Here is a 122,317-nt window from a genome sequence, read left to right as displayed (position 1 = left end):
GTCCTCACCAGCGCGCGATCGCCGGGGATGTAGAAATCGGAGCGTAGGCGGTGGAGGGTCTTCTGAACGCCCTCGTGCCCGGCCGAGTGTGCCAAAAGGAGCGCCTGATGGCGTAGGTCGCCGTGGTCGAGGACGAAGAGGCGACTACCATGCAGGAGCAGCCCGTCGTCAAGGTGCCACGGCCCCTGCAGGTCGCCGGCCTCAAGGCGCCGAAGGAGTAGCTGCGCGTCCGCTGCTATCGCCGTGGCGCGGCGGATGTTGTCGATGAAAGCGAAGGAGGGGCCTGAGCGGGCGCACATGGCAGCGCCCACGCTGTTGTCCTCCTCGGCCCCGTGCTTGGCGTCGCGGCGGGACAGGGCGTCCGCCACGGTGTTGAGGCGCCCGGGGCGGTATTTGACGGTGAAGTCGAAGCCGAACAACTTGCTGATCCACTGGTGTTGCGGAACGGTAGACAAGCGCTGGTCCAGGAGGAACTTCAAGCTGTAATGGTCAGTGCGAATAAGTGGCGGCCCCACAGATACGGGCGCCAGTGGCGCACAGCTTGCACCAAACCAATGAGCTCCAGCTCGTAAGCCGCGAGCTTGAGATGGCGCGCGGCGAACGGCTGGCTGAAGAATGCGAGAGGGCCAGCACCCTGGTGGAGAACGGCGCCAAACCCCACGCCGGACGCGTCGCAGTCCACCACGAATAGCTTGTCGAAGTCGGGCATCTAGAGGATGGGCCCGGTGGTGAGGGCGCGCTTAAGCGCCTGGAAGGCTGCCTCTGCCTCCGTGTCCTAGGCGAATGCGTCGCGTCGCAAGAGACGCGTCAGGGGCGCCGCGATGAGGCCGAACTCCCGGATGAATTTCCGGTAGTAGCCCGCCAGGCCCAGGAAGCCCCAGAGGCCCCAAGCGGAGCGCGGCGGGGGCCACGCAGCGACCGCCGCCACCTTGTCGGCGTCCATGGCGACGCCGTCCGCAGAGATAACGTGGCCCAGGTAGGCCATAGACGTCGCCCCGAACGAGCACTTCAAGCACTTAAGGTGAAGACGGTGCGCCCGAAGCTCGTTGAGGACGATGGCAATGTGCTGCAGATGCTCCACCCACGAAGAGTTGTAGATGAGAATATCGTCGAAAAAGACCAGCACAAACCTCCGCAAGTAGGGCCGTGGTGGGTGCGGAAAGCAGTCTTAGCGATGTCGTCGGGGTGCATCCGCACCTGGTGGTAGCCCGAACGCAGGTCGAGCTTGGTGAAGAAGCGAGCCCCATGGAGCTCGTCGAGAAGCTCATCCACGACCGGTATGGGGAACTTGTCCTTGGACGTCTTGGCGTTGAGGGCGCGGTAGTCGATGCAGAAGCGCCAAGACTTGTCCGCTTTGCGAACAAGGAGCACGGGCGCCGAGAACGGCGAAGTGCTAGGCCGGATGATGCCTTGGGTGAGCATGTCCTAGCACTGCCGTTCCAGCTCGTCCTTCTACAGCTGGGGGTAGCGGTACGGGCGCACGGCGACGGGAGCTATGTCCGGCAGGAGGTGGATGCGGTGGTCGTACGGACGGGCCGGTGGAAGGCCCTGCGGCTCCTCAAAGATGGCGATGTGCTACTGCAGTAGGCAGTCCAGCAAGGGCAGCTGAGAGTCGACGGAGGTCGTCGCGACATGTTGCTGGGGCGCGGCCGAGTCAGAGCCACCCACGCCCTTCCAGAGGGCGCGGCGACCCTCGCGCCAGAAGACCAACGTCATGGCCTCGAAGTCCCAGAGAATGGAGCCCAAGGTCCACAGGAAGTGGACGCCGAGGATGAAGTCGAAGCAGCCCAAGTTGAGGCCGACGCAAGTGATAGAGAAGTCCTCGCCCCCGATGCTGATGGGGATGTGACGGGCGATGCCCTCGCAACGCAGGCGATCGCCGTTGGCGACGGTGACGCGGAGCTGCGCCCCCCGGTGAGCGGAAGCCCCAGGCGGCGCATGGTTGCGCCCTAGAGGAAGTTGTGGGTGGAGCCGATATCTAGAAGGGCCAAGAGGCGCTCCCCCTTGACCATCACCAGCAGCAGCATCGTGTTCTCCGTCCGGATACCTGCAAGTGCATGGAGGGACACGACGAGAGCGTGAGCAGCCGCCTGCCCCTGGGCGGCCGGCTCCTCTGGTGGTATGGCCGCGTCCCCATCCTCGGTGGGCGCGGCGTCCTCCGCAATGTAGTCCCCGGACTCCAGGTAGAAGAGCCGCTGACACACATGTCCAGGGACGTAGGGCTCATCGCAGTTGTAGCATAGTCCTTGGCGACGACGTTCCAGCTGCTCCGCCGGTGTAAGGCGGTGAAACGAGCGCGCCGCGGGGGCCGCATTGGCCGCAACGGGGGCCTGCCCTGCCTGGGCCGCCCCGGGTGCGCGCGCCGGAGGAGGCTAACCCTGACGTAGAGCCGGACGAGCGGCTCAAGGAGGCGGCGCCGGCTGCATGGCAGCCGCACGACGCTCGAACGCTCGGGCGTAGTACATGGCTGTTTGGAGGTCCGGGGGGTGGCGCATATCCACGTCCACACGGATATGATCCGGAAGGCCACCAACGAAGAGCTCGGCCCGCTGACGCATGGAGACGTCCCGGGCGTGACATGCCACCGCCTAGAAGAGATCGGCGAACTCCTGCACAGTGGAAACAAACGGCAGTCGGCCCAGTTCAGCCAGCCGACTCCCGCGGATCGGAGGGCCGAAGCGCAGACGACACAGCTCCTTGAAGCGCTCCCACGATGGCATGCCCTCGTCCTGCTCAAGGGCGTAGTACCAAGTCTGGGGCGTCCCCTGGAGATGATAGGAGGCGAGCCAGGTACGGTCGGAGGCGAGCGTGCGCTGACCCTGAAAGAATTGCTCACACTGGCTGAGCCAATTGAGGGGATCAACGGAGCCGTCGTATGTGGCGAACTCCAACTTGTAAAACTTGGGCGGCGGCGGGTCCTGTGCGGTGGCCGAGGGCGTCGCGCCCGTGCTGTCCAGCAAGGACGACGTGGCGGAGAGCGTTGGCATCAAGCTGCCGCTGTGGAACAGGGGGCCGTCCACCGCGCCGTAGAGGACACCTGGAGCCGGGGCGCCGCCAGGCGCCATGACAGCCCCGGTGGTCGGGAGCGGCGGTAGGTGCGGCTGGGTACTGGGCGCCGTGTAGATGGGTTTCGACGAACCGGCGATCCAAGCCGGAAGCAGTGACGGCGATGACGGGAACCTGATCTGCTGGATGGGGACGCCCTTGGATGGCGGCGGCGCAGCTGGGAACGAGGTCGTTGCAGTCCCGTCGTAGGGCATCCCATACTGGTACGAGATGACCGGCGCCGTGGTCACGGCCGAGGGCGGCGGCGGCGGCGGGGGTAACTGCTGTTGGTGTGGCGGCGGAGGAGGTGGCAGCTGGGGCTACGACTGGGGCGCATAGGGCCCGATGAGGAAGGCCCTGATATCCACCACGGCCTGCCCTAATTCCAGGATTGTGGCCGTCATCTGCTCCGAGGTGAGGACGAGGGCGGCGGAAGACGACGGCGCCAGAGCAGAGGGCGCGAGCGCCCCTGAGGACGCCAGCGCGCCTAAAGCCGGCGCACCTGATGTGTGGGGCAGCAGCGCCGACGAAGACGCTGGTGGCGGCAGGTGGGTGTGCGGCGGCGGCGGGTGGGAAGAACTCGGTAGAGGGCTGGACATGATCGAACCAGAGATCTCTGATGCCAGATCGATAGGATTTATGCCCTACCGGTGTTGCTGCGCAGGTTATAGGGATGAAAGAGGAGAGGACGTGGTCTGTACTCTCGACGTCGGCGAGGGGCCGTGGCGGCGAGAGCGGCGGCTGCTGCTGCAGCCCTAGAGTTCCGTAGCGCTACAGTAACATGGGTACTGTTCACACGAGGGAGAGGGCAGGGACGGCTGGCTCCCAAGGGAAGCCAGCAACTTAATTGTTGCTTTCTGCTTAATTTTAATCATCCTCGATTACAAGTATTTATCCTTCCCTATAGATGCTATAATTAAGGAACTATATCTATCTCTAAGAAAATACCAAATAAGCGATAAATTGGGTCTCTAAACCCCTTAACAGACCGGCCCCCCTAACCACTATTGGGCCTGCGCCTGGCATAGAAGACATCACTAGCTCCCTCAGATCCCCTTTGGCTGGGCAGCGTGGTTGTGACCGCCTGTCTAATCAGCTACATGCCACAAGTTTTTGGAACTTTTTTTATTGGAACCATATTTATCTCATCAGAGCTCAGAATTGGGCCTTGTGGACTATATTAATGCATAAGCATTTTCAGAAAAAAAAAAATTCATGCAATGTGTTATCCTTTTATTAAAAAGTTAGAACTGAAATATTATTGATTGATTGAACATGAGCTGCTAGTAATTATCACCAGAATAACCTTACCTGGGTGAATAGGAGGATGATAGGAGCACTTGAACAATCAGCATATGTAAGTGCCTGCACTGACACAAATCTTGTCACTAGAAATGATTTTTGGAGTGAAGGACAAATCAGCATAATCTTTAAGGGTTGCAAGAGCAAGTAAAAGTTTCGTTTAATCAGATCGTGACATCTAGCTTCGCTTGGTATATTATTATAAAAAACTAGATGGTAAACAATCAACATGAAGCACGATGAAAGGTCACAGTTGGAGAATCAAAGATATCCATGCGCAGACCCTCTATCTTTCAAGATAGTTGTCCGAGTCCAACTATCCTGTGATAATGACTAGTGATTAAGAAGGCTCAGAATTTGAGTAAGAACAGCAGGACAAGGCCATGCTCACCAAGTCACCTAAATGATTATTTATTCTAATCACCCTACATCCTTTACATTTTTCTAGTGAAACTGCAAAATGATGGGAAATGTGCAATACCTTTTGACAAACAGTTTGAAATAATAAACATGAACTATTTTGAAAATGTGCAAGTATTTATTACCCTCAATGAACAATTATTTTGAAACCATGAACCCAAACAACTTTGAAACATCACTCCTGAAATCAACATAACGAGCAATCTCCCATGAAATGAAAAAGACAAATTTGACAAACCTATGAGGAACAAGGTGGCTCATAGGATCCGCGATGCTAAGCGTACTGCTTTCTTCTTTTGTATAAATTCCCTAGCCTAGTTTCCTAGTGTTGGAATATAAGTGAATTGCCCACCTCTCCGTATCAGCTTAAGCTTTTGGATTGAACTGGTCGGTGCATGCAACTCAATATGGTATCAAAGCCAAAGGTCTCGAGTTCGAATCCAGGTTAGTGCAATTAAATAAAATATAATTGTTGCCGCTCCTATTCCACGTCTAAGGCCTGAGGGAGCCTCCACAAGAGGGGGAGTGTTGGAATATAAATGAATTGCCCACATCTCCCTAGGCTTGTTGTTTTAGCTTTTCGCTGTTTACTTGTATAGCTTTGTGTTTCTTGTACAGTTTCTTTTCCTTTTACTAAAAAAATCTTACAGTGGGGGCTTCCCCTGCTGTACTCTTGTTCAACACACAAGGTGGCTCAACATTAAGAAGAAATAGGCATCCATATTTGCCTTGACAAGGACTTAAACTTGGGTGGTCCAGACGTAAATCCACACCCTCAACCGGGCAAGGCTCAGCACTGTTAGAAGTCATTGATGTATATCTATGATATTGATCAAGGTGTATAGGTTAGTTGGTTTCGTATCCCAGTACCTTCTAGAAACATAAATGTAAAAGGAAGGGATAGATTGTAACTAGAGCCCATGTAATCTTGTAGGTTGTTGCCCAACAACACTATATAACATGCACCATGGTGAACCTGAGTTTGTGTATCCTTTTTTTTTTGTTGAACACGTAGGAGAACTGCATATCATTATATTATGAACAATAAAAAGGGGGAAAGAAACCCCCTACAACACCACACACGCACGCCTTGGACTCTAGTTTGGGTATCCTCGTTACACAAATCCTTCAATGGTCATCAGAGCTATCTTCTTCCCAAAACACACCTACTCCCATGGCATCAACCTGCAATGTGCCATGTGCCTTCCTTCCTTGGACCGCCTGTCTCCAAGAAGATTACTTGCAAGAACTTCATCCACTGGAAGGCTCAGGTTCTCCCAGTCATTAGGGGTAGACAGCTGGTGGGATTACTAGATGGATCCATCAAGGCGCCAGAGCCGATGACCATTGTGGTGGCTGAAGACAAGTACAAGACCACCATCGTCAATTCAATGTATGAGCATTGGGTTGTCCAGGATCAGCAAATGGTAGGCTACCTCGTCAACTGCATGACGAAGGATGTACTGGCGCAAATCGCAGTCTCCCTACGTTGGCGGCCATATGGTCCATTACTACCACTGGTCACAAATATATGCTGTTTTGGACATACATCCAGTCCAACTTTTAAAACTTATAAAACTTTGCATAAATAGTGTAGTTAATAAGCCCTGCTTCCTAAGCATTTCCTAGATAACTATGCTAGTTAATTATAGTCTTTAAAGACCTTGGGCAGCCCAAGAGGTGTGTACGGCTGCCAAGGCACCTATCTGATTAGCTATGCTCTAGTGAGCTGTTTGTAATCAATGCAATGTCTATCTCTATATATAATCAAGGAGACGGCCTGGGGTTTGAGGCAGTCTCTGGCTAATCAAGTCTGTGTTACCTCCAACATTTGGTATCAGAGAGAGGTTAGACACTAGAGAGCCACGAGGCCAACTCCTCACCTTCTCCACCCCATGTCGACCTCTGCAGAGCGAGCTGCCAGGCTCAAGGCCAAGGGAACCGGCGATGGAGAGCTGGGCGACTCCTCCGGCCGTGCCGCGCGCTTGAAGGCTGCAGAGGAAGCAGCAGCGCTGGCAGTCCAGGCAGCAAAGCAGGCGGCGGCTGCTGCAGAGGCGGCAGCAAGGACGGCGCAGGATGCGGGCCGAAATTGCTGTTGAGAAGGGAGAAGAAGAGGATGCAGAGGAGGAGGAAGAGGAGGCGGAGAGCAGGAATCGGGGGCTGCGGACTCCGTCGCGAGACAGGAGGCACTCGCAGTCACCACTGCGGGACCAGAGGCGCGGCCGCGGCGGCAGTCGCTACGAATCACCGCAAGGCAGAGTGGTGTACCGCGACTCCGATAGCAGCACGTCGTGGCCGATGCTGGACAAGACAAACTACTACGAGTGGAGTCAGACCATGAAGCTGAGGATGCAGGCGCGCGATCTCTGGGACGCCATCGAGGGCGGTCCTGTCCAGTTTCGCGATGACAGGCGCACACTGGAGGTGATTGTCGGGGCCGTGCCCAAGGAGATGGGCATCCCACTCCTCGACAAGGCTACGGCGAAAGAGGCGTGGGACGCCATCGCTGCGACTCGCATCGGCGTGGACCGGGTCCGTCGAGCAACGCTGTAGCGCCTACGCCGCGATTGGGAGAACATCGGCGTCAACCCCGACGAGCAAGTGGAGGATTTCGCCCTGCGTCTGTCAACTCTGCACCAACAACTTGTCATTCATGGTGACAAGGACATCACTGAAGAGCGAGTGGTGGAGAAGTTTCTGCGCATGGTGCCGGCCAAGTACGCGCAGATTGTTGTCGCCATTGAGCAGTTCCTCGACTTCGAGGCGCTCACTCTCGAGGAGGTGACTGGAAGGCTCAAGGTGGTGGATAATCGCGAGGAACAAGCGCTGACCGAGCCGGTGGCCATCAACGGCAAGCTGCTGTACACCGAGGAGTAGTGGAGAGCGCGCTGGAGGAAGGAGAAGAAGGCAGATGATGCCGGTGGTTCTGGATTCAGGAACCAGCGCGGTGGCGGTGGACGTAGCCGCGGTGGTGGACGAGGACGAGACAGAGGCGGTGGACGTGGTGGCGGACGAGGAGATGGCAATGTTGCTGGCCGCGTCGGCTCTGATACCAAATGTTGGAGGTAACACAGACTTGATTAGCCAGAGACTGCCTCAAACCCCAGGCCGTCTCCTAGATTATATATAGAGATAGACATTGCATTGATTACAAACAGCTCACTAGAGCATAGCTAATCAGATAGGTGCCTTGGCAGCCGTACACACCTCTTGGGCTGCCCAAGGTCTTTAAAGACTATAATTAACTAGCATAGTTATCTAGGAAATGCTTAGGAAGCAGGGCTTATTAACTACATTTCTCCCCCTAAGACCTGCTTCAACTAATCTTGATCTCCTTGATCCCAATCCTGCTCCTTATCTCTTCCAGCTTGGTTTTGCCCAAGGCTTTAGTCAGTATATCAGCGAGCTGATCTGCAGTGGGAATGAACTCTGTCTTGATGCTACCTTCTTCCACACAATCTCTGATAAAATGATGCTTGATTCTAATATGCTTGCTCCTGTCATGGAAAATAGGATTCTTTGCCAAAGCCAGAGCAGACTTATTGTCTACTCTGAGTTCCACCACCTCAACTTTTCTTCCCAACAAATCTGCAAACAGTCTTGACAACCACAAAGCTTGGGTTGCAGCTGTTGTCATCGCCACATATTCAGCCTCACAGCTAGACAGAGCAACAACTCTCTGTTTGACAGACTGCCAGCTGACCAGGCTGGTTCCAAGGAAGAACAAACATCCAGTTGTGCTTTTGCTTGAATCAACATCTCCAGCCAAATCTGAATCACTGTAACCCACAAACCTTGCTTTGCTTGTTGTTCTGGTGTAGCAGAGCCCATGATCTAGAGTACCAGCCAGGTATCTCAAGATCCTCTTCACAGCCTGAAGATGTTCAGTTGTTGGCTTCTCCAGAAATCTGCTAACATACCCTACAGCAAAAGCCAAATCTGGTCTTGTGTGCACTAGGTATCTCAAGCTGCCAACCAGTCTTCTGTACTGAGTTGGATTTACTTCCTTTGCTGTGCTTTCCTTGCTCAATTTCAACCTTTCTTCCATGGGTGTGGTGGCTGGATTACAACCTGCCATACCACCAAGCTCAAGTATCTTCTTAGCATAATGGGTTTGCTTTAGAGTGATGCTCCCCTCTGATTGTCTCACCTCAACTCCCAGATAGAAAGACAGAAGACCCAAATCACTCATTTCAAAGGTTTGCTTCATCTTTACCTTGAGAGCTTCAATCTTCTGCTGGTTGACTCCTGTGATGATCAAATCATCAACATATACTCCAATTACCAGTAGGGAGTCACCTGATCCCTTCCTGTACATAGCAGCTTCATACACATTCTGCTCAAAACCCATCTGCTTGAGAGTCAAGTCAAGCTTAGCATTCCATGCCCGAGGAGCCTGTCTTAGGCCATACAGAGCCTTGTGCAGCTTGTACACTTTCTTCTCCTCTCCTAGTACTACAAAACCTAGAGGCTGTGTAACATAAACCTCCTCCTGGAGTTCTCCATTCAAAAATGCAGACTTCACATCCATGTGATGTACTGCCCATCCCTCTTGTGCTGCTAGGGCAAGCAAAACACGCACTGATTCCAGCCTTGCAACCGGTGCAAAAGCATCTTCATAATCAATTCCTTCTTGCTGCACAAAACCACGGGCCACAAGTCTTGCCTTGTGCCTAATTACAGCTCCATGTTCATCCTTCTTCAGCTTAAACACCCATTTCAGTAAAATTGGACGGTGACTAGGACGGGGAGAAACAAGTTCCCAAGTCCCATTCCGCTCTACTGATCTCAGCTCCTCCATCGCTGCTTGCCAATCTGGATCATCTTTGGCTTCTTCATAGCTTGTACGCTCACCATAATGGGTGAGATTCAGTTCTGCAAACAGCCGCTGCGCCGGCGGAGGGGTTGGCTGATCACCAATAATGTCATGAATCTTCCGATAGCGGAGTTCTTCATCGTCGTGGTAGGCATCCACCCTTTCATCATCATCCTCCAGGGGGGTCACATGCTCAACCTGAGGACTTACTGGAGCTGGTGTAGGTGTTCTGGTCGACGCAGGCGCCTCTGCCTCCGCTGCGGGCTCCTCTGCTTCCGCTGCAGGCTCTCCTGCATTCACCGGAGAGAAACCAGGCGATGCAGGATGTGGCGGAGGAGATAGTGAAGGCGACGCTGAACTTCCTGCTTCAGGAAGTGCCTCCGCCCATGGGAATTCAACAGTAAACTCACTGCCCGCTGCTTCTGATGTGCCTGCTGCCGGTGATGCCCAGTCCCAGCCGCGGCCTTCGTCGAACACCACATCGCGGCTGACACGCACGCGCTGGGACACTGGATCATAGATACGGTATGCCTTGGCCCCTTCCGCATAGCCGATAAACACGCCAGCCTCGCCGCGGTCATCGAGCTTGCGAAGCTGAGTAAGCCGCCGGGTATAAGCCACACAGCCAAAGACCTTGAGGTGGCCGACTGTTGGTGCCCGGCCGTGCCACGCCTCATAAGGAGTGGCATTCTTCAGCGCCTTCGTCAGGGATCGATTCAAAATGTGCACAGCCATCATCACAGCCTCCCCCCAAAACCGAGAGGGCATCCGGCGTTGCTTGAGCAAAGCTCGTGCCATGGCCACCACTGTTTGGTTCCTGCGCTCAACAACACCGTTCTGTTGCGGTGAATAAGGAGCACTGAAATGCCGTTTAATACCTTCATCAGCGCAGTATGCAACAAACTCCGCGACGGTGAATTCGCCGCCATTGTCGGTGCGCAGGACCTTCAACTTGCGCCCGCTTTCCACCTCTGCTGCCACCTTGACCTTCTTAATTGCTTCTGCTGCTGCGTCCTTGGATGGCAGCAGCACAGCCCACATAAAACGGGTAGCGTCATCGACGAGCAGCAAGATATAGCGGTTGCCCGCCGGTGTCGCTGGCATGACCGGACCGCACAGGTCACCGTGCACCAGCTCAAGCTGATTCTGGGCACGGTATGCTGCTGCAGCCGGAAAGGAACGCCGCCTCTGCTTGGTGGTAACGCAGGTGTCACACACCTGCTCAACATGGTCGACCACCGGCATCCCGCGCGCCATCTCCTCCTTGCTGAGTCGCCGGAGTGCGTCGAAGTGCAGATGGCCGAAACGCTCGTGCCACTGCCACGCCTCATCATCCTTGCGCGCCGCGAGACAGAGAGGTTGTGCAGCCTCAAGATGCAGAATATACAATCTATTCTTCCCTCTGTGTACCTTGGCGAGCAGACGGCGGCTCTTGTCCCAAATGCGAAGCACGCCATCGCCAATCTCAACCTTGGACCCTCCTTCATCAAGCTGACCCAGACTTAGGATAGAGTTCTTCAGCGCCGGAATGAAGTAGACGCCATGAAGGACCCTCTGCTCACCGGTCTTGGCTTGGAAAACAATAGACCCGACGCCCTTGATCTCTACCTTCGACGCGTCCCCGAACCTGACCGTTCCTCGAACGCCAGTGTTCAGATCAGCAAAGAACTCTTGGCGCCCGGTCATGTGATGCGTCGCGCCGGAGTCCAGGTACCAGCCGTTGTCCACCTCTTCTTCGTCCACGCCGAGATAGGCGCGAGCACGTGGCTCGGAGAACTCGACGTGCTGTGCGCCAGCGTGCTCTGTTCCAGGCTAATGAAGCCATGTGCCAGAAACAGAGCGCCATCTTCATCGCACTCGGCGTACTGGGCGTGCGCCTCATGCCTTCCTTGGTTCCCGCCACGCTGCCCAGCCTGATTTCCGCCGCCACGGCCTCCACCACGGCTGCCACCGCCGCGGCCAGCGCGGTTTCCACCTCTACCGCCGCGCTCTGCACCTTCACGGCGCGGCTGGGGACACTCACGTGCCCAGTGGCCCTCCTGGTTGCAGTTGAGGCAGGTGTTGGGGGGAGAAATGTAGTTAATAAGCCCTGCTTCCTAAGCATTTCCTAGATAACTATGCTAGTTAATTATAGTCTTTAAAGACCTTGGAAGAAAGGTTGAAATTGAGCAAGGAAAGCACAGCAAAGGAAGTAAATCCAACTCAGTACAGAAGACTGGTTGGCAACTTGAGATACCTAGTGCACACAAGACCAGATTTGGCTTTTGCTGTAGGGTATGTTAGCAGATTTCTGGAGAAGCCAACAACTGAACATCTTCAGGCTGTGAAGAGGATCTTGAGATACCTGGCTGGTACTCTAGATCATGGGCTCTGCTACACCAGAACAATAGGCAAAGCAAGGTTTGTGGGTTACAGTGATTCAGATTTGGCTGGAGATGTTGATTCAAGCAAAAGCACAACTGGATGTTTGTTCTTCCTTGGAACCAGCCTGGTCAGCTGGCAGTCTGTCAAACAGAGAGTTGTTGCTCTGTCTAGCTGTGAGGCTGAATATGTGGCGATGACAACAGCTGCAACCCAAGCTTTGTGGTTGTCAAGACTGTTTGCAGATTTGTTGGGAAGAAAAGTTGAGGTGGTGGAACTCAGAGTAGACAATAAGTCTGCTCTAGCTTTGGCAAAGAATCATATTTTCCATGACAGGAGCAAGCATATTAGAATCAAGCATCATTTTATCAGAGATTGTGTGGAAGAAGGTAGCATCAAGACAGAGTTCATTCCCACTGCAGATCAGCTCGCTGATATACTGACTAAAGCCTTGGGCAAAACCAAGCTGGAAGAGATGAGGAGCAGGATTGGGATCAAGGAGATCAAGATTAGTTGAAGCAGGTCTTAGGGGGAGAAATGTAGTTAATAAGCCCTGCTTCCTAAGCATTTCCTAGATAACTATGCTAGTTAATTATAGTCTTTAAAGACCTTGGGCAGCCCAAGAGGTGTGTACGGCTGCCAAGGCACCTATCTGATTAGCTATGCTCTAGTGAGCTGTTTGTAATCAATGCAATGTCTATCTCTATATATAATCAAGGAGACGGCCTGGGGTTTGAGGCAGTCTCTGGCTAATCAAGTCTGTGTTACCTCCAACAAATAGAAACTACTACCTCTTAAGATATTTACATTAGAAATATGAAAATAAAATGTGAAATTTTAAAATGTAAACTAATGGTCAAATTTGCATATTGGAGACCATGACAATATCAAAACCAACATCTTTTTGTGGACGGATGGACTATGCTACATTAATATGGAGGATTATTACATAGTCCCTCCATTCCAAATTATAAGTTGCTTTGACTTTTTTGGTACATCGAATTTGCTATGTATCTACCAAAAAAGTTAAAGCGGCTTATAATTTGGAACGGAGAGAGTAGGAATCAGCAAGTTTTACAATTTGGGAAACATGAATGTAGCAAAAGCAAACTGACCTGGAGGAGTTCCTGGCAAATATCCACTGAAAGGAAATTATTGCTGAAAAAGACTTCTGTTGTGAGGGACAACAGCATGGGTAAGACCTGATCACATGGTTTTTTATTATCTAGTCTGTGAACAATAAATTCCCCAAACATTTTGTCTTGTCTAGAGTCAAGGTTGATCTTCAAAGAATTATTCTTCACTGATTGGCATGAATGAAACAGCACAAGGATAGATAACCCCCAAAGAAATTGGAATTCACTTCTGTCCAATTTGACCATACAATGCCCAGATATAAATGTTTGTTCAAGTAAATTTTTGGGCTTATTCTCGTCAAATTCCACAGGCGCAGCATCAAGAGCTGTTGCTTGAAGAATTAATAACCAAACTTCATCAAGATACCTCTGCACCTTGGACGAGACTAATAATGACTGAATCCCATCAAGGAATGGCTTGTACTGTAAAAGAAGAAAGAATATAAACCATTATATGATTCTATGATCCTTGAAAATGAATTGTTTCGGCTCGTTTGACCGTCTTACATTGATTTTTGAGTGCAAACCAAAACTTATAGAAACATAATCCTTGAGTGCTCGAATCCAGTATTTTCCTAATAGAGTTGAGCTGTTTACAAGTGAAGGTACCAATTGCTGGTATTCATTAGGAGCATTTTCCTTCATCATCAAGAATTGATAGGTGTTACACTTGACTGCTGCATGGGCAGTTAGAAGGCGAACCTTTATCTGTCAGTTACAAAACCTAGGTTAGGTACTTAGGACACTAAGATATCCAAGGCAAACTGAAAAAATGCGACAATTTAGGAGAACTGAAATACCTTGCACACTACCCAGTCAGCAAAAGATGGATAAAATAGGCCCTCTATGTCACTTAATGGGCGTGTTATCAGAGAAAACAAACGACTAAGAGCTACTCTATCCCCACCAATTATGCTGCTCGTCATAACCTGTTTTTTTTATGAAGCAAAGATGTATCAGCAGCAATATATAATAAATACTTGGTGTGCAAGTCTGGCTAAAAGGAGGGATACTGTGATAATAGCAAATCAGGAATTTTGTTTTAGTTCTGAGACAAACCCTTGTAGCGAGTTCAAGTCCAGCATCCAAAAGAAGTGGGCCAGAAGCAGTGCTTATAGCCATTCTAACAGCAGAAACAAGTTGGGCCTGCACTTTGAAAATAAAAATAAGTACCATCAGAAAAATAGGGTTCCTTTAAATCATTAAATAGTACCAATACAGATAGATATTATCAGTATTCATAAGAAATCTCAGGCTATTTCTTTCTCACAATCATGAAGATATTTAATCTCATACCAAGGTAGCAGATTTTTTCTCTGTTTCTTAAAAAAGGAACTAAGGATTGAGAAGATCTGAGAATCACCTGAAATTGTTCCAACAAGATATGGCCAGGAAATTCAGGATCTACTGCCTTGCCAAACTATAAAAATGAAATAAACACAATAATTATGATAAATTTGCAATAGCATTTAAGACTGTACATCAGAATAAACTCATAGCTGAAAGAAATATAAACCATGCCCAAAAAACGGTGAACTTTTAACATCTCTCTTAATCATAATCCGAGCAACAGGGCTGCTGGCTCGCTGTTGTGTCGCCTCGTCGGGCCGTAGTGTTGGAGTATGAGAGTATGTGTATTAGGCCCATGAGGCCCATGTATGACCAATATACATTGCTACCCTCCTTCTAGGGTTAGCCTGATGAAATCACAACTCTAGCATGGTATAGAGCTAGGCTTTCCTCCTCCCCTTCCCCACCCAGCCGCCAGGCGCCGCTGGCCGATTTCTTGCCGCCGCCATGGCTGGCCGCCCTCCCCCTCCCTCCCCAACCTACTTCCAGGCTTTCCCCTCCCTTCCCTACCCGTCCTGGGCCCAGCGCGCGGGCGCTGGCCTCCTTGCCGCGGACGCGGAAGGCCCGGCCGCCGCCGCTGTCGCTGCGGCCGCGGGCGCGGGTGCCGGCGCAGCCGCGGGCGCGGGCGTGGGTGGCCCCGCCGCCGCTGCGGTGCGCAGGCTGCCCCGCTGCTGCGGGTGGCGTGGCGCAGGCGGCCCCCGCCGCTGCTGGGCGTCGGGCGTAGGCAAGCCCCGCCGCTGCGGGTCGCTGGCGCAGGCGGCCCACTGCCGCTCTGGGCTGCGGGCGCAAGGACAGCCTGGCCGGTCTGGCCCTGCACGCCCGGCTGGCGCGGTCTTGTACAGCCTGGCCCGCTGCCGCCGCCGGCTAGCTGCGGCAGGGGGCGGGCGCTGTGCGCAGGCAGCCACGCCCCTTGCCGCTGGGGCGCGGGGGAGAACCTGGAGCCTTTCTTCCTTCCCCGCTCCTCCTCCTCTGCCGCCCCTCTGCCCCTCTCCAGACGGCAGGGGCCAGCTCCGCTCTCGCCGCTGCTCTCGTGGCTGCACGGGCTGCTGCTGCTGACGAGCAGGCCGGGTGCGGGCGGCCGCCCTCGCTTTGGAGCGCGAGCGCGACGCGGCTGATGCCCTGGCCCGCCAGATCGCTGAGGCGGAGCAGCTTCTCGTCCTCCCTACATCCTATGACACCGCGGCCACCTCCTCAGGCTCGACGGGTCACCGCGCGTCTCACACCACGGTCATCTGGCACGACCCGGCCGACCCGCACGTCGCTCAGCTCCACTACCAGGCCGGGGGTGTCCAGAACATCCGACTCCTCGTCCCGGTCGTCCTCGAACCTGAGTCGCCCTCTTACGCCCGCTGGAGGGACCTGGTTCTCCTCACCCTCCGCCGCTACGCCCTCGACGACCACGTCCTAGTCGACGCCTCGGTCGCAGTCCAGACCTCATCGTGGCTGCGCCTGGACAGCGTCGTCCTCTCCTGGATTATCGGGACGATCTCCCTGGACCTCCACGACCTCGTCCGCAACTCTGCTGACGCTCGCCGGGCCTGGCTTGCGCTCGAGGGCCAGTTTCTGGGCAATGCCGAAGCCCGGGCCCTGCGTCTCGATGCGAGCTTCCGCACCTTCGTCCAGGGTGACCTCTCCGTTGGCGACTTCTGCCGGCGCATGAAGAGCATGGCGGACTCCCTCGGCGACCTTGGCTGGCCCGTGGAGGACCGCATCCTGGTCCTCAATGTCCTCCGCGGGCTCAGTGACCGCTACGCTCACCTCCGGACGTGGATCACCCGGCAGAGGCCCTTTCCCTCCTTCCTGCAGGTCCGTGACGACCTTGTCATGGAGGAGCTCACTCAGGGCGTCCAGCCAGGGTCCACCTCCACGCCAGGGTCCTCGTCTTCCTCGACTGCCCTGGCCGCTACTCCTCCGGCGCGTTCCCTCGCTCCCCTCCTCCCGGGCCGGGCGGGGGTGGGGGGGGCCGTGGCGGCCGCCGTCGCCGTGGAGGGGGACGTGGGGGCCGCGGAAACCACCACACACCGGTGCAGTCGCCCTCCGGAGCCCCTACGCCCGCGACCCCACGGGGTGCACCCTGGCCCTCCTTCCACAACCCGTGGTCGGGGCGCATCTACATGTGGCCCTTCCCGGCTCCAGGCGGAGAGCCTCGCCCACCAGCAGCCTTGCTCACTGGAGCTCCTCCAGGGTTTCACTCCCCGTCTGCGTGGGCTCCACTTCCCGGCGCATCTTCGTGGGTGCCACCTCCCGACATCTTGCCCGGGCCTGTCGGTTGGAACCCGGCGGCCTTGGCCAGATCCTTCAGCACCATGGCCCTGACACCGCCTGCTGGTACCGACTGGATTGCCGATTCGGGTGCCACTTACCACACTACTCCAGACCCTGGTATACTCTCTTCTTTTCACCCTCCTTCTTCCTCTCATCCTTCGTCCATCATGGTCGCGAATGGTTCGTGTATTCCAGTTACGTCCGTGGGTGCCGCCGGCACTCATGGTTCCTTTCGTCTTCCTGACATTCTTGTTGCACCCTCTATGGTTCACAACCTTCTTTCTATTCGTCGTTTTACAGCTGACAATTCTTGTTCTGTTGAATTTGACTCTTCCGGTCTTACTGTGAAGGATTTGGCTTCCCGGCATCCTCTTCTCCGATGTGACAGCACGGGACCCCTTTACACCCTTCGGTTTCCGGCGTCTGCTTCCTCTTCGTCGCCGTCTACTTTGTCAGCTGCCTTCGCCGCCACTCCTTCTTCCACCACTTGGCACCGTCGGCTTGGCCATCCTGGACGTGATGCTCTGACGCAGCTTAGTCGCAGTTCCGACATTGGTTGTACTCGGGCTCACGATGAGCACTTGTGTCATGCGTGCCAGCTGGGCCGTCATGTTCGTCTCCCTTTTTGTTCTTCTTCTTCACATGCTACGCATGTGTTTGATCTTGTACACTGCGACCTATGGACATCTCCTGTCATCAGCATTTCTGGGTATAAATACTATCTTGTGGTGGTTGACGATTTCTCGCATTATTCGTGGACTTTCCCTTTGCGTGCGAAGTCGGATACTTTCACCACCCTTCTCCACTTTTTCGCCTGGGTGTCTACTCAGTTCGGCCTCACCATCAAGGCCGTCCAGTGTGACAATGGCCGTGAGTTCGATAACGGCACCTCCCGTGCCTTCTTCCTCTCTCACGGTGTCCAGCTGCGCATGTCTTGCCCGTATACCTCCTCCCAGAACGGCAAGGCCGAGCGCATGATTCGCACCACGAACGACACCATGCGCACCCTTCTGCTCCAGGCGTCGCTTCCTGCTCGCTTCTGGGCAGAGAGTCTGCACACCTCCACCTATCTCCTTAACCGCCTTCCTTCCGCTGCCTGCCCGGCTCCCACACCGCACCACGCTCTCTTCGGTACCCCTCCTCGGTATGACCACCTTCGTGTCTTCGGGTGTGCGTGTTACCCTAACACCACTGCCACCGCTCCCCACAAGCTGGCTCCCCGTTCCGCTCTGTGTGTCTTCCTTGGGTACTCCCCGGATCACAAGGGGTACCGGTGCTTTGACCTCACCTCCCGTCGGGTCATCATCTCTCGCCATGTGGTGTTTGATGAGTCTGTCTTTCCCTTCTCCACCACCACCACCCCATCTCCCACCCCCGATCCGGACCCCTTCTCTTTGTTTCCCACTGACACGGTGGTCCAGCCACTTTTACCGCTGTCTCCTGCAGGTACTGCTTCCCCGTGCCCCTCGCCGGGCCCGTGCCCCCGCTCGCCACCCACCAGTGACGCCCCTGGCCCTGCGCCCTGCCCGGGTCCGGAGGCGTCGCCCTCCGGAGCTGCTCCTGCCCCTACGTCCGCAGCGGGTACGGAGACGCCGCCTGTCGCACCTCCTGCGCGTTTCGCCCAGCCGGTGCACGTCTACCGGCGCCGTGTGCCGGCGGCACCGCTGCCTCCGGCATCACCGGGGTCCCCTTCTCCACTGGTGACGCCTACACCACCGGTGGCCCCTTCTCCGCCGGCGACCCCTACACCGCCGCCGCCGCCTCAGGCTGCCCGTGTCGTGTCACCGGTGTACCACCCGCAACTCCTTCACCGACACCCGCGACATGTTCACCCTATGGTGACGCGACACGCGGCTGGAACCTTGCGGCCCCGGGCTCTCGCGACGATGCCCGACGACTCGCAGATCTCTCCTGTACCCTCTTCCGTTCGCGACGCCTTGTCGGACCCTCATTGGCGCCGCGCGATGGAAGAGGAGTACGCGGCTCTCCTCGCCAACCAGACCTGGGATCTGGTGCCCCGTCCACCCGGATCCAACGTTGTCACCGGGAAGTGGATCTGGACACACAAGCGGCGGGCTGATGGTTCCCTTGAGAGGTACAAGGCTCGCTGGGTTCTCCGGGGTTTCACTCAGCGCCCTGGAGTCGATTATGATGAGACTTTCAGCCCCGTGGTGAAGCCGGCCACCGTACGCACAGTGCTCTCACTGGCTCTCAGTCGCTCTTGGCCCGTGCATCAGCTGGACGTCAAAAATGCCTTTCTCCACGGGACTCTCACCGAGACGGTCTACTGCAGCCAGCCAGCGGGGTTTGTTGACTCTTCTCGTCCGGACATGGTCTGCCGGCTCAACAAGTCTCTCTACGGGCTCAAGCAGGCCCCCCGGGCGTGGTATTCTCGGTTTGCTGCTTTCTTGCTGACACTGGGGTTTGTGGAGGCCAAGTCAGATACGTCCCTGTTTATCTATCACCATGGAGCTGAGACTGCCTATCTGCTGCTCTACGTTGATGATATTGTCCTCACAGCCTCCAGTCCGTCCTTACTCAGCCGTGTCATCGCCTCTCTTCACCAGGAGTTTGCTATGAAGGATCTTGGTGTGCTCCACCACTTCCTCGGGGTCACTGTTGAGCCTCGCCCCACCGGCCTTCTCCTTCACCAGCGGCAGTACACTCTTGATATCCTGGAGCGTGCTGGGATGACTAACTGCAAGCCCTGCTCTACTCCAGTTGACACACAGGGCAAGCTGTCAGAGGCCGTGGGAACCGCCGTGGCAGACCCCACTGCTTACCGGAGTCTTGCAGGTGCCCTTCAGTACCTTACCTTCACCAGGCCAGACATCACCTATGCCGTACAGCAGATATGCCTTCACATGCATGATCCCCGAGAGCCTCACCTCACTGCGCTCAAGCGCCTCCTCCGCTACCTCCGCGGCACTGTCGACCACGGCTTACTCCTTCAGCGGTCTTCCTCCACCGAGCTCGTTGTCTACACTGACGCCGACTGGGCCGGGTGTCCGGACACTCGGCGCTCTACCTCAGGCTACGCTGTCTTTCTGGGCGGCAACCTGGTGTCCTGGTCGTCCAAGCGCCAGCCGGTGGTCTCCCGATCCAGTGCCGAGGCGGAATACCGAGCTGTCGCTAACGGCGTGGCTGAGGCCTCCTGGCTCCGACAGCTCCTTGCCGAGCTCCACAGCCCTCTCTCCCGGAGCACGCTGGTCTACTGCGACAACGTCAGTGCGGTGTACCTCTCCACCAACCCTGTGCAGCACCAACGGACCAAGCATGTGGAGATCGACCTACACTTTGTCCGTGATCGGGTTGCTATCGGCGATGTTCGGGTCCTCCACGTCTCGACCACCTCCCAGTTTGCCGACATCTTCACCAAGGGCCTCCCGTCATCGACCTTCACCGAGTTTCGCTCCAGCCTCAACATCATTGGTGGCTAGTTGCGTCTGTGGGTGGGGATCGTGTGATCGTGTGTGCTTCTTTTCATGACCAGTCTGTAACTCCGCTGCGCCGGTAGTTCAGACTGCGGGGGGGTGTTGGAGTATGAGAGTATGTGTATTAGGCCCATGAGGCCCATGTATGACCAATATACATTGCTACCCTCCTTCTAGGGTTAGCCTGATGAAATCACAACTCTAGCACGTAGCACCGCCACCCGTGTGTCCACTTCGCCGTGGCTTGCTGCTGTGTCGCCTCGTCGGACCGCAACACCGCCACCTGTGTGTCCACTTCACCGTTGCATCTACATCGCCATCCCCTGTGCATCGACGATTGTGCTGCACAATCTTTGTTGCGCCCGTCTACACAAGGTCTTCGTCTGCAGATTGGGTATTCGTCATCGAGATGCCGCTACCCGCGCCGTCACTGAGCCCTGCTCGCCGGCCGCCCCCTCGTGTCGACGCTCAGGCGGCTTGACTACATCGACTTTGGCATCGACCCTCCCGTTCAGACCCCGTCTGCCTCGATTGCGTCATCGCCTTTCTTCTACGTCCACAATGGCACTGATTGCATTGACTTCGGCATCGCCTCCTCCCACGACGATTGTCTCGACACGTCTCCATCATCACCATGGCGCCCCTTGTGCCCCTACAGCTCCATCGACATGGCAACCCGACCACAACTACGTCGACCTCGGCCATCTTCAGCACGGCTTCTTCGACCACAGCTCCTCCGCCCTCACGCTCGGCTACCTCGACATCGGCACAAAGGGCTACCACCTTGCATGAGGACTATCAGCTTCTCATCCAGCCACAACACACAGCAACGCATCGACCGTTAGGACTGCCGGGGGATGTTAGCTTCTTCTCCAGTCTGCCACTGTGACTGCCGGGAGGGGGGGGGGGGGGGTTACAGTAAATTGGAATAGTACCACATTGCAAGGTTATCAAGTCGTCCGACTAATCGCGATTAGTCGGGCTGATCGGTGCCATGGCAATCAGCTATGCACTACGATTCGTCATGATTAGTCGCGATTAATCGTGATTAGTCACGATTAATCGGGTTGATCGTTGCCATGGCGACTAGGATCGATTAGACGATTTGAAAACATTGCCACATTGTTTACCCAAGTGGGGTGTTAGTCCTATGTACCCTATATAATCAACCCATGAGGCCCAATGCAATACAACCAATATTCCACCAAATTCTATTCTCCTTCACATAGCACTAATTAAAAAATCATAATACTAGCACATGATTTGTGATAAGAAATTTTAATTTCGAAATTTAATTATGACTTGGAAGACAGGCTAGGCCAGTGAGATGAATGTACCATGAATGCCAAGAAAAGAGCAGAGCAACTAAAAAAATTCTCGAACACACAGGAGAGGTCCATATCATTAATATTAAGAAGAATAAGGAGTCTAAGCAACTCAAACAACACCTTTGAAGGGCATGACAATTACAGCTGAAAAAAATCACCAAGAACAAACTAAGTAACAACGAAACCAGTCATGGGCACAAGCTACGGAGACCTTTGACTACTGCCATAACATGGCCTCATCTCTAATATTCTGCATAATGGAATTAAAATTGGGCTGAGATCCCTCAAAAACACAACCATTTCTATGCTTCCAAATCCACCATGCCGCCAGGACGACCAAAGAATAGAGCAAGAAATAGAGTCAATGCAGTGGATATTAATGGTACAGCATAGATGGCCCTGATAGCACAGACATAAAACAACAATTTATTTGTTAAGGACCATAAAGGTTTGAATCAGAAATACTACTGCTTATCAAGAAACCTGAGTTTCCATGGTCACAATTCAAGTATCATGACTAAATATGTTTGTACAACTACGTTATATGATCTATAAAGTTTTTTTATGATGCATCCACCAACCATTTTCATTTAACCAATGTCGATACTCCATAAGATAACTTTTGGTTAAAAAATGTGGAATTTTTAGTAACAAGTTTTTTTTATCAATGGGAGATATATAAAGTGCAAATTAGGTGAAATATGCAAAGAAACTTTGGCAAGTCACATCAATTAGGTAGTCGGTCATAGAATAACCGAAAAAATATGTATTTGGTTTCCTCTTTAACGCAAATAGAATTGTAATAATTTAAATAGTAGATATCTCTATCCATCCCTTGTGTTTAATCAGGTGCATAAAATCTTTTTGAGGAAAATCAGGTGCTAAAGTTGCTAGACAAGGAAATAATAAACCTCACCAAAACTATTTATTACTCATTCACATCAGTTAAAATGTCAATAAGAATGCACTGTTGACAAGCCATGCAAGAGTCCAGTTACTAAGTCCTGATGCAAGTTTCAGATGTTTGCAAAATTTTACCAATAAGGCAATAAGTGTGAGTGGTTAACATCATGTGTCACCGGCCTAAATACGGGCCAATGGCTGGGCCCAGCAAGGCCCAAAGAAGGGCCCTGGTGGACCAAGGCGCCCTAGCGCGCGCGGCAGGGGCGGGGGGGGGGGGGGGGGGGGGGGGGGGGGGGGTTGGCGGGGGTGACGGCTCTAGGGGAGCCCTCAGCCTGCTTCCCCCAGGAGTACCGAATATATTAGAATTAGGAATACAATAGATAAGGAATAAGGATAGAGTTTGTTAGGAAAGGAGAGTCCAGATCAATAAAGATTGCTTGGAGGTCAAGTTTAGATTGCTTAGAGGTCAAGTCCCCTAGGGACTTGCTCTTCCCCTATCCCTCTCTCTTCTCTGCCACGGTTCTCTCTCTAGCCGTCGCCGCCCCTCCCTCTCCCAGCGCCCGTGCCTGCCCCTGCCCTAGCTGCCACCGCCGCCCCTACGACGGCAGCAGCCACCGCCACCGCGCTCTCCCTCCCCCACGCCAGCAGCAGCAGCAGCAGCCCCCCTCCCCTGAGTAGGGCTGTGACACCTGTTATCCAGAGCCACGTTCCGATCTATTGCTATGGAGGACGTCTGCAGTGTCATCAGTCATTGGATGAAGGAGCTGCACAAGATCATTGCATGATACCCAAGTTCTCTGTCGATAATAGATCCAAATCAACCGGAGAGCAACACACCGGAGCGCCAATAGCGCCCGAAAGTGGAGCACTGATGACAACAACGCCAACACCTAGCGCATTCGACACCGGAATTACCCCTAACTTTTTTTCTACACATGCATCTAAGGTGTCTTTGGATGGAATCTCCTCAGCACCCACACCTACACCAGCAACAACCATGGCCAAGGACAACAACTCCACCCCCACCCCCGTTGAGAAGGAGGGCAGACATAATGCCGTCGCAGTCTACGATCTAGACTGTGGGCATCAAACCCTTGTTCTCGCAGACAGCACTGCAACACTGGAGATCCACATTGGCTCAGCACAGGACAAGGTACCACCCAAGCAGGATACGACCAACACAGATGCATCTACGGATGCCTACCTCACCACCAACAAACCCTCCCTCACCACCGACATCCGGCCTACTGCCACCATGATCCTCTTCGACGACACCATCTTCATGAACACGGAGTCTGGACTCCCGTACATCTCACCGTCAAGATACGATGTTGGGAGGCTTCCAGACTATGTGACCCCAGACACCGGACTACAGGTACAAAGCTTCAAGAAGCCTCCTCGGCCTATACAGCTGATCTTGATTGATGCGAGCATCCCACTCTCCCTCATCAACGCCGCTCGAGCAGCACATGGCGCTGCATCTCCACCAGCACCGTACAACTACTACCTTTTCGACTACACTGCCAACTCCCAGATCAAGGCAATTCCACCCGGAGGAGCTCTTTCCCCGAACAACATCAACACCTCGACAATGTTTCAGCGCAAGGACGCGCAGAGTGGAAAAGGGGGGAGAGATGTCACGGTTCAAACCCCGACCCCCGTCGTCATGGCGCCACCTCAGCAGCAGCAGTCACCACCACCAGGGCACGCCATCGCCACCGCCATCATTGGTGGCACCGCAGCACCGGCCTGGTCACTTGACCAAGGGATCCTCTGCTTCGACACTTCTGTCTTCCGGCACCATCACCATTATTGTCGGACCTGCTCGAGACACTCGTCGTTGGGCAGACGACGAACCGACGACAACTTGCGGTAGGTTTCTACACCCCACCGACGACAGCGGCAGCCACCTACACCTTCCCCGAGAGCGTCCTAATGGCTCGGGAGTGGCCACAAGGTATACTACCGCCAACAACGGTCATCTTCTTCGAGGATGCTGGCTGCTAGTTCCACTCCGTTACATGCACCGCAACTCTGGGCACCCGCACCCCTCGCCGTCTGAGTTCCATGCGGGGCAATTGATCTTCGACGACATGCTACACCTGTCAACAACCCCTCCAACAAGGATCACGTCGACAATCATGCAACGGGTAACAGGTTTCGTCCTCCCACGCGCACTTTGAGAGGCCTCCAAGGGCAATGCAGATTCATTGACGTCGGCATGCACTGTCCGATCCTCGTTGACGCTCGAGAGGTGCACAGGCCGACATCCGCTACGGGCACGCACAACTACTTCATCTTCGGCTACATCGTCAACCTCTAGCACTTCTTCCAGTTGATCATCAACCGCACTCGTGACGACATCATCCATGCGGGGATCAAGCTGGGGCACCTCACCATTGGCATTGAGGTGACCCACTTTGGAGGAGCTCCTCCCCAGGACAGCGTCAACAACTGGGCAACAATTCAGTGTGAGGACGCGCTGAATGGAAAAGGGGAGGAGTGATGTCACCGGCCTATACGGGCCAATGGCTGGGCCCAGTAAGGCCCAAATAAGGGCCCTGGCTCACTGGTATGCTCATCTATCTAGTTATGGCTTTTGATTTCCCACCTTGGGCTATTAGAGAAGTGGATAAAATTCGGCGTGGTTTCCTTTGGAGAGGCCGCAGAGATGCAAAAGGACAGCACTGTCTCGTTGCTTGGGTTAAGGTATGTCTCCCTGAAGAACTTGGAGGTTTAGGAATTTCATCTTAAATCTCTGGGCTGGGCACTGCGAATGAGATGCGTCTGGTTACAGAAAACAGAGCCGCATCGCCCATGGGCTAATCTTCCAATCCATGTCCTAGAGCAAGCCAGAGCCTTCTTCAAAGCGGTTGTTTATTCCGAAGTAGGAGATGGAACAAAAACCCTTTTTTGGACAGATCGTTGGCTCCATGGACAATGTATCGCAGATCTTGCGCCCCGTCTTTTCGCCATCATTCCTAACGGAGGATCAAACAACGAACTGTCCAAGATGCCCTCACCAACCAGTCTTGGATTTCTGACATAAAAGGGGCCACCACAGTAGGTGTAATTATTGATTATCTCCACCTATGGGATGTCCTATCTGATTTCTTTTTGCAGCCGGATGTTGAAGATAGACATATTTGGCAGTTTTCATCAGATGGGCAATATTCGGCCAAGACTGCATACAAGGGATTTTTTGTGGGGACTACATCTTTTGAGCCTTGTGAGAGAATTTGGAAGACTTGGGCACCGCCCAGATACCGCTTCTTTGTTTGGTTGGTAGCTCACAACCGATGTTGGACTGTGGATCGCCTTGCACGCCGTGGGCTCCCTCATCCTGAGCGCTGTCCTTTGTGTGACCAGGCTGCGGAAACTATTGATCACCTCTTAGTCCAGTGTGTCTTTACAAGAGAATTTTGGTTCCGCTTCTTTTCTTGGATTGGACTCCAAGCCCTTTCCCCGCAACCGACAGAAACATCCTTCCATTTTTGGTGGGAGAAAGTGAGCAATGCTGCTAGTGATATGTTAAGGAAGGGAACCAACTCTCTCATAATCCTTGGAGCTTGTACCTTATGGACACACTGCAACAAATGCGTCTTTGATGGAGCAGGCCCAAATGTTGTAGGCGTACTTGCTGTAGCTGAAGATGAAAGAAGGTCGTGGTTTTTGGCGGGGGCTCGAGGATTATCCCTCTAGGATGCCCTCACTCCGGGTGGTTAGAGCCCTATCTACCTTGGTCGTGATCTTTGTCACTGGCGCGTTAGTTTTCTAGCAGCAGCAGTGTAGTGTGTGTGTGTAGAGTTGTGTGGTTTTTATGTGCGTTGTGTTGTATGGGTTCTTATCCCATTTTATTATCTTCTTAATATAATGATGCGCAGCTCTCCTGTGTTTTCGAGAAAAAAATAAGGGCCCTGGCCAGCTGAGGCCTGGGCCAAGGGGCCCTAGGCGCACGCAGCAAGGGGGGCGACGGCTCTAGGGGAGCCGTCGGCCTCCTTCCCCCTAAGAGGAGTCCGGAATAGATTAGAATTAGGAATAGAATAGATAAGGATAGAGTTTGTTAGGAAAAGAGAGTTCGGATCTATAAGGACTCTATCTATAGATTGCTTGGAGGTCAAGTCTAAATTGCGTAGAGGCCATGTCCCCTAGGGACTATAAATATAGGGGTCATGTAACCATTCAGATCTTAAGCAAGAATAAAGCAATTGCTCTTCCCCTATCCCTCTCTCTTCTCTGCCTCGGTTCTCTCTCTCTCTAGCTGCCGCCACCCATCCCTCTCCCTGCGGCCGTGCCTGCCCCTGCCCTAGCCGCCGCCCTCTCCTCCCACGCCAGCAGCAAAAGCCACAACCCCCCCCCCGAGTAGGGCTGTGACATCATGGTAGATACTAGAATATTTATTTATCTCCAGGCCATAATCTCAAAAATAGATGGTACACCTTGTCCATTATCAAACACAGAAGCTTCACGCCTATTGGTTGCATTCCTTCCAATTGCCCAGTACTTATCTGTCACCCAAAGGTAGTTGTCATCCATTAGTTAGTTAAATTTAACACAAATCTTCACCCAAATAGTTTCAGCATCTAGAATCTGATTTATGTCAAAACCTGATATGAAAGTGAGACCAGTTCCTGTAGCTTAAGCACTAGCCAATCATTTGACAGATAAGTCCCTTTAGATATTGCGCTCCTTGCCAACAAGAGGTCAAAATGAGCAGGTTCTGCTCCAACTGCAATTGGTACATGGCTAACGCATCTGTTTTAACACAAAAGGAAAACATTTGCAATAATAAAAAGAAATTAATGGACATGTTCATACCAAATTGGTCTTGACAGAAGAAAAAAAAAAGAGTACATAAAATAAAAAAGCAAACATACTCTGCAGCAAAAACCCTGGTACGATGTCTGAGGTGCTTATTCCTTGGAGGAAACTGGCTGGATATAGAACCAGCCCAGTGGACTTGCTCTTGCTTTGAGCTGGAAATCATGTTGTCTTCATCTTCTCCATAGTACACATCATTCTCAGATGTGCTATCAGGGGGATTATGTCCAAAACTTGACAGAACTTCACCTGTGTTTCTTCTAATTGGCGTAGCAAGAACCTAAGTGACATAAAAAAGACAATGGCATCAGTTTAGCAACTCCAAAGCAAAATTTCCCTGGCACTAATCATGAATTGATATAATGAAAAAACTAAGAAAAGTCTTATCATCGTGCATACTAAACGCATTATTTAATCTACAAAAGTCACCAAACTACACAAAATACTGTGATTTAAGAATTCAAAAGAAATGTTTTAAATTAAGGCATAAATGAAAAAATGTTCACAATAGGTACATATTCCAAAAACCTTTCTTCGATCATAGTTAACAGACCATTTATAGATTATCAAGTGTCAATGTAAATAAATAAATTGGCATGAAAAAACAAATAGGAACATGGCTACACTTTCACATATCATTGTCTTCATAAAACTACTCGTTGGAAGTCATAATTGCATTCCTCTCTCATTATTGGTATCCTGTATCTCTGCCTCTGGCAGGAAAAAACGCATGGAAATCACTACGAGATACATAAAGGAAATAGAAACAGATGTGTTTTTGAGGGGGAGTTCGCCAAATATCTATGCTATTATGCAGGACATTAAGGATGAACCACTATGAGGCCAGGTTCTGGTGCATGTCTGGAGAACAATCTTGGTAGCATTTTTTGGCACTGTTGGAGTATGTGTGTATTAAGGCCCATATATGGCCCATGTATGACTCCCATATAGCTACCCTTCCAGGGTTAGCCCAAGTGTAAGGAATTACAATTCTATCATCGTATCAGAGCATTACGGCCAGGATGCCCAAGATGCCGGTGCCATGTAGTGGATGAAGTGGTGGCGGCAAAAGCAGCTGACGAAGCGGAGGGCGAAGCGGAAGAAGCAGACGCAGGAAACCGAAGGGTGTAAAGGGGCCCCGTGCTATCACATCGGAGAAGAGGACGCCGGGAAGCCAAATCCTTCACAGTAAGACCAGATGAGTCAAATTCAACAGAACATGAATTGTCAGCTGTAAAACGACGAATAGAAAGGAGGTTGTGAACCATAGAGGGAGCAACAAGGACATCCGGAAGACGAAAAGAGCCATGAGTGTGAGCGGCACCCACGGAAGTGACAGGAAGACACGAACCATTGGCGACCATGATGGACGAAGGGTGGGAGGAAGGAGGATGAACAGAAGAGAGTATACCAGGGTTGGGGGTGGTGTGGAAGGTAGCACCCGAGTCGGCGATCCAGTCTGGGCCGACTGGAGGAGTCAGGGTCATGGTGCCGAAAGAGCGGGTCAAAGCCGTCGGGTCCCAACCGACAGGCCCTGGCGTGGTCCAGGTAGGTGGAGCCCACGGCGACGAGAACGAGAAGCGGCAGCGGCGGCTGGGTCTCCGGGGCGCGCGCGGCTCGCGATTTGCGCCCAGGTGGAAGGAAGAGGGGGGAAGCAGTGGAAGTAGGAGGGAGGGGGAGGAGGTGGTGGGCCACCGGCCATGGCGACAGCGCCTGCCGGCGGCGGCTGGGAGAGGGAGGAAAGGGAAAACCTAAGCTGGCCCAAGCCTGGGAGCGGGAGCGCGATGCGGCCGATGTTCTGGCCCGTCAGATCGCCGAGGCGGAGCAACTCCTCGTCCATCCGTTGTACCACGACACCACTGCCACCTCGTCTGCTTCACGTCCGTCCCCTACAGTGGCTCTCTGGCCCAACTCGGCTGATCCCCTCGTCGCGCAGCTGCACTACCAAGCCGGTGGTGTCTAGAACATCCGGAGCCTGGTTCCTGTCGTCCTCGACCCTGAGTCGCCCTCCTACGCCCGCTGGCGGGATCTGGTCCTTCTCATCCTCCGCCCCCGGTTGCCCGTGTCGCGCAGTCGGTGTACCACCCGCCTCTCCTGCACCGACACCCGCGTCATGTTCACCCTATGGTGACGCGGCACGCGGCTGGTACCCTGCGGCCCCTGGCTCTCGCAGCGATGCCAGGCGAGCCGCAGGTCTCTCCTGTACCCTCTTCCGTTCGCGCCGCCTTGTCAGATCCGCACTGGCGTCGCGCGATGGAGGAGTACGCGGCACTCCTCGCCAACCAGACATGGGATCTGGTGCCCCGTCCGCCTGGCTCCAACGTTGTTACCGGCAAGTGGATCTGGACACCCAAGCGGCGGGCTGATGGTTCCCTTGATCGGTACAAGGCTCGCTGGGTTCTCCGGGGTTTCACTCAACGCCCTGGCGTCGACTACGATGAGACGTTCAGTCCAGTGGTGAAGCCGGCTACCGTCCGCACGGTTCTCTCACTGGCTCTCTCTCGCTCCTGGCACGTGCACCAGCTCGACGTCAAGAATGCCTTTCTGCACGGTACTCTGACTGAGACAGTCTACTGCAGCCAGCCTGCAGGCTTCGTTGACTCTTCTCATCCCGATATGGTCTGCCGGCTCAACAAGTCCCTCTACGGCCTCAAGCAGGCCCCTCGGGCTTGGTACTCTCGGTTTGCTGCTTACCTGCTGACATTGGGATTCGTGGAGGCAAAGTCAGATACTTCTCTGTTTATCTATCACCACGGCGCTGAGACTGCCTATCTGCTGCTCTATGTTGATGACATTGTGCTCACAGCCTCCAGTCCGTCACTCCTCCGGCGTATCATCACCTCTCTTCAACAGGAGTTCGCTATGAAGGATCTTAGTGTGCTCCATCACTTCCTCGGCGTCACAGTTCAGCCTCGTCCCACCGGTCTCCTTCTTCACCAGCGACAGTACACTCTTGATATCCTGGAGCGAGCTGGGATGACTGACTGTAAGCCCTGCTCCACTCCAGTTGACACTCAGGCCAAGCTGTCAGAGGCAGCGGGCAACCCAGTACCAGACCCAGTACCAGACCCCACTGCGTACCGGAGCCTTGCAGGAGCACTTCAGTACCTCACCTTCACCAGGCCAGACATCACCTATGCAGTTCAGCAGATATGCCTCCACATGCATGATCCCCGAGAGCCCGACCTCACTACTCTCAAGCGCCTCCTCCGCTACCTCCGAGGCACTGTCGACTACGGCCTGCTACTCCACCGGTCTCACTCCACCGATCTCGTCGTCTACAATGACGCCGACTGGGCCGGGTGTCCAGACACTCGACGCTCCACTTCCGGCTATGCTGTTTTTCTGGGCGGCAACCTGGTGTCCTGGTCATCCAAGCGCCAGCCGGTGGTCTCCCGTTCCAGTGCCGAGGCGGAGTACCGCGCTGTCGCTAACGGCGTGGCGGAGGCCTCCTGGCTCCGCCAACTTCTTGCCGAGCTCCACAGTCCCCTCTCCCAGAGCACGCTTGTTTACTGCGACAACGCCAGTGCGGTGTACCTCTCCACCAACCCTGTTCAGCACCAGCGGACCAAGCATGTGGAGATCGACCTTCACTTTGTCCGCGATCGGGTCGCCATCGGCGATGTTCGGGTCCTCCACGTCCCGACCGCCTCCCAGTTTGCCGACATCTTCACCAAGGGCCTCCCGTCCTCCACATTCTCCGAGTTTCGCTCCAGCCTCAACATCACCGGTGGCTAGTTGCGTCTGTGGGGGGGCTCGTGTGTGTTCTTCTTTTCATGTCCAGTCTGCAACTCCGCTATGACGGTAGTTCAAACTGCGGGGGGTGTTGGAGTATGTGTGTATTAAAGCCCATATATGGCCCATGTATGACTCCCATATAGCTACCCTTCCAGGGTTAGCCCAAGTGTAAGGAATTACAATTCTATCAGGCACTATTGTGGTTCATCTAGGTTGCCGGTTGCATTTGTTTTTTGTTTTTGGTATAAACCTATTGTAGGTCATTTGCCATAACAGGCTTGTTGAATCTTAGACTCTCCTTTTTCTTAATATAATACATAAAGGAAAAAACAAATCAACAAAGTAAAATATGAAGTAAACATACAATATTTCGTAAAACTGCCAGCCACCGTGATGGACGTAGTGGACATGATGTATACAATAAGCGAATAATAGTTGCACGAACCAACATCGCTATTCTGCACAGTTGAATATTTAGTGATTAGCATCATAAGTTTTTCTCGAACACGCAGGAGAGCTGCGTATCTTTGTATTAAGAAGAAAATTAGCATCATAAGTTTTTACAAAGTACATTGAATTGGTCAATTGAGTTAAGTTAAATTTTAAAACAGATAAAGTAATGGCGGTAAACTTATGTCCAACGAATCATGGTGATATATCTGAAAAACAGAAAGATAAGTTGCAGGTTTGACATAAGACATCCATATATGTAAACAGAACATTTCAAATGACACATAATACTGAGTGGGCATAAGGCAAATATAAGACCTCATGAATACAGTTCACCACAAGGCAAATACACATACTTCCACTGGTCACAAACATAAGTCCATCTTGGTTAATTCTAAGAACCTTTTTTTATCTTTGACTATCAACAAGACAAAGTTTTACAGAGATAGCTCACAAATGATTGGAATTACTAAATTCATTACAAAATATACTTTCATTATATATAGATATTGCGAGTAAAAGTATCATATGGAGGCCGTGTATATATCTTAATGAACTTGTATTTGTGACTGTAGGATACATCATATACACAAATAGAACAACATACTCAGAATCTGTCTCCTCATCAAGCATACTGAACAGATTCTCTTCAATATTTTCGTCAATCATTGCAGCCTGGTAGAGAAGATTCAGCAATATAAGATAAGCAAATTACAATTGCATAAAAAACATCTAAAAAGGAAAAAATGCAGTCAGATAAAGGATATCTGGTGCAAATGGGCTAAATGTTGTAAAGTTGAAAATTTTGTTGCAAACATTGCCTTGATTTCTTGCAAATGGTGTTCGCATATGTTGCATGAAACGATGAAAGAATGTCGCAGCAATCATAGCAGCGTCCAGTCGTCGCATCATAAGAAAACACAGTTTTCAACAAAATTTCCAGGTTTCGAACACTTAGACCATGTAAACCAGATGACCCCAACTTTAAGAATATGATGATGCAATCAGATTTGAAATTAACTTAAAAACTCAATTCTTTTTCAATACACACTAGAATTGTACATAAATTTACTGCCATCCAAAATGGTATAAATTGTTATGAAAAAAAAAGCATGTTTACTTAACTGCAGAAGAAAATTGTCTATAATTTTTACACTTAATAACACCCCATCGAACTCATAGTCATTACGAAAGATCATAAAAATAGAAATTAAGGAGATGGAACAGATATTGCTCTGAGCTTGACTTTGTAGATGTGAGCAACATATTGCTGATAGAAACAACTGCAAGGCATTTGAACTAAAAAACAATACTGAATTGAAGTATCTCGGTTTGCAGGCCTTACCGGATCCCTTTCAATCAGATGACGCAGTGTCGACACTGCTAAATACCTAAGACTTGGCTGTAGAAAAAAACATTATATAACACTGTGAGAGGGGAGATGTTAATAAGTATTTTCTCCTACTTTAAAGAGATGATATGCAGCTCTCCTGCGTATTCGAGGGGAAAAACTAGAATTAGTAAATAGCAGCAGTATCTACCTGTCTTGAGTAAAGCGTTGGGATAAGACCTTGAACATGCAAGTGCACAGGAACAGCTTGAGGAGCAAAAAGAACAAGCTGCTGGGCAAATCTAACCGATCTGCAGATTTTGTCAAATTTCATGTAAAATATTACAGAAAATGCATTCAAGATTACTTATTAATTTGGGCCTATACTAACCAGATGCTTGTTAATAACAATACAAGTTCTTTATGTCAATACTTACTCTAAAAGCGTAGCCATTTCATTTGAGGAACTTATCTCTGCAATGACAGACTGAAATTGGAAAAAATAAATAAATAAATTACACAAACCAGCTTCTTTAGAGACAAAAATAGTTGAAAGACTGCATTTCATGTCTATCAAAAACAGAGAATACTCCCTCAATTGTTAAGTGCTGGTCATTTTATTCTTGAATACGAGGGCTTAAGAATATGAAAATAACAACCTTTACTACCTAATACATACGATATATAATCCCCAAAACTACAGCCACTCAATGGCATAATGACATGTATTATCCAGTTACAATATGAGGGCTAGAATGCTAAGCGTCAGTAATCAAGTAAAGGTAGAAGGATCCTTTTGAAAAGTTTGTTGGGTCTTTTCTTTCTGGAATAGGGGTTAGAGTAAAAAACTTTGTTCATCGATACATGAAACACTGATATGGATAGAGGTACGGAGATGGAGCGACACGGCTACAAATATATATTTTACACCCCCCACCCCCAAAAAAAAAACAGTGAAAAAAATAATATAAATATATTTAATATATCATGTCAGAACAACATAACACATTTTGGTTCAAGTTCGGAAGGCTAGAACATAGAGGGAAAAACATTCCGATTGAAAATCAGTAGCACTAGATAGCACGTCGTCAGCTTGCACACCAGATTTTGAGTTTCCACTTGTCATCTCTACGCTCTACAGCAAAACACAGGACAAGGATAAGATAAAAATCCAGAGGGAGTTCACAAGTTCAACATTGCCTAGTGGCTCCCTTTGGCTTTGGATCCTAGGGCGATGCCCACTCCCAGGGGTGAGCTCTCCAGGCGATAATGTGATCCAACAAGGGGAAGTGCGGAGCAGGAGATTAGAGGAGAGGGTCATGTTGTCAGGAACTCTGAATCATTCACTCTATCAGTTTCAGCTTCAGTTTTGTCAGGCTTTAGTATTCTGGGCAAGCAGAGAAAGTCATAGTTCAGGGCTTCGGTCGATCGACTTCACTGTTAATTTCAGATTTTAAACAGTGCTTAGTGTTCTGTTGATGACTGTGGACATGGTATTTAAGACCTGGTCTGGAGTGTATAAGGGGATCTTATAGAAGAACCAAACCCTACCCATTATCAGTACCATTAGAAACCATCCTTTGGTCACACATTTAAGCTGCTGAGCCTGATGGTGTTTTACAGTGGAAGCTTTATACGGGCCAGTGTTGCTGGGCTGGGCATTAAAATAAGGTGTTGCAGGCCCAGGATGAAGTGTCACACAGTATCAGCAGCATATCATGAATTAAATCTTTTACTTTTAAGCTGTATTTTTTTATACTTCTCCGAATACCCGTATTAGATAGTATGATGCTGTATCGCCGTATCCTGTCATATAGATACGGGTACATCAACCTTACTTGAGTATCAGTGATACATAGGTAAGAATAGTCTAACCTTGCAACGTGAAAAGAATGTACTACCAGGAGCAAGATCTGGACCAAGAACAGCAACTATTGCATTTATAAGACGACCAATTCCCTGTCGAAGATCCACATATCCATTTTCTTCCAAGAGGAGAATCTCCATAGCAAGGAAAAGTGTCCCCTGTGCAACAAGATATTAAAGCATCCATTACAAATTTGCAATCAACAATACAAGCACATGATATTGCATGCTTACCGCACAAGATATTGCATGCTTACCGCACAAATAAGAAATGAAAAGTGACATCAAGAACGTAATAATAAGATAATGAGCTTTCAAATCTGTATGCTGGCAAAGCACAAAAGATATGTGCCACTTTTAGTTTCATGGAAGGATGCCTTTGATTAAGTAGGTGTCCCCCTTAGTAAAAGAATATAGAGCAACTTCCACAGATAAAAAGGGAAAAAAAATAGAGCAACAATTGATACGAAATTATGGAAAGATAAAATAGGATGACTATCTAGCTCTTTACAGGTAGGGATGGATTCGGATCGGATTCGGACAGATATGGATTCAGATACCACTATTTACCACATTTTAATTCGAATACAGATATTGTTGGATACTAATGCAAAACGGATATCTCGAATTCAGATACCTATTGCTTTTGAAGATAACATGTATTTTGTTTATATCGATAGTTTTGTGTATAATAAAATCATTATGGATGAAGGAATTTAATTTGTAGCTATATAATTAAATACATATAAGATATAAGAAAATAATAGATAATATATACTAATTCCTAAATTCGGATAAATAAAAATAAATCTAGAAGTATATAAATAAAATAAAATACTAATTAATATTATTAGCCATATTAAAATTAATTGAACTTTAGATTTATATGTCGTTAATAATATTTAAATTACATTAGCCATAGATAACCTTTAAATAATGGTACATATCATCTGTTATATTAAAATTATTATCATTGACATGATTAATTAGTCATAATTATAAGATTTAGATGGTTTCAAAATAATTTGTACTTCGCAGATTCGGATAATATCGGATATTTCAATTTTTTGTCGGATACAGATGTGGAATCAGATAGAGAATATTCTTCAAAAACAAATACGGATACATCCATTTAACATCCATATTTCAATCGAATACAGACACGGATATCCATATTTACGCTAAAACGGATACGGATGTTGGATCTTTCGGATATCTGGACATCCGTATCCATCCTTATTTACAGGGTAGTCACATGGGCAAGAATTTGAACAGTACCAGATCCAAAAGAGAACAAAAAGAATGAACAGTATACCGCTATTGTTTCCGCACGTTTATAAATGCCAAGCCATTGCAAAGCATGTATCTAGAAAACTAGTGGCTATAAAACTTATTACTCTCAAAAAAAATGTTGTAAAACTTATTTCAGGGGTACCTGAACTTGGGACACATAAGACAAGCCAGCAGCTTCAATGGTTAGAAGAAGAGCATGCAGTGACCACAACTGCAGATTGAAATTAGAGCTTTTACTCAAATGAGATAGTGAGCTCACAGTTGGGGTAACCAGAGTAGATAATGCCATTCCTCCAGCACTGCATCCACAAAAGGTACATTACTGCAACAACCTCAATGTGCCAAACATACTCCCACCACTACAATATATAAGCCTAGCAGTAAATGGTGGGATAAAACATTGTTTGTTACATCAAGGTATCAAACTAAAGAAAACCCACATTATATATCATGTGACTTGTACTCCAAGTTGTACCTTGACAATATATATGAAAGCTACCCCACATTATGGGTGTGAGGTGTTCCCCTAATTCTCAGTATGGTGCCGAAAACAAAGGTCTCCAGTTCAAATCGTGGCTAGCGCAATTAAATAAAATAAATGTTGCTCACTCCTATTCCACGTCAGGGAGCCTCCATGTGAGAGGTGGGAGGGGGGTTGAAGTATAAGTGAATTGTCCACCTCTCCCCATCAGCTTAAGCTTTTGGGTTGAATTGGTAGATGCATACAACTCAATACTTATTTTGTCAAGCTTAGAAATGAAACAAGAAACTTGGTACAAATTTGTCATGTGTGTTAGATATACTCAACTCCATTCCCAAGAAAGTAGATTAGAATGTCAAGCCATGTCAACTCTTAGGGTGTGTTTGGTTGAGCTGTGGCTTCTGGAAAAGCTGTTGTGAGCTGTGGGATGTTGAAAAGCTGTTGTAGGTTGTGGGTTGTGGAAAAGCTGTAAGCTGTTTGGTTCAAACAAATATAAAATTTATCTCTTATCTCTATTTTCCTTGAAACAATTGTGAAACAGCTCTCTATTTTCACCAATTCAAAAAGCAGAAAGCCAAAAGCCAAAAGAAGGATCCAAGGTGCTTTCCAAACTGTACTACCAATACTAACCCAGGATGCAGATGTCCACCTTTGGAGGCTAGAAGCATCAGGTCGTTTTTCATCAGTCTTCTTATCGGGCCTTTTTTAACGGTTCTATTACTTTCGAGCCTTGGCAACGAGTTTGGAGATCATGGGCTCCAGCGAAATGCAAACTTTTCCTTTGGTTGGCAATAAGGAATAGGTGTTGGACGGCGGACAGACTCGCGAGGAGAGGACTTCCACATCCCAATGCATGTCCATTTTGCGACCTGGAGGAGAACATCCAGTATCTCCTGACCACCTGTGTGTTGGCACGGGATTTCTGGTACTGGATTCTATCCGCGTTGGGACTACAAGATCAAGTATCCAACTCTCATGAAATCTCCTTCGCTGATTGGTGGCGCAAAGCTACTAAGAACCTGCCGAAGGAAAAGAAGAAGGGGCTAAACACGGTCATTATTCTGGGGGCATGGATCCTTTGGAAGCATCGCAATGCTTGTGTCTTCGATGGAGCTCCACCGAGGATTTCTAGCCTCATGCAGGCTTTCAAAGATGAGGAGTTGTGGTGTCTCGCAGGTGCACGAGGCCTACAGACTCTCGATCTAGGTCACGGCTTGGGCTAGTTAATTCTAGTTTGCAAGGATTTTTGGTCAGGCCTCATCCTTCTGATTTTTGTTATCAGTGCAAACCTTTTGTTTCATTCAACCCCTCATGGCTCGCCCGGAGTGAGGTGGTGGTGTTCATGTAAGGGACCGATCCTTTTTTCCTCCCTATAATACAAAGATGCGCAGCTCTCCTGCGCATTCGAGAAAAAAAAGCAACTTCTGGTGTCCACCCCTTTGATTGCCTTTCGGCTTTTTGGAAGCAAAAGCAGTTTCCAAAAGCCAAACCAAAAGCACCCTTAGAGTATATTGGGATCTCCAGATATGGTAGATTAGCATCATGCAACCCCGGCTTGCCTTATCTCTAAGGGGGGCCTTTTGCCCCCTAAACAATGTACTTCTATATAATCTGCTCATGAGGCTCAGCAATACAATCATCTATTCCACCAATTCTATTCCTCGTATCACGAGTTCAAGTTCCGATCTAGGGAACAAGACAACGCTTCCGCACCACGTGACCCCGAGGAGATCGATCTCCGCCAAGGGCAGCGCTCTTGTTTAGGGGCATATCCTATTGATCTGCCGCCCTCATCGTCGTTCTAGTGTGGGTCCCAGTAGCAGATCGCCTACCTCCTCGCACCACCGGCCTCCTCCATGCTGCAAGACAACGCCTCGTCCCCACACCGTTGTGGTGGCAGATAGGCTAGGGCGCGTCCCAACCATGCGCTCAGGCACCCTCTTGACAGGCCAAGGTGTGTCCCGACCATGCGCTCTAACACCCTCCTACATTGTCACAGACTGGGACCTTCCCCGCGCCATGGCCACGCAGGATCCACCGTCAACCCGCACCGCCCGGCGTCCTGGTGGGTGCGTGTCGCCTTTGTTGTTGCTTGTATCCCAGTTTGTTTTGCCCACACGGTGGGCTGTGTGTCGCCTTTGTTGTTGCTTGTATCCCTATTCGATTTACCCCATCACTGATCGGGGTTGAATCGCCGACTGCCCGTCGACCTCGCATGTATCTATTCCGACATCAACATCAACAACATCAGCCTCTGCTCCTCGCCCACGCAGCTTGGACGAGCACACAACGACGCAATGCCGAGGGAACGCTTCCTAGTGTTGCTTCTCGGCTTCATCACCAAGGTTGTTAGGATCAGGATCCTAGATACGGATCGTAGGATCTTATCGTAGTATTGGGATAACTATGAAATTTTGTTTTTTAATTGTTTTAATACTTATATATCAGAAAAAATACATTTAGTAATTATACATAGACATTCCATAAAAATTAATAATACTAATTCCATATACCGCAAAAAATAATATTGAAGTCACTGACTGACTGACCGGTCAGGTCTGATAGCGACATGTGCCCCACTACTTAGTTCAAGTACTACAAAGCAGGCATCAGAGAAGACTTTTTTAGTCCACCGACGTCATTCTTATCTGTTCCTTCCTTCTCGCCATCTTTTCCTTGTGTTTCTTTTCCTCTCACATCTCTCCTGATTTCATCCATGGCCTACAGTTGTAGGTCACCAGGATGTTGGCTCGGCTAGCATGTCGCACTTGTGCAGGTGTGGAGGACTCGTCGACAACTATGCTCGGCTAGCATGTCGTGCTTGTGCGGATGTGGAGGACTCGTCGCCAACTAGCACTGGAGACGCATGATATCGTAATTGTGTCGTGATTCTATCAATACTGCCCTCTGTATCTCAATCCCACAACGACTCTATCCAAAAACAATCCACACACCAATTCGTGTCGCTCAACTCCAGTAGTATCGTAGAAGCATATGATCCTATGATATGTGTCATGATACTAACTACCATGTTCATCGTTTGTTCATCATTGCCACCACAAATGAGGACGCCTCCACCGACTTCTTCCATCATTGTCCCACCTCGCGCGTGCTCGATCCGATCAGCCCATTGTGCGCGATCCTCCTGGCTCCCGTGATGTTAGTCGAGTACTATGTGCATCCTCTCTGAACAATAGGGCCGATATTGCTATGTTGCCTCCTCAGGTCACAGCACCACTGCACATGATAGCCACCGAAGGAGACACGCCCTCGCAGGCATGCCTCTGTCCATGATGGCACTCGCCGCTGCATCTACATCATCATCCCCTGTGCATCAATGACTGGCATACCTTGCCTCCGAACGATGACTTTGGGCATGGCTCGCCTCCAAGTAGGAGCGTCTACTCCCCCCACACTGCATCACCGTCATCCAGCACAACCATAACAGCAGCGTCTACTCCCCCCACACTGCATCACCTTCGTCTAGCACAACCATATCACCAGTGTCATCGTTTGTTTTAAACCTACTTCGTCTACTCCGACAACAGCAGGCTTGCCCTCACCACCTTTTACCCCCGCCGTTCTGTGCACTGCAACCGTCGCCAAGGCCCTCTCTACTGTTACCTTAGATGTTGGCGTATGGTTGGGGCCTTCTACCTAGTATGACACTGGTGCGTGTCATCGGTCACGAGGTGTTCCCAAGCCTAGCAACCCCAGCGTATGCAGTATGCTTCATCCATGGCGGCTTGACTATAACAACCCTTCCTGCCTCGATTGCATTGTTGTTTTCGTCTATGTCCTGCATCGACTTTGGTATCGCCCCCTTCATGGCGGCTCTTTTGCGCCCATTGCTTTGATGGATAAGTTTCTGTGTTGGCTGGTCTTTGTGGGGCTGCAGCAAGGACAGCATCCTTGACTGGCTAGGACAGCATCTTAGCATCTAAGACTAGCATCTAGGACAGTATCTAGGACAGCATCTTAGCATCTAGGACTAGCATCTAGGACAGCATCTTAGCATCTAGGACTAGCATCTTGGCATATGCTTGGCTGGCTAGCAGCCTATAAATATGTATCTCCAACCCCTTAGTTTGACATGGCATTTGTGTGAGAAATAAACCAGAAAATTGCCCCAACTCCTAGTGTCATCCTCTCTCGATGAGAGTAAGAATTCTGCTACTACCAAGAGTAAGAATTTAGCGACTAACAACTGGTATAAGAGCCGTACTATCCTGTAGCCTGAGCATCTCCTACTCATCTCCTTTCCCAGCCGCGCAACAGCCACGCACTGCCTCCCTCCCCAGCAGCGGCGGCAGCGGATGCAGCGCGTGCGGCGGCAGCAGAGGTCAAGGCTCTGCGCGGCAGCATCAGCAGCTCCGTTTCTGCTGACGACAGCGCCGACGCGGACCTCGAGCGGCTGAGGAGGGAGGGCAGTGCGAGCACGGGAGGCGCAATGGGCAGCCGCGCACGCCCAAGAGCGCGGCGGCAGCCCAGACAGGTGCGGACACGCCGACGGCGCTCCTAGAGGAGGCGCGCACGGCAAGGGTGGCGGACGGGTCGATAGAGAGCGCAGCCTTCACAGGCAGCGTGGCTCTCTCTCCCCGGATCGGTACCGTGGTTACCACGGGCTCCAGGCTGTTGTCAGGGACGTCGGCCCCGGCGGTGGGTGGCCTACCCTCACTAAGACCAACTACGTCGAGTGGGCTGCGGTGATGAGAGTAAGGCTCCAAGTGCGGCACATGTGGGAGGCAGTGCGGTACGGCGACGTCGACTATGACCAGGATCGACGGGAGCTGGATGCCCTCATCGCTGCAGTCCCGTCCGAGATGCAGTTCTCGCTTACCAACAAGCGGACTGCCAAGGAGGCTTGGGACGCCATCGCTGCGGCACGCATCGGCAGCGACCGCACCCACAAGTCCACACTGCAGGCACTTCGCAAGGAGTGGGAGAACCTGGCCTTCAAGCCAAGTGAGGACATTGATGACTTTGCTCTCCGTCTCAACACTCTGTTGCAGATGATGGTGCAGTTCGGCGATGACACCTACGGCGAGGAGAGAGCTATCGAAAAGCTCTTCCGCTGCGTCTCCGAGAAGTACAAGCAGATGGCTCACTCGATCGAGTCCCAGCTGGATCTCTCCACGATGTCGATCGAGGAGGCGATAGGTCGCCTCAAGGTCGTCGACAGCGATGAGCCACAGTCTCTCTCGGGGCCCATCACCACTGGTGGGAAGCTCCTTCTCACTCGGGAGCAGTGGGCTGCCTGCCAAGGTGACCGGAAGAAGGGGCCTTCTTCCGCGACAGGCGGCCGCAAGCGTGGCAAGCCACGCAAGGCGCACAGAGACGCCCAGGCCGGGGCGCGAGGACGTGCCGAGGGTGATGCCCGCGGAGGCGCCCAGGGCAGCGCCGCTGGCAAGCACAAGCCGGCACGAGACGACACCTACCGCAACTGCGGCCAGCTTAACCATTGGGTCAAGGACTATCGACAGCCACGACGCAGCCAGGCCCACGTCGCACAGGCAGAGGAGGAGCCGGCTCTGTTCATGGCACATGCAAGCATCGAGCTACCTCCAGCGGCACCGGCCGCAACGGCTCTCCTCCACCTTGACGAGCCAAAAGCACACGCCCTCCTCGGACGACGGCTCCGGCAACGACAAGATTGATGGGTGGTGCCTCGACACCGGCGCCACCCATCACATGACCGGTCGACGGGAGTTCTTCACCGAGCTTGACTCTAGCGTCCGAGGCTCCGTCAAGTTTGGGGATGCCTCCGGCGTGGAGATCAAGGGCGTCGGCTCCGTCATCTTCACCGCCGTGTCTGGTGAGCACAGGCTGCTCATCGGAGTCTACTACATCCCCGCGTTGAGGAACTCCATCATCAGCTTGGGACAGCTGGATGAGAACGGTTCGCGCGTGGTGGTTGAGGATGGAGTCATGAGGATTTGGGATCGCCGTCGCCGCCTTCTTGCCAAGGTATCCAGAAGCAGCAAATCGAGTCTATGTCCTTAACGTGCAGGTGGCACAACCCCTCTGTCTCGCTGCTCGTCGGGGATGACGAGGCGTGGCAGTGGCACGAGCGCTAGCTGCCCAGGAGGGCTGGCGTGTTCATCACATGGACGTCAAGTCGGCGTTCCTTAACGGCGACTTGAAGGAGGAGGTCTACGTGCACCAGTCGCCGGGATTTGTGATCCCCGGCAAGGAGGGCAAGGTGCTCCGCCTGCGCAAGGCCCTCTATGGCTTGCGGCAGGCACCGAGGGCATGGAATGCCAAGTTGGATTCCATGCTAAAGGGGGTGGGCTTCGAGCAAAGCCCACACGAGGCGGCCATCTACCGACGGAGCAGTGGAGGAAATGATGTGCTGGTGGGTGTCGACGTCGACGACTTGGTGATCATCGGCACCAAGGATGCGGAGGTGGCGGCATTCAAGGAAGAGATGAAGGCCACTTTCCAGATGAGTAACCTGGGGCCTCTCTCCTTCTACCTGGGAATCGAGGTGCACCAGGATGACTCCGGGATCACGCTTCGACAGACCGCATACGCCAAGCGCGTCGTTGAGCTAGCTGGGCTCACCGACAACAACTCAGCTCTCACTCTGATGGAGGAGGCTGAAGCTGAGCCGTGACAGCACGACGGAGGAGGTGGACGCTACGCAGTACCGGCGTCTTATGGGGAGCCTTCGCTACCTCGCCCACACACGGCCAGACTTGACATTCTCCGTCGGCTACGTTAGTCGGTTCATGCAGCGACCGACGACGGAGCACCAGCAGGCTGTGAAGAGGATCATCCACTACGTTGCGGGGACTCGAGACCATGGAGGAGACCCTGGGGCGGCACACTTCGTCGGGTATAGCGACAGCGACCACGCCGGCGACATCGACACCTAGCAAGAGCACGAGCGGGATCCTCTTCTTCCTCCTCGGCAAGTGCCTCGTTAGCTGGCAGCAGGTGGTGGCCCTGTCTAGCTGCGAGGCCGAGTACATAGCGGCCTCCACCGCTTCGACTCAGGCGCTCTGGCTCGCTCGACTGCTTGGTGATCTCCTCGGCAGAGACACTAAAGCGGTGGAGCTCAGGATGGACTAGCAAGTCCGCTCTGGCCCTAGCAAAGAACCCCGTTTTCCATGAACGGAGTAAGCACATCCGGGTGAGGATACCACTTCATCCGAGGCTGTTTGGAGGAAGGAGCATCAAGGCGAGCTACATCAACACCAAGGACCAGCTTAGCGGACCTGCTTACCAAGCCTCTTGGGAGGAATCAAGTTCCTTGAGCTCTGCTCCAGGACCGGGATGGTTCAACTTTCCCACAAGACGACGCATAAGACTTAGGGGAAAAATGATGGATAAGTCTCTGTGTTGGCTGGTCTTTGTGGGACTGCAGCAAGGACAGCATCCTTGACTGGCTAGGACAGCATCTTAGCATCTAGGACTAGCATCTAGGACAGTATCTAGGACAACATCTTAGCATCTAGGACTAGCATCTAGGACAGCATCTTAGCATCTAGGACTAGCATCTTGGCATATGCTTGGCTGGCTAGCAGCCTATAAATATGTGTCCCCAACCCCTCAGGTTGGCACTATAAATATGTGTCCCCAACCCCTCAGGTTGGCATTGCATTTGTGTGAGAAATAAACCAGAAAATTACCCCAACTCCTAGTGTCATCCTCTCTCGATGAGAGTAAGAATTCTGCTACTACCAAGAGTAAGAATTCAGCGACTAACATGCTTCATGTGTGACAACCTTGACATTGGCTACGTCGACCACGGCTACTCGGCCTCGCCTCTTCTCCAGTCTCACAGTATGCACCTCCAGTTGTGACTGCCGCACGCGCGCGCGGGTTTGGGTTGGGGGGGCAGGTAGAGTATATTGGGATACCTCCAGAGATCATGTATTCCCTCCCGCCTTGTCTTATCTCGAAGGAAGGCTTCTTGCCCCCCAAGCAATGTACTCGTATATAATTTGCTCACGAGGCCCAGGAATACAATCATCTATTCCTCCTATATGAACAGTAGGACACAATTCTCAAAGTCAACAATGAATTATAAAACTGAAACAAATGGGCACGAATACACCCAACCCGATGGAGATTATTAACTGGTATTTTGAGATTCAGAATTAATACAAAGAAATATCTTTAGATACGAAACTTACCTTCGATGGATGCAACCCTAGTGAAAATGCAACCGAAGCTGTATAGCCCAGATCTGTTGCTGTTACCAGCTCTCCAAGAAGAGAGTGAGCCTAGCAAACGAAAAATTACTTCCATCACTAGCAAGAAGAAACTGGGAACTCTATCAGGGGAGAAAACAAATGTAAAATCTGATCCAGATAAAGTATGAGGAATAATTGTATTGACATATAAAGCGTGTAAATTACACAAGCAAAAACATACAAGGTTTGCTCAAATTAATAAATTGAGACAAGAAAGAATTTAGTGCTAGAAAACTAGATTACAATCTCGAGAATTTCTACTCTATAGAACATGCTAGAAAACAGAATTATAGTTTTGAGAATTTTTCACTCTACAGAACATGCACTGGTATAAAATTGCGCATAACAATGTAAATTTTAAACTTCCTTTAGTTTACTGCATGTTATAGGCCATAGTTTTAAGAAGCAGAGAAAAGCGGAGGTTTAATCAGGAAACAGAAAACACACAGCCAGCACTTAGAGTCTGGTTTCTGTGTGGACCACCCCTACATTTGAACCATTTCGACCAGACTGAACTGCCCAGTTTCATGTAAAGCCGGTATCAGGGATAGATGCCAGGATTTGAACATTTGGTGTGTGTGTTGGTGGGGTGGGGGGTGCGAGGGGGGGGGGGTCAAGTCGAGAAAAGAAAATGAATTCATTACATGCACTGTCAACAAAATATATAAATTAGACATCGAAACAGCACTCAAAACATGAACTCAAACACTATGGATGAAAAGTACTTGACAAAATCACTTGTTGAGAATTGAGATAGTAGTAATCAGCAATCAAACTAGAAAACAGGCAAACAGAACATGGTTTTTTTTATGGAATCTTCAATCTTGACAACAAAATTCAAAAGTAAAAGATCAATGTTGTGTATCGTACCAGAGAGATGGATATGTAAGGGAATTAAATGTTAACACTGAAAATAATCTCAAAAAATATGAAAACAAAATAAAGGAGCAAACCATCCTTGCTGTAAAGATATCATTCCCAACTCGTGCTAATAAACCGAGACCCTCGCATGCTGCTCGCCGCTGTGCTGTAGAAATTTCAGGCTCTACTAAAATGGCCTAAAGCAACAACCATGTTAAATTTGAAGATGGGTGGTAGGAATCGAAATTATAAGCTGTCAAATATTGTGTATCGCACTACCTTGAATATGGACTGGATCATACTTAATATATCAATTGGCAATGATTTAGCACCACGTAAAGTGAGGAATTCCTGGAACATAGCATGTACAATATTAGTAACTAAGGGAATAGATGATATTGTTAGAGGTCAGAATACATAAAAATGTGATAAATACCTTTAACCCTGACAATAGAGCAACACATGCATTTGTAACGAGAAACTTAAACCACAGGTACTTCTTCCCAGACTTCAGGCACTGGTCAAGATTGTTCAAGAGGCTTATCTTGACAGTGTTTTCCTGTTAATGGATTTGTTAAAATATAATTGTAGAAAACTATCCAGCAGAGGGATAATCTTCTAATAAAAACATGAGTGGATCCCAGAAGTTAAGATTGCACCTGACATGCAAATATGGAACCATAACAGAGAAGCATCTGGTTGACAAGCATTTTGCGAATTGACTCTGGCTTCATATAAGAAAAAGAACCATATATTATTCAGAATCTGCACCTGACTAGCAAAAGTCACATGGAAGCATAACGATAGTTTAACTATACTAAATGGCACTAACAGTTAATCAAAATTCCAATTAACAACACAAAGATTGTGCAAGTTGGAATAATACAATATCTATGAAAATGAAAAATATTCCTAGGGCTCGCTTGTCATCCTAAGAGAGGATGTTGTTTTCTAACCACCATACTTCTTTGCAGTATTAGCAAGTCAATTTTGGCTTACTATGCTCTTGCAAGAAAAATGCAGTTAAGAAAATAATACTGTTCTTTTTCAGAATGGCACTGTACTCCCATTTCGTGATTCTGAAGGGGGTTTGAAGTGCAATTTAGAGAAGGGAAAACTTATGAGGAAAAAACCTAACATGCACAACAACAGTCTTAGTCACTAAGGCTAAATAGCTTGTTCTAGAACCCGTTCACGCTAGTTCAGAATTGGCCAGGGGTGAGGGTACTGCTTCTCAGGCTAAATATAAGAAGACAGCTACCTGAGGGAAGTTGCTGATTTCATCATCCCACACACACGGTAGAAACCCGTCAGCACCACCATCAAAAGCACGTAATTCATCCTCAAATGAATCCCTGTAGCCAAAACTCCATCAAAAAATACAAAAGAAGTCCAGAGAATTTTTGTATTGTTTTCCTTCTAATCTAATGACAGGCAGCTCTCCTGCCAGTTAGAGAAAAACAAAATAAATCATATTTGACAAATACCTTCCAGGTATCCATGGACCCAGCGAAGCATCTCTCTTATCCAACAAAAACTTCAAGCATGAGCTTTCTTCCCATCCAGAAGGATCACTAATTACATCGACCATCATTTTAAGTACACAGAAGAAAAGGCAGATAATACAACATTCCAGAGTGGGATGAGGAAGTTATAGTAGCTGGAAATTTCTAAAGATTAAACTCATGAAAAAGTTGCACTCATGAAAAAAATCTATCAAAAGAAGCAATCATGCAGATTGGTAATTCAAACACAAAGATGCAATTAGTAAGCGTGCAAGTGCAATACAACTAATCACAATTTTACATGCATATTAAGTTTGTGAATAGATACAACTTACATGCAATTCCATCAAATATGATAGTAATCATGCTTGTCATTAGATATATGTGTACTGGGTAGTAATTTATCCACTGTACAGGGTTTCTTTGCATATATTGACACTTCTTGTACATTGCGCTGGAATACAAGTGAGCTACTGCTAACAGTTGTTAAGGCAGTAATGTGAGATGCAGCACCTGGGCACAACCTAGATGCCCAACCTATGTGACAGACGCCAGAGCGACGCCATAGAGGGAAATCCATACTGCTGCAGCTGCATCTGTACAAGGGATATCAGACACATAATTGGCTGCTGCTGTGCATGACTGCATGCTGGCTGTAGTGCCAAGGTGAGCCTCCTTGAATTATGAGCCTTGCCATCAGCCCACCTGGCCCAAGGCATTCGAGTAAATGGTAAGCCTAAAGCCTGGAGCTTCCTAGAGCCACACAGAATGACAAGTCAGCTCCACCACCGATGCTTGCAGTTCAACAAATTGAGTGATACGTCACCACTACTTTTTCGAAAATCCCACCCATTCTCCTGCAGTTCCGCATCCCGCACCTCCTTACTTCCCTCCCAGTGCCACCTGGCTTCCTTCCAGCATTGCCCAGTGCAGGTCAACACATCATGTAGTGGTCCAGCAGATATGCCGGCAAAACCCCGTGCTTCAGCAAAGGCCTGGCCTTCAGCAGCAACAGGGATGGGGATTGCGAGTTTGCGAAAGCAGCTTTGTGGCCCTTTTACTCTCGTTGGCCACAGCATCACCCTTGAATGTCTGGATGAACCATGCTAGTGATCATGTGCAGTGTGTTCTAAAACTGTGTGATGCATTCTAAAACATTTTCAAATAGGTTTTAACATTCAATCATCTTGGCATTTTAGAGGGCAAGCAAGTCTCAAATATTATGTCTTGTTCATCAAAATCATCAATGGAAGTTACAACAGCAACACATGAGTGATTTATGCATAGCCTGCTAGCACCACTAGAAGTTTACCACATCCTCGAGTAAGTAGATAGCATGTCACACAGGCAGGAGTTTGGTCGCCCTTTGGTGGTTCTTTTTTAGTTGCAAGTGCACTTTCTTGTGTGTACCAATGCCAGTGGTTGAATGAAATTTCAAAATTTCATGCTTCCTTCAGGAAGAAAACTAGGATCTTGCTATTTCAGCAAGAGTTTCCTCATATAATATTGGCAATCATTCTTAATGATGTCAAGTTTTAACTAAAAGTCCAGATTTCACAAATTTGTAATCATGTCATCAATGGACCTAACTACAGTTTCTGAGTAGTAGGCAGACTCAAAAGTAACAAGACTAGGCATCTGGATTGCACAAAAATAAGTTCAGTGGCCTAGACTATAGAATTGTTTTTCAAAGTAATCACAAGAGGGTTTCGAAATTTATTGACAGTAAAAAGGTGTAGTATTCAATATATTTAATAATTTCAACAAGTCAAAGCATAATATTGTGTCAAGTCTAAAGACAATAGCAGTGCAATCAAAGAGGTGCACAAACCTGAATGGACTTGAGCATAGCTGAAGCATCTGCTGGTGCTCGGTTTTATATACCACTGGATTCGAAAGGGACCGATATGCCATCAATGTTCTAGTTGTGAGTAGGTCCAGCGCAGACCTTACATTGGGCACTTGTTTAGATCTCAACGAAGATATGAGGGATAGAGCTCTGAACGATATAGTTTCAGAATTAAGCACCATAAATGATACACATCAGAATAGAAATGCATCAGTAAATGTTTACGCACCCGGCGAGGTAGGCCAGTACAGGATTAAGCAAGATTCCACCATCAGCAGTTGTGATAACTGGATAAACAAAACTTCTTATGAAGGCAGTAAGCGCCTCAATTGCAACTGACAGAACCCTGCAGCATATATATATATATATATATATATATATATATATATATATATATATATATATACACACACACTAAACATTAGTGAATACCATCAATTGGACGAAAAGTAAAATTGTTGGAATGAGCCATATATGATGCTGTCCAATGCAATTTTGTCTTGTGTGATCATTCTATTTGCCTTGTGCAACTGCCTAATGTTTAAGCTGATTATGTACTATAGGGGTAAAACAAAGTAGCATCAAGGAACTAGATCATTAGTATGGGCATCCAAGAAGATAAAAAATGGTATTTCTCAAGAAAAAAAATGAGGGCTAATACCCTATGAATTAGTAGAGCAAAAACATACAATGGTGCTCGTGCAGTCCGCATGCACTCAATAAAACTCACCGCAATTCTGATGCCCAATCCTGTATATGACGAAGGTAAGATTCAGGATTTCCAGTAAAAAGACCAGCCCATAGCAAAAGAACATCAAACACCTGGTCTTCCAGCTCCTGCATACATGGTCATGTATAATAGAAAGACCCATCACTCCCATCGCTATCAAATATCTATACCTATTTTACAAATTACAAAGTATCCCTAATACCTCTTTTGGCATGGATGCTAGAAGAGAAGCTAATAGCAACCAACCGGCTTCACGCTCTGCAATAGCAGCCACTGGATTTCGACTGAAACAATTCAGCATTTTTTTGGATAATTCAAGTACAGAATTGGGCAGCCTGCATAATATTCAACATGCAAAATGAGCCAGGAGTACATGATTCTGGGATATAATATTTGGCCAGACATATATTTTCGAGTATGTGCAAATTCTATCTTTGACTGGTTCTGCTAGGCTGCCAGCATCATTTTAATAATTTTCTTAGAATTTCGCAAACTCTGGAAGTATCCAAGATGTCAGATTAGATTGTAGCCATGTCTGGAATGCAAATGTTTCAAGTTTATGGGATGGAAATGTTTAAAATTTATTAATAGGGATAAACAACAAGGAAAGCATGTTGAAGTATAGTGAGGTGAACCTCGCAGGATAACCAAGAAGCAACTTTGGCGATATTGCAACAAGAGCAGCTAACACAGTGGCCTGTCCATGTAGTGAGTCGAGCTCAAGGTTCAAACTTTTGCCCTGTTATTACAACCAAATTTGTCAAGCAGGTAAAGGTTAAAGCAAACTGTATGAAAAATGTTATAGTAAATACAGCAAGAAGAGGGCAAACAATTGATATGAAAGATTAACCTAAAGCCATTGACAATGCCACCAATTAAGCACTGAACAACATGCTACACAGCTAGTGCCAGTTCATCCACATAGGAATTGTAAGTACAGAACTAGGCTAATGAACTTTTGCAATGACCTCCAACAGAGTAACCTGAGAGCAAGACAACAGTCCAAGGAGAAAATTGGAAGTTTGCCCTCATGGCAGGTAGGCTTTGCCCGAATGCCATCAAAGTTGTAGGCTTCGCCCAAATACCCTTATGAAATGAGTCTCTGAAATGCCATTTTGATATTTCAGCACTCTTAATCTTAATTAATTATTTTCATCCAAATAAAGTAGAATGTCATTTTTGCCCTTGTGATTTTACCTTCATCCCCGTCTCTCACATGTCCGTGTCATTCGTCTCGTTCGGTATGGAACTTGGGGCCGGTTAGGGCCTTGGGGCAGACGGAACTTGGTCCGGGTGTCCAGAGCGGGTTTGGGCCGTCGATGATTGGAGCAGTGGCACCGGCATCAGGTCGTCGAGAGCCCCATACACGGACGGAACGGGCACGAACCACACAAACGGCATGAACAGATGAGAGATGAGGTGAATGTAAAATATCACAGGGGCAAAAACATCATTCCAGGTCCTGTTATTTGGATGAAAAAAATAAAGGAGTGCTGGAATCTCGGCGTACCCAGTGCTAGAGAGCTCCCGCTCTGTACGGGGTCTGGGGAAGGGTGTCAGTGGCAAGCCTTACCCTCGCCTGTGCAATGCGAGGAGACCGCGACTCGAACCCGGGACCTTCCGGTCACAGGCGGTAAGACTCTACCGCTTGCACTAGGCCCGCCCTTCAGTGCTGGAATCTCGATTATGGCATTTTAGAGGGACTCCTTTCATAAGGGCATTGGAGCAAAGCCCACAACTTTGATGGCATTCGGGCGAAACCCACTTGCCATGAGAGCCAAATTCCAATTTTTTCACAGTACAAGATCCTGTCTATCATTTCTGCATGTACTGCACACAGTTTTTTTTCCTTGAATATGCAGAAGACCTGCACATCATTACATTAGGAAGAAAAATAAAAATACAATGGTAATTACATACACCCACCGCCACTACTGTACACAGCTTGGGTGGTACTTCTGTATGGACAGTACATATCGTGCACTGATTTTCCTATTCTGGAGACAACACACATGATTGTAAAGCACCATAAGAGATGCAGTTACTAAGAATTTTAACTCTTCTAGCTTCAACTGCAAAAGGTTGTTCTAGCATCAGAGGCGAAGCATAAGTTAGGCCAAAAGGAGCTATGTACCCTCCCAATTTCTTAAGAAAGCAAATAAAACTACTTGACAAAAAATATGTAAACAAAGAATGTTTAATTTAGTTTGATCCCCTCTGTAATTCTAGCCAAGCTCAGCCACTGACTAGCAGTGATTAACTTCGGCCATTTTAAGATCCATGAGTAACTTAATAAATTCTGCAAAATATATCCAATCATGTTGCACCTCGATATATCCCCAATACAAGCTTCAACACAGAAAAGATTTACCAAAGTAGACATTAGCCATGATAGGGATAGTCATGTCACTGATAGGAAGTAATATACCTTATCAAATGATACAGTCTCTCTAAGAGCTTGCAATGTTGTAAGACCATATGAAACTAAACCACCTACACAAGTAGGGATCAACCTCTGCTAAAGCACGCAATGTTAAAGCTGCCTCCACACGGACCTATACATGGTCAAAAGTAGATATCAGGGTCATTCACCAGCTTCATACAACAAAATGATAACATAATTAAACATAGAATGTGACATGGAGCAAGTTTCATGTTTCCATTTCAAGAAATGAAATGCATGATGTGAGCAGCCTAGGGACATCAACATCAGGCTGCAATAAAATGATTACCAATGCATCCAACTGTCAAGTCATTAGCATGAAACAAACGCTACAGATAATAATGAAAGGCGAAGTAGCATGTTGTGGACGCCTTCTCGGGGAAGAAGTACCAGCGCAAGAAGGATCGGGCGTCCACTAGTGGCTAGGAGAGTTTGTTCATAGTTTGTTTCAAGATTTTGTTTTGGATTGATTTGGTTAGCATTTTGTTAGCAAGTTTGTTACTTGTTAGGGTCTGTAAGACATAATTGCTCCCCAAATCTCTCTTTGCTGCAGATTAGATGGAGCTGGTCAGCCCTGGCTGTCCACTCGCTGCTGCTGCTGTAGCAGTAAGGCAATAGGCCTTAGTTGTAGTGGTTTGCATCAGCCATGTAGTGTAGAGTATGGCTGAGCTAAGTCTTGTACTACCTTAGAGTAGGTAGTTGGTGTCCTCACCATACCTTATTGTACCTGATAGAGGTACATGTAGTTGTATATATACTACACCCTAGTGCAATGCAAAATTCAGTTCAGCTGAAGCCAGTTTCAGAGCTGCAAAGCTGCTGCTCGGCTGTGTGTGCTGTGCTCAAGCCCTTTCTTCTACCTCTAGCCGTAGTGTGTGTGAGTGAGCTGGGTGAGCTGATTGCTCACCTGTGCAGGGAGTCAAGGGACCAACAGGGTCAGCTCTATATGTATAAGACAGACAGAACAATTGAGATTAAATAAATAAGGATAAACCAAAGAAACTCAGAGCCTCCAGAGGAAGGACAAGTTCAGTTTATCGTTGCCATTCCTATCTATTGCTACTCGCCAAACAAACGATACAGGAAATAATGAAAGGCGAAGTAGTATGTTGTGGACGCCTTCTCGGGGAAGAAGTACCAGCGCAAGAAGGATCGAGCCTCCACTAGTAGCTAGGAGAGTTTGTTCAGAGTTTGTTTCAAGATTTTGTTTTGGATTGATTTGGTTAGCATTTTGTTAGCAAGTTTGTTACTTGTTAGGGTCAGCTCTATATGTATAAGACAGAACAATTGACATTAAACAACAATAAACCAAAGAAACTCAGAGCCTCCAGAGGGAGGACAAGTTCAGTTTATCATTGCCATTCCCATCTATTGCTACTCGCCAATCCAGCCATATCAAGCATTCAGTTTGCCTCAGCACCCACTAAGATCAGGTGCACAGCAAGTGTTTCTATGTAGGAACTGGGAAACAAAAGGTATCATGAAACGAGCTTTAAGACATATAAACTGTGATCTAGTGGGTGCTAAACTATGGGTTTTCTCTACAGGGAACAGGATTGTACAGTTGTACACTATGTAATGCAATCAGAATACCAAATGCAAGGGTTTATTTGTATAAGCTTGTCATCATCGGCAATTTATTGCTCCCACCAGTTGAAACAGGTGCCCTCCTAGTACATGGAGACATATATCTTAATTTGACCAGTAACTTCTTTATGGGTAGTTAGATGGCCAATAGAAAATGGCATGCCCAGATTTGTCTAAGACACTTAAATTATATTATATTTTTATCAGGTACAAATATATTATAATAGAAATAGGTCATCAGCGTAATATTTTTTAGCCCATGCATCTTCAACACAAGTACACGACACTTGTGGCTGAAGGGAGTATTAAGTATTTCATCGCCATTCAAAGAATAAAATGTATTGAATGTAGATTACAGTATGGCAATTAATCAAGTTTTTCATATTGCCTATGAAATTACTCCCTCCATTTTTGTACATTTCACAAGCTTCACCAAAATGCTGTTTGCAAATACTTTTCAAAGCACAGTTTTCAATACACATTTCCATATTTGCCCCTGCAGGCCTAGCCCAACCCAGCACCTTGAAAGATTAAGCCTAGTGTTCTTGATATTTTGGAGCTCCATGTTTAGGATAAGTAGTACTCCCTGCATCCCAAATTATAAGTCATTCCAAGAATCTTGGAGAGTCAAAGCATCTCAAGTTTGACCAAATTTATATGATATACGATAATAACATTTATGATACTAACTAAGTATCGTTAGGTTCTTCATGTATATCTATTTGATGTCATAAATCTTTGTAATTCTTTATATAATTTCGGTCAAACTTGAGATGCTTTGACTCTCCAAGATTCTTGGAATGGCTTATAATTTGGGATGGAGGGAGTAGTAGTTAGTGCCTATGTCATGGCATATTATCTTTACTTTAGCATCTTATCTCTACTTTAGTTGTTGCAAGTTTGTTTTACTTCCTAGCTGTAAAAGCAGACCTCTGGTTCTATATATGAACCAAGAAGCAGCCATGGTTATGGTGGCTAAGTAATAAAGAAAATTGCCAAATACCTGTGTCTTTGCCAACAATTGGTACCAACCTCGACAGTGGCGCTACACACCACATGACAAGGCGGCAGGAGATCTTCTCCGACCTAGACTGCGGCGTGCGCGGCTGTCAAGTTTGGAGACGCCTCCACCGTAGAGATCCAAAGTGTCGGCAGCCTGCGCTATCTCGTCCACACCCAACCAGACTTGGCGTTCGCCGTCGGCTACGTCAGCCGGTTCATGCAGCGGCCGACAGTGGAGCATCAGCAGGCCAGTCAAAAGGAACCTATGCTACATCGCGGGTACGCTCGACTACGGTTTGCACTACCCAAGGTGTCCCGGAGCGGCGCATTTCGTCGGCTACAGCGACAACGACCACGATGGCGACATCAACACGAGCAAGAGCACAAGCGGCTCTGTGTTCTTCCTTGGCAAATGCTTGATCAGCTGGCAATCGGTCCAGCGGCAGGTGGTGGCAATGTCCAACTGTGAAGCAGAGTACATCGCCGCCACCTCCACCGCCACTCAAACGCTCTGGCTGGCTCGGCTGCTGGGTGATCTACTTGGCAAAGACGCCGAGGCAGTCAAGCTCAGAGTGGACAGCAAGTCTGCCCCGTCTTCCATGAGCGCAGCAAGCACATTAGGGTCAAGTACCATTTCATCAGGGGCTGCTTGGATGAAGGGAGTGCCAGGGCCAACTACATCAACACCCAGGATCAACTTGCGGACTTCCTAACCAAGTCACTTGGACGGGTCAAGTTCCAGGAGCTTCGCGCCAGAATTGGGATGGTTCAAATCACTCCAAAGGCACCACACAAGGCTTAGGGGGAGAATTGAAAGATTTGATATTTTGGGGCTCCATGTTTAGGATAAGTAGTAGTAGTTAGCGCCCATGTCATGGCATATTATCTTTACTTTAGCATCTTATCTCTACTTAGTTGTTGCAAGTTTGTTTTACTTTCTAGCTGTAAAAGCAGACCTCTGGTTCTCTATATGAACAAGCAAGAAACTACACAGTAATCAAGATCAATAGAGAGACAAATAAGATAGTTGATAGCCTTGCTAAAAAGGCAAGACGAGCAAGCCTCCCAAATTCATGTCTTTTTTCTTGCCAGGCACTTGCTCATCATCCAACTTGTAATATCAAGCATGTGCTAGAAAACAATGATTGGGGTAACAAGATCCCCATATCTGTAACATGTTTATGATGCAATGAAGCTTTAACTTAAAAAAAAACAGCCATGGTTATGGTGGCTAAGTAATACAGACAATTCCCAAATACCCTGTGTCTTTGCCAACACACCTCACCAACCAACATCATTGGAAAATTGACTTCCTAGTATTGGCAGTGGCATGTTTTTTTCTTGAACATGCCGGAGAGCTGCATATCCTTAAATTAAGAAGAAAAAAGTAGAGAAGCCATTACAAAACACACACCAATACCCCCACCTCACTCAAACAACTAGATCGCCAATATTATTACATGACCACTTCCTAGTACTGTGGTGGCATGTTCTCAGCCAGGAAATTGAACTTCTCATGATGCACTGCCTATTATAGAATGTGTTTTATGTGCTGTACAAAAGGGAGCAATTTAATCATAATGTTAAAAAAATTAATTGCCTAGGTATGTGTACAAGTGTCACTTATTCAATCAAATCAAACATGTTGTCAAAAAAATCAAATCAAACAAAAAATAAGGGAGTAAATGGTTAATTTAAGCCTACCCCCTGCAAGTAGAAAAGGCACAATTCAATAGTATATACCTATGATGCTTATTTAAACTGATATAGCATGTATTTGCTGAACAAGTATAATGATTCAACAGCATGTGCTATAACAGAAATTGTGTGCACAACATACATGAGCAGAAGAATGAGATAATGCTGCAACAACTGTGTTATCAAGTACATCCTTGAATTCAGCTGGAACCTGCAGGATAGTACATACCATGTATTATAGCATTAGTAATAATGTTGACCAGAAAGAATTTGAACATTTCCAGAGTGAACATAATGTCAAGTTTAGTAATACATATACATATTCCATATAGTATATATACTTGTACATAGTTCTAGACTTCTAGTCCACAATGGCCCATATGGCCCAGGGCCCAGGGGAGAACAGAAAAAGAGAAAACATATCCTACTCGAGCAGTTTGATAATTTTAACAACTTGCTGAAACCAAGGAGGTTTCAGGCCTTGAGTGGTAACGAAGACAGGAATAGGAAACTGGGCTAGAGACAGTCTATCAAATGGAAGAGATCTATTGGCAACAAAGGGTTGGAAAGAACTGGATCATCAAAGGAGATTCTAACTCAAAATTCTTCCATCTTTATGCCAATGAACAAGGGTTGATAAGGGACCAGCAGGAGATAGTGGACCATGTGGTTTCCTTCTATAAAGATATTTTTGGCCCTAATAAACACTTCAACCTACACTTGGCGCCAACCTTTTGACGAGACCACTCCTACCTTTCCCTACTAGAGAAAAACTTTCTGACAGAACCTTTCAATTATGAAGAGGTGAAAGAGGCGGTCATGGATATGAAGAGGGACACAGCCCCAGGACCAAATGAGTTTGGCGTATCTTTCTTCCAACATTTCAGCGAGCTTGTTAAAGAGGATTTGATGAATATGTTCAGGGATTTTCATGGAGGCTCTCTAGACATCACCGTTCAAACTATCGAGTAATTACTTTGGTCCCTAAGGTCAAGGAGGCCAATTTTATTAAGCAGTATCGCCCATCTGTTTGTTGAATGTGCATTTCAAGATCTTTACCAAAGTTCTGACTAATAGGTTATCTAAGTGTGCTAGGGGGGTGATTGGACAACACCAAACCGGGTTCATTAAAGGCATAAACATCCTTGAAGGAGTGGTAGTGTTACATGAGGTCATTCACGAACTAAAATCAAACAGGAAACAAGGTGTGATCCTGAAGATTGATTAGAGAAAGCATACGACAAGGTAAGATGGACTTCCTAGAAGAGGTCATGAGGGGTAAAGGTTTCCCTGAAACTTGGATAAACATCATAATGGACACTGTTATGGGGGGTAAAGTCTGCATCAATGTTAAATGGTAGCAGAAGCCCTTTTTTCAAAATCTTCAAAGGCCAAAGACATGCTGAACCTCATGGACGCATTCCACCTCTCTCCCCTCTGCTTTTCAACTTAGATGCTGATGCCCTCAGTGTGATGTTGGAGAAAGCTGTACATCATGGACGCATAGTAGGCATTCTTCCAGGCCTTATCGCGATTAATCGTCCTTATCGGTACCTAGCACTCGATTAGGCCCTCCGATTCGATCAGAGCGATCAGAAACCTTATCGTCCGATTAATCGTCGATAAATCGTCCTTATCGGTGTCTTAACCGATCAGCACGCAGATGGGCTGCTTCAGCAGTTCAGCTTACTGGGCTATATTTGTTTGGGCTAGGCCCATTAGGGTTTCTCTTTTATACCTCTCCCCCACTCTTTTTCTCACCTCCTCAGTCCTCACTCCCACTCTCCAGCCGTCCGCTGCTGGGCTGCATCTCTTCCTCTCCATCCTCACTCCCTCCTCCCTTCAGGTTCCAATCCAAGCTGCCCGTCCGTGCATCTTCCCTGCTGCGTGCTGCTTCCTCCTCCCTTCCTCCTCCCTCCTGCTGCAGGGTCGCCAATTCTCTTCCCCACTGCTGCAGGTCCAAGGGAGCACGAAGATATAGTCTTGATGCTTGATGTCTACTATATAAGTATATAGTATATGGTATATATACCATACATATATGATATATAGTCCTGCTACATGCTGGACGATTATATGGACGATTAGACCGATAAGAGGTCGATTAATCGTCATTATCGTCGATTAATCGTCCTGATCGTCCTTATCGGTACCATAACGATTAGGGACGATAAGCCGATTTAAAAACATTGGTTTTGAGTGGAGCCTGGTCTCAAAATAAACTTCCACAAGAGCAAAGTCTATGTTTTTTTATATACACAGGAGGATAAAGAGAATTGCAAACATGCTGAACTGTCTTCTAGGCAATCTCCCAATGAAATACCTTGGAATCCCTATCACTGACCATCATTTGAGCATTGCTGCTTTCACCGGTATTTTTGATAAAATGATGAAGAGACTTGACCCATGGAAGGGTAAGCTCCTAACGTTGGGTGGCAAGCTCATTTTAACCAACACATGCCTCAGTATCGTACCGATATACACTCTGGGCTTTTATCAGCTTGCTGGAGGGGCTCACCAGAAGATGGGCACCATTAGATCCAATTTCTTTTCGGAACCGAAAATAACTTTAAGTACCTTATGGCCAAGTGGAAATGGTCACTAGACCCACCAAGGGGGTCTGGGGATTATTAACACTAAGCTCATGAATGACTCTAGTTAAATGGATTTGGAAAATCATGCAAGGAAATGTGGTATAGAATCCTGGAAGCTAAATACATGCATGATGGTAACTTTTTCAAGTCAAGACAGCTAGGTTCCTCCCAGTTTTGGCAAGATCTTCATAAAGTCAAGCATCTCTTCAAATGGGAAGCCATCTTCAGGATGAAGAGTGGCAAGAAAACCTTCTTTTCGCAGGATGTGTGGCTAGATAATATCCCTCCTAAGCAGAAATATCCTGATCTCTATAATATCTGTGAGGACCCTTTTGCTACGGTGGCTGAATGCAACTATGAACACGGATGGGAGATTGGCCTGCATAGATATTTGTCTCAACATAACCTTCCCCAGTGGCAGGAGTTGATGAATCGATTACAAAGAATTCACTGACACCCGAATGCAAAGGATGAGGTGGAATGGGGTCTGGACAAGTCCAAAGCCTTCTCTACCAAATCACTATACATGTTTTAACTGATGGCGGGGTGTGCTCTAGAACTACCCTAAATATTTGGAAGTGCAACGTGCCAATGAAGATCAGAGTGTTCCTCTAGCAACTCTTTAATAATAAACTGCAGACGGCTACAGTCCTAAAGAGGAGAGACTGGAAGGGCAGCGAGAAGTGTTATGCGGAGAATTAGAGAACATCGATCACATCTTCTTTAGATGCCACATAGCTAAATTTGCATGGTGCTGCATTAGGGATGCATTTGGTTTTGACTCTCTTCCCGCTTCCAGATCAAACTTCATAGGAAGTTGGCTGGAAGACAAAAACCTCTTCAAACGGCAATTTTGAGGAACCGCAATAAAATGGCGATTGATAAACACTTGATAAGTAACCACTCTGAAGTGATATACAATGCTTTATCCTTGCAAAATGGGTGGTACTGCTCAAGCCAAAGGATCAAGGATGGAAGGAATCATGGAGATGGTCTGGAAGTGGCTTAGTGTTGACTGGCCAGCTGATGGCTCCTACTCAGACATTTAGGAAATATAAGACTGTAATAGGCTAGGCTGTCCCGTGCTTTTGTTCTCTGTGTTGACGCTGGTAATCCCAGCTTTGTGTACCGAATCTTATTGCTTACTTAAAAGCAGAGGAAACTCCTTTTAAAAAAAAGGCCCATGGCCCAGGTGGCTACTGTACACAGGTATATGTATATGCGAAGACTCTAGAATGAATAATATCAGATATTTCCTCTTACATTTGAGCTTCCTCTAGCACATAAAACATAGACTTGCTCAAATTTATTTAACTGGAAATGCACTCAGTATTCTACAATAATACTCATGCGAGCAGGCTTATATAGGTCCTGGTGCACACCCATAGCAACGCCACCCCCATCTTAGACATAAGCCAATTAATATTTCATTTGTTTCTAAGTTCATTCATAAGGGTTAAAGTGAATAAAAACATAAGTTAGAAATAAAGGGGGTTCTGGAACACAGAGTGAATCATATAAAAATTTTCCTATGGTGCCAATCAGATTCTAAATATGAGCTCAAGCACGTATTGAAGTTCTTTTGTTAACTCCAAAGCAACTTTACTTTTTCTCTCTCCTGCTCTGCTCTCTTCAATCATGAAAATTTCATTCAAAATTCTTATAGTACACCCATTGATCCAAATTCCAACCCACCCCCACCCCGCACTTTTCAGTTCCTGTGAGCATGCACTATGCATGACAAATTGGCAACTTCTCATCCAGTTATCCTATTCCTACTTCTTCAATATATTTCCAATGAGGCCCCAAAATGGATCATATATAGATCTAAGATTTGGTTTGGATTACTCAAGTAATTATTACTTAAAGAAGTGTACAGTGTATTTGGAGGTAAGTAAGAATTATATCCGATCCTCCCTCCCTCCCAAAACCCACTGTGTGCATACAATGTTGGGACCCACCAATCAAGGTCCTCGACTTCAGCTGCCCATGTCACATTGTTACCCATTGTGCTCCTTACACACAGTAATTGGACAGGTTCTTTCTAATGGAGGTTGCAATAAACAGTGAAAACACCAAACAGAGTACTAGAGTTCTTTAACTGCAAATACCTCACCCACGCTTCTCAACAGGTAAGACAAAATGCGTAGTGTTGCCACTCTCATCGGAGCTGTGTAGTTCGAAGACTCCAGCTGTACCAGAACTGCATATGTAAAGTAGTAACCTCAAACATTTCTTAACAGTATATGACTAAAAGGAATCTGCCATACCTTTCTTCCCAGAAATACCAAAAATTCACGTTGCGTCGGCTCAGTCATCTGATCCGCGACACCAACTCGAAGAACATACAGAACACATGCCTAGTATTTGCATAATGAGCAATCAGAAACCTTAAATTCTAGAAAATAATAAGACATACGACCACTGTGTCCAACCCCATGTACGAATAAACATCTGTCTTTTGCCTTGGGCAACATGAGGTGCTAATGAGACCTGTGATTGTTGGGTTCAGAGCAGTCATACACGAGTCATAAAAACCCTTTGAACGCATAGCACGATTCTTAACCTTATGGAATTGTCATGCCATAAAATTTCCTTCCTCGTTCTGATATATTTTCTCCTCAATAAACTAAATTTGCCTATCCAATACTAGTGCCAGAGGCGTTACAGTGTTATTTCCACCATACTCTTCTACTGATGAAAAATGTTGTTGCTCAGGTGACTTTGTGCATAATTCATTCAAAGTTTCAAACCAATAATAGGATAACAGTACATGGATTAAGAAATCTTAGAGCAACAAAAGAGGATACCAGTGCATGTGGATCAGGGGAATCATTCCCTTGGAGAATTTCCATTGCTTGTATGGCATAGTTTTGAAGTTCGCTATCTGGGGTGCCATACTTCATATGAATCATCTGTGACAAAACCATTCTAAATAAAGGAGCAAAATGAAATGTGAATACATCATAAAAGCAAGCCAAACTAACTAATCTAGACAAATATCAAAAGTTCGAAACATAAAAGAGTTTATTATGCAATGAACAAAACCAGCACTTGGCTTGCATTTATACCATCAAATAGCTCACTTTGTGCCCTTAACATGTCCCATGTTACTAATTAATTTGTTTTTTCAGACTTTTGCTCTTATTCTCTTTCATACTTCCAATATTAGCTCCTCTATTTCTTAATAAAAAAAATTTGAAACAATTTCTTAATAAAACTTACATGCAGAAAGAACACCCATGATAAAGCTAAACCAATCCGGAGTTTCTTTGCATTAGCTCCATTTCCTGCAATTTGAAATCAAGAAACAATCGGTTCAATGCATATAAGAACGGATATTTCATAGACATCGAAGCTAACTTGAGCAATGAAGGAACAGTCCCTACACAGAAGTTTGTAACATCATTCAAGGGGTAACATAACACATAGACTCTAAACATTAGAGAACACATAGAAGTAAGAGAAAACAAGGCCCAGGTTCCAATCTTCTCTAAGGCTGATGTTAACCTTCTACTTTCTTTCTTGAGAACCAAAGCTTCTTGTGGCGCAACAGTAGAGTAATGAACTCCAGGGATCAATGAAACCCCTGTAACTGGCGGTGTTCAAATCCAAGCTACTCTTCTTTAGGAAAAAAAATCGGGAGCATGTCTCTCCCTCTGGTTTAGTCTTGCTTGAGAATGGTGATTACATTAGTCAATCTTATATAGAGGAACACTCCTAAGAAACACAGGTACAATCAATCTAAATAATAACCTATTAACTAACAAACAAATAAGAAACCAAATAACTAACTGGTGGCATAAGAAAAAAAATCTTATTATACAACAAATTGCCAACCTTTTTGTCCAATAAAAGGCAGTTCCAAAATTCTGAAATCAGTCCAACCAGAATTAGCCAAAGGACAGGGAAGGTTCCCATCAAGGAGGTCACAAGATCATGTGCCAAAACCTATAATGCTTAAAATATTATTTGTTGGATTTAAATTTACTCCCTCCGCCCGGTAATATAGTGCATTCAAGCATTCAAAAATTGTACTCAAATACAAGGGATTTTAGAGGACAAGAGCTAGTAGCACAAATGGTTTGGTTGCTATTTTGACTAGAAGCAGCAAGGAAAGTGCAGATAGGAAGGTGCATATAATGGAAAAGTTGAAAAGAACAAATTAAAAGCAAGAGATTCATCATTTCTCAGTTTCCCAATAACACATGAAATTAATTCAAAATTTTCATTCATCGGTAATCCATATCCATATGTAAACCTACCTTTTTCATGGAACTACATTGACAATAACAGTCTGGAACTCTGGATAGCCAGCTAAAAGCATTACCCCAAATTATATTTAAAAAAGGGCGTACCCAGTGCAGAGAGCTCCTGCTGGTTTGGGGAAGGGTGTTAGTGGCAAGCCTTACCCTCACCTGTGCAATGCGAGGAGACCGCGACTCGAACCCGGGACCTTCCGGTCACAGGCGGTAAGACTCTACCGCTTGCACCAGGCCCGCCCTTCTATCCCAAATTATATTTATTATAAAGCAAATAATGTATGCACCTAATGCGGTTCATACTAACATTCATAACAAGATTGGAATATGGTAAACAGCAAACGAAAGGATCAATACCCATTTTTAGAGCTATATGACATTTGATGATAGACATCAAGTTAATATCTGATTTCAGACATACTCAAAAGATCAGTAAACATATAACTTCAGACATCTCCCTATCTCTCTTCCAAAATACTCTGACATTAGTTTCCTTTCTGAATAAAGGTTAAACTATAGAAAATTGCAGCATTTGAGTTGAGTTACAGGAGCAGCCATTCATGTAATTAGATGTATTGAACTATACACAAGGAGGACAGAATTTTGTTTCACCTTTGACAAATGGCACAATCAAATGCTTCTGTACACCATCTTCAATTTTCTTTGCAGAAGCAGTTCGTTTTTTCCCGCCTTTCTTCACCTATCAAATAAGCTGGTATCTAAATCGTAAAAGGAAAATGGTTAAGAAAAATGTGAGAATTATATACCTGGGCATCTGGGTTCACTGAAAGAGCAAGTATGGCACCAAGTGCTTCGGCAAATGAATCTCTAACTGAAGACACACTATCTTCCAAACCCTGTGATAAAACATCAATAAAAGGAACAGATTCAGCATATGCTTTTCAGCTAGCTAAGCCACATTAAACATGAGAAAGAAGGTAAATAAACAATACCTTCACACAATAAGACATGGAAGAATTGAATTCAGCCATCCCCAACGCAGGCCCACCAATATTAGCAAATGCCTTCAAGCACCGTGCTGCCGCTACTCTGACAATGAATGATTTATCACTTACACCTCCTCGCATGATGATACGGAAAGCCTCCTGATAAGCTGCAGCAGCACCACCACCACCAGAGCCTTCCAATGCATTCTCAAGCAAGAGAAGAGAATCTTGTCTCACAAAGTCCTGACAAATTTGTTTGAGAACACTGTCAGAATTCCTTTTAGGGTGTGATATACAGCACAACTCAAGCCAGCATAAATGTATACAATGTCTTGGTTTTTTGTTATACTGCACAGGTAAGCTGCACTTGGTAAGGTTGTGTTTAGTAGCTCATATTGTGTTGCATGTAGACTATGTAGTCATCTCCATGTTCTAGTAGATATCTCATGTTCTGGTAGATGTGGGGAAGTGAGAAGATTTCATTTTTGTGTGGTCCATCAGCATGTCCAATTCTGCATTGCCTGATACGACCAAATCTTCCGTACTAGCTAATGTTGCACTGGACCTGCTTTGAGCAATGTGCAAGCCTGCATAAAAGCCACTGCATTGAACCAAACACGGGTAAATTGCACTGCACACGTCGGGATATAGGCTAATGCATGCAACCAAACATACCCTTATTGATAGAAAATGAATTGGACCCACGAAACACCAAAATGGAGAAGGCAGATGTCAACAAGCAATAGTTCAAGAGCATCAGAGATTCTTAGAGATTAGGAAAAAAAAGCATCTAACAAGAAATCGAAAGGTACACTATTGCAGCAATTTCCCGGCTTATAGTCATCATCGTTTCTTGATACTCAAATAAAGATTTTCCATATATCTAAACCAAAATGAAGTATTCCAAAATAATTTTTGAAAAAAAAATACATACAAAGAATTGTGAATAGTTAGATTTACTAAAGAAGACACAAGAATGAGTATATAAAGAACACTAACAGAATCACAGGGAAAGCATACAACCTCATGATACTTCATGAGTTTAGCTACAATGCTTGATGTCTCAATCAGCCCTGCAGTAATCTTGCGTCCAAATAAACGGTAAATTTCCCCCAGACATTGTGCCGCACCTGTTTGGAAATTATCAAGTGCTGTTAAATTATTAGAAAAAGAAGAAATTATAAAAACAACTAAGCTAATCACTCTGATGCTGCACATTAGATTACGTTTATTGCAATTTTCATGAACATCTTTTGAGGAGCTTTTACATGTTAGCAAAATTGGTTTGCTATACTTGGCTAGGGATTGTAAATGGTAACTATAAAAAGCTTATACCCCAGACTTGGTTCAGTCCAGGGCTTGCCAAAACCTTAACACGAGACAAAGGGAAGGACTCTCATGTACCAGTCAAAAACCAATTCCATACTGAATAACCTTAAGCCTTGGCAGCTAAAAGCAATCAATTGAACACACTTTCTGTCTTCACATCTCTGACCCATTTTATCATTTCCTAATCTTTCACTCTGACAATAGCGAGTTGAGAGGAACCAAATGTGACCTCTGCCTCTGAGTTTGTCAATGCCTAATTCAAAAAAGAGTTATGAACTTACTAAGTCCGAAGTTATTTCCACAAGGACAGCTCAGGACATGCACTGATCTCCATTGTTGAAGGTTCTCAATAAGGCCCGTACAATGAAGGGCCAAAGGGCTACAACAAATTCATGCATATTTGTGTTAGGATTAATCTTGTCATATGGGCATATTAGTGTTAAACATGCTTGTATAGGCCTAGATGGCCCCTGGATAAGAGAGCTACATGAAGACAGTAGCTTTGAAGTTTGTAGTACTAACTAGTTGTTAGTTGAGTCATTGTAGCACGTCGGTCACTGTAGCAAACCGACTACAGGACTATAAAAGTGGCAGCACCCTTAAGGTTGTGTAACAGAAGTTGAAGCTATGTGAGCTAGATAGAAATGTAGTGTGTGGTCAAGTTAGTAGTAGGCCTTGGTTGTGAAGATCAAGCTATTGTGAAGCTTAGATGTGATAGTAGTAAGCAACTTAGCTTGTCAAGTTAGTAAGTTCTTGATTGTGAAGATCAAGTGAGTGCTTGGTTGTGAAGACCAAAGTAAGTTGTAACCTTTTTGAGTGAAGCTATAAGATTAGTGTAGTACAAACTTGTGTTACTAGCTACTTGTGTTATTGAAATTGAGAATCAAAGTGATTTTGTTTCCAACAATTTGTGTATTTAGAACTAAAGTTTGAAACTGTGAGCCTATTAAGGATAGCCTACTCCTGAAAATAAAGTGAAAATATTTGCATCATCTAAAGGCACACACAAAACTTATGTCTGATGAGTAAAGCAAGTTTTTTTTTTTTGTAACAAGCTCAGTTCTTTCCTTCATTCTTTGTTTTCATACATGATACATAATCTTTCTCAAACTTTAGCAGTAGTCCTACTACCAGAATACCACCCAGCTGTGCTACTTGGTCCCTACTGTGCTAATCATGTTTAGCAAGAGAAAGAAGAGTTACTTTCAAAAGCAACAATACCAATCAATTTTTCCCTTGTACTTCCCAACATATTTACTTCTCTGCTCATTCAATAAGCAAGTTGAGCTGAAGTGCTCACAGCTTCGAGGCATTCTGGAAGCTGTGGACTCATTAGCTGTACAAGCAAATATGTTGGGAAGTACATATTTACTTCCGCAATGGATTAAGCCTGGGTTGTCCATGACTGACCAACCACAACCTGATACATTGTAGGAGTGCATTGTTAATGCACATTTTGGAAGATCAGTTGATTGATCCAATACAATTTCACTTTGTCGTTAATATAATGCTGAATAGATGAATTCTAAACAGATGGTACGATTCAAACAAGAAATCTAGAAAGATAAATTTCAATTCCTAACCTGCACATGCAATGGCCTCCGCCCTTTTCACATCAACCAAGCACCCCTGCAAGTTACTTGCCCTTGAGTATACAGATATCACATCGCCTTTCTCAATAATCCGGCCCATCGCTGATGACGCCAAGCGCCGAACTGGGCGCCGAGCCCCAAGGACGAGCAAGGATTAGGAGAGCATCCTCACATTTCCTTTGCCAAAGTTGTATGGTATCCTGCATAGCACCATGAAAACACACAATTCAACATCATTATTACTCAGTCTGTCATCCAATAATAACTCAGATGGGTGCATGGGCCCAGATCATTTAGCATGTCTTTTTCCTCTGTTGTCCCCCTTCAACTACAGCTAAATGCAACCACATGAAGGGTGTGTTTGGTTAGAGGAATGAGGTGGTCCATCTTTTTCTCACTCTTCACTTTTTTTTGTTTGGTTTGTGAAATGAATGGGTTGATCCATCACTGCCTCATTCCTCACCTCACAAGCCAATCACAAGCCAATAATAATTAGTATATGCATGAGGAATGGGTTGATTCCACCAAAATTCATGGAATGAACTCGTGATGCACCATCTCATGAAGCATGGGATGATTCCACAAACCAAACACACAGCCCGAAGAGAGCAAACACACACCCGAAGAGAACAAGTTGTTAGACTAGATAGCACAAAACATGGAGCTGCCATTTCGATGATATCACGGCAGAGCAAGCCCACTTGCAACTAGCTATAACCATGGGGAGGGAACCCGCACAGGGACAGGGATAGCGACAACAGCAGACGTGCAGCGGTGCAGGCGCGCGCATTGCCCTAACGGGAGAGATCTGCGCTCCAGGGAATGATGTCAGGAGGCAGTGGGGCGGACCTTGGGGGCCTCGTCGATGGCGGAGGAGAGCTCGGAGAGGAGGTCGAAGCAGAGCAGCGCGTCGGGGGTCTTCTGCCGGGCCGATGCCACCACGGACTCCAGCTGGGCCACCAGCGCGCCGAACCGCGACAGAGGTATGGGCTCCCCGCCGCCGACGCCCTTCGCCATGGGAGGGCAGGGGTGGGAGCGGGAACGCGTCACGGGTGCTCAGGTGTGTCGTCTTGTTCAACCGAGATCTGGGACTTGCGGTGTAGTAGAGCAGGTTACGCTGGACTCTGGCTTCACCGTACGCACTGTAGAGCTCTCTGGTAGTGGATGGAATTTGGAGGCAGCGCTGACACGATCCCTAGTTCCTTAGTACTGTACGCACGAGGCTCCGATCAAAGACGGCGCGGGATCGAGATCGGCTCTCCTCCCCTTCCCCTGTCTTGTCGTGCCTACGAGTTGGGAAAGGAAGTGAAGAGGACGCCAACAGCTAGGCCCGACTCGGCAGGGACTCAAGGGAAAGGGGGCTGGGCTGCCGCTGGCTTGACAACTGGGCCCCTGGGAAAGCAGAGAGCGGACCAGAATTGAGAATTGGAGAACTAAAGGGAAACGATTCTTTTCTTTTCTTTTTTGAAATAAAGAACACAATAAAAACTTTCCCTTTAATTGGAAACCTCCGAAGAAACATTAAGGACCTTGAATCCCTTTATTTTGAAGGAATTGAAATCTACATAATGAATTAGACTATTTGGCTTAGAATTTGACATTCCACAACATTCTCAAGCTCACAAATAAGCCTATCTCAAATTCATAAGGTGGGAGATAAAATGAATTCTATATATCACTATACTATAATTCTATTCTCTAACTTATAGCACACCCTTTTAACTCACTTTCTTTTAATAGAAATGCAATATATAAATATGTCTCTTGTATGCCTAACAATAAATATACAAATATATTCCATATATAACTATATTAGCTTAATTAATCTATGCATAATTTGTAATTATCAAAATGAATTCAATTCGAGGATCCAAACGGACGATTTCCAAGTACAGAAAAATTCACACAAGATAAACTAAACATATAACCTAAATGCAACAAACACACTTCCATTAACTTGAATATTTTTACAAACCACATTTCCACTCTTTAAATTTGTAACAACTTGTTAGGTTCATAAACCTGGGGTCCCTCATGGACCGGCTTTCCAACAAAGGCTCGGCCCAGCGAACAACGTTGCGAACAACGCGTAACTCCTAGGCTGGCCCAAACACCTAAATGATAGGCCAGAAGGGCGATCCAATCTCCGATCGGAAGGCCTGACCGAGGAGAAACGGTGCCCGCTTCCGACTCTAGCCCGCCTCTTCGACCGGAAGGCCTCACTAAGAAGGAACAGTGCTCGCTTTTGACTCTGGTCCGCCTCCGGACGGCCTCTCCGACCGGAAGGCCTGGCCAAACACCAATTCCAACTCTGACCCTCGTCTCCGACTGGGGACGCACTGAACCCCTGCTTACAGCTCTTCTCCGACTGGCGCAGTCGGAGCCAACTAGGACCAACCGACCGGGAACGCCCGCTTGGTGAGGACCAGGAAACAAATGAAGCAAGTAAGGCAGGGCACTCAAGTCAACCGCAATACCAAGAACCATACCGTGTACACCTATAGGACAGTACCGACAGGACATGTTAGAAAGAGTGTCCTGCAACCTTTCGGGCATGTCAGAACCCAAGCAGTGTTGTGGGCGCCGACATTTGCCCTACAGTATTGTGGGCACTTGTAACTCCCATACCAGACGAGCACGGTAAAACCCCTTGCGTACCTCTGGGCATCAATAGTATGGTAGGCACCGACGTCTGTCATACCAGAAGAAGACGACGCAACCTCCCATATTAATAGTGTTATGGACACCTACAATCATCTTGTACCCGACGGCGTAGGCAACAAGACTTAGCATACGTACACTCTCTCGCTCTCACTTGTAAGGTCATCCCCTTCATCTATAAAAGGGGATGCGCTCTCTCCCAAAGAGGGAGAATCAGTCCACAATAACTTGAACAACACACACAATCCGATCAACCAAGGATCCCAACCAACAACAAATGCTCGAACACTTAGCACATAGCTGAGCTCCCGTCACTCTCGCCCCTTCAAACCAGAGTCTAACCAGACCTCTTGTACCCCTATCTTTCCCTCTTCCGTTTGTCATCCCACAGCAAACTTCAAGCACCTAGGCTCAGGAATAAAGTCACCGACCGACTCAAACTGGATGTAGGACACATTGCCTAAACCAGTATAAACCCTGTGTCATTGAGTGCTAGGCCATATCCAATCACAACGTACGGTAAAACTATAAATATTTACGTGTTGGTCACTTTCTGCACCAACAGTTGGCGTCGTCCGTGGGGAAGACGCTGTAAGTTCACACTTTTGGTCATCGGATGGTCTACTTTTCCGCCACCTTTGCCATGGCGGGCTCAATCAATATGACTCGCTTTGGCTCACTGGATTTTCCGCACTACCACTTGTTGGGACGTGGGTTCCATCCGTCTTTGAGCCATCCTAGCCTTCCTCTTTGAAAGTCTGGACTTTATCGCCGACCGACTTAGCGTACTACACCTCTACGAGAAGGCACCCATCCCGGCGCCCGTCGGAGGGGCACCCTTCGTCATCTCTGGAACACCCAATGACTTCAATGATAAGGCGCCTACGCTTCATTCCGAGCAAACACTCTGCTCAAAACCCCGCTTTGAGTGATGTATATACTGTTATTTACTCGCTATTTACTATCTTTCACCGATTATCTGGAGGGACTATGTTGTCCGCACCACAATCACCATACGATCGGTTCCCCTATGGCCTCACATCCCCCATGGATGCGTATGCCCGAGGGCTCCGAAAAATGCTGACGTCGCCTCCTCTCATATTCGAATTTGTGAGGATGGCGAGCTATGCTCCCACCAGTTTCTACGAACTCGTAGATGATAAGGTTGAGAGTGATGGCACCGGCATCGGCGACGTGGCACCTAGCCACCATCCGTCCTGGAAGTGCGCTATGGCGGATGCTCTGGGACAATCGTCGGTGGTAGCGGAGTCATTGCAGACTCACACCCTCCAGACCCTCGTGCGGGGGCCCTCGTGCTCGCACAAAAGCACGTCGAGGAGCTACGACAACGGTGGTAGAACCAGCCACAACCTACGCTGGTGCGCTCGGCGCACCACGTTGCGCCCCGTGCGCGTAACCCGGTGAATGGCACCCGGGGTCACACCTGCCAAGTCTAGCGCAACGTCATGGCTGGGGGAAACGATCCCCCACAGTTCGCTCAGGCTAGCCAGAACATCGTCGTCGCGACAATGCTTCTACGCGGCCTTTCCGAGCGAACAACACCTAGGAACAGGCGATCCACCGAAACCTCCAAGCACTGGTGGAAACCGCCGCTATTCAATAGGCGGAGAGCTGCACATCATGGCACCGACTTGCGGCCTCTCTCCCCACTAGGGGAGTAGGGATGCGTCAGATGAATCGCTCCATCCACTCACTGCTATGGCCACCAAGCGCGGTGTAGGAGGCCATAGCCATGCACATGGTCTGACCTGGCACCCACTCCACATCGGCCCCCTATGCACGATCGGCTCGGGCCGAACCAAGACGCTCGCAGCATCATCAGCAACCAGCGTTGGGCCTGGCATGATGATGACGTCCATTGAGCGACGGTGAGGGCAGGCGACACAGACCCTGGCTGGATAATCACGGGGAGTGGAGAAATGCACCAGGGCACGGTCACTGTCCGAACAACCATAGTCCCAGCCTAGATGGCCCAGTACCACGGACCTTTGGCCGACACATCTAGAGAGCGCCGTTCTCACAGCGCTTCCGACCGCCTACCAATATCGCCAAGTATACCAGGGAGATGAACCCCGGTATATGGCTTGAAGACTTTTGGCTCGCCTACTGAGCCGGTGGACTGGATGATGACCACTTCATCGTATAGTACCTCCCTATCTATGTAGGGGAACATGTTCGAGCTTTGCTCGAATTCCACGACTAGGCAGACCTCAAGAGGGTCTTCATCGGGAACTTCTAAGGGATGTATGTCCGCCCTAGGAACTTCTGGGACCTCAAGAGCTGCTAGCAGGAGCCCAACAAGTCCCTATAGGATTACATCCATAGGTTCTCGAAGCGGTGCAACTCCCTTCCTGATGTCGTCGACGCAGACGTCATCAGTGCATTCCTCTCTGGGACAATCTACGAGTCTTTGATCCATAAGCTTGGTTGTCTGAAGCCCCATACCACCCATGACCTGCTTGACATCACCACAAACCACGCCTCCGGTGAGGAGGCGGTTGGAGCGGTCTTCAACAGAGGCCGAGACAAAGGCAAGGCCAAGCGTGAGGACCAAGATGAGGGTCCCTCCATGCAGAGGGGCAAGAAGAACAAAAAGATCGGCGCCAACCAACCAACTCCACGTTGGTCACCGTGGCTGATCACACGGGTAAGCAACCCTAGCAAGGCCTCCTAGACCACTTCAACGAGCTCATGGAGAGCCCGTGCACCAACCACGCCTACCCCATCAAATACCTCTACAAGGATTGTGAGCTCCTTAAGCGCTTTCTGCGAAAGGCTGGCGGGCCAAAGGAAGGAAAGGGCAAGGAGGCAACAACTAAGAAAGAGGCATGGAGGGCAAGGATCCAGATGACTTAAGGTCCCTATAGGTGACCGAGATGATTCGACTGGGCACCTACCGACTGAAGGATGATAATGGTGACGTTCTCACCAACACTCGGAACAGTGAATAGCTACGTTGTTTCTTCTCCTAAAATTCAGTCTTACCATTTTGCTCCTTCAAAGTGCCCCGACCTGAACACTTTCGGCCTAGGTCACTCAGGGGCTCCACGACGGTGCAATACCACCTCTCTTTTTTACTATCATATGCTCTACTGTGGCTCCCCAGCGGCATCGGCTACTGGCTCGATCGGCAAGGGTAGGGACTACTCGTCCTCTAACTAGGCAACATTTGTCTCGACCAGAGGTGGGGCGACGTCCGCTTCTAACCCAGGCTCCATGCCATCCATAGGCTGGGCGACGTCCTCTTGATGCACCCCTTTGGCCATGTCCGCATGGTGAGCATCCATCACCCATTGCGCGGAGACTTGCTCGGCCACCAACTTGTCATGTGGCAGCAAGCTCTCCCTGAGAGAGTGGATGTCCTCTGCACTCCAGCCATTGGCATACCCGTAGCAGATGGCGGCGAAGTCTAGGTCTAGGTGGTACGTCGCCACCAAAGTCAACACCCCCGATGTCCCGTAGAACAGCCTGTCAGTGATGAGGGCCCAAACCTCATCTAGAACCTCCACCAGCCGGATGACGGGTGCACTAGTACTTGGAGCCGACCCGAAGACCTCCGAAATGACAAGCTAGGCAACATTGCATATCTGGTCAAGTTCCCCCTCAAGAGCACATCGCTCTTCAAGGGACTTGGCCAGCGGCTTCGCATTCTAGCCAACTGTCGCCTTGGCCGTCTCCAGGTCCTGCTCCAACGACTCCACCTTTTCACCCAGCTTTGGAAGAAGGGCGACAAGCTCAGAATCAAGCTAAAGGAAGAAACTAACATGCTGAAAAGCAGAAAAGGTATGTACCGAGGTGGGTGTTCTCAAGGATGGAGAGTCTGTCCTCCTGCCAAGTCACCTACTCGCACAGCTGGGCGTTCGCCTCCTCCGTCACTATCACCCGGCAAGCACTTCCTGGTCGGCCTTCGACCGGGCCTTCCGCTCTGACTCTAGGGCCTTCTACTCCATCTCTAGGGTCTCCAGGGAACTTTGGAGCACCGCCTTAGTGTCCGCCAGGGACTTCTATAGCGCCGCCTCGGTCTTCACCTGGCGGACCTTCGCCGCCTCAAGCCCCTGCTCGGCGGCGGTTGCCTGCTCTACCACGAGCTGCTCCACCGCCCGCGCCTCGATCACCTTTGCCACCTAGTCTTAGGACTCATGGCGGGCAAACTCCAGCTCATGCTTGAGCTTAGCCATCTAGGTGTGCTCCTCCCAGAGGAAACAAGACTTGCGACACGACATCCCTCTAAGCCCTGCAAAGCAAGGAGCTAAAGCAACCAGTAAGGAACCAAGGAATCAAGGATAAATCATAGAGAACTTACCTCTACGATGCGGGGTAGGCCAACCGTAATTGTCCGATGGACAAACTTGACCTACTCTAAGGCCTCCTCAAGCCTTGCCCTAGTTTGGGTGAGATCGGACTCCATCATCACTCCGCTCTCCCTTAGGAAGTGCCAGAGCGCCACCTCATCATCATCACGAAGGATGAACCGAGCCTTCCTCAGGTCATCGGGGTAGGGCCACACCAGATTATGGCTCACCCCGAACCCACTGGAAGGCCCAGTCAATGACCGGACCACCGCCAGCTCCTACGACGGCACCGGTAGCTCCACCTCATCGCTTGCTTCATCGTCGAAAGGGATCTCCACCTCGATTTCACGGGCCGCTGCCAGACATTCCACCTTTGGCTCAGCCGCATCTCCCCCTAGCACCTCTAGCTCTGACCGGGAGGGTGAGCCATGTGGCCCTCCATCTAGCAAGGCAGGGAGCCCGATCCCCCTCTCCTCTTCCACCATAGCCGGTGGAGGAGGGGCCATAAGGGTTACCTCCGACACGGCCTCTACCATCACCACTGGGATCATCGCCAACACCATCATCGCCCCTGCCGCCGTACTAGCAACTGACCTGAGAGGTGTGAAAGGATCAAGATGCCCAAGAGGGAGGGAGAATTGGGCTAATTCTAAATTTCTTTGCAATAATTAAATCCTATTGTTAGCCCAATGAACCCCTTGTGCCTAGAAAGTGTTTATAATGTTCTATCGCATAAAAAGTCTTATAACCTAAGTTCCAATCCTACTCTAGCATGGCAACTTTATGAATGTAAAGACAAGTATTGAATTGCTCAAAGTAAATGCTCAAAGGAAAGAGAGAAGGAGGAACGCGGCGATGTTTTGCCAAGGTATCAGAGAGTCACCACTCCCCACTAGTCCTTGTTGGAGCACCCACGCAAGGGTGTAGCTCCCCCCTTGATCCACGCAAGAATCAAGTGCTCTCTATGGGTTGATTCTTCAACACTCCATCACGATAAATCACTCACAACCGCTCACAACTTGAGTTCGGTCATCCACAAACTCCATCGAATGATCACTAAGCTCCCAATCACCACCAAGCCGTCTAGGTGATGGCGATCACCAAGAGTAACAAGCCATCACACTCCAGGCTTTAGTGAGGTCGAGGAACTCTTCACTCTTCCCGATGTAGATGGTAACCTCACACTTCTCGGTGCCATGCTCCTCATACTCATGGCCCTCATACTCAGGATGATCTTTGACTCCAAGCTTTTGTAGGGTGGCATGTAGGATTCTGGGAAAACCCTCAACGTTTAGGCAGTAGGTACTAACCCAAGCTCCTGCCATCTCTGACGGTGGTTGCAAGGAAGGCTGAGCGAAAAGCTAGCTCAAGGAAAAGCTAAGCAAGATAAAGTACACCAAGTGGTGGTACCAATGGCTAAGCCAGGCTCTACTTATAAAGGCGGAGTGTTCAGCGGTCCTGGTGCGGTCCACCAGGGTTCCCGCATGGGATCACTACGACGAATCAACCAATTTCTGTGTGTTTGAGGCGAGCGACGTGCGATGCCATTATTGACTAGTATGACTGTAGGACAGGTGTCCGACAAGAGTGCAGAAAAGGGGTACGAGGAGACGTGGGTCACGACCGGCGTGAACCACGGACGAACACGGAGTATGAAGCCATAGTGTAGACCTAACTCTAGAACAAGGATGATCAGTCTTGCACCATACAACACGCGTGACACCTATGAATAGCATATCAGCAAATAATACCAGGACTACAATGCATAACAAGATATGCATGAATGTATGTTGAAAGGATCAAGATGCCCAAGAGGGGGGTGAATTGGGCTAATTCTAAATTTTCTTGCAATAATCAAATCCTACGGATAGCCCAATTAACCCCTTGTGCCTAGAAAAGTGTTTCTATCAAACTAACGCACAAAGGACTTGTAAACTATGTTCCAAACTTACTCTAGCATGGCAATTCTATGAATGTAAAGACAAGTATTGAATTGCACAAAGTAAATACTCAAAGTAAATGCTCAAAGTAAAGAGAGAGAGGAACGCGGCGATGTTTTGCCAAAGTATCGGAGAGTCGCCACTCCCCACTAGTCCTCGTTGGAGCACCCGCACAAGGGTGTAGCTCCCCCTTGATTTATGCAAGGATCAAGTGCTCTCTACGGGTTGATTCTTTGACACTCCGTCATGGCAAATCACCTAAAACCGCTCACAACTTGAGTTGGGTCACCCACAAGCTTGCCGGGTGATCACCAAGCTCCCAACCACCACCAAGCCGTCTAGGTGATGGCGATCACCAAGAGTAACAAGCACGAACTCTCACTTGACCACACACAGCCTAATGAGAAGATGGATGCACACTTTGCTACTCTTGATTCATTAATGAGGCTACTCTCTTGGATTCTCAAATCTCAATCACCTCACTAGGACCTTGCTCTTCTTGGCACTCACAAACGTGTTTCTTAGCTGTTGGAATGAGCAAAAGTCACTCCACACACGAGTGGAGCTTCTATTTATAAGGCAGCCTGAAAAACGAACCGTTATGAGCTTCTGCGAGGTGACCGGATGCTCCAGTCATGTTGACCGGATGCTCCGGTCAATTCAACCCGCGAACCAGTAAAAATGAGTTGACCGGACGCTGGCAGGGTCCGGTCAGCACTGATCGGCCGCGTCCGGTCGCATAAAACCCTTACTGGAACCTTACTGGACTCGACTAGACGTTGAACCCTCAAGGTCCAGTCAGTACTGACCGGACACGTCCGGTCGCAGATTCCCTTCTCTAGAACCTTACTAGAGTCGACCGGACGCTACCTTTCAGCGTCCGGTCACATGACCTCTTCAGCATCCGGTCACACCGAATGCAGATAGCTGATCAAATGAACTGACCGGACCCTGCAACCAGCGTCCGGTCGCACCGAGGCCAGCATTCGGTCAGCATTTGACTCTCCATTCACTTCCAACTCTCGATCATATGTGAATGAAGTTTGCTCCAAAGGATCTTAGGCATTCATAGGAGCTACCTAGAGCTAGTTTTAACAAGTGTGCACCACACCTAACTCACTAGACTCAACTAGGTCAAGCTACCCGTTCATACCCCCCTTAATAGTACGGCCAAAGGAAAAACAAAGTCCTAAACTACTCTAAGTGTCACTCCAACTCCAATTGACACTTAGAACTAGCCATCCTTAACCTTGTTGTACATCCTTTGAAAACCAAAACGATTTCCATCGTAGGGGCATGACAACTTTGATTGCCCAATCGATCTCCATTACCATGACCTAACTTAATTGCCTCTACAAAACACGCGTTAGTCATAGTAATCTTGTATTGTCATTAATCACCGAAACCCTACTAGGGGCCTAGATGCTTTCAATCTCCCCCTTTTTAGTGATTGATGACAATACCACCTCGAGTATGTGAAAGAGTGAGGTTTTTGATGGGCTTGGTTCATATAAGCTTTTGTCGATAAGAATAAAAGTGTTAGTCAAGCTTATATGACCCAAGCCAACACAATGTACTCAAAGGATATGAATTAAGCATGAGTACAAGTAACAAAGCTCATTTGCATCAGAGTATAAACGTGGAAGCAAAGGCAAATGAGCATAACACAAGTGATATGACATATAAATAATGTAAAATAGCAAGCACACGTGTCATATATCACAATCACGTAGATAGCACTATCACATAGATATAATAATGTGCATAAAAGTAAACACACGAATGCATAAGTAATAGTGTATCACACAAATAAAACTCCAAATGTATATAAAAAGCTAATACTAGAGAACTAGCTCCCCCTAAATCACGCTCCCCCTAAGTCTACATACTCGAACCCTCTCCCCCTTTGGCGTCAAACACCAAAACCTAAGGGTTGGTCAGCGGGGCTACAGTGGATGAGTCAAGCACTGAAGTGCATGGGGCAAGCTAGAACTGGGCACCATCATCATCTAACCCCAAGCTCTGAACTGACTGACCCTCTGTAGCAGGAAGTGTCGCTAAAGCGGTCTGGGTCTGAGCTGGGGCTGGTGCTGCCTGTGAAGCTGCTAGTATGTCTATCGTAGGATCTAAAGAGGTGACAAATGAGGGGAGCCTCTGAGTAGTCACTATGACTGGGGTGGCTATAGAAGGACCAGCAGTATGCATATGAGGCGATGTACGCATGCCGGTCAGCTCGCTGAAAGATGCTCCAAGACTCCTGGAGACTAACGTGTCAGGCACAAAAAGCGAGGGTGACTGCTCTGGTGAGAAGCCCGTGTGATATGGAGTGAACTGCGGGGCAACCACCGGTGAGGACAACCACAGGGACACCTAAACTGTAGGTGAAGCAAACTGAGCTGGAGGCTATCCCTGACTCTAAAGCCCACTGGGCTGTATACTAGAGTCATCGTGGTGGAGGCGGGCTGAGCAAGCTGGGGCGAAGGCTATGGCAGTGGGGCCCCAAGTGCTGTCACTACATGCTGCATAAAGCCCATAAGCTGCTGCTGCATGAGTGTCTATTGTTGATGCATCTGCTGCTGTTGCTGCTACTAGAGAAGCTGCTGCTGCCTCTGGAACTCATCCTGACGAGCCTAGAACTATGCGAAGTTGGCAGCGGTCTCCTGTGCCTATCGTGCCTGATCCTGCTGCTTCCGCTCAAGAATGGCAATCAATGCAGGGTCTGTCTATGGTGCTGGTGGAGCTAAGCTAGAACTACTGGCCTCTGCATCATGTCTGTGTGGAGGCATCTGAGGAATCGGTAGATAGTCATCATCTGAGCTATCACTGGACTCGGTCATCCCCTATTGTGCCTCAAGCTACTCCTCCTCTATGGCGGCAATGCCTCTAATGATCTCGTCCTGCTGAGCTACTGACTCTGGAATATCTGGACGATGACTGGGATGAGCTGGTGCCTATGGAGTGTTGTGCCTGATCCTCTGTGTCATGTTATATGTGGGAAACTCTGTGGTGGTAGCCCTGTACTCTACAACCAACTCAGGGGTCCTGATGTGCACACACTGTAGCATCAAGAATGTGACCCAATGTGCATAAGGAAGTTGTCGGCGACCCTTGAAGCCCTCAGCAATAGTATCCTCCATCTCTGATAGAAGAAGGTCCCAAATGTCGAACACGGTCTGCTACATCAAGGCATTAAGGAGCCAGAGCTGTAAGCGAGTAAGACCCTCCCTGTATCCCAACCTAGGAAGCAGTGTCCTCCTAATAATGGCCTCAAGCACATGAGCTGTAGGAGTCAGGTCACTAGGGTTCCTGCTCGACCCCTCACCAAGGGGCTCCTTGAAACAATGTCGCACCAGATCTATAGGGGGCACCAACCCTCCATGAGGATGCCTAGGAGGCTCCTGCTGTCCATAACATACCTCATGCAACTTGATAGGCTGATCCTGTAGTCTCAGTATCTCCCGGGCCCAGAAGCTCATCACCCTGTAATCTTTGCCGTTGAATGCAAAGTGAATGAAGTTGTGATGCGGATCAACGTAGAGTGAAGCATAAAACTACCGGACCCAAGATGGTACATATACTCCTGTCCGGCTAATCAGATTTGTGAGCCTCGGCAAATATGATAAGTAGGGGGCGGATGTGCTCTCCAACTGCTGCCACAATAGACTCCAAACTGTAGACTCTCTATGATCTGAACACTATCCCACTGTTGATATAGGCATTATAGAAATCCTCTTGGAGCAGCGTGTAGAACCCCTCAGCTGCTCTCTCATCCCTCCTCGGAGGGAACCACACATCGAACTCAACAAATCTCAACTGGCGAACCTATCTGGCTGTGGTGGCCCTCAAGTCGAGGTGTACCACTAGAGATGGACCCTATGGCCTGGGCAGTGGGTGTGAGCCCCTGCGCTGTGTAGCTGGCCTCGGTGGAACTATGGCACTGGTACGACAAGAGCGGCATAGCTGGGGTGCCAGCACGGTCTCTTCGGCCTACTGACCCTTCTGAGTCTCCTGAGCTGGCTGAGGCTCTGCTGGTGGGGGCTGCTGCTGTGCCTCCTGCTAGGACTCCCCTGATGCTGAGGCTCCTCAATAGCCAAGCGATGTCCTGCCATCATGACAGTCCTAGGTGGACCACCATGACGACGCTCAGCCTCCTTAAGTGTTGTCCTCTATGCTGGTGTGAGCTGTGGATCTGCTATGACAACACCACTATGAGCGCCACCTCACTCGGCACGCTCTGCGGCCTCTACAATAGCTGCTGCTCTCGCTATCTCTACGTCGGGGTACTTGTGCTTTTTGGATGTCACCTGCTTAGTTGCTTTGCCTTTCGATCCTACAGGCTGGCGAGGCGAGGGCCTCCGGTCATCATCACCCAGACCACCACTAATGTTCTTGGTGCGAGCCATCTGATCTGTCAAGAGGGTGAACTACCGCTGATGAAGATCAACTATCAAACTGACACTCTCGAGGCTTGGCCTCGATCCTTACTCATGAGCTTGGCTCTGAGTTGACTGCCAACTGTCACAAGAACTTCAACGACACTGACTTGCTGCACGATAGAATAGATGGATATACGAATAAATATAATATATCTAATAGATGCGAAAGTCCTAGGAAGCAAGCAATGTAGGTGCGAAATTGAGACGATGGGCAAGCTACCTGATGAATCAGCGATCCGAGAAAAGGAAAGGCGTCACGCTGGGAACCTCGGAACCGACTAGGGTTGGGGATCGTGAACCACCTCGAAGAATTCGGTGGCCCTAGATGATTTAGGTCAATGCATTGAGATTGAACTAGGTCATACGCGAAGCAATTTGAGAAAAATGGATTTTCCCTTACCAGCGAGGAGGGAGAGTTAGGGCACGGTTGCTGCTCTCGGTGGCAGAGAAGCCAACGGTGGTGCTAAGTCACTAGAGACACTCGAGTCAAGCGAGCGCGTGAGGAGGCTCGCTTGGTGGACTAGATGCGCAGAGAGGCTCGGCTACGGGCTCTTCTATGGCGGCACGGTGGCGAGCGTGGCTGGCTCAGGGAGCATGGCAGAGGGCTGCGGCGGCGCGGCGAGCTTAGGCGTAGGAGTGGCGGTGCTAGCATAGGGTCAGCGAGATTCGGCAGCGCGGGTAAGGTCAAGGAGAGACACAAGGGATGCGGTTTAAATGAGGACCCCAACGTGACAAGAAAGGAAACGAAAAAAGAGTCCTGAAGCCGCGCGGGATCCACTGACCGGACGCTCCGGTGGTAGTGACTAGACGCTACCACCCAGTGTCCGGTCAATTCCAGAGAGGTCCAATTCCTCTGGAATTGGGACCGGACGCGTCCGGTGGTCCATGACTGGATGCAGGCAGGGTCCAGTTAGTACAGCTTGTTCTTCCTCCGATCGACCGGACGCTGGATCCCCTCCTGACCGGATGCACAAACACAGCGTTCGGTCACTCCTTCTGCAGCAGTTCACCTCCTGTGAACTGACCAGACGCTAGACGGCAGCGTCCAGTGCAGCGTTCGGTGCACCTTTTTCAGCAAATCTTCAAAGTCCCTTCACGCTGCCTGTTCCCAATCAAGTCCCAACTTGAATAAGATCTAAATAAACACCAATTAGGACTGATGTGAGTGACCTCTCTCAAACCCTCATATTTTTTAAAATATTTTGCCTTAGGCTATTATTCTTTTTAAAAAAAATAGGCAATAAGAGGGCAAATGGAACAAAACGACAAAACAACATTCATGCATATGCAATACTTGAAAATAAATCTAGTTGCTTGTCAAGTTTGATCCAAGGTTAAGCTTCTTCACACGCTTTTCGCCGGTTATCTTAACCATGTTAGACAAGCCCTATATGCATTGCCAAAAATTAAACATGGTGTATATTACAATGAATGCAAGGGACAACACAAGCTCAATTTTTAGTGAAGTTACTAAAATCAAGCACATTGAGCTCATTCCGCAATCTACAAAATGTAGCCTCATCTAGCGGTTTAGTGAAGATATCTGCTAATTGATCTTCGGTTCTTACACCTTCTAGTGATATATCATTTTTAGCAACATGATCTCTTAGAAAGTGATGGCGGATATCTATGTGCTTGGTGCGAGAGTGTTGAACCGGATTATTTGCAAGTTTTACCGTACTTTCATTGTCGCACAAAAGAGGTACTTTTTCTAGAACTACACCATAGTCTAGCAAAGTTTGTTTCATGTATAATATTTGTGCACAACAAGCACCCGCGGCAATGTATTCTGCTTCGGCGGTGGACAAAGCCACACTATTTTGTTTCTTAGAGGACCAAGACATAAGTGATCTACCAAGCAAATGGCACCCTCTGGATGTGCTTTTTCTATCAACTTTGCATCCGGCGTAATCCGAATCGGAATAGCCAACTAACTCAAATATAGCTCCTTTGGGATACCAAAGGCCAATGCTTGGTGTGTGCTTAAGATACCTAAGGATTCTTTTTATGGCAATTAAATGTGTTTCCTTAGGACTAGCTTGAAATCTAGCACACATACACACACTAAATATGATGTCGGGCCTAGATGCGGTTAAATATAACAAGCTACCAATCATAGAACGGTAGAGAGTTTGATCAACCAGGTTACCTCCCTCATCTAGGTCGAGACGTCCATTGGTAGGCATTGGTGTCTTGATTGGCTTACATTCATCCATCTTGAATCTCTTGAGAAGATCTTTTGTGTATTTCTCTTGAGAGATGAAGATGCCTTCTTTCATTTGCTTAACTTGAAAACCAAGAAAGAATGTAAGCTCACCAATCATGGACATCTCAAACTCCTTCGACATCAATTCACCAAATTCTTTGCATGAGTCTTCATTTGATGATCCAAAGATGATATCATCAACATATACTTGACAAATAAAGATATGCCCATCAAGCTTCTTGGTGAATAGTGTAGTGTCGACCTTCCCAATGGTGAAACCCTTCTCAATGAGGAAGTCCCAAAGACGCTCATACCAAGCTCTTAGGGCTTGCTTAAGCCCATATAGTGCCTTAGATAACCTATAAACATGATTAGGATATCTAGGGTCTTCAAACCCGGGAGGTTGATCAACATAGACTAGTTCATTAATAAAGCCATTTAAAAATGTACTTTTCACATCCATTTGATATAGTTTCATTTCATGATGTGATGCATATGCAAGAAGGATACAGATGGCTTCTAATCTTGCAACCGGTGCAAAGGTCTCTCCAAAATCCAAACCTTCAACTTGAGAGAACCCCATTGCAACTAGTCTTGCCTTGTTCCTCACAACAACACCTTGATCATCTTGCTTGTTGTGGAACACCCACTTCGTTCCAATGACTCTTGCACCTTTTGGTCGCTCTTCAAGAGTCCAAACTTCATTGCGAGTGAAGTTGTTCAACTCTTCATGCATGGCATTGATCCAATCCAGATCTTTAAGAGCTTCTTCTACCTTGGTAGGCTCATAGCAAGAGACAAAAGAGTGATGAGCAATAAATGAAGTAAGTTTTTGAGATCGAGTCATTACACCCTTTGATGAACTCCCTATGATGAGATCTTGTGGATGATCTTGTAGGAGAGGTGTATTTCTTCTATTGACCACTTGGGGAGGAGGTTGTGGAGCATCAACATCTTGTGCTTGTGCTGCCATTTGCTCATGGGAGATATGAGTATCTTCATTTTCTACTCTCCCATCTTTTTCACCATCTTGTGGTACACTTAATGAAGAAGGTTGGTTAATGACTTGTACATCATCTTCATCATCTTTTGGCTTGATGTCTCCCACCGGAATATTCTTCATAACCTCCCTCAATAGTTCATCACCTACATCATCAAGATTCTCATGTGCTCCTTGGGAGCCGTTAGATTCATCAAATTCCACATCATATGTTTCTTTAACCAAGCCAGTGGCATGATTAAATACTCTATATGCTTTGGACTTCAATGAGTAACCAATAAGAAAACCAATATCACAACGTCTTTGGAACTTCCCTAGGTGTTGCCACTTCTTGTAGATGTAGCATTTACAACCAAACACCCTAAAGAATGAGACGTCCGGCTTCTTTCCATTGAGCAACTCATAAGGTGTCTTGCTAAGGAACTTTTGAAGGAATAAACGGTTGGATGCATAACATGCGGTGTTGATTGCTTCTGCCCATAAAGTTTCGGGGGTGTTGTACTCGTCTAGCATTGTCCTTGCAAGAGTGATCAAAGTCCGGTTCTTCCTCTCAACTACACCATTTTGTTGAGTATAAGTTGCGGAGACTTCATATTTGATTCCAACTTCATCACAATAAGCTTCTATGTTTGTGTTGTCAAACTCTTTGCCATTGTCACTTCTTATCTTCTTGAGCTTCACTTCAAATTCATTTTGAGCTCTCTTGGCAAACTTCTTGAAGCACGAGGCAACTTTGGATTTGTCATGAAGGAAGAACACCCATGTGTACCTTGAATAGTCATCCACAATCACAAGACAATAGAGATTTCCTCCCAAACTCTTGTATGTTGTTGGTCCAAATAAATCCATGTGTAGGAGTTCTAGCACTCTTGTGGTTGACATGAAAGCTTTGGTTGGATGAGTGTTTGCAACTTGCTTGCCGGCTTGACATGCACTACAAAGCTTGTCCTTTTCAAACTTCACATCCTTCAACCCTCTCACCAAATCATTCTTCATAAGCTTCTTGAGTGAGCTCATCCCAACATGAGCAAGCCTTCTATGCCATAGCCACCCAAGAGTTGTTTTGGTGAATAGGCAAGTCTTCAAATTTGCATCTTCGGAGATGAAGTCAACTAGATATAAGTTGTTGTATCTAAATCCATTGAATATCACTTGATTGTCATCTACCTTGGATACAACAACCTCCTTCTCGGTGAACAAGCATTGGAAGCCAAGATCACACAATTGCCCAACGGATAGCAAGTTGAAGCTCAATGAAGCAACATATAGCACATTGGAGATGGAATGATCATTTGATATTGCCACTTTGCCCAATCCTTTAACCTTGCCCTTTGAGTTATCTCCAAATGTTATTTTCTCTTGCTCATCTACCTCTTCATCTAGTGAGGTGAACATACGAGGATCATCGGTCATATGTTGAGTGCAACCACTATTAATAACCCAATGACTTCCACTGGTCTTATAGTTCACCTACACACATGAGATTCAAATTTTAGGAATCCAAACTTATTGAGAACCCTTCACCTTCTCAACAAGTGACTTAGCCACCCAAATCTTCTTAGGTCTACTCTTGTTGGGGGTCCTAAGAACATGACTTTTATCTTTCCACTTGAATCTTTTCTAAGCATGTAGTGAGCATTGAAAGCAAAGGGTCTAGCATGCTTGGGCAAGGGTTGTGGCGGTGGAGTTTGACACTCATGAGCAAAGTGGCCTTCTTGTCCACACTCAAAACATCTCTTTGGCTTTGGCTTTGGCTTTGATTGTTGTTGTTGAGCTTGAGCCTTCTTCTTTTCTACACTTGCCACATATCCAATGCCACTTCTATCCATCTTCATGACGGTGTTCATGAGTAGCTCACTTTGGAGATGCTTGCCTCTAGCAAACTTGCTCAATCCAATCTTGAGATGCTCCTTCTCTAACTTGAGCTTCTTATTTTCTTCTTTTAGAGCATCATCTTTCTTTTCTTCCTTGAGCTTCTTGTTTTCTTCTTTGAGCTTCTCATTTTCTTCTTTGAGCTTCTCATTCTCAAGAATCAACTCTTTGTCATGATCAAGAGTTTCTAGCACAATGATGTTGTGGCTTTTCATCTCTTCAATATCTTTCATGAGCTTCTCATGATCACTCTTGAGCTTGACATACTCATCATAGTCATTGCACTCAACCACTTGCTTGCCTTTGCTACTAGATCCATGCTCAATGCTCTCATCAATTAAATCATCACATGAAGTAGCTATATCAATCTTGACAACATGGTTAGTAGCATCATGTGGCTCATTTGGTAGAAATTCTTGAGCAATAACAAGAGTATCATGATTAATCTTAAGAGTAGTGTATTTATCTTTTAGCTTGTTGTGGCTAGTGATTAGTTCATTGTGCACCCACTCAAGTTTATCATATTTATCTTTAAGCTCTTTCTTAGAAGATTTGAGCTCCTTGAGTTTGGATGATATAGCATCATTAGTTTCTCTAGGCTCATCATTAGTCTTTTCTAATGTATCACACTTAGCTAAGAGTGAATCATTTTTAGCATCAAGCTTTTCATTTGTAGCTCTCCTCTTCCTAATGATCTTAGTGTATTTTCTTAGTATTTTGACAAGATCATCATATGTAGGTGAATCATCATCATCACTATCGCTATCATCATCACTACTATCATCACTCTTAGTTACCTTGCGTTCACCCTTGGCCATAAGGCATAGGTGTGTAGAAGATGATGGCGATGGTGGCGGTGAAGATGCAAGATCAATAGCAATGGCGGCCACCTTCTCATTGTCACTATCATCCTCGGATGATCCACTTGATGAATCAATGTCCGTGAGCCAATCACCGACGATGTAGGCCTTTCCACTCTTTTTCTTGTAAAAGTCTCTCTTTTTGCCATCTCTCTTCTTGTATGGCTTGTTCTTTTTCTTCTCATCTTCATCTTCATTGCTTGAGTCATCTTTCTTGTCCTTGTTCTTGTTCTTGAACTTGTCTTTCTTGGGCTTTGTGCATTGATAAGCAAGATGGCCAAGTTCACCATAATTGTGGCAATCCATCTCGGAGATTGGCTTTCTTCTTGAGCTAGTGAAGAACTTCTTCTTCTTGCCATCAAACTTGATGCCACTCTTGTTTAGCTTCTTTAGCATCTTGGCGGTCTTCTTCACCATGAGAGCAAGACTTTCTTCATCATCTTCTTCATCACTTGAGCTCACATACTCAAGTCTTGCTTTGCCCTTATCTTGACTTGCTTTGAATGCTAAGTCCTTCTCCTTCTTCTTTGTAGAGGATGAGCCATCTTGTGGGGTGATGTTCATGTACATCACATGAGCATTGATCTTTCCCAAGATTTATGTTGGTGTAGCGGTGGAAAGATCACCTTGGTGTAGCATGGTCACAATATGGCCATATTTGTCAATGGGGAGGACACTCAAGATCTTTCTCACAACGTCGGATGGTGACATTTGAGTAAGTCCAAGCCCATTGACTTCCTCTACAAGAACATTCAAATGTGAATACATCTCATTAGCATATTCTTTGGGAAGCATCTCAAATGAATTTTGCTTTTTAATCACAAGATGATAGCGTTCCTCACGCTCACTCTTAGTTCCCTCATGGAGCGCACAAACGTCCAACCATAGTGCATGGGCGTCTTTGTGGTTCCTTACGTAGTTGAACACATCTTTGCAAAGGCCTCTAAAGATGGTGTTGTGAGCCTTTGCATTCTATTTTTCATAGTTCACTTCATCGCCTTGAAGTTGTGCGGGATTCTTAGGTGTTGGGAACCCTTGAGAGGTGGCTCTAAGTATTCCAACGTCTAGAGCTTCTAGGTATGCTTCCATGCGAATTTTCCAATATAGAAAATCATCCCCCTCGAAGATAGGAGGAGGTCCATCCCCGTGAGACATCTTACTCTAAGCGGTTAAGCTTAAAAACGTGAGCACGAGGCTCTGATATCAATTGAAAGGATCAAGATGCCCAAGAGGGGGGGGGGGGGTGAATTGGGCTAATTCTAAATTTTCTTGCAATAATCAAATCCTATGGATAGCCCAATTAACCCCTTGTGCCTAGAAAAGTGTTTCTATCAAATTAACGCACAAAAGACTTGCAACCTATGTTCCAAACTTACTCTAGCATGGCAACTCTATGAATGTAAAGACAAGTATTGAATTGTTCAAAGTAAATACTTAAAGTAAATGCTCAAGGTAAATGGAGAGAGGAACACAGCGATGTTTTGCCAAGGTATCGGAGAGTCGCCACTCCCCATTAGTCCTCGTTGGAGCACCCGCGCAAGGGTGTAGCTCCCCCTTGATCCGCGCAAGGATCAAGTGCTCTCTACAGGTTGATTCTTCGACACTCCGTCACGGCGAATCACCCAAAACTGCTCACAACTTGAGTTGGGTCACCCACAAGCTCCGCCGGGTGAACACCAAGCTCCCAATCACCACCAAGCCATCTAGGTGATGGTGATCACCAAGAGTAACAAGCACGAACTCTCACTTGACCACGCAAAGCCTAATGAGAAGATGGATGCACACTTTGCTACTCTTGATTCACTAATGAGGCTACTCTCTTGGATTCTTATATCTCAATCACCTCACTAGGACCTTGCTCTTCTTGGCACTCACAAATGTGTTTCTCAGTTGTTGGAATGAGCAAAAGTCACTCCACACACGAGTGGAGCTTCTATTTATAAGGTAGCCTAAAAAACGAACCATTATGAGCTTCTGCGGGGTGAACGGACGCTCCGGTCATGTTGACCGGATGCTCCGGTCAGTTCAACCTGCGAACCAATAAAAATGAGTTGATCGGACGCTGGCAGGGTCCGGTCAGCACTGACCGGACGCGTTTGGTCGCATAAAACCCTTACTGGACTCGACCGAACGCTGAACCCTCAGGGTCTGGTCAGTACTGACCGGACGTGTCCGGTCGCAGATTCCCTTCTCTAGAACCTTACTGGAGTCAACCGGACACTGCCTTTCAGCGTCCGGTCACACCGAACGCAGATAGCTGATCAAATGAACTGACCGAACCCTGCGGCCAGCGTCTGGTCGCACCGGGGCCAGCGTCCGGTCAGCATTTGACCCTCCATTCACTTCCAACTCTCGATCATATGTGAATGAAGTTTGCTCCAAAGGATCTTAGGCATTCATAGGAGATACCTAGAGCTAGTTTTAACAAGTATGCACCATACCTAACACACTAGACTCAACTAGGTCAAGCTACCCATTCATACCCCCCTTAATAGTACGACCAAAGGAAAAACAAAGTCCTAAACTACTCTAAGTGTCACTCCAACTCCAATCGACACTTAGAACTAGTCATCCTTAACCTTGTTGTCCATCCTTTGAAAACCGAAACGATTTCCATCGTAGGGGCATGACAACTTTGATTGCCTAATCGATCTCCATTATCATGACCTAACTTAATTGCCTCAACAAAACACACGTTAGTCATAGGAATCTTGTATTATTATTAATCACCGAAACCCTACTAGGGGCCTAGATGCTTTCACACGTCCTATACGTCCTTTCATTGTTGCCAACATATAGGGCAACTGTTCACATATTTTTGGCACATCGTTCTCTCCCTGTTACTAGTCGATACTATCGGACTATGCTCGAGTTAGTGTACCTATAGAAAACTTGATTAATTCTAAGTTAGCAAAGTGCCATGTATCCTGGATACATAACCATAGTAATAGGGCTTACTTATATAACTTTGTATAAAAATGTCCTAACTTTTTGCAAAAAGAGGTTGTCAAATTTTAGTTTAAAAAAGGTTTTTGAAGCCTTATTTCCTTATTTGCGCTCTGATACCACCTGTGGCAGAACTGCCTAATCTAATGCCTCCCAGGAGTGCTCATCTACCATTAGACACTAAACACCCAAGGGAGAACACCAAATTACTCAGTTCCGTTGGGCACACCCCAAGGGAGAACCCGAAAATCCACATTTTTGCCATCAGGATCACAAATGAGAGAATAAAGCTTACGTCATTCTTAACCATTTCTTACATCACTTTTATACAACATTAGAGTATAATACTTATTATTATAACAGCGAAATATAAGCATGTGATCAGAATTACAGCGGAAATAAATATCTATTCATGAAATGATGAAGCATTGATATATAAACTATGACAACAGATTATAAATCTTTCATTTATAAAAACATTTGGTGAGAGTTGTAAATAACAACTATGATTGCAGCATAAAGGAATCCTCGCTGAGCCCACCAGGAGGTATCCACATACAAAGGTCAGCTCTAGCATCCACCTGTCACCTGCAACAAGGGGAATAAAACCCTGAGTACTCAATTGTACTCAGCAAGACTTACCCTACAGGAGAAAAGAAAAGACTCCAAGGATATGCAAGGCTATATGGCTTGTGGGTTTTTTGCAATTGCAGGAAGCATTACTAAGCGTGCGTCCTTATATTCAATTTTTATTAATAGCCGCATTGGTTCATTAACTAACCATTCTATGTAAGCATCTGGGCTACTTTCAAGTAGGTGGTAATCAATCAGATTTCCTTTTCCCATCTTCCATCTTTCATCTTTCAGTTTTTACTATGATGCTAAACCGTAGACAAGCCATACCGGATCGCTCGGCGATTCACAAATCAATGCCCCCAGCTGGGTACCTCAAAAACACACATCCTGCTTGTACTCCAGGCACAAGTAGGACCAACCCATCACTCTCCTGTCTTGGGTGTCTAGGTCCCTGTCCAAACTGGGACTCCAAGCCCCCGCCCCTGAGTCCCGGACTCAGTGCGGTGCAAGGACCTCCACCAAAATAAAACCCTAATAGTCAGTCTAGAAAGAGCCAGATCCATGACAAGAGAGCAACAAGTCTTCCAAGCGCCCATATACAAGTATGTGCTCAGGATAATAAGTCTGTGACCTGCCTAGAGCCTTTTGCAATGATCGGTCCTTAACCGACCAGATAGGGAGAATAGTGTAACCAAGCTATGCCCCGAGTCCACGGTGACACAACCTCTTACACCCACCAATATCCAAACCATATCCCTACCCGGTCACCATTTTTTCTTTCCACCATTTATATTTTCCAAGTGATAATAATACAGTAATATATTTCCTATCTCTCGTGAGTGACAGACAATCACTCAACTTCTACCGGAGTCCTGTAGCATAGCATTTTACATGATCCTGTCATACTAGTAAGACTCATAGGATAAAGATATATATGCAAGTGTATTTCATTCAACTCCTTAAAACTTAATGCACAAATATAATTTAGACTGCAGAAAAGTAGAGGTTATGCACTGGGGCTTGCCTGAGTAAAATATAATCAGAAGTTAGCTTTCCATCATGGCGACATGATCTCCAAAAGCACCATTTCTCTAGCAACTCCTAATGACTCCATGATCCATTGACGTCCCTATCATGATATGCAATGTAATGCAATGCAAAGATATAATCAACTAACTGCAATCGTGACTCGTATAAATACGCTTTATGCCTCTCAAGTTAACAAGCTAGTTCTAATGATGACCGCACTTAGGCTACATATTCATGTTGTCGAACAAGGCGTTATTTCCCAACAATTAGTTTAGTTATATAAACCCAAGGTTGTTTCTTTATTTCGTTCTATCGATTTAATCATTATTCGAATTAGAGCATCATTACCTACCTAGCAAACTAATTATTATTGAGCTACAAAAATTACATTGAGCACCTAACATTGCTAGGAACCTACGGTGAAAACTTTAGAGTCAACACTATTACCAATTTACCACGGAAATTTTTACAAGTTCTCCTTTTAACAATATTAAGCATTTTAAAATAATTAGAGCAATCCTAAAACATACCGAGTCTATGTGAACGAAATACACTACTAGGTAGATCATGATTTTAGGATCTCAACAAAACTGGTTTCACTATTTATGATTTTTATTTGATTTATTACGGATTTACAAACTTTAGCTATTTTAAACAAATAATGAAACTAGCAGAAAACGGAACACGCACCACGGCCGTATTGGGCCCAGCCGGTCAAGACCGGCCAGCCCTAGGTGAAACCAGGCCACGACGGCATAAGGTGGCCAGCGCACGGTAAGGCGTGGTAGCCCAGGCGGGCATAGCGCGCGTGGCCATAGGCCCAGGCAACGCGCGGCCAGCGGTCAGCGGCCCAAGACCAACGAGCGTGGCCTAGGCGCACGTGCCAGCGACCGGCCCATCGCAGGATAGGCGCGGCCCAATGGGGGCATAGCACGCATGGCCCAACAGCGCGGCGTAGCCCATAGGGGCACGCGCAACCATCCAACTAGGCGGACTAGCCAAGCTAGCCTACGGCTTAAGCACAACGGCTGCAGGCCGGCCCAGGTGGCTGGTGACGCAGCACATATGCAAAGCGGTCCCTGAGCTTCTACTAAATGACCCCGCAGTACAATCAGTGCTATTCCTATGGCTCACGTATTCGTAGTAAGAATCCTGTATAAATATTTTTCTTGGATTTCTCACCCTTCCTCACCTTTTCTTCATTAAAAAATAGAGCACGGACTGGATGACAGCCATGGTGAGCACAGACCGGACGATAGCGGGGCAGCACCGATGTGGGGCACAAGAGGAGCCACACGCGGATGCCATTGAGCTGCGGCATGGTGCAGTGGCTGACTCGGTAGCAGGAGCGGGCGGTCACGACCGTGGAGTTGCGGTGGAGTGGCACACGAGGACGTGGGCGGACGACGCAATCGACGGTGGATGTGGCACGGTGACTAAGGCGTACCGCGGTGCTGCAGCGGCCACAACGAGGTAAGGTGCGGAGCATGCAGGACTCGGTGTCTAGCTAGGCAATGTCAGCTCCTAGCACGGACGGTGGCGGTGCGGGACACGGTCAGTAGCGGGGCTCGGGCAGAGCCGTGGGGGTGCTAGGCGAGGTGAAGCCACCTGCGGGCTCAGGCGACGGCGAACTAGAGCTAGGGCGCAGTGATGACGGTGGGGGCAGCCTTGATAGGTGCTGCAGCTACGGTCCAGTGCGGTGGCATTGCCACGATGGCCACACGTGGCCATAGCAAGAGCAGCGTGGGGAGAAACGCGACCGTGACCGAGCCTACCGGGCCATGGTATGGACCGAGGCGAAGGAGGCATCTAGGAGGGGTAGAGCTGTGCGTGGCCATGGTGGCTGACTATGGAGGAGAAGGAGAGCGGCAAAGCTATGTGGCATGGGATGTGGTAGTGAGGGTTCACGCGTGGTGCGATGTTGGCACAGACACCAGGGCAGAGCACGTCAGGCTTGGTGGAGGGGGCACCAGGGAGAGGCAATGCCATGGGCAGAGCAGCGGGGGAGGCTGGCACCGGTGGATGTAGACATGGTGGGGTCGCTGTGGCCTTATGCATGTGAGGGGAAAAGGGATGGGGCACGCGGGTGCTGTGGGAAGGACACCGGCTGTGGACGGCGCAGTCAGGCGAATGCTCACGCGGGCAGCAGGGCTTGGAGGCTGGCGAGATGGCTCGACGCGTGGAGCTAAGACGCCTCCTCATGGCTCTAGAACAATAAAAGGGAGAGGAGAAAGAGGACACGAGCGTATGAGGCAACAGCGCCAGCAGGCCATGGCTTGGAAAATCAATCGGAGATAGAGACAGATAGAGTAGAGAAGAACAGGGAGGATTTGGCCTGGCCCAAGGTGGCCGGCAGAGCGTGTTGATTGGCATGGACAGCTCCAAGGATGTGCGCCTACGCACGGTCAACTGCAACAGCGATGCAGTCGGCAACGTGACGACGTCGAGAACAAGTGAGGACAATTAGACACAGAGCAACACGACACGACACCATAAATCAAAAGACTGATTCACAGCAGGGTACGTATAAAAATATTTTCTCCACCTAACACTCTCATTCCTATTTATTTTATTTTAAGTTTTAACATGATTAACTCCCAATTTTTATTTAAGTTCTAATTACAAGTGATATTTTATTTTGTAACAAAAATTGTTTTCATGCTCAATCCAACAGAACAAGCCATTCACCATTTACTTGCTAGAATCGCTATCGGATATTTTAAACATAATTTAAAATTTTAAAATCTGAGAAAATCATTTCGGTAAATTTTATTAGGCCTAAATCGCGGTGCTAAATAGGATCGTGACACCGGAGTGTTACACTCACCTAGGTCAAGCTACCCGTCCATACCCCCCTTAATAGTATGACCAAACGAAAAACAAGGTCCTAAACTACTCTAAGTGTCTCTTCAACACCAAACGACACTTAGAACTAGTCCATCCTTAACCTTGTCGTCCATCCTTTGAAAACCGAAATGATTTCCATCGTAGGGGCATGGCCACCATGATAGCATAATCAATCTCCATTACCATGACCTAACTTAATTGCCTCTGCAAAATACATGTTAGTCATAGTAATCACGTATTGTCATTAATCATCAAAACCTAACTAGGGGCCTGGATGCTTTTAGGGTGGCGCCCTCGGAAGGGAAGGACCTGCCGCCACCACCCTGCTCTCCCCGCCACTCACCATGGCATGCTACAAGGTGGGCCTCCAATCCTCCTGCATGGGAGTTGGGGCGATGCTTAGCCCCATCAGCATCCAGCCACTGTAAAAAAGTACAGGTTAGTCACACTCCAAAAAACTCAATAGTAAGATCGAAAAGAAATAAAGAAGGCACACCGAGACAGAAGTGGTAGGGCTCTAAAGCCCTGATCCGACATCAATGGGCCCATCGGGCGAGGACCACTCTCGGGCCATGACCCATGCCCCCTCACTTCAACCAGGGGGGTCGACCCAACCCTGCACCTGCTCAGCCCACAAATCACCACGACGTTCGGCTCGGGGCACGCCGATCAAAGCAGCTAGCGGGGCATCCTCCTATTGTGGGTCATGCGCTAGTGCCAGCCCCGATGACGCATGGGTATGAGCCCACTCTTCCAACTGCCTGGCTTGTCCTGCTATGCCCGGAGCAGGTGGGCACAAGGCCGACGATGCCTTTGAAGGGCATGGTGACCACGTCCGCTTCACCTCCCGTTCGTCGATAGCATCCGCACTCGCGGCACGCTTCCTTGGCATAGGAACATTGCCACCCCTCTCTGCCTCCTGCTTACTGCCAGCAGACATGGCCATAGGATCATGATGCTCTACTGAGGTCACAATGACCTCCTGATCCTCCTCCTCCTTCTCAGAGAAGAACATGTCATCGCCCACCTCTGTAGGATCCTCTGACTCAAGCTATGACTCAACGTCGCTCCTATTTTCCCTGACCTGCACACGCTAGGCTATCTCCATCTCCTTCTCATGCTTCTGTCGAGCCTCCTTGACTTTCTTCTTCTTCCTCTCAACTGCCTCCTCCTTCTAGGTGGGCAACCGGTCCGCGCCCTTTGGCCCCTTCAGAAGGTGAGGCTAGGACTTGTAAACTCAAAGTCCTTACGGAACGGATGACTCAAATCCCAAAATAGGAGAGCAAAGGGGAAAAGAACACAGGGTAAAGAGAGGGGAGCATACCAATTTCGACACCATCGTGGCATTGAGAGGCCCGGGCTTTCTATCGAAGGTCTCTTTAGGCCTCAGCTGCAGCACCCGATCAAGGCGACTCCAAACCTTGTCGTTCAGCAGCTCCTCCAGTGACGCATGGTCAAGGTCTATTGGGCCATATTACTTCCACATTGGCCATGTCCTCTCCGCCAGCGAAGTGACCCAATGGCAAAAGAGGGTGTGGAACACCCGCACCCCGTCAAGGCCACACTGCATGAGCTTCTAGAGCTCCACCTTGATAATCTCCGCCTTCTTCTTCTACCGGCTGGCAGGGCCCCATGACCAGCTCTCCTACCTCTCTGGCCTCCGACTGGTGAAAGGCGGGAATGGCATCTCCATCGGGTTCCTGATGTAGAACCATTCCCTATGCCACTCCCGATTGGAATCACAGAGGGTGTACACGGGGTACAAGCCCGATGCCCTTGGTTTCTTCTGCTGTGCGAAGCCCCCCACTAGCGCGATCATGAGCGCTGAAAGCATCTAGGCCCCTAGTTGGGATTTTGGTGATTAATGACAATACAAGATTACTATGACTAACGTGTGTTTTGTAGATGCAATTAAGTTAGGTCATGGTAATGGAGATCAATCGGGCAATCAAAGTTGTCATGCCCCTACGATGGAAATCATTTCGGTTTTCAAAGGATGGACTGACAAGGTTAAGGATGACTAGTTCTAAGTGTCGATTGGAGTTGGAGAGACACTTAGAGTAGTTTAGGACTTTGTTTTTCCTTTGGCCATACTATTAAGGGGGGTATGGACGGGTAGCTTGACCTAGTTAAGCCTAGTGAGTTAGGTGTGGTGCACACTTGTTGAAACTAGCTCTAGGTAGCTCCTATGAATGCCTAAGATCCATTGGAGCAAACTTCATTCACATATGATCGAGAGTTAGAAGTGAATGGAGGGTCAAATGCTGACCAGACGCTGGCCCCAGTGCGACCGGACGCTGGCCGCAGGGTCCGGTCAGTTCATTTGATCAGCTGTCTATGTTCGGTGCGACCGGATGCTAAAGGGGTCATGTGACCAGACGCTGAAAGGCAGTGTCTGGTCGACTCCAGTAAGGTTCCAGAGAAGGGAATCTGCGACCGGATGCGTCCAGTCAGTGCTGACCAGACCTTGAGGGTTCAGCGTCCGGTCGAGTCCAATAAGGGTACAGTAAGGGTTTCATGCGACCGGACTCGTCCGGTCAGTGCTGACTGGACCCTGCCAGCGTCCGGTCAATACATTTTTATTGGTTCATAGGTTGAACTGACCAGAGCATCTGGTCAACATGACCAGAGCGTTCGGTCACCCTATAGAAGCTTATAACAGTTTGTTTTTTAGGCTGCCTTATAAATAGAAGCTCCACTCATGTGTGGAGTCACTTTTGCTCATTCCAATAGCTAAGAAACATGTTTGTGAGTGCCAAGAAGAGCAAGGTCCTAGTGAGGTGTTTGTGATTTGAGAATCCAAGAGTGAAACCTCATTAGTGAATCAAGAGTAGACAAGTGTGCATCCATCTTCTCATTAGGCTTTGGGTGGTCAAGTGAGAGTTCATGCTTGTTACTCTTGGTGATCGCCATCACCTAGATGGCTTGGTGGTGATTGGGAGCTTGGTGTTCACCCGGCGGAGCTTGTGGGTGACCCAACTCAAGTTGTGAGCAGGCTTTGGGTGATTCGCCATGATGGAGTGTCGAAGAATCAACCCATAGAGAGCACTTGATCCTTGCACAGATCAAGGGGGAGCTACATCCCTTGCGCGGGTGCTCCAACGAGGACTAGTGGGGAGTGGCGACTCTCCGATACCTCGACAAAACATCGCCGCATTCCTCTCTCCATTTACCTTGAGCATTTACTTTAAGTATTTACTTTGAGCAATTCAATACTTGTCTTTACATTCATAGAATTGCCATGCTAGAGTAAGTTTGGAACATAGGTTGCAAGTCTTTTGTGCATTAATTTGATAGAAACACTTTTCTAGGCACAAGGGGTTAATTGGGCTATCCGTAGGATTTGATTATTGCAAGAAAATTTAGAATTAGCCCAATTCACCCCCCCTCTTGGGCATCTTGATCCTTTCAATTGGTATCAGAGCCTCGTGCTCATGTTTTTAAGCTTAACCGCTTAGAGTAAGATGTCTCATGGGGATGGACCTCCTCCTATCTTCGAGGGGGATGATTTTCCATATTGGAAAATTCGCATGGAGGCATACCTAGAAGCTCTAGACGTTGGAATACTTAGAGCCGCCTCTCAAGGGTTCCCAACACCTAAGAATCCCACACAACTTCAAGGCGATGAAGTGAACTATGAAAAATAGAATGCAAAGGCTCGCAACACCATCTTTAGAGGCCTTTGCAAAGATGTGTTCAACCTACGTAAGGAACCACAAAGACGCCCATGCACTATGGTCGGACGTTTGTGCGCTCCATGAGGGAACTAAGAGTGAGCGTGAGGAACGCTATCATCTTGTGATTAAAAAGCTAAATTCATTTGAGATGCTTCCCAAAGAATGTGCTAATGAGATGTATTCACGTTTGAATGTTCTTGTAGAGGAAGTCAATGGGCTTGGACTTACTCAAATGTCACCATCCGACGTTGTGAGAAAGATCTTGAGTGTCCTCCCCATTGACAAATATGGCCATATTGTGACCGTGCTACACCAAGGTGATCTTTCCACCGCTACACCGACACAAATCTTGGGAAAGATCAATGCTCATGAGATGTACATGCACATCACCCCACAAGATGGCTCATCCTCTACAAAGAAGAAAGAGAAGGACTTAGCATTCAAAGCGAGTCAAGATAAGGGCAAAGCAAGACTTGAGTATGAGAGCTCAAGTGATGAAGAAGATGATGAAGAAAGTCTTGCTCTCATGGTGAAGAAGACCGCCAAGATGCTAAAGAAGCTAAACAAGAGTGGCATCAAGTTTGATGGCAAGAAGAAGAAGTTCTTCACTAGCTCAAGAAGAAAGCCAATCTCCGAGATGGATTGCTACAATTGTGGCGAACTTGGCCATCTTGCTCATCAATGCACAAAGCCCAAGAAAGACAAGTTCAAGAACAAGAACAAGGGCAAGAAAGATGACTCAAGCAATGAAGATGAAGATGAGAAGAAAAAGAACAAGCCATACAAGAAGAGAGATGGCAAAAAGAGAGACTTCCACAAGAAAAAGAAGAGTGGAAAGGCCTACATCAGTCGGTGATTGGCTCACGGACATTGATTCATCAAGTGGATCATCCGATGATGATAGTGACAATGAGAAGGTGGCCGCCATTGCTATTGATCTTGCATCTTCACCGCCACCATCGCCATCATCCTCTACACACCTATGCCTTATGGCCAAGGGTGAACGCAAGGTAACTAAGAGTGATGATAGTAGTGATGATGAGCATGCTAGTGATGATGATAGCGATAGCGATGATGATGATTCACCTACATATGATGATCTTGTCAAAATACTAAGAAAATACACTAAGATCATTAGAAAGAGTAGAGCTACAAATGAAAAGCTTGATGCTAAAAATGATTCACTCTTAGCTAAGTGTGATACATTGGAAAAGACTAATGATGAGCTTAGAGAAACTAATGATGCTATATCATCCAAACTCAAGGAGCTCAAATCTTCCAAGAAAGAGCTTAAAGATAAACATGATAAACTTGAGTGGGTGCACAATGAACTCATCACTAGCCACAACAAGCTAAAAGATGAATACACTACTCTTAAGATTAATCATGATACTCTTGTTATTGCTCAAGAATTTTTACCAAATGAGCCACATGATGCTACTAACCATGTTGTCAAGATTGATATAGCTACTTCATGTGATGATTTAATTGATGAGAGCATTGAGCATGGATCTAGTAGCAAAGGCAAGCAAGTGGTTGAGTGCAATGACTATGATGAGTATGTCAAGCTCAAGAGTGATAATGAGAAGCTCATGAAAGATCTTGAAGAGATGAAAAGCCACAACATCATTGTGCTAGAAACTCTTGATCATGACAAAGAGTTGATTCTTGAGAATGAGAAGCTCAAAGAAGAAAACAAGAAGCTCAAGGAAGAAAAGAAAGATGATGCTCTAAAAGAAGAAAATAAGAAGCTCAAGTTGGAGAAAGAGCATCTCAAGATTGGATTGAGCAAGTTTGCTAGAGGCAAGCATCTCCAAAGTGAGCTACTCATGAACACCGTCATGAAGATGGATAGAAGTGGCATTGGATATGTGGCAAGTGTAGAAAAGAAGAAGGCTCAAGCTCAACAACAACAATCAAAGCCAAAGCCAAAGCCAAAGAGATGTTTTGAGTGTGGACAAGAAGGCCACTTTGCTCATGAGTGTCAAACTCCACCGCCACAACCCTTGCCCAAGCATGCTAGACCCTTTGCTTTCAATGCTCACTACATGCTTAGAAAAGATTCAAGTGGAAAGATGAAAGTCATGTTCTTAGGACCCCCCAACAAGAGTAGACCTAAGAAGATTTGGGTGGCTAAGTCACTTGTTGAGAAGGTGAAGGGTTCTCAACAAGTTTGGATTCCTAAAGTTTGAATCTCATGTGTGTAGGTGAACTACAAGACCAGTGGAAGTCATTGGGTTATTGATAGTGGTTGCACTCAACATATGACCGGTGATCCTCGTATGTTCACCTCACTAGATGAAGAGGTAGATGGGCAAGAGAAAATAACATTTGGAGATAACTCAAAGGGCAAGGTTAAAGGATTGGGCAAAGTGGCAATATCAAATGATCATTCCATCTCCAATGTGCTATATGTTGCTTCATTGAGCTTCAACTTGCTATCCGTTGGGCAATTGTGTGATCTTGGCTTCCAATGCTTGTTCACCGAGAAGGAGGTTGTTGTATCCAAGGTAGATGACAATCAAGTGATATTCAATGGATTTAGATACAACAACTTATATCTAGTTGACTTCACCTCCGAAGATGCAAATTTGAAGACTTGCCTATTCACCAAAACAACTCTTGGGTGGCTATGGCATAGAAGGACTTGCTCATGTTGGGATGAGCTCACTCAAGAAGCTTATGAAGAATGATTTGGTGAGAGGGTTGAAGGATGTGAAGTTTGAAAAGGACAAGCTTTGTAGTGCATGTCAAGCCGGCAAGCAAGTTGCAAACACTCATCCAACCAAAGCTTTCATGTCAACCACAAGAGTGCTAGAACTCCTACACATGGATTTATTTGGACCAACAACATACAAGAGTTTGGGAGGAAATCTCTATTGTCTTGTGATTGTGGATGACTATTCAAGGTACACATGGGTGTTCTTCCTTCATGACAAATCCGAAGTTGCCTCGTGCTTCAAGAAGTTTGCCAAGAGAGCTCAAAATGAATTTGAAGTGAAGCTCAAGAAGATAAGAAGTGACAATGGCAAAGAGTTTGACAACACAAACATAGAAGCTTATTGTGATGAAGTTAGAATCAAACATGAAGTCTCCGCGACTTATACTCCTCAACAAAATGGTGTAGTTGAGAGGAAGAACCGGACTTTGATCACTCTTGCAAGGACAATGCTAGATGAGTACAACACCCCCGAAGCTCTATGGGCAGGAAGCAATCAACACCGCATGTTATGCATCCAACCGCCTATTCCTTCAAAAGTTCCTTGGCAAGACACCTTATGAGTTGCTCAATGGGAAGAAGCCAGACGTCTCATTCTTTAGGGTGTTTGGTTGTAAATGCTACATCTACAAGAAGCGGCAACACCTAGGGAAGTTTCAAAGACGTTGTGATATAGGTTTTCTTGTTGGTTACTCATTGAAGTCCAAAGCATATAGAGTATTTAATCATGCCACCGGCTTGGTTGAAGAAACATATGATGTGGAATTTGATGAATCTAACGGCTCCCAAGGAGCACATGAGAATCTTGATGATGTAGGTGATGAACCATTGAGAGAGGCTATGAAGAATATTCTGGTGGGAGACATCAAGCCAAAAGATGATGAAGATGATGTACAAGTCATTAACCAACCTTCTTCATCAAGTGTACCACAAGATGGTGAAAAAGATGGGAGAGTAGAAAATGAAGATACTCATATCTCCCATGAGCAAATGGTGGTACAAGCACAAGATGTTGATGCTCCACAACCTCCTCCTCAAGTGGTCAATAGAAGAAATACACCTCTCCTACAAGATCATCCACAAGATCTCATCATAGGGAGTCCATCAAAGGGTGTAATGACTCGATCTCAAAAACTTACTTCATTTATTGCTCATCACTCTTTTGTCTCTTGCTATGAGCCTACCAAAGTAGAAGAAGCTCTTAAAGATCCGGATTGGATCAATGCCATGCATGAAGAGTTGAACAACTTCACTCGCAATGAAGTTTGGACTCTTGAAGAGCGACCAAAAGGTGCAAGAGTCATTGGAACAAAGTGGGTGTTCCAGCAACAAGCAAGATGATCAAGGTGTTGTTGTGAGGAACAAGGCTAGACTAGTAGCAAAGGGGATTCTCTCAAGTTGAAGGTTTGGATTTTGGAGAGACCTTTGCACCGGTTGCAAGATTAGAAGCCATCCGTATCCTTCTTGCATATGCATCACATCATGAAATGAAACTATATCAAATGGATGTGATAAAGTGCATTTTTAAATGGCTTTATTAATGAACTAGTCTATGTTGATCAACCTCCTGGGTTTGAAGACCCTAGATATCCTAATCATGTTTATAGGTTGTCCAAGGCACTATATGGGCTTAAACAAGCCCCAAGAGCTTGGTATGAGCACCTTCGGGACTTCCTTATTGAGAAGGGCTTCACCATTGGGAAGGTCGACACCACACTATTCACCAAGAAGCTAGATGGGCATATCTTCATTTGTCAAGTATATGTTGATGATATCATCTTTGGATCATCAAATGAACACTCATGCAAAGAATTTGGTGAATTGATGTCGAAGGAGTTTGAGATGTCAATGATTGGTGAGCTTACATTCTTTCTTGGTTTTCAAGTCAAGCAAATGAAAGAAGGCATCTTCATCTCTCAAGAGAAATACACAAAAGATCTTCTCAAGAGATTCAAGATGGATGAATGTAAGCCAATCAAGATACCAATGCCTACAAATGGACATCTCGACCTAGATGAGGGAGGTAACCTGGTTGATCATACTCTCTACCGTTCTATGATTGGTAGCTTGTTATATTTAACCGCATCTAGGCCTGACATCATGTTTAGTGTGTGTATGTGTGCTAGATTTCAAGCTAGTCCTAAGGAAACACATTTAATTGGCGTAAAAAGAACCCTTAGGTATCTTAAGCACACACCAAGCATTGGCCTTTGGTATCCCAAAGGAGCTTTATTTGAATTAATTAGCTATTCCGATTTGGATTACGCCGGATGCAAAGTTGATAGAAAGAGCACATTCGGAGGGTGCCATTTGCTTGGTAGATCACTTGTGTCTTGGTCCTCCAAGAAACAAAATAGTGTGGCTTTGTCCACCGCCGAAGCGGAATACATTGCCGCGGGTGCTTGTTGTGCACAAATATTATACATGAAACAAACTTTGCTAGACTATGGTGTAGTTCTAAAAAAGGTACCTCTTTTGTGTGACAATGAAAGTGCGGTAAAACTTGCTAATAATCCAGTTCAACACTCTCGCACCAAGCACATAGATATCCGCCATCACTTTCTAAGAGATCTTGTTGCTAAAAATGATATATCACTAGAAGTTGTAAGATCTGAAGATCAATTAGCGGATATCTTCACTAAACCACTAGATGAGGCTACATTTTGTAGATTGTAGAATGAGCTCAATGTACTTGATTTTAGCAACTTCCCTAAAAATTGAGCTTGTGTTGTCCCTTGCATTCATTGTAATATACAACATGTTTAAATTTGTGGCAATGCATATAGGGCTTGTCTAACATGGTTAAGATAACCGCTGAAAAGCATGTGAAGAAGCTTAACCTTGGATCAAACTTGACAAGCAACTAGATTTACTTACAAGTATTGCATATGCATGAATGTTGTTTTGTCGTTTTGTTCCATTTGCCCTCTTGTTGCCTATTTTCTTAAAAATAATTATAGCCTAAGGCAAAATATTTTGAAAAATATGAGGGTTTGAGAGAGGTCACTCACATCAGTCCCAATTGGTGCTTATTTGGATCTTATTCAAGTTGGGACTTGATTGGGAATAGGCAGCACAAAGGAACTTTGAAGATTTGCTGGAAAAGGTGCACCGGACGCTGCACCGGACGCTGCTGTCCAGCGTCCGGTCAGTTCACAGAAGGTGAACTGCTGCCAAAGGAGTGACCGGACGCTGCGTTTGTGTGTTCGGTCAGGAGGGGATCCAACGTCCGATCGATTGAAGAAAGAATAGGCTATACTGACCAGACCCTGCCTGCATCTGGTCATGGACCACCGAACGCGTCCAGTCCTGATTCCAGAGGAATTGGACCTCTCTGGAATCAATCGGACGCTGGGTGGTTGCGTCCGGTCGCTACCACCGGAGCGTCCGGTCAGTGGATCTCACGCGACTTCAGGACTCTTTTCCATTTCCTTCTCTGTCGCATTTGGGACCCTCATATAACCATAGCCTTCGGGTTCTTTTCTCCTTGACCTAACTGAGATAGCCCCCGTGCCACCGAATCCCGCCGTGCCGAGCTCACCGCACCGCCGCAACCTCCGAGCCGTGCTCCTTGCGCCAGCCACGCTTGCCACCGCGCTGCCGAAGCCGAGCTCATAGCCAAAGTCACCACCACGCCCACCCTTGCCCATGCTCGCCCCTACTCCGGTGCCGATCCTCATCACCCGCCTCTCATGTGTTTGTGATGCCTGAGTCAAGACCGACGGGGTCTCAAGGCCGATTCCAGTGCCACCATCAGCCTCCTTGCCACCAAGGGCAGTTGCTTTGCCCTAGTTTCCCCCCTTTCGATTGGTAAGTGCCAATCCATTTTTCCTCAAATTGCTTCGCACATGATCTAGTTCGAATATCAATGCACTAACCTAAATCATTTAGGGCCACCGAATTCTTCGAAGCAGTTCATGATCCCTAACTCTAGTCGGTTCTGAGGTTCCCCGCGTGACGTCTTTTCTTTTCTCGGATCGTCGTTTCGTCAGGTAGCTTGCCCATCGTCTCAATTTCACACCTACATTGCTTGCTTCCTAGGTTTTCGCATCTATTAGATATATTATATTTATTCGTATATCCATCTATTCTATCATGCAGCGAGTCGGTGCTGTTGTAGTTCTTGTGGCAGTTGGCAGTCAACTCAGAGCCAAGCTCGCGAGTAAGGATCGAGGCCAAGCCTTGAGAGTGTCAGTTTGTCTATTGATCTTCATCAGCGGCAGTTCACCCTCTTATCAGATCAGATGGCTCGCACCAAGAACGTTGGTGGTGGTCCAGGTGATGATGATCGGAGGCCCCCACCTCGCCAGCCTGCAGGATCAAAGGGCAAGTCAGCCAAGCAAGTGACATCCAAGAAGCGCAAGTACCCCGATGCAGAGACAATGAGAGTAGCAGCTGTTGCAGAGGCCGTAGAGCATGCCAAGAGAGGCGGTGCCTGCAGTGGAATCATCATAGCAGATCAGCTGGCACCAGATGCGTAGGACAGACTGAGGGAGATTGAGCGGCTTCATGGTAGTCCACCTGGGACTATCATGATGGTAGGACGTCGTCTAGCCATTGAGGAGCCTCAGCATTAGGGGAGTCCTAGCAGGAGGCACAGCAGCAGCCCCCACCAGCAAAGCCTCAGCCAGCCCAGGAGACTCAGGAGAGTCAGCAGACCGAGGAGACCGAGCCGGCACCCCAGCTATGCTGCTCAGGTTTGTACCAGTGCTATAGTCCCACCGAGGCTAGCTACACAGCACAGGGGGTCACGCCCTCTGCCCAGACCACAGGGTCTGCCTCTAGTGGTATACCTCAACTTGAGGGCCGCTATAGCCAGGCAGGTTCACCAGCTGCGCTTTGTTGAGTTCAACGTGAGGTTCCCTCCGAGGAGGGATGAGAGAGCAGCTAAGGGGTTCTATACACCGCTCCAGGAGGACTTTTACAATGCCTATATTAACAGTGGGGTAGTATTCAGATCACAAAGGGTCTGTAGTTTGGAGTCTATTGTGGCAGCAACTGGAGAGCACATCTGCCCCTACTTGTCATATTTACCGGGGCTTGCAGATCTGATTGGCCAGATAGGAGTATATGTACCATCTTGGGTCCAGCAGTGCTATGCTTCACTCTACGTTGATCCGCATCACAACTTCATTCATTTTGCATTCAATGGTAGAGATTACCGGGTGATGAGCTCTAGGGCATGGGAGATACTGCAGCTATAGGATCAGTCTATCAAGCTACATGAGGTATGCTATAGACAGCAGGAGCCTCCCAGGCATCCTCATGGAGGGTTGGTGCCCCCTATAGATTTAGTGCGACATTGCTTCAAGGAGCCTTTTGGTGAGGGGTCGAGCAGGAACCCCAGTGACTTGACTCCTACAGTGAGAGTGCTAGAGGCCATTATTAGGAGGACACTGCTTCCCAGGTTGGGATACAGGGAGGGCCTAACTCGCTTATAGCTCTGGCTTCTTAATGCCCTGATGCAGCAGACCGTATTCGACATTTGGGACCTCCTTCTATCAGAGATGGAGGATACTATTGCTGAGGGTTTTAAGGGTCATCGACAACTTCCTTATGCACATTGGGTCACATTCTTGATGCTTAAGTGTGTGTAGGTCAGGACTCCTGAGTTAGTTGCTGAGTACAGGGCTACCACCATAGAGTTTCCAGCATACAACATGGCACAAAGGATCAGGCACATCACTCCATAGGCACCAGCTTGGCCCAGCCATCATCCAGATGTTCCCAAGTCAGCAGCTCAGTAGGACGAGATCATTAGAGGCATCGCCACTATAGAGGAGGAGCAGCTTGAGGCACAGTAGGAGATGACCGAGTCTAGTGATAGCTCAGATGATGACTATCTACCGATTCCTTAGATGCCTCCACGCAGACATGATGCAGAGGCTGGTAGTTCCAACTCAGCTCCACCAGCACCGCAGACGGACCCCGCATTGATAGCTATTCTTGAGTGGATGTAGCAGGACCAGGCATGACAGGCATAGGAGACTGCTGCCAACTTCGCACAGTTCCAGGCTCATTAGGACAAGTTCTAGAGGTAGCAGCAGCTTCTCTAGTAGCAGCAGCAGCAGATGCATCACCAGCAGATACTTATGTAGCAGCAGCTTATGGGCTTTATGCAGCATGTCGTGACAGCACTTGGGGCCCCACTGCCATAGTTTTTGCCCTAGCTTGCTCAGCCTACCTCCACCATGACAACTCCAGCTATATAGCCCAGTGGGCTTCAGAGTCAGGGACAGCCTCCAGCTCCATTCGCTTCACCTATAGTTCAGGTGTCCTAGTGGTTGTCCTCACCGGTGGTTGCCCCACAGTTCACTCCATATCACACAGGTTTCTCACTAGAGCAGTCACCCTCGCTATTTGTGCCTGACACATCAGTCTCTAGGAGTCTTGGAGCATCTTTCAGTGAGCTGACCGGCATGCCTACACCGCCTCACATGCATACTGTCGGTCCGTCCACAACAGCTCCAGCCATAGTGACTACTTAGAGGCTCCCCTCATCTGTCGCCTCATCAGATCCTACGACAGACATACTAGCAGCTTCACAGGCAGCACCAGCCCCAGCTCAGACCCAGACCGCTTCAGCGATACTTCCTACCACAGAAGGTCAGTCAGTACAGAGCTCAGGGTTAGATGATGATGGTGCCTAGTTCCAGCTTGCCCCACGTACTTCAGCGCCCGACTCATCCACTGTAGCCCCGCCGACCGACCCTTAGTTTTTGGTGTTTGATGCCAAAGGGGGACAGGGTTCGAGTATGTAGACTCAGGGGGAGCGTGATCTAGGGGGAGCTAGTTATATAGTATTAGCGTATTATATACATTTGGAGTTTTATTTGTGAGATACACTTACTTATGCATTCGTGTGATTACTTTCATGCATATTATTATATCTATGTGACAGTGCTATCTACGTGATTGTGATATATGACATGTGTGCTCTCTACTTTACATTATTTATGTGTCATATCACTTGTGTTATGCTCATTTGACTTTGCTTCCGTAGTTTTACTCTGATGCAAATGAGCTTTGTTACTCGTACTCATGCTTAATTCATATTCTTTGAGTACACTGTGTTGGCTTGGGTCATATAAGCTTGACTAACACTTTTGTTCTTATCGACAAAAGCTTATATGAACTAAGCCCATCAAAAACCTCACTCTTTCACATACTCGATGTGGTATTGTCATCAATCACCAAAAAGGGGGAGATTGAAAGCATCTAGGCCCCTAGTTGGGTTTCGGTGATTAATGACAATACAAGATTACTATGACTAACGTGTGTTTTGCAGATGCAATTAAGTTAGGTCATGGTAATGGAGATCAATCGGGCAATCAAAGTTGTCATGCCCCTACGATGGAAATCATTTTGGTTTTCAAAGGATGGACGACAAGGTTAAGTATGACTAGTTCTAAGTGTCGATTGGAGTTGGAGAGACACTTAGAGTAGTTTAGGACTTTGTTTTTCCTTTGGCCGTACTATTAAGGAGGGTATAAACGGGTAGCTTGACCTAGTTAAGCCTAGTGAGTTAAGTGTGGTGCAGACTTGTTGAAACTAGCTCTAGGTAGCTCCTATGAATGCCTAAGATCCTTTGGAGCAAACTTCATTCACATATGATCGAGAGTTAGAAGTGAATGGAGGGTCAAATGCTGACCGGACGCTGGCCGCAGGGTCCGGTCAGTTCATTTGATCAGCTGTCTGCATTCGGTGCGACCAGACACTGAAGGGGTCATGTGACCGGACGCTGAAAGGCAGCATCTGGTCGACTCCAGTAAGGTTCCAGAGAAGAGAATCTGCGACCGGACGCGTCCGGTCAGTGCTGACCGGACCCTGAGGGTTCAGCGTCTGGTCGAGTCCAGTAAGGGTCCGATAAGGGTTTCATGAGACTGGACGCATCCGGTCAGTGCTGACCAGACCCTGCCAGCGTCCGGTCAATACATTTTTACTGGTTCACGGGTTGAACTGACCGGAGCGTCCGATCAACATGACCGGAGCGTCTAGTCACCCTGCAGAAGCTCATAACGGTTCATTTTTTAGGTTGCCTTATAAATAGAAGCTCCACTCGTGTGTGGAGTCACTTTTGCTCATTCCAACAGCTGAGAAACATGTTTGTGAGTGCCAAGAAGAGCAAGGTCCTAGTGAGGTGTTTGCGATTTGAGAATCCAAGAGTGAAACCTCATTAGTGAATCAGGAGTAGACAAGTGTGCATCCATCTTCTCATTAGGCTTCGGGTGGTCAAGTGAGAGTTCGTGCTTGTTACTCATGGTGATCGCCATCACCTAGATGGCTTGGTGGTGATTGGGAGCTTGGTGTTCACCCGGCAGAGCTTGTGGGTGACCCAACTCAAGTTGTGAGCAGTTTTGGGTGATTCACCGCGATGGAGTATCGAAGAATCAACCCGTAGAGAGCACTTGATCCTTGCGCGGATCAAGAGCTACACCCTTGTGCGGGTGCTCCAACGAGGACTAGTGGGGAGTGGCGACTCTCTGATACCTCGGCAAAACATCACCGCGTTCCACTCTCCATTTACCTTAAGCATTTACTTTAAGTATTTACTTTGAGCAATTCAATACTTGTCTTTACATTCATAGAATTGCCATGCTAGAGTAAGTTTGGAACATAGGTTGCAAGTCTTTTGTGCGTTAATTTGATAGAAACACTTTTCTAGGCATAAGGGGTTAATTAGGCTATCCGTAGGATTTGATTATTGCAAGAAAATTTAGAATTAGCCCAATTCACCCCCCCCTCTTGGGCATCTTGATCCTTTCAAGCACCTTCCCCTTCGACAAAGCTCGCCCAGAGAACAATCACCAGAAGAGGTCCACATGCGGCTCCATCACAAGGAAGGCCTCGCACAGGGTGTGATGAGGACATGGCACCTTCGGATATGAACAATGATTATAAGGTGCGCTCGTTCCTACATTTACATAGTGGCTTTGGTTATAATTCACTTGGTTCCACATGTACATGTCACTATTTGATTGTAGGTTCAAATGTGTTTCATAATGGAAGTTCATCAAAGTTGAACTTTTGGTTCGTCGACAGCCCGACAGTACCTCATTGGGAAGGCCATAACTCATCCATCCGGAGTGCGATCGAGGTCAATGAGCACTTGATGGAAAGCTTGTTTGATAAGCTTTCAAATAGATCTAGTTCCATCTCAATATCACGTCGGCAAGGGCTCCAAATCACCAATATATTCTGTCGCTATTTCTGGCGGGAGCTACACTGTTGTCATGGGCTTGTTAGACATCCTTGGGACCCAGGCCCAAGTTGGAGCACGCCCCAAGAAGATGGAGAACACCTAAGAGATGGCCTTGGACGTTCTTCTCCTTGGCCACCATCTTAGGAGGCCAGCAAGGACGTCCAAGCCAAGCCAGAGGCCCAGTCCAATCCGAGTTCGAGTCTGCCTCGGCCAATAGGACTAGTCTGTAATAAAATGGATGCCCAGGACGCATCTGAACTCCGTTTTCGATGATCCACATATGGATGGAAAGATAATTTGATAAGGAAGCCAATCCAAATGGTTTCACATCAAAATCTCTTCGGAATCAAAGGAAATCATTGAAACAAATCAACATCCAGAATCTGTTAGGGTGCTGCGATACCTTCTTTTGGGCCGTTGGGCCTTGTAATGTGTTGGGACACCTTTAGGACATGAAGAGGGATCCTTGGACATCCTTTAGGCTATATAATCAGTAGCCACTACCTACTTTAGGGTTTGGGTTTTGCTTAGATTATTCTGTCAAGAAACAGTTTCGCCGTTCTTCGGTTTGTGAGACCCTAACTCGTGAGATTAATCTTTCATCTGCAATTTAGTTGCATTTTATCTTGTTCTTGCTTGTGTTCTTCGTTGTGCATGCAGGGATTAGCCTTCTTAGTGAGGTCAACCTGGTCCATGACTTGGTTGATAACCAGAGGAGCTATGGTGCTAAGATTGCAGGGTTCGATCTTTCGATCTGAAGCCGGATCGGTGTGTCATTCTCTGCCACAACGATAGTTACCATCACCTGACGGAAGATCGGGATCCCCGTCCCCATTAAGTGGTAATCAGAGCTAAGGTATACCATCAGGTTCACTTTTATTCCCTAGTTTGAGAGTTTCGCATTCGTCCTATAGTCCAGTGCCATACTTTTATTTCCTATCCTATAACCTTCTGCGCCATAGCCTTTGCATATTTCAGTTTCAGAGTTCGCTTTGTTGAGTTTATGTCCTAGGTCAAAGTCTTGTTGCTGGTTTAGATTGTGTTCTTTTATAGTTTGTGTTGATCCCTTCACCCGCCGCTATTCCGTATCACCATCGGTTTGCATCTTGTGTCCACTAAAACCCTTATTCGAGCAGCTTCCTTAAAACAGTCATAACTTTTGCATCCGAACTCGAAACGGGGAAAATTTTATATCTACGGAGAACGCCAGAAAATTTTAGATCTATTTCATCCTAGCAATGCTGGGTTCACAAAAATTAGATGTGCGAAATTCGATTAGGAAAATTGAGTTTCTGGGCCCACAAGTTTTGGTATGCTTTTTAGAGCACAGTCCTAATTTTCTATAGGCCATATCTTTTATTCAATTGAGCTCAAATTTTTTGTGGTTTATTCTTGTGTGCTCCTTGCTGAGAAAAAAATATCAAAAGAGCAAAAGCAAGAAAAAAAGATTGGACAAAAAAAATAGTAAAAGAGAATAGAAGATATCGAAAAGGAGCACATAAGGAACACTCAATAGCTCTATTGTTTGTGGTACCTTTTGCCTTGTTCATATCCATTGCTACCTTTAATACTTATTTCCTTTCATCCTTGTTTCCTCTCTTGTTTATCACAACTGGTGATAGGAACACGTATAGGCTAGCAACTAGGACAAGTGCTCTGGACATTTATTCAATATTGCTGTCTATCACTGACTTGTGTGCCACATATATATATTTGTTTTTTTTCGTGCCTCCCAAGCTCCACATATATACTTCAGATCAGTATAGAAAAAAGGTCCTTGCAATCTCAGTACCACTACCTCATAGGTATCACAAACCAGCTGCCGGTTGTACTGCCCACTGCTTGCATTGGTAAGAACTTTATAAGAGCTTGGTAAGACGCTTCCACTTGCTATCAAAAGTGACACCACTGCAACCACATAGTCATTTGATAGGGATACTATTTTTGTATTGTCTTTTGCTGTCTTCTAACAATGATAGGTTGTTCGTATCCACCGACTTATGATGGTATAGGTGCTGATGAGTACATAGAGTGGGAAATTGCCATCGACAACATATTTGCTACTCGCTTTATGTGTCCAAGGAGGAAGGTAAAAAATGCAGCTAGTGTTTTGCGATATTCTGCTTTATCTTGGTGGGAGTCTTTAGATCCTTCTGATAAACCTCAAACTTGGAATGATATGAAACTTCTTATGCGAGAAACCTTTGTTAATCCACCTCCTGTTTTGACTTCATATGATGAGGTGCACCATTTAGAGGAAGAGTCTAGTGTTATTCCTCCTACTATGCCTAACCTTTTGCAGGACAATGTAGAAAAGAGCAAGGATGACGTGATAGAAAATGAGAAGCTCACAGCCTCATGTGAAAATTCAGAACCATAAACTATTACCCCTATTGAACATGAGAGCAAAGGTAATGCCCATGATGCTAAACTCATAGAAGGTGCGAGTTCTCTTGATGTGCTAAATTTTTCCACCAATCATGCTATAATAGAGCAAATTTTAGTGGAGCATTCGCTTGATTTACCTTTGTCACAAGATGATTTGCTTGATGTTTCTTATGATGAAGATGACTTGCATGATGATATTTATGTTATACCCATGCAATCATTGAAGAATGATCACGCTATATGTGTGCTGAAAATGAGCACTTGTGCTAAAAATAGACTTGTTATTCATAATGCTAGTGAAGTTGATGAGCTGAAATTGTTGTCTTCTTTAAATACTTTGGGTTACATTGAATTTGATGTTCCGTGTAATCTTAGTTCTTTAGAGGAGAAACTTTATGCATATGCTGATTTGCCATGGTTCTCTAAACATATATATCATTTTATTAGAAAATATAATTGTAAAGGAGAGTATATGGTGCATCGTGTCTATATTTGTTCAAATCTGAAATCTCTTTATATTGTGCAAAAGTATGATCAACCAAAGGATTGCAATTGCTATAATCTTGTCATGTCGAGTTTCTCTAGTTTTGTTATAAAGAAACATGTTAAATTTCAAGAAGGGGAGCAATGTTGGCTACTACCAACAATGTTTCCTTCAGCTAATCCCAAATCGAGGACGGTTTGTTGTCAAGAAGGGGAGGATGATGAGGACATGGCACCTTCGGATACGAACAATGATTATAAGGTGCGCTCATTCCTACATTTGCATAGTGGCTTTGGTTATAATTCACTTGGTTCCACATGCACATGTCACTATTTGATTGTAGGTTCAAATGTGTTTCATAATGGAAGTTCATCAAAGTTGAACTTTTGGTTCATCGGTAGCCCGACAGTGCCTCATTGGGAAGGCCATAACTCATTCATCCAGAGTGCGATCGAGGTCAATGAGCACTTGATGGAAAGCTTGTTTGATAAGGTTTCAAATAGATCTGGTTCCATCTCAATATCATGTCGGCAAGGGCTCCAAATCACCAATATATTCTATTGCTATTTCTGGCGGGAGCTACACTGTCGTCATGGGCTTGTTAGACATCCTTGGGACCCAGGCCCAAGTTGGAGCATGCCCCAAGAAGATGGAGAACACCTAAGAGATGGCCTTGGATGTCCTTCTCCTTGGCCACCATCTTAGGAGGCCAGCAAGGATGTCCAAGCCAAGCCAGAGGCCCAGTCCAATCCGAGTTCGAGTCTGCCTCGGCCATCAGGACCAGTCTGCAATAAAATGGATGTCCAAGACGCATCCGAACTCCGTTTTTGATGATCCACATATGGATGGAAAGATAATTTGATAAGGAAGCCAATCCAAGTGGTTTCACATCAAAAGCTCTTCGGAATCAATGGGAATCATCGAAATAAATTAGCATCTAGAATCTGTTAGGGTGCTGCGACACCTTCTTTTGGGCCGTTGGGCCTTGTAACGTGTTGGGACACCTTTAGGATGTGAAGAGGGATCCTTGGACGTCCCTTAGGATATATAATCAGTAGCCACCACCTACTTTAGGGTTTGGATTTTGCTTAGATTATTCTGTCAAGAAACAGTTTTGCCGTTCTTCGGTTTGTGAGACCCCAACTCATGAGATTAATCTTTCATCTGCAATTTGGTTGTGTTTTATCTTGTTCTTGCTTGTATTCTTCGTTGCGTAGGCAGGGATTAGCCTTCTTGGCGAGGTCAACCTGGTCCGTGACTTGGTTGATAACTAGAGGAGCTGTGGTGCTAAGATTGCAGGGTTCGATCTTTCGATCTGAAGCCGAATTGGTGTGTCATTCTCCGCCACAACGATAGTTACCATCACCTGACGGAAGATCAGGATCCCCGTCTCCATTAGGGTGACAAATCCGGCCATATGCAACACCCTAGTTGGATTGTGGTGCTACAGCACTAGGCTCCACTCATTGAGGAGCCCATGCAGGAACCAGTGCATGGGGTATCCTAGCCCATGCTCATAAAAGGTGAGGAAGGAAACAACCTCACCGGCCCGAGGTTGTGAGAAATCCTCCTCCGCAGGAGCCCTCTAGTGCGCCACCTCCTTCGGTAGTAGAAACCCCTTCTCGGCAAAGGCAGCCAGCACAGACTCCCTCATGACGGATGACCTCCAGCTCGACATTGCGCTCTAGGTTCGCGGATGAATCTATGAGTTTTCTCCTCTCCCTCACTCTCCCCTTTTCTCTCCTAGGAACCACCATGACACTCAAATGCTCTGGGTGAGAAGGAAGAAGAAGAGGCGGCAGATGAGGAATGGGATGAAAGCCTTCTCCCTTCCCCTACTTAAAGAAAGAGGCATAGTAGTTCAGAAAGGCGTAGCAATTGGGGAAAGGCAGAACGATGGGGGCGAAATACCCTCTCCCTTCCCCTATTCAATGCAGATGTGATATGATGGGACATGCCCTGACCGATGGGACATACCCTGCCCAACAGAATGCCGCCTAGTTAGACGGGATGTGGCCTAGGTATGGCCACCACTACCACATGCTGGGCGTAAGAAACAAGGTGCCACTGCGCATATGCGGCCCTCCACCTTCCTAGGCGGGACTTCGAAAGGCTCAAACAATGAGATCTCCGCTAGGAGAGACCAATGGGCTTCTTGAGTCGATCGGATGGCTTCGGCGAACGCCGAGTGACAGGTAAAGAGCAGAGGGATGCCCCATGTGGGCCATGCCGACTCTATCATGAATGACGAGCGTGGATCCCGGTCGAACATATCCGATAGGAGCTCCTCAAACCCCGTCACTCGAGTCATCAAGGTAATATAACCAATCCCCACTATTTCTTTATATGAACATTCATCCATGCATGCATTCATTCATTCCATACATCCAAAAAGCATCACATATATAGTTAAATGCATCACAACGCTCCATGTTGCATCATGAAGCGACAGTTGGCTCATTCAACATGAGCAACGATCGATTGGGGTTCGAAGGCCAGCTCACGAAGGGCTCAAGGCCACCTCGTGTCAAATAGAGTTAGGGGAGAAAATGCAGAAGAGCCCTAAGCGGCCCTTGCCTAGTCTGCCATGAAGCAGATAGGGTTATCTCAACCTTCTTATTCAATCCTAACCTCCCGCCAAACCCATAGAATCTCCATTGAGGGGAGGCCAGTGGGCCACCCAGGTCGGTCTCTAGAATGACCCAGGCATCTACCGGGTTGTAGGTTAAGAAGCAGTGGAATGCCACATAAGGGCTATGCCGACCTCATCATGAACGATGAACCCAAATTTTCCTCGAACGTGCCCATTAGCGAGCTCACCGAGCGCGTCACTTGAGCCATCGAGGCAAGCGATGTTAGCTCAGCCCCTCTGGTTGTGAGAAACCATGGGTGGGATAACACACAAAACTCAACCAACCCCTACTAAAGCCCAACGGGGCTCAGGGGCTCAAGACACCCAAACACCTCAGCTATGCCTAGGTCCACAACTCCGACTCGCCCAATCCCCCGGTGCGCCCGATGCCTGGATCTGTGACTCTAACTCGCTTGATCCCACGGCACACTCGACACCTGGATCCATGACTCTGACTCACTTGATCCCTTGGTGCACCCAGCGCCTGGATCCATGAGTCTGTCTCATCCAATCCCTCGATGCGCCCAATGCCTGGATCCACGAGTCCGTCTTGTCCGATCCCTTGGCACGCCCGACACCTTGGTTAGCGACTCCGACTTGCCTGATCCCTAGATCCATGACTCTGACTCACCCGATCCCCTAGCGCACCCAACACCTAGATCCGTGAGTCTGCCTCGTTCGATCCCTTGGCACGCCCAACGCCTGGATCTGTGAGTCCTTCTCATCTGATCCCTTGGCACGCTTGAGGCCTTGGTTAGCGAGTTCGACTCGCCTGATCCCCGGATCCATGACTCTGATTCGCCCAAACCCTCAGCACGCCCGATGCCCCGACAGATGAAACTCCATCTTGCCCAGTCCCTCGGCCATGACCAAACATCTAGGACCATGCTCCTAGAAACGATGGGCCAAAAACTAGAAAAGGGAGGCTATGCCCACCAAAATATACACACTCACTCCCGCTAATAAAACCCCCCAGGAAATTCTACCCGAATCACCCAGGGGCTTCACCCGTGGGTGCATTCACGCGTACCCGCTGACAAAACAAAACTTCCCCCAATTGGTGACACAAAAAACCCCGAAACAATTCTACCTGAATCGCTCGAGGGCTACACCCATGAGTGCGCTTGCGTGCACCCGTTGTCATGAAAAAAATCCCCTAGACGATTCTACCCAAATCGCCCAAGGGCTCAGGAGCTCCTATCGGGTTCATAAACCTAGGGTCCCTCATGGACTAGCTTCCCAACAAAGGCTCGGCCCAGTGAATAATATTGCGAACGACGTGCAACTGATAGGCCAGCCCAAATACCTGAATGATAGGCCAGAAGGGCGATCCAATCTCTGATCGGAAGGCATGGCCGAGGAGGAACGGTGCCCACTTCCAACTCTGGCCTGCCTCTCTGACCGAAAGGCCTCACTAAGGAGGAACAATGCTCGCTTTTGACTCTGGCCCACCTCCGTATGGCCTCTCCGATCGGAAGGCTTGGCCAAACACCAATTCTAACTCTGACCCTCATCTCCGACTGGGGACGCACCGAACCCCTGCTTACAACTCTTCTCTGACTGGTGCAGTCAGAGCCAACTAGGACCAACTGACCGGGGATGCCTGCTTGGTGAGGACCAGGAAACAAATGAAGCAAGTAAGGTAGGGCACTCAAGTCAACTGCAATACCAAGTAATGTAGACTAGGCCCGATCTTCTAAAAGGTATGATAGCATCGATTGGTGGAGACTCGACGTTCACGATCTAGGCTTCGAACCAAGACTGATTTGGACCCCTGCAACTATTACACCACTACTCCGTTGGTTATCAACCACACGAACATGATTGACCTCGCCGAGAAGGCTTTCCTGCAAGCGAATCAAGAACACAAGCAAGAACAGGATGAACGCAATCTAAAATTGCAAATAAATATAAGGCTTTTGATAATGAGAAGAAGTTCAAGTCTTTATTTGAAAGGACTAATCGCCACAGGCGAACAAGATCAAGAACTGGGGCCCTGGTTCACAGCAAGCGGCCTTGGCGGCGACAGTTGCAGCAAAATGATGTCTGTTTCACGAGGAAATCAAGAACTAAACAAAAACCCAAACCCTAAGGAGAGTGACAGCTGCTATTTATAGAGTCTTGGGCATCACCCCCTGGATGCGCCCCTTAATGGGCCCAAACACGATACACGGTCCAACGGACTAAAAGACGGTGTCGCAACACCCTGGCAGATTCTGGACACTGACTTGTTTTGACAATTCCTATTGATTTCGAAGGTCTTTTGACTTGAAATCACTTGGATTGGCTTCCTTATCCAATTAGCTTTCCAACCATATGTGGATCGTTGAAAACGGAGTCCGGATGCGTCCTGGGTGACAAATTTAAGGCAGGCTGGTCCTAGAACCCGAGACAGACTCGAACTTGAGTTGCTTTGGGCCTCCACCTTTGGGACTCGAACCAAATTAGCCTCGGATCTCCTTCTTGACTTGGACACCCTCGCTGATCTCCTTGGTCTCCATATGGTTCTCCAAGCATGGTCATATGTATAGAGGCCATGTCCTCATCATCCTCCCTTTCTTGATGAAAAGCCGTCCTCGGCGTCGATTTTGTTTGAAGTCGACCCTGCACAACATGAGGACAATCGAGGTTTCCAAAATAATGAAAATGGACAATGTTGTGAGAAAGAATATGACCACATGTCCAGGTTTGTATCATGTCTTGTCCTACAGACATGTAGTCTACTCGATTGAAATACACACGATCTTTGCCAATACTATCCTGCAAAAGATTAGTACTAACAAGAAACATATGCTCCCTTTCTTTGGATTCCACTTGTGTTCGAAAAGCAAAACTAGAGGAATATGGCATAACAATAGTGTTGATTTTACTATCCTCTAGTTGATCATTACTTTGCACAACAAAAGGAGAATTTGAATTTGTACAAATGTAAACTCGTTGTATCAAATATTGCCCTTGGTTGTTATATTTACCAAAAACATGATATGTATGTCTAGAGAACCATGGTAAATCAGCATATGCATAAAGTTTGTCCTCTAAAGAACTAAGATTACATGGAACATCAAATTCAATGTAACCCAAAGTATTTAAAGAAGACAAAAATTCTGGCTCATCAATTTCACTAGCATTATGAATAACAAGTCTATTTTCAGCACAAGTGCTCGATTTTAGCACACATATAGCATGATCATTCTTCAATGATTGCATGGGTATAACATAAATATCATCATGCAAGTCATCTTCATCACAAAAAACATCAAGCAAATCATAGCATGATTGGTGAAAAAATTCAGCACATCAAGAGAACTCTCACCTTCCATGAGTTTAGCATCATGAGCTTTACCTTTGCTCTCATGTTCAGCAGGAGTAATAGTTGATGGTTCTGAATTGTCACATGAGACTATGAGCATCTCATTTTTTGTCATGTCATCCTCGCTCTTTTGTACATTGTCCTACAAAATGTTAGGCATAGCAGGAGGAATAACAAGAGATTGATCTAGTTGATGCACCTCATCATTTGAATTAATTACAAGAGATGGATTAACAAAATTTTCTCTCATAAGATCTTTCATATCATTCCAAGTTTGAGGTTTATCAGAAGGATCTAAAGACTCCTACCAAGATAAAGTAGAATGTTGCAAAACACTAGATGCATTTTTTACCTTCCTCCTTGGACACATAAAGCGAGTAGCAAATATGTTATCTATGGCAATTTCCCACTCTATGTACTCATCAGCACCTATACCATCATAAGTCGGTGGATATGAACAACCTATCATTGTTAGAATCAAACAAGAAAACACACAAGTATGTATTTTCCTATGAACTACTATAGGATGTGGACAAGGAAAAATAAGGCACTCAACTCTCAAGCGTCTTACCATGGTCTTACAAGTGTTCTTACCAAAGCAATAGGCGGTGCAATCGGTCAGTGACTGTGATACCGTTGTAGCTTGAGTGTAACAGTTGCAAGGTGAACCTATACTTGTTTAGAAGAAAGTAGAGCTTGGACAGGCACAATATAGTAGCAAGGAATAGCAATAATTTAATTCAAAAATTGCAAGACTGAAAAGTAGTCTCAAGCTAGTCTATGTCGCTGGCCTAAACTCGTCCTGATCCTAGTTCAAGCAAGCAATACAATACAACTCAGCACAAGGACTCAAAAGGATGCAAGCACTTCTGAACTTTTTTTTTAGTTTCTTTTTTCTTTCCTTCTTTATTTTTTTTCTCTTTTTTTTAGGTGCGGCTTTTTTTCCTTCTTTTGGTTTTTGCACCTCTTTGCCTTTTTCTTTGTTTTATGTTTTTTTATCTCACAAAAGTGCCGCACATAAGAGATTAGACTTTAGATATTTCCACCGTGGAAGAAAAATACTTAACTGAGGAAGCCACAGAAGGAATTGCTAGACAAAACAAACTCAATCACGCAACCCACTCCGTGACTATTTTAGATCCAAAGAAAAACTAGAGATCAATCTGATGCAAGCCACACTAGGAAACAAGATGTAACACCCCGGTGTTATGCCTGCATTTAGGCACTGTAAATCATACATATCATGCATCATCAAGCATCCTAATCAAGTAAATAACAATTGAAACACTGCTTCGAAACATATGAAACATGTTGTGAAACCTGAATGTTGCATACATTTGTTAGAATGGTTTTGCCCTGAATTTTTGCTTGCTAGGTTAGTAAAACATGTTTGGCTACTATTGTAAATTATCTAGGGTTATTTAGTTCAACTTTTGGAGCAAGGTTTGTATTCAAATTTATTCAAAATTTTGCTTCCAAAGTAATTTCCCAAAAATTAGGGTTTTGAGTTAAACATGGACTTTGATTTTACAATTCAAAATCTAGAAAGAATTTGGCTTTGGTCATAAAAGCAAAGTTGTTGAGAATTAAATTCTAATCAACTTTCATTTTTGGTACATTTTCAAAAGATGCTATTTTCTTGCTCAAAATAATGTTTGAAAGTTGGCATTTAAAAATTCCTTGAAAATACAAATGAAAAAGGGCTTTTTCTCCTTCGCGGGCTGCCGCCTCGCTTCTGGCCCACGGCTGAAGCCGGCCCAGCCAGCCTCCCGCGCGCGCCTCGCCTCACTCAGCCTAGCCCAGCCCAATGCCACGCTGGCCTACCTCCGCGCTTGCCTGCCCGCTGACGCGCCGTGCCGCGCGCCCGACCACGGCAAAGCTTGCCCGCCGCATGGCGGCCATGCGCCGTCGACGCCGCCGCGCGTCACAGCCGGCCTGCGCCCGCGCCCACGTGCCCGCCTACACTTGCTGGAGCCGGTGCGCTCTCTGGCTCACTCCCGCGCTGCCTCTCCTCTCTGCAAGCACTGCGCGCTCCCACTCTGCCCCTCACCGCGCCACCGCACCCGCCGGCGAAATCCGCCGTGGCTCCTCCACCTCGGCTAGCAAGCACGTGAAGCAAGCACGCGCCCACAGCTCCGCCTCGCTCTCCTTCAAGTCATGCTCGCGTTTGCGCCGACTGCCGAGCTCAGGTAGAGCCATCTCAAGCCCCGCCACCATCGGCCATGGCGCCACCGTGCTCGGCCGTCATGGAAGACACCGTCCTCCTCTTCTCTAGCCCCACCTAGCTACCCTCCCGCCTTTGCCATCTTCTTGCGAACCTTGTGCTCCTGCTTGCTCGCCCTGTCTCGGCCGGGAATGGCCGCCGGCCTCGTGGCCGAGCCGCGCCACCGCGACGTCGCAAGCACTGGCGTGGCCTCTGCCTCAGCCAAGCCAGGCCAAGCCAGGCCGTGGGCCAACGCCCTGCTGGGCCGTCTCCCCCTTCCTTGCACTCGGGCCATGCAGGCCAAAAGTGGCCGTGGGCCAGCTGATTCCAGCGGGCTAGCCCAGTAGCCGTAGGATAAATGGTTTTCAATTTATTCTTTATTATTTGAAAGTAGAAATGGTTTGGAAAATATTTGGGTACTCAAATTTGCTCCAAAACTGTTGAAATAAATTTGTCTAGGTTCCTTATCATCAGATCTACTTGAGAAAATTATTGCATGTCATTTTTGAGATACTTTTCTGTAGAACTTTATTTAATCATGTATATTGCTAATAACTTGAAAAATGTGTAGAAAAATCTATAGGCTTCAGAAAAATATGATTTCTAAGTTTGTTAATATTCTTATGTAAGGTACTTCCTAGGGAAAATATGTTTCATGCATGTGCTGTGGAAAATTTTTGAGGTGTAGTTCAAGTACCTTTAATGGCTGATTTTTGTTATTTTAGCTAGAGAGCAAACTTTGTATAAAACATGCATGTGATAATTTTTGTACAGTCATTGTATGCTATGAAGAATCTAGGAAAAATACTAACTCTGTTGTTTGACACTTTTCATAGTTCAAAGTATTTTATGTTTATAATCCTGCCATAGCTTGTCATTTTTGTGTAGACTATTTTACTTATCCAAATGCCATGAAAATTTTATGGTAGTCTACTTAGAGTAGTACTATGCTACTGTAATTTTCTTAGATTTTTATAAGTACCAGAAATATAGGTTGCTGTTGTAGCCCTAGTTTAAAATGAAATAAAGTAATCCTCTTTAATGCAAGTTAGTTAATAATGTTAGCTTTGGTGTATCTTTGAAGCATTTAATAAGATATGTTGACTTAACATATTAGTAGTAGAAGAGAATGCAGTAGATGACATGTGCTTGTAGTATATTTTCTTGGATGATGTTGACTACCTTGCATTCAAAAATATCCATTGTATTCATCTCATCCGATGTACCAATTGCATAAGCACTTACGCACATTGCATCATACAGGATCGCAAACCGAGAACCTAGTCGTCATACCCGAGGAGCCCAAGGAGCAGTTCGAGGTGCAGCCGTAGGAAGTGCCCGAAGCCAACGAGGAGGACGTTGAGGAACTTCCGGAGTGCCCCAATCACCGTCCAAGCTCCTTCAAGAGAGGCAAGCCCTGGAGCATTTTCTCCCGGTTTGCAATTATTTAATTAAATGCTTTACTTTAATTGATGCATTATGTTCAAGAGTTGTTTGCAACCGTTGCTGCATTATACCTTGTCTACCTTTGTTATACTATATCCTTGTTACCCGGGTATCCGCAGTTGAGTCAATGCTTAGCTGGCTTAGACCGGTAGAAGTCGGGTGATTTCCTGTCACCTGCGAGCTATAGGTGGTTACCTGGATCTGCTTGGATGACTATGAAGTCATGGTATAACTAAGTGTTAAATAAAGTTGAGACCGGATGAAGACTTACAGAGTTTTGGACTGTAGTGTTTCCGTCTGTGTCGATTAAGGACCGACTGTTGTTGGGCCTCGAGTCATGTTGAACGCATGCCTTACATTTAGCTGGCCGGATAAAGTACCTTCCGACCACGAAGCTGGGAGATTTTTCGGGCCGAGTAGATTGCCCGCAGCGCACTGTGCCAGAGCAGGTGTGGTAGGACACGGGGGCGAGATGATAAGACCAAAGTGCAGTCGGTCGGCCCCCGGGTACATGTGGTTCCTGGCAAACTCGAGATACCTGGAAAGTTGACTCGGTGATCAATATCTCACTTTAGCGGGTGAGTAAGGTTTGTGTAAGGAATAAATCACCAGCTGGTTAGGAATCGATTCG

General features: G+C 47.2%; 1 protein-coding gene and 1 pseudogene across 1 annotated transcript; both read right to left on the bottom strand.

Annotated features, from left to right (window-relative positions):
* Window positions 1-775: 775 nt before the first annotated feature.
* LOC136524024 (uncharacterized mitochondrial protein AtMg00860-like) lies at window positions 776-1,422 on the bottom strand. The gene is made up of 2 exons (XM_066517514.1): window positions 1,198-1,422; window positions 776-1,066 (listed from the first exon to the last, which is right to left on the bottom strand). The coding sequence occupies exons 1-2, from the start codon at window positions 1,420-1,422 to the stop codon at window positions 776-778; spliced, it is 516 nt and encodes a 171-aa protein (XP_066373611.1).
* Window positions 1,423-4,444: 3,022 nt separating this feature from the next.
* LOC136521894 (protein SWEETIE-like) lies at window positions 4,445-68,225 on the bottom strand (annotated as a pseudogene).
* Between the last annotated feature and the right edge of the window lie 54,092 nt (window positions 68,226-122,317).

The sequence above is a fragment of the Miscanthus floridulus genome, chromosome 18 (assembly GCF_019320115.1).
Source record: "Miscanthus floridulus cultivar M001 chromosome 18, ASM1932011v1, whole genome shotgun sequence".
Lineage (NCBI taxonomy): Eukaryota > Viridiplantae > Streptophyta > Magnoliopsida > Poales > Poaceae > Miscanthus > Miscanthus floridulus.
Note: the sequence above shows the minus strand (reverse complement) of the source record. Positions and strands in the feature narration are given on the sequence as shown.

What these genes read in the sequence shown, in the direction of transcription:
- LOC136524024 (XM_066517514.1), bottom strand. Translation starts at nt 1,422, where the DNA reads ATGCTCACCCAAGGCATCATCCGGCCTAGCACTTCGCCGTTCTCGGCG. An exon ending in TGCGTTCGGGCTACCACCAG is followed by an intron (nt 1,067 to 1,197) that starts GTGCGGATGCAC and finishes GAGCATCTGCAG; the next exon opens with CACATTGCCATCGTCCTCAA.